The sequence below is a fragment of the Chrysemys picta genome, chromosome 3 (assembly GCF_011386835.1).
Source record: "Chrysemys picta bellii isolate R12L10 chromosome 3, ASM1138683v2, whole genome shotgun sequence".
Classification (NCBI taxonomy): Eukaryota; Metazoa; Chordata; order Testudines; family Emydidae; genus Chrysemys; species Chrysemys picta.
In genome coordinates this window covers 80,395,020-80,531,258 of record NC_088793.1, presented here as the reverse complement: position 1 = coordinate 80,531,258, position 136,239 = coordinate 80,395,020, and the positions used below count along the sequence as shown (strand labels likewise).

The following is a 136,239-nucleotide window of genomic DNA, read 5'->3' as shown; positions in this document are numbered from 1 at the left end:
AATTAATTGATCTTTGACTATTAGCAGTAAATATGCCCAATAGCCTTTGATGGAATGTTAGATGGGATGGGATCTGAGTTACTACAGAGAATTCTTTCCTGGGTGTCTGGCTGGTGAGTCTTGCCCGCATGCTCAGGGTTTAGCTGAGCACCAAATTTGGGGTTGGAAAGGAATTTTCCTCCAGGGCAGATTGGCAGAGGCCCTGAGGGGTTTTTTTGCCTTCCTCTGCAGCGTGGGGCACGGGTCACTTGTTAGAGGATTTTCTGCACCTTGAAGACTTTAATCATGGTTTGAGGACTTCAGTAACTCAGACATAGGTTAGGGGTTTGATACAGGAGTGAATGGGTGAGATTCTGTGGCCTGCATTGTGCAGGAGGTCAGACTAGACGATCATAATGGTCCCTTCTGACCTTAAAGTCTATGATTCTAAGAAGTATAAATACGAAGAACTTGAGCATCTGGTATTAAATAAGGATATTGATATAATAGGCATCACAGAAACTCGGTGGAATGATAATAATCAATGATAATATCAGGGTACAAAATATATAGGAAGAGAGAGTAGATTGTGTTGGAGGGGAGTGGCACTATATGTGAAAGAAAGCATAGAGTCAAATATAGCAAAAATCTTATATCAATCAAACTGTACCATAAAATCTCTATGTATAGAAATTTCATGCTTGAATAATAAGAGTATTGCAGTAGGAATATTCTACCGACCACCTGACCAGGATGGTGGTGGTGATTGTGAAATATTCAGGAAGATTAGAGAAGCTGCAAAATCTGAAAATTCAGTAATAATTTCAACTATACCCATATTGACTGGGTACATCACCTCAGGAGAGGATGCAGAGATAAAATTTCTAGATACCATGAATGACTGCTTCTTGGAGCAGCTAGTCTTGGATCCAATGAGGAGAGAGTCAATTCTTTATTTAGTCCTAAGTGATGTACAAGATCTGGTCCAAGAAGTGAATATAGCTGAACCATTTGGTAATAGTGAGCATAGCATAATTAAATTTAACATCCTTGAGGGTGTGGGGGGAATTACAAAAAAAAAAAACCCACCACAGTCGCATGTAACTTAAAAAGGGGGAATTACACAAACATGAGGAAGCTAGATAAATAGAAATTAAAAGGTACAGTGCCAGAAATGAAACCCCTGCACGCTACATGGAAACCTTTAAAACACATAATGGAGGTTCATATTAATGTAAGCCCCCAAATAAAAATAAAATAAAATAAAAAAAACAAGCAAACCAAAAAAAATGCCACCATGACTAAGCAACAGAGTAAAAGGGTGGTTAGAGACAAAAAGACATCCTTTAAAAACTGGAAGTAAAATCCTACTGAGGAAAATAGAAAGGAGCATAAACTGGCAAGTCAAGTGTAAACGCACAGGCCAAAAAAGAATTTGAAGAGTAACTAGCAAATGACATAACAACAAATATATTTAAGTACATCAGAAGCATGAAGCCTGCCAAATAATCAGTGGGGCCACAAAGTGCTAAAGAAGCAATCAAGGAAGATGATGCAGTTGCGAAGCTAAATGAGTTCTTTGTATTAGTCTTCACAGCAGAGGATGTGAGGGGAATTCCCACTGCCAAGCTATTCTTTTGAGGTGACAAATCTGAGCAAATGTTCCAGATTAAGGAGTCAGTAGAGGAGGTTTTGGAACAAATTGATACATTAAAGAGTAATAAGTCACCAGGACCAGATGATATTCACCCAAGAGTTCTGAAGGAACTCAGATATGAAATTGCAGAACTACTAAACTATGGTATGTACCCATCACTTAAATCAGCTTCTATACCAGGTGACTGGATGATAGCTAATGTAATGGATGGGGGATTTAATGAATGGGGGAGGCAACCTAGTGACAGATGATGTGGAAAAAGCTGAAGTACTCAATGCTTTTTTTGCCTTGGTCTTCGCAGACAAGGTCAGCTCCCACACTGCTGTCCTGGGCAACACATTATTGGGAGGGGTGGTGAGCAGCCCTCAGTGGTGAAAGAACAGGGTAAGGACTATTTAGAAAAGCTGGACATGCACAAGTCTATGGGTCCAGATCTAATGAATCAGAGGGTGCTGAGCGAATTGGCTGATGTGATTGCAGAGCCATTGGCCATTATCTTTGAAAACTCGTGGTGATCAGGGGAGGTCCCAGATGATTGGAAAAAGGCAAGAATATTGCCCATCATTTAAAAAGGGAAGAAGGAGAACCCAGGGAACTAGAGACAAGTCATCCTCACCTCAGTTCCTGGAAAAATCATATAGCAGGTCCTCAAGGAAACCATTTTGAAGCACTTGGAGGAGAGGAAGGTGATCAGGAACAGTCAACATGGATTCACCAAGGGCAAGTCATGTCTGACCAATCTGATTGCCTTCTATGATGAGATAACTGGCTCTGTGGATATGGGGCAAGTGGTGGACATGATATATCTTGACTTTAGCAAAGCTTTTGATACAGTCTCCAATAGTGTTCTTGCCAGCAAGTTTAAAAAGTATGGATTGGATGAATGGACTATAAGGTGAATAGAAAGCTGGCTAGATTGTCGGGCTTAACGGGTAGTGATCAACGGCTCAATGTCTAGTTGGCAGCTGGTATCAAACGGAGTGCCCCAGGGGTCAGTCCTGGGGTCAGTTTTGTTCAACATCTTTATTAATGATCTGGATGATGGGATGGATTGCACCCTCAGCATGTTCGTAGATGACACTAAGCTGAGGGGAGAGGTAGATATGCTAGAGGGTAGGGATAGGGTCCAGAGTTACCTAGACAAATTGGAGGATTGGGTCAAAATAAATTTGATGAGGTTCAACAAGGACAAGTGCAGAGTCCTGCACTTAGGATGGAAGAATCCCATGCACCGCTACAGGCTGGGGACCAACTGGCTAAGCAGCAGTTCTGCAGAAAAGGACCTGGGGATTACAGTGGATAAGAAGCTGGATATGAGTCAGCAGTGTGCCCTTGTTGCCAAGATGGCTAATGACTTATTGGGCTGCATTAGTAAGAGCATCGCCAGCAGATCGAAGGAAGTGATTATTACCCTCTATTCAGAACTGATGAGGCCACATCTGGAGTCCAGCTTTGAGCCCCCAACTAGAGAAAGGATGTGGACAAATTGGAGAGAGTCCAATGGAGGGCAACAAAAATGATCAGGGGGCTGGGGCACATGACTTATGAGGAGAGGCTGAGGGAACTGAACTTGTTTAGTCTGCAGAAGATAAGAGTGAGGGGGGATTTGATAGCAGCCTTCAACTACCTGAAGGGAGGTTCCAAAGAGGATGGAGCTCATAAGAACATATGCTGTTCTGAGTGATGGCAGATGACACAACAAGAAGCAATGGTCTCAAGTTCCAGTGGGGGAGGTCTAGGTTGGATATTGGAAACATTATTTCACTAGGAGGGTGGTGAAGCACTGGAATGGGTTACCTAGGGAGGTGGTGGAATCTCCAACCTTAGAGGTTTTTAAGGCCTGGCTTGACAAAGCCCTGGCTGGGATGATTTAGTTGGTGTTGGTCCTGCTTTGAGCAGGGGGTTGGACTAGATGATCTCCTGAGGTCTCTTCCAACCCTAATCTTCTATGATTCTATAATTCTAATGTTGATTTGTTAAAAAAGGCTCCGGAGCTTATTCTGTCAATTACAAGCCAGTAAGCCTAACTTCAGTGCCAGACGAACTGGTTGAGATTGTAGAAAACAGAATTATCGAACATACAGAACACAGTATATTGGGGAAGAGTCCACATGGCTTTTGTAAAGGGAAATCATGCCTCATGAATCCACTAGAATTCTTTGAGGGGACATGTGGACAAGGGTGATCCAGTGGCGGCCGAGCCCAGGCAGGGAGCTGAGGAGGTGGGACGGAGCTGCTTGTCACGCCAGCTGACTCTGCTCAAGGTCACTGTCTGTGAGAGAGCCCAAGTTGGGAGGAGGTGATGGCCCATTCTCCACCCTGGCCCAGCTGCTGGAGACAGGGGCCAAGCAAGCTGGAAACATCCCGAAGGGAGGGAGGGTGGGCTATGCGTCACTCAGCACCTGTTCCCTGCAGCCAGGCCTGGGCAAGGTGCGAAGGGGCACCGTGCTGCACAGAGGAAGCAAACCTAAGCAGAGTCAGCCAATGTAAGGAGTGGCTCAGCCCCACCCAGGTCCAGCTGCCAGGGAGAAGCCAAGCAAGCTGAAAGTGCCAGGGGAGAGGCGCAGCAGGGGAAGGACAGAACCCCCCGCTGCAAATAGGTCTAGTGGAGTGGGGAGAACATGGCAGCCCCAGGCTGGGCACAGGGCAGGGGGTTACTGGGGAAAGCAATAGGAGCAGGGTCCCTCTGCTCAGCAGGAGGTGGGGATATTGCCTGTGCCCATTCCCTTGCTGAGGTGTACGTGAGGGCACATGAGCTCTGTGGCGATACTGGTGTTGTGAATTGGGCCAGGGCCGGCTGGCCCAGCCCAGAGGCACATGCCCCTGGCTCCTGTGGCCTCAGCCTTCCAGGAACTGATGGGATTGGCTGCCCTTGGCTCCCCCCTCCCCCCCACAGTATCATCAGCCACGAGACATCTATTCTTCACGTCAACATGGATAGTTCTCTGAAAACATCTACTCAATGTGCAGCAGAAGTCAAAAAAGCTAACAGAATGTTAGGAACCATTAGGAAAGGGATAGATAATAAGACAGAAAATGTCATTATGCCACTACCTACATCCATAGCATGCCATACTTTGAATACTGCATGCAGTTCTGGTCACCCAGTCTCAAAAAAGTTATATTAGAATTGAAAAAAAAAAAAAAGTACAGAGAAGGGAAACAAAAAAAATGATTAGGGGTATGGAACAGCTTCCATATGAGGAGAGATTAAAATACTCAGACTGTAGCTTAGAAAAGAAACAACTAAGAAAGGGTATGACAGAGGTCTATAAAATCATGAATGGTGTGGAGAATGGCTTCTCAACCTTTTTCTTTCTGAGGATCCCACAACATGCTATAAAAACTCCATGGCACAGCTGTGCCACAACTGTTTTTCTGCATATAAAAGCCAGGGCTGGCATTAGGGGGGGATCAAGGAGGGCACTTGCCTGGGGCCCCACACCACAGGGGGTACTGCAAAGCTAAGTTGCTCATGCTTCGGCTTCAGCCCTGGGTGGTGGAGCTTGGGCCCCAGGCTGCAGTCCCGTGTGGCAGGGCTTTGACTTTCTGCCCTTGGCCCTAGCTGGCATTAGACTCGTTATGCTTGGCAGACCCCCAGGGGGCCCTAGACCACTGGTTGGGATGACTGGTGTGGAGAATAGAGAAGTGTTATTTACTCTTCATGGAACACACAAACTAGGAGTCACCCAATGAAATTAATAGGCAGCACATTTAAAACAAACACAAGAAAGTATTTCTTCACACAACACAACCTGTAGAATTTGTTTCAATGGGATGTTGTGAAGACCAAAAGTATGAATGGATTCAAAAAAGAATTAGATAATTTCAGATAATTAGATAGGTCCATCGTTTGCCATTCGTCAAGATGATCAGGGATGCAACCCCATGCTCTGTGTGTCCCTAAGCCTCTGACTGCCAGAAGCTGGGACTGGATGACAGGGAATGTTCTGTTCATGACCTCTGAAGTGTCTGGCACCAGCCAGTGTCAGAAGACTAGATACTAGACTAGATGGACCATTGGTCTGACGCAGTATAGCCATTCTTATGTTCTTGTGTAAAGGGGCCCTAATGTAAATGAGGATCAGGCCCCAAATATTTCTCTAAAAACACTGGTAAAACAGAAGGCACTCCTGTGTTTAAAAGGCATATAATTATATGTGTGTTTGTTCTTTTTAATAGAGATTTTTTTCTTAAGACATGATGCCTCTCTTTGTACCCTTTTTATAATGGAGTGTCATCAGATAAGAACAGCCATACTGGGTCAGACCAAAGGTTCATCTAGCCCAGTATCCTGTCTTCTGACAGTGGCCAGTGCCAGGTGCCCCAGAGGGAATGAACAGAACAGGTAATCATCAAGTGATCCATCCCCCGTTGCCCATTCCCAGCTTCTGGCAAACTGAGGCTAGGGATATCACCCCTGTCCATCCTGGCTAATAGCTATTGATGGACCTATCCTCCATGAACTTATCTAGTTCTTTTTTTGAATCCTGTTATAATCTTGGCCTTCACAACATCCTCTGGCAAGGAGTTCCATACGTTGACTGTGCATTGTGTGAAAAATACTTCCTTTTGTTTATTTTAAATCTGCTGCCTATTAATTTCATTTGGTGACCCCTAGTTCTTGTGTTATGAGAAGGCGTAAATAACACTTCCTTGTTTACTTTCTCCACACCAGTCATGATTTTATAGACCTCTATTATATCCCCCTTTAGTTGTCTCTTTTCCAAGCTGAAAAGTCCCGGTCTTGTTAATCTCTCCTCATATGGCAGCCGCTCCATGCCCATAATCATTTTTGTTGTCCTTTTCTGAACCTTTTCCAATTCCAATATATCTTTTTTGAGATGGGGTTACCACATCTGCACACAATATTCAATATGTGGGTGTACCATGAATTTATATGGAGGCAATATGATATTTTATGTCTTATTATCTATCCCTTTCTTAATGATTCCCAACATTCTGTTTGCTTTTTTGACTGTTGCTGCACATGGAGTGGATGTTTTCAGAGAACTATCCACAATGACTCCAAAATCTCTTTCTTGAGTGGTAACCGTTAATTTAGACCCTATCATTTTATATGTATAGTTGGGATTATGTTTTCCAATGTGCATTACTTTGCATTTATCAATATTGAATTTCATCTGCCATTTAGTTGCCAAGTCACCTAGTTTTGAGAGATCCTTTTGTATCTCTTCACAGTCTGCCTAGGACTTAACTACCTTGAGTAATTTTGAATCATCTGCAAATTTTGCTACCTCATTGTTTACACCTTTTTCCAGATTGTTTATGAATAAGTTGAATAGCAGTGAGCCAAGTTCAGAACCCTGGGGGACACCACTATTTACCTCTCTCCATTTTGAAAACCGGCCATTTTTTCGTACCCTTTGTTTCCTATCTTTTAACCAGTTACCAATCCATGAGAGTACCTTCCCTCTTATCCCATGACAGCTTACTTTGCTTAAGAGCCATTGGTGAGGGACCTTGAAAATGCTTTCTGAAAATCTAAGTACACTATATCCACTGGATCCCCTGTCTTCATGCCTGTTGACCCCCTCAAAAAATTCTAGTAGATTGGTGAGGCATGATTTCTCTTTACAATAACCATGTTGACTATTCCCCATCAAATTATGTTCATCTATGGGTCTGACAATTTTGTTCTTTACTATAGTTTCAATCAGTTTGCCTGGTACTGAAATCAGGCTTACCAGCCTGTAATTGCTGGGATCACCTCTGGAACCCTTTTTAAAAATTGGTGTCACATTAGCTATCCTCCAGTCATTTGGTACAGAATTTCCATTTGTACTTTAACATGTATGTTCTGTATTGTTTTTGGAAAATATTTTTAAATTAGTACTTGTGCGATCAAAAACACAAGTAGACAGTGCCCTTATCAATAGGGGAACATTAGAAAATGTTGCAGTTCTATACAAGGATGTATTGTTCTTGAATAAATAACTTTTAAACTACAGTATTGGTAACAAATAAGCATTTTGTATGTATGTAATTGTTTCCCTTTAATAAATGTCCCTTTAATAGCAGTGATCTTGATGGGACATCTGAGCAGAGAACAGAGCACTTGGTGGTATTACTGAAAGGTTGTAAATGTAAACTCTGGGCATGGCTCATGGTTCAAACAATTGGCTGCAACTTTTGGTATGCAACTAAATACACAAAATCCCAACAACCATTACCTGGATTGCTCTCGGTGAGGCCACAACAGATCCCAACATCCAAAAAGGGCCCCAGATAGAACACCTCTAATGGGATGCCATTCAAAATTGACCTTCCCCCACCCTTCCCAACGCTCTTCTTTCTTCTTTGTGTGAAGATCTGGTAGAATTCATGAGTGGCTCCAATCTTGTGTTCAGTGTGAAAGGCCCTCCTGCAGCCTGTTTCATTCACACAGTGTGAAGTGAAATTTTATTAAACCCTGTGAACTGCTCTGTCCATACAGCTAAGTTGCTTCCAGCCTAACTCTCAGCAGTTCTGGTATCATTGTTATCCACTCAATAACAGTTTCTCCACTGATCATGATACATCTTCCCTATTTTACAAACATTTCAATATAAACATTAAAAACAAATAATCGATGCAGAGACCTGCAGCCTGTTTCCCTTCAGCCAGAGGTTGCTAGCATGTAACCCAAGTTGGAGTTTTGTCTTTACCACATTCAGCTAGTTATGTAATCTTTGAGATAGTTTGTTCTCCTGAATGGGTGACCACACCAAAAGTGACCTGTCTCTCCATCACCAGTCTCTGAGCCTAGCAACCATCTCTCTGTGGAGTCTCCTCCTTGTGGGGCTGGCCTCCAGATAGTTCTCTATTTCTCCATCTATGTTGATCTCTGTATCTCTATAGGCTCCCTTGGGGTGTTGTGTCTGTAGGCTCATAAAAGCCTCCTGTTCTTTCAGATCACTTGTCCCCCTTGAGTAATCACTTCATATGACCTGGGTGCCACTGAACCCCTCACAAGACCTTTAGTCCACTCCTGGTTTCTCTATAATGGCTGGATCCGGACAAGAGTGTCTGCCTCCAATACCGGTGGGTCCTTGGCTGACCTGTCGTACTATTGGACCTGATTTTTCTGATTGCTGGCCATGTCCAGGATCTCCATCCTTCTGGCAGCAACATGTATCCCATCATTAGTAACAGGGTTTTGGTTCTTCATCTCACCAGTGCCTTCACTTGACTGTTTTGTCAGCTCTGTGATGGGGTATTCCTGTGTGCCAAAAATGACATCAAGGGGTCTGAATCAGAAGAAACAGCTTTGTGTAACTATCTCTCAGCTATTTTCACAGCTGATTCCACCTTACCATTACCCTGTAGAGGTATGCTGCTGAGGTGTATGGTGGTCAAACTCCCATTTGCGTGCAAATTCCTTTATTCTTCGAGGCAAATTGGGATCCATTGTTGGTGAATACAGTATCCAGAATGCCATATCTCATAAAATGGTTTGCCAATCACTGACTTTCTTCTTGTATCAGACAGGGCTTCAACCTCCCAAAAGTTTAAATAGTAGTCCATTGTAATCAAGTACTACTTTTCACTCAAGATAAATAAGTCCACTCCCATCTTTTCCCATGGCTGGATGGGCAGTTCATGTGGTAACAGATTGTTTCTGCTGGCGGTTATCACAAGACCAGCAGGTATCACATCCTCTATCAAGGAGTAGAGTTGTATATTAATTACTGGTCAGTAAACACACTCTTGAGTCTGCCTACGTGGGAGGTATGTATTTTTTTAATGATGTCCTTATGTAATGAGGTGGAGACAACAGCTCTCAGTCCTTGAAATATGATTCCATCATGCACACTTAACTCATCTTTCATTTGAAAATATGATTCTGTTCCTACCAATACTTGACTTTTGTCTTCTGGCCACCGGGCTAGTATTGCTCTGTTGACTGGCTGTATTTGGATGACCTGTTCCATAGCCTCTTTGATTTCCATCAGCTTTGCTTTTGAAACTGGGAGATAGTGCAGCATGTTAATGGATTTAATATCCTGATCCTCTTTCCTCAGTATATATGCTGAGTATATATGCCCTGCTCAGAGATGTCAGCTAATACCAGTAATTGTTCTGGACAATATCTGATCTCTACCCGGTAAGACAGGAGGTGCATCAACATATGCTGCAGTTTCTTTGGAGGGCTAAAAAGGAGCTTTACCATGACTGTTTCTAGCAGTTTGTGGGCTGATTGCACTACTATTGGGTGGCCATAGGTGTATTGATGGAATCGCTCCACACCAAATACTACAGCCAGAGACTTTTTTTTTATTTGGAAATTACCTCTGTTCAATTTCTGAGAAGTCTCTGCTGGTGTAAATAGCTGGCTGCTCCTAATACTTTCTCTGATGTATCACATTGGCATTTCAGTGGATCTTCTGGCTGGTAATACTTCAGGACAGGAACATCCACTATAATTTGTTTCAGCATGTCAAATGCTTGCTGTTGGGGAGTTGCCCGGTCACACTCAGGATCCTGCTTTGGAAGCTGGCATATGGCTGCTTCTGCTGCTGCAATAAAGTGTGGGCAGAAACTTTATCATTCTTCACATCACAAACTGTAAAAGGTCTGGCTTTGGAAAGTTCTGGCAAGATGTCATCAATTGTGGACAGTCGATATTGGCATCTATTCAATGCTCAGTTCAGGGGCATTGGGTCTATGCAGATATGCAAGTTGTCTGATGGCTTTTTTATCACCATCATGCTGCTTACCCAGACTATACTAGCCTCTGCATGCACTTTGATATCCCTGCTTTCTGGATTTACAAGTTTCTTATGTACTGGATTATATAGGGCCACTGGCATTTTCTTTCATGGTAAGCACACAGGATCTACTGTGGACTGTACTTCCAGTCTCAGTTGTCTTTTGAGGCACCCATCATCTTTGGAAATATCCCCAGGCACTTTTAAAATTACCTCCATTCTCAATGGGACTTCCCCTTTTGCTTCTTGCACTGCAGCTATAAAGTTCTGAAACTGCACCTTGATCAGAACTATGGCTTGTATGGCTGTATTTCCCAAGGAGGGTCTGTGGCACTTACCATTCATCACACAAACTTTAATTGGTACCATCTGTTATCTTTCAGGTGAGTTACTATAAGGTCATAGTTTCATCTGGGCTGCATGATGCTCTCATTGTACATTATTAGATTGTGGCTGCATTTTGAAATTGGAGTGTTTTGACTCCAGTTCACCGCAAGGAATCATATTACAGGAAGCCCCACTTCCAAGCTGAAATTGCACAGGACATTTCCCTATGAACACCACCGCATGCATGGAGGATGGTATTGTCCCTTGTTGTTTTCCTGACCCTACAGCCTGAACCTGACATTCTCTCAAACTCCAGGAGAGAATCAGGATGTCATAACCACTGTCTGGTGTGCCATCCTTCTCTTTGACAAGTCATAGAAGCATAGAATATTAGGTTTGAAAGAGACCTCAGGAGATCTAGTCCAATCCCCTGCTCAAAGCAGGACCAACAACAACTAAAGCAGAAAGTCTCACTGAATCTTCCTCTGCCCTTGCACACCCTGCTAAAATGCTTCAACTTGCCACATTCCTTGCAATGGTGTGCTAGTGCGGGGTACTTCTTCTTTACCCAATCATGCTGTCTTCCACAGTAAATGCATCTCACTATGGGTAAAGAATCCTGGTCACATGCTGTCCTTTCCTGTTGTCTCACTGCATGTCCTTTTGGGAGGTGTTATACCTCCCGGGGCTTTCATCCTTTCTCTTGAGGCTTCTACTGCATACCCCATGTCTAAGCATCTGTCCAATGTGATATCACTTTCCTAGAACTGCCACTCCCATTTTGTTGGGTTCCACCCACCGATATAAGATTCAAATATGCTACACCCTTCCCAAACACTATTTAAAACAAAACAGAACAAAAAAAAAAAACCCTCTACTTTCCTCCAGGTTTTAATTGGGCAGAAAATTCAAATAATCAATACTTAAATGGGTTTCAAATATTCTGAAACATGTTATTCCCATCTCTGGTAATTTTTTAAAAGCTGGCTTTAACTATCTGATTAGAGAAGCACTGATAAATCCTCAGCCTCGTGGAGGAAAAGGTACCCTTTTAATACTAGTTTTATTTATGAAGAATTCAAGTAACATTGTAGCCCAATAGTGCACAGAAAGCTTGTTCTTTTAACAGGATCAGCTGAATTTGCATATTAATTTAACTGTTATATAATGAAGAGTTTTTTAGTTTAAAGTTTACAGTTGGTGCATAGATAAATCATGAATAGGGATTCTAATTCTTTGCTAGTTATTCATGTGAGTTCCATTACAGCCACACTGCAGGCAGTGATGCACTTCAAGGACTGTGCTGATGCTAATGTTATAAACCAAAAGAACAAAGTTTAAATGGTCTGAAAATGTCAGCAGAATCCTGATAGTAAATTATGACTTTGCTATTGACTCCTGAGAACCTTTAGTTACATTTGATGTGTTTCACATAATGCAAGTGTAATGTTATTCAGGTGACATAAACAAAAGCTACTACAGCTGACCAATTCATGAATCGAAAGTGAATACTGGCTATTTATTTATCTGTAGTTATGTGAAGTTATTTATAGAAGTTAAAGTCATCTTCAGGAAAGCAACAATATGCAGAAAACTAATATGAGAAATATTAGTATATCTGTGCTTAGCAGAATTAGACTTTTTCTATTAAAATGTATTATACATAGCTCTAAAATGCAGGACAATAAACAGCAGGTTATTTCTTCTTACTGTAAAATTGGGACTCTTGGCCTACTGGTAATGTATATCAAGGCCCAGCACCTCTTTGATATATTAGTGCTCATATAATGTCTGTTCCTGGCACACTCCTCCATTGAATTAAGGGCCTAAGCAAACTGATGAATTTGAGACTTCTGAGTTGTTTATAGGTAATAGAATCGCAAGATACATGCATGACAAAAACTTGCGTGACCCTATGACCTTGTCCATCACTCCTCCTCTTTGTTACTCTATTTTATTGTGTCTGAAAGGTAGATTATAAAGTCTTTTAGACAGGGACCATGTTGCCCCTTATCTGTCTTACTGTGATGATGTATACTAACCCTGCTCTGGGCCAGAAAGTGTTCATGAGAGCCTGTGGGCTCAGACAGCCTTACCCCGATACCCGCACCCCCAGTTAGAGCCCTTACCCCCTCCTGCATCCCAACCCTCTGCCCCAGCCCAGTGAAAATGAGTGAGGGTGGGGGAAAGGAGCCACCAAGAGAGGGGGAATGTAGTGAGTGGGGGGCAGGGCCTTGGGGAAGGGGCGAGGCAGGGGGCATGGACTCGGGGAAGGGGCAGGGCTAGGGTGTTTGGTTTTGTGGGATTACAAAGTTGGCAACCCTATCCAGGGATGCAGCAAGAGATCTGTATAGTCTGGCCTTGACTGCGTATTAAAGGGTCCCTGGACCTAAACCCAAATGAAGAGGGAGGGTCTGGGTTCCTCGACCAGGCCACTGATGAAGATGAAGTAGAACATGCCTGACAAAGAGGAAGGAACTTTTGAAACTCCCTGATACCAGGGTAAGGTCTAATGAGTTCAGAATTGGACCAAAAACATGAGGTCAAAAACTATTATTTGTTGGACTGCTGATTTACCCAGTACTATATATGCCCTGGCCAGAGGGTGAAGTCTCAAGAAGAGGCAGACCATTGTAGGGCTAGAACCATTGCCAGGATGGGGTGTTAAAGGATGAGATCCTGCTATGCTGTGCATAGCCACCATGGTGTGCGCAGGTTAGTGAGCCACATGTTTATATCATAAAGGACCTATCCTATTTTTAAGTGCTATTTTAATAATTTTCCCATCATTCAGACCATGATGGTTTCATTTCATTTAATTTCAGACCCCTATTCCCAACACCTAGAAAAGGAGGAAAAGTACATTGCAAGTGGGAGGGAAGAATTCCTAGTGTAACTGTTGCTTCCTTAATTCCAGTGACCCTAAAATCAATTCCACCAGGTCTCTTCCTCTTCTCAGAATATTAGATTGCCATTCAGTATCCCTCACTTCCTACAGTTCCTCCAACCTTTGAGATATGATTGCAGGCCTAGAAGTTAACAGTGTTTTTGTAACTTGGGACCCAACCAATGGGGCAAAAATAGGAGATTGCTTAATAGGAGGTTGCTGGACCAAACCATGTCTGCTGCTGCTCATCTTCCCTCCAGAAGGTGACAACAGCGGTGGCAGTTAATCTTAAAGATTCATTCAGTTACAGAAGATTGAAACTGTTCTCCAAGATGGGGAGAGGGACAATGGGTAGAAGTCAGCTGCAGGAAGGGAGGGAGCCTCTAGGAAAGATGGAACATTGTTAGAGAAATAATGGGACCGTCAGATGCCTTGGTTGCATCTTGTCAAACCAAATTTCAAAGACCTAGAGCAGGGTCAGCATTTAAAAGCAGAAGTCATCAACCTTCTTTAGCATCCTTATCAGAAATAGCCACTTCTTCCACTGCTAAAAATGGCTTATGATGAGCACACCATTATACTGCAGATTTATTGAGTGATAGATATTGCCTGTGATTTTTAGAGGACATATTAATTCTCTAAGGATGAAATCAATAGCTCCCTCTCATACTAGGAACATCCTACCAAGGCCCATGAAGTTTTTGTTAAGTTTACTGCTACTGAAGCCAGATAAGAACAATGGATAACACAGAAAATAGACACCCTTTGGTGGATGCACTTTGAAATAGAGACCATACTCTGCCTAGCATTTGATAAGTATTGACAACACACATACACACACACACACACACACACAAAAATTAAAAAGGAAGAAAAATATAGCACAGCTGTTCTCATTTATCCAGGCAAATGACACATGGGACTGGAAATATTTAATGCAAATTTTTGCAGATTTTTTTTAAATCACTGAAATGATTACAGTAATGACACCCTTAATTAGTAGTCAATCAGAATATTGTCATGCTTTGGTCATGGAGCACCTGTACTCTGCCTACGAGACACAAGACAAGTCAGTCACCTTATCCTTCACTTCCCATTCTGATCACAGTTTCTGCTCCTCTGGTACAATTTCCTTCCAGAGCTAATTCAAAAGGCCCATACTCTCTATGTATTTAAGTCCTGCTTGAAGACCCACTTTTACATTGCCACTTCTGAGAAATCTAGCAACTTCATACACCTTCCTTGTAACTTTATATATTGTAACCTTTAATCTGTTTGTCTGTAGATTGTATGCTCCTTGAAACAAGGATTGTGCCTTATTCCCATTTGGAAAATAATTGATATATCTTGGACTCTGCCAGAAGCATATAACAAATGCTTAGCATCAGATAACACATTTGGAAAGCTCATTTATTCCCAGTACTGCAGCACAGCATGGATATCAAGTGTTCACGTTGCCTAGCAATGAGCACCCCAGCATGTGCTCAGCCTGTCACTCATGATGCATGTTCCTAGTAAATGTGAGCACTCCTAGCAATAGGCTACTAGAGCCCTAGGTGCAAGCACAGTTCTGTGAGCCACCACTCAGGAACACTCCTGATGCTCCCCAGAAGTAGCTAACATGAGTGTGCTCATAATGTCCCTCATATTGTCTGCTACTAACAGAGAAAATGATCTCCTAGTGAATTGTTATGGGGGGGAGGGAGAGACCATAAAATATGAGACACAGATATACAGCATTGTAAGTGAACCACTGTGTATATCAACACTTACACAACTTTGTTCCGTTGATTTGGATCAGGGGTCGGCAACCTCTGGTACGCAGCTCGCCAGGGTAAGCACCCTGGCGGGCCGGGACAGTTTGTTTACCTGCCGCGTCGGGAAGCCGCGGCCAGCACATCCCTCGGCCCACGCCGTTTCCCGCAGCCTCCATTGGCCAGTGGGAGCCGCGATTGTCCAAACCTGCGGACGCAGCAAGTAAATAAACTGGCCTGGCCCGCCAGGGTGCTTACCCTGGTGAGCCGCGTGCCAGAGGTTGCCGACCCCTGATTTAGATACTATTACACCAGTATTCATGGTACACTCTGTGATAAGTATAGTATAGGCCATAGATAATATTATTTAGGGCAAACGTGTAAAGCTTCTAGTGTGACCTCAGTTTTCTGTCTTTCTGTATACATTGTAATATATATATAGCCTCACCTTTCCAATTTTCATCCCTAAGAGCTAAATTTACACTTAAACTACTGGTTAATTTAGGGGTATTGTCATTTTTCTAACAAACAAGAGTTTCCTGATGTAAACACTGAAAATTATTTAAATTTTGCAACAACTTTTGCAAATCCACAATATCAAAACAAAATAGAAAATTTAGACAAAACTAACATCTCTGTTCTTAAGGAAATCTAGGACACATTCTGAGTATTTCTACAGAAGCAGCATTCACACAATCTACCACTGCTAACTCAACACACATGCTCAGGTTGGTCAAGAGCAGGGGTTCTCAAACTGGGAGCCGGGACCCTTCAGGGGCTCATGAGGTTGTTACATGGGGGGTCGCGAGCTGTCAGCCTACACCCCAAACCCCGCTTTGCCTCCAGCATTTATAATGGTGTTAAATATATAAAAAAGTGTTTTTAATTTATAAGGGGGGAGGGTCGCACTCAGAGGCTTGCTATGTGAAAGGGGTCACCCAGTACAAACGTTTGAGACCCACTGGTCAACATCTTATATAAAGGACCCTATCCAGCTGTGCACGAGCCAAGTGGAAGAAAATGCATTTTTTAATTTTATTTTTAAAAAATTACATCAAGTATGAAACTGAAAGTAACTACAACATTTTTGTATGCTCTTGAGCAGAAAAGGGAAGCCTGAGAAGAGATAATGTCTTTGGAATAGGTTATTGAATGTTAGAAACTCTTGGATACACTGAGACTGAAGAATATTTCTGCACTTGTAAGAAGGAAGATTAAAACCTTTTGTATGCTACACAGACAACTGGAGGCACATTGTCCTGCTGTGAAGACACACATGTAGAGGAGAGAATGGCAGCAGGATGCCTTGTCAGTCATTGCAGTTGAGAGCAGAGAAGTGAATGCTGTGAGATTTGAACTGCTGGAATGAAACACTAGGAAATGGCAAAACACTATTGCATGTTATTGAAGGGCAAATGGAATTTTTTTAAAGGTTAGATAATCACGGCTTCGGGTTTGAATATCACCAATGTTGAAAGCTATTAAATGCAATAGAAATAAAGAGAGGCTGCATTGCCTGTCTACTGACATAGGGTCCACACAAGCAAAACTATCATTTACTTTAATGTGGGTGTTTGTACAATTATTCCAGCGTCAGGCCCCTGGGTGTGACAAAGGCAGTTCTACTTAGCATCTGTATGGGTGCATGGGGAATGCTATGAACTTTCATATCTATAACATTGGTTAAATATGAACAATAGTTACTCTCTATATGTAAGCCTTGTGGCCTGAAAGCTTAGAGAGAAGGGAGCTCTCTATTGTCACCTGTCGGTGAAATGGGAGAAAAGTGGTCCAGAGCTGATTAAGAACAGAATATGAGCAGAGGCTCCCCTGGCATCTGCTAAAAAGCAAGGAGAATTGACTGGGTCAGGCCTCATTTGCATTTTATTTATGTGACAGTTTGGGGCGTTTTGGTTAAAATAGTTAAATTTTGAGTTTGGAGGCAATAAGAGACAAGACAAGGACATTGAATGAGCATGGGTTCATCCTGACTAAGACTATTGTCAGGCACAATTAAGTAAGGGAGCCTGGACAGATCTAAAAGGAGTGGGGGAAGGTTCTTCTCTTCTGGAGGTGAGAACTCTGTAAAAGTAGACACTTACGAGGGATCGACACTGCAGCAATCGATCCACCGGGGGTCAACTTAGCTCTCCGATTGACCCCGGTACTCCACCGAACCGAGAAGCGTAAGGTAAGTTGACGGGAGAGTTTCTCTTGTTGACCCAGCATGGTGTAGACACCGCAATAAGTCGAGCTAAGCTACGTTGACTCCAGCTACGTTATTCACGTATTTGGAGTTGTGTAACTTAGGTCGACTTAGTCCCCTAGTGTAGACCAGGCCTTAAGTCATCTCTAAAAAGCTGATTTGAGACTGCTGCAAAAGAGTGGATGGCACAGAGCTAAAGGTGACTTTGGAGCACGGTTGAGGCAGCTTTGGCTGAAGCCACAGAGAGAGAAAGAGAGCGCAACATCTTATATAAAGGACCCTATCCAGCAATTAAAGCTGAAATCATGTGGGGCAGGTGGTAGAGCCCCTAGAGCAGCCCAGGTATTACTGGCCTGCCAGCATCCTTGGACTTCTCCATCCCAGGACAGTTAACTGTGAGTGGGGAGCTGGGAAGTGGTTAGAATGCAGTCTCAGAATGGCCAGGGGTTTGAGGTTGGGACAATTGTTAAGATCCATCGGGAGATGGGAGTCTTACCTCATAGAATTTGTTGATTTATTAATTGCTTTCCCCAAGTATATTTCTGTTGCCAACCTACTCTTTCCATCCCTTATAAAGTTGGCTTTGTTTCAAAGCCCCAGTCTTAATGCTTCTGAGTGGGGAAGAGTTGCCAACAGGGCACCCAGGGTGGTAGATATGATTTCCCAGACTTCAGGGTGGAGGCTTGAGCTGGTGTTAGTTAAATCTTCAAGGAAACTGCCGGAATATTGAACCCTGGGCCTTCTTGCCACCATCGGCATCTGACCAAAGGGTTCCGGACATACGATCATTTATATATATATAATTTGAATTTACCCTAAAACTATGAATGTCCCCAGCCTCTCCCATGTATCAATCTACTGACTAACAATTTTTGGGTCACAAATGATGGCTTTGTCCCTGCTGTCATGGAAGTCAATAGCAAAACTTAAATTGACATCAGTAGGAGCAGACCCTATGTCAGTTGAATGGATTTCCTACTGTGAAGTAGCAGTAAATACCCCAAATTTCATCAAAGGCCCAATTGTGACTCATAAGGGGAAGAGAGTTGCATAAGGGGTGTATGTAAAGGAGAAGTAGAAATGAGTGTTTCTGTGTACTTCTGGCACTTTAGCTCATATCATCTCACTGGCTTTCCCAAGGGCTTCATGTAAATGTGAGACCTTGTTCTAGCAAAGGAGAAGGAGCATTACTCCTACTTCATTTTCCACTTCAGAATCTCATGTGGTAATACCCATCCTTGCCTTTCTGTGACCCTCATTGTTCTGTCCTGGTTTCCTCTTTGCATCCTTTATTTCTAGGTGACCTCCTCCATTATCACAGTTTCATCTGTTTAGTCCTCTATCTCTGTATCTGACATAATCTAGAAGTCCTACCACCATCTCATACACAATGTGTCCAAATTTGAATTTTTCATATTTCTCTTCCACTTCCCTCCATTCTCAGTTACTGGTTTGTGGTACTTAGAAATTGTAGAACACCACTCATCATAGTATGTATGCCCTTTTGACAACTTTACTAGCCTCCCTGTTGGCCAGACTTGCATCTCAGGTGTCATCCTCTTTCTTCTACCCCACTAATTTTTACTTATTCTATAACTTTGGCTTTGTTCCTACACCTTTAGAAGTAGGAGGCAAAAATTCAGTTGACATGAGTGGGAGCAAACTCTACTTATTCCATAACATCACCGAAAACTGCCCTTCACACCTACATTTAAAATTCTTGACCACATAATGGTAATGTGTCCTCGGCTACTGTAATGCCCTTTTCTGTAGCATTCCTGCATCTTCATTCTCTACCCTTAAACTCCTTCATTTTCAGTTTAAACTGATTTTTACCAAAAAAAATCCTGGATTTTATGAACAACTTTTCTTTCTGATTTTCACCCTACTTTTCTATCATTCAAATATATAAAAATACCTTGTTTTATTAGCAAAATACAATACATTGCATGAGATATATGTATTACACTAATACAGGTGTCGGCAACGTTTGGCACGCGGCTCGCCAGGGTAAGCACCCTGGCGGGCCGGGCCAGTTTTATTTACCTGCAGACGCGGCAGGTTCGGCCGATTGCAGCCCCCACTGGCCGCGATTCGCCGTCGCAGGCCAATGGGGGTGGCGAGAAGCGGCGTGGGCGAGTGATGTGCTGGCCGCGTCTTTTCGCCGCCCCCATTGGCCCAGGATGGCGAACTGCAGCCAGTGGGGGCCGCGATCGGCCGAACCTGCCGCGTCAGCAGATAAATAAAACTGGCCCAGCCCGCCAGGGTGCTTACCCTGGTGAGCCGCGTGCCGAACGTTGCCGACCCCTGCACTAATACATTAATACTAATACACTAATACATTAGTGCAGGGATCAGCAAGGTAAGCCCCCTGGTGGGGGGGGGGCTGGTTTGTTTACCTGCCGCGTCCAAAGGTTCGGCCGATTATGGCTCCCACTGGCCGCAGTTCGCCACTCCAGGCCAATGGGGGCAGCGGGAAGCAGTATCCAGCACATCCCTCGGCCCGCGTCGCTTCCCGCAGCTCCCATTGGCCAGTGGGAGCCGCAATTGTCCGAACCTGTGGACGCAGCAGTTAAACAAACCAGCCCAGCCCGCCAGGGTGCTTACCCTGGCAGGCCGCATATGTTTTAGTCTATAAGATACACACAAACAGGGATGCACACAAACTCTGAAGAGTGTGCACATCTGAAAGTACTGATGAATTTCACACCCACCATGTACACATTTCATGCTGTTATCAGATAACGGTTTAAAAATCAGACACATTAAAATGGGAAATAAACAGAAATCCTCCACTGGCTGCCTGTATTGAGAGCAAGGGAAAGAGCCTGAACTACAAGGTACCACATAATCTTGCCATGGCCTATGTATCTGCTCTTATTTCCTCCTCCTCTTGCCATTCCCACTCAGCACCTATTACTGCTCTTTTTCTTTCTTTTCCCTTCTTTCAGGTTTGCTGTGTCTTCCACGCTTCTGTCAGGCTTTGGACGGTCTCCCATCTTTTATCAGGCTTCCTGAGGTAAAGCGTTTCTTGAAGAGTAACCTGAAGTACACACTCCTCAATAAGGGCTGCAGGACTTGGTCCTAATTCTTCTGTGTGGTCTCTGCGCTCTCTTGTACAGTAACTGTTTCACAAGAGAGAAAAGGCAGGTTGTTCTGGTATGCTCTGAAGTGTCATGTGCACATTTCCAAATGATCAGAAGCTCGATCTGCTTCCAATGCTATTACTGTGGTTATGGTATGCCTCAGGGCTGTTTTATGTAATGTGGGATTCGTATCCGCATCAGTCCTTGTTCATCTATGCTCTTTGATCCCTTTGTTCAATACAAATGATTTTATTCAAAGGTGTGGCAAAATATAAAGCAAGGGAATACTTAAACAGCATATTTCTTGCCCTCCCATGCTGACTCTGTTGTAAACGCAGAACTAATCACAAGGATTCACTGCCTCCAAGAATCTATTTTAAAATATTCCCCATTAAAACTGATAAAACCAGTATGTGTGACTGATTCTATTCTAGGTTTGCTCCCGGTGTGATCACCAAAGCTTATTTTAAAACAAAGCTCCTCACCTTCTAGGAATAAAGTCTCTCTCTCTCACACATACATCACACATAAAAAGCAATAAAAGATTACACAAACTGATGGTCACTGGAATCTCACCCATTCTTGCTCACTAATTGTTATATTCACCACATAAATGAAGAAATTAGAGTATTTTAGGTTTTTAAATATTTCTGGAAGGTTGCAACATAACATTTGATAAGATTCTAAGATTTCTTAGAATACAGAACCCTGGCATACAAGAACTAAAAACAGTGAGAGACAAGAAATCTGTTCTCTACGATAGAGAGGCACAACTCAATACATGTGGCTCTAGGCTGGCTTTTTGTAGACTGGCTGCTAAGAGACCCAGATAATATGCTTCCCTACCATGCCTGCTAGCCTGCAAGCAAGATCAGGAAACACCTTACCAACTTAAAGTGATCCTTTGTAATTTTAATAATTTTCAATACACCATATTAATGAGTGGAAGAGTCTTTGGAGTAAGCAAGCAAAATAGTAAATCTCAAAAGCTACAGTGGTTATCTCTCTCTAGAAAGGGTTAAACAATCCACTTGAACTTTACATATGAGAAATTTGCTGAAGATGTGATTGTTAAGGAATCAAAATCATGATTATACAGAACCTAATATTTCCTTTAGGATAAGAGATATTATGTTTTGGCATAAATCCAGCTAGATTAGTAAATGTTTAGTGAGAGTCATAAGTAAACAATACTCCGAAATCTGAAGATTTGAGTGCTAGGACTAAATTCACCAGTAGCATAAGCTGGTACAACTCCAGTGAAGTTGATATTTGAACCATCTTATGCTACTGGTAAACTGGGCCTTCTATCTACGCATTGGTCTCCCAGCAAGAGAATGTTAATTCTATCATTTTCTTTTTCTCTTTCAAATGTAGAGCGCATCAGGTAAACAAAGTTGTGAAGAGCTATGTATTGTCTTCTTCAAAAGATGTAGTTGGTAGTTAAATCTCAGTGGAATAAAAACTTCTGTTTTGTGAACATTTTAGAAAAGAATTGGATCTCAGACTTTTAACAAATTCTTGAAAGCCTTTCTTTTCAAACACACACATCTAGCCTTCTGCTTTCACAGGAAAGCAACCAGCTGCCTTGAGCAGAGGCTTATGTGATTGATTAATTGATTAGCTTACTTGCTACTAGTTTCTAAGGAAGGCAGTTTAATAACTGATATTGTAAAATAAACATCCTGCTCTGTAATAAGAGAAACAATTTTTTAAAATTGCAGACAAACTGATGTTATTTCAATCAGGGTCCAAAGTCCTGCATTTGGCACTGTTATTGAAATGTAGGGTTGGAAGGATGGTCAGCTAGTCCATCTCCGATGCTAAATCAGGATTAGGTATACCTAGACCAGTACTGACAGGTGCTGTCTAACTTGTTTTTAAAAATCTTTAAAATGATGGGGTATAACGGGGTGCACAAACCTCTTGTGAGCACCCCATTGGCCAAGTGCATGCTCTCTCTCTCTCTGTGGTGTGTCTTTGGTGAGTCACACACAGTCTTTCTGTGTGATGAAAGCAAAGCAAAACTCCTTCCGGGGTACATGTCCAACAGGGGTCTCTCTCAGTGTTGTCCCACGAGTTGTCCCTGCTCTGGGACAGAGCAGTGTCCCAGGGCTCCCTCCCTGGTGATAGTTTTTGCCTTCTTAGGGCCTTTCTGGCCACAACTCTCCAGCTGGGCTGCTGCAGTTCATGGGGGTGCCTCAATGTCCAGGCCACTTCCCCCAGTGGCTAATGGTGGAAGGGGAACCAGGGCCCACCCACTACTCCAGGTCCCAAACCAAGGACCCTATAGATAGCAGCTGTCTGTTGTGTCCCTTTATCTAAGTCATGCTGCTGCTCTAATTCCCTGGGTCACTTTCCTGTAGCCCTGTGCCATCTTTACCCTTACCTCAGGGCCTTGTCCTGATGGAGTCCCCACAACCAGCTCAGGGCTCCTTCTCACTCTCCCTGGCTTCTGGCAGCACTACCTTGTCCAAGGTCCTGCAGCTCCCTCAGGCAGCCTCCTCCAGCTCTAGCAAGGAACTGAATTGACTCTGGCCCTGCAGTCCTTCTTATACTAGCCTTCTGGGCCCTGATAGGCTGCTCAGCCGCTCTAGGCAGCTCGGAGGACTTCTCTAGTGTCCTTTTTTGGGGTGGCGTGTGGCAGGACCACAAGCCCTCCAGCAGCAGGCCGTAGGTCCTAGTCGACCCCATCACATGGGGATTTTACAGCCTAGGTAAGATGTCCCAGTGCTTAACTATCCCTATAGTTAATTTTTTACCTAATATCCAGCGTAAACCTCCCTTGCGGCAAACTAAGCCAATTACTTCTTATCCTACTTTAGATGGACATGGAGAACAATTGGTCACAGTTCTGTTTATAAACAGCCTATAACATCTTCAAAGACTGTTATTGTATCCCTCCTCAGCTTTCTCTTATCTAGATTGAACACCCCAAATTCAACCTTTCCTTATAAGTTACATTTCTAAACATCACTTTTGTTCCCCTCCTCTGGATTTTTCCAATTTGTTCACATTGTTCTTAAAGTATGGCCCCCAAAACTGGACACAGTACTCCAGCTAAGGCCTCACCAGTGACAAGTAGAAAAGAACAGTTACCTCCCATGTCTTACATATGACACTTCTGTTAATACATCCCAGAACGGCATTTGCCTTTTTCACAACAGCATCACAATGTTGACTCATATTCAATTTGTGATCCACTATAATCTCCAGATCCTATCCACTCTTGCTGTAGTTGTACATTTGACTTTTCCTTCCAAAATGTAGTATTTTGCACTTATGTTATTGAATTTCATCTTACTGATTTCAGATCAATTATCCAACTTATCAGGATCAGTTTGGATTCTAATCCTGCCCTCCAGAATTTTTGTGACCTCTCCCAGGTTGGTGTTATCTACAGACTTTATATGCATACCCTCCATTCCATCATCCAAGCTGTTAATGAAAATATTGAAGAGTACTGGAACCAGGACAGACTCCTATGGAACCCCTCTTGGTATGTCCTCCCGGTGACAGTGAACCAATGCTGATTACTCTTTGAGAATAGTCTTTCAACCAGTAATGCATCCACCCATGCCTAGTGGAATTTCATCTAGACCATACTTCCCTAGTTTGCTTATATCATGTGGAACTGTGAAAAACCTTACTAAAGTCCACATAAATCAAGTCTACCATTTCCTTCTACCCATTAGGTCGGTTACTCTGTCAAAGAAGGAAATTAGGTTGGCTTGGCATGGTTTGTTCTTGACAAATCTATCTTGGTTGGTATTTGTCACCTTATTATCCTCTAAGTTGAAATAAATTGATAGTTTGTTTAATTATTTGTTCCAGGATCTTTTCAGGTATCGAAGTTAGGCTGAATGGTGTATAATTTGTCAGGCCTTCGATTTCCTGTTTTTGAATATTGCTACTATGTATGCCATTCTCCAGTCTTCTGGGACCTCACCCATCCCCAGTGAGATATCTAAGGTAATCATTAATGGTTCAGAGATTGCTTCAGTACTTGGTGGTGAATTTCAACACTTTTGATTCTACCTTTATTTTTTACATCTGGGCAAACTGCCATGGGGAAAATCTGTTATTCACAGGGACTACATAAAAAGATGGGCTTGGACCAATTCGAACAGACTGGGACATTGTGTAGTGTTTTCAGTAAGGAATGGAGAGTGTGATTTAACAATTAAAATATTAAATGCCCCTATTAGCTGGACTGGAGGTGCATGTGATTTGAGAGGGTGGCTGGGGGAATGGGAATTGAAACAGTGTTCTTTGTCTTTGGAGCAACTATCACTGAGGGAGGGCTCTAGTTGCCATAAAGTGAGTTGGATTTTTAGTCCACGTGGTTCCACCTCATACCTTCTGATACCTCCAATGTTACACTCGTTTTATTTAAAGTGAATGTCAGTGGGAGTTGGGCCTTCACTTAGGTGCTCTTGAATGTCCCACACTCTAGATTTTTAACACTTTTAAATTGGAGTGTGTGTTTAGACATATGTGTAGCTTGTCTCTTTGGTTTATTCATTTATGTTTCCTTTATTCACCCCTACTCTTTTGGATCAAAGCAGTTCTCCCTCCTGTGTGCCATAAGTGTATCTTAATGTGCCGAGAAAAGTCCTAGTGGGAGTATCAGTTTGGCATATGTTGTCTGGCAAAGTCATTTTCTGGCATTTTTCCATCTAAATTATGAGACAATTAGACCAGTGATATGACGCAAGTTACAGCAGAATACAGCCCTAAAGCTATACTGCAATAAACAGTACCAATATTTGGGAAGGGGTTGAAGGAAGGGAGAAGGTTATTTTTAAAGTTCAAGTAGATGTCTCAGTTTTACAACCAAAAGTCCCAGTCCAGTGCACATTTAATCAGAAGTTTCACTCAGTTTCACACTTTGTATTAATGACAGTTTGGATAATGAGTTAAATTATTAGGTGACTATGTTTTGAAAAGACTGAACAACTGACAGTTGAGATTTAAAGTGGAAGCCATGATGATTCAAAGTCTGGATCCTATAATCAAACTTCTCAGTACTTCAGAATGTTCTGATTTGGATTCAGCCATCTACATGGAGAGGTCTGATCAGTGAACTTGAATCCTAACCTGCAGTTTGGTTCACACCTATCTCTAGAGATCATTAGTAAAATCCAATAAGTGTTTGCTTTGCAGAGTGTTTTTTCTATTAGTGCTCAAACAGCAAATCTTTGCTTAAACCTGACACAAAATATATTCCATTCAGTTATTCTTCCAAACTGCGTTCCTTTATTATCTAATTACTTCACATACAGAGGCCTTTTCTGCTTACAGTAACTCCCTACTCTATCATAAATACTGTAACTCCCAACTCTAGCCTTCATTAATCTCCCTGTCTCACTCTTTATTCCCATTTGACTCTCATATACAGCATCTTAGTTCAGTGCTGAAATTCTGTGGGACTCCCTAGATCAGGTTGCTCCTGGCTGTTATGCACACACTTACTTATTGGCGCTCAGCTTGGAAAAGACTTGTGTATTTCTCTAATGGAAGGAAGTGGTAATTGGGGATTTTTATATTGAACTGAATAGCACCTGCTACATTCTCAAATATTGCAAATCCAAAAAATGTGGAAATCAAATGTTCAAACAGATAAGGAAAAATTTTAAAAAGTGTCTTGCAAGTTACCTAGAAGATATATCAAAAGGACAAAGGACTATTTCCACCAATGAGTTGGGCCAAAATTATAACGATTCAGATGAACTATGGGAAATTTGTAGTGTGATTGTAGCTGTGTTGGTCCAAGGATAAGTTTGCATGTTTTCACTCTCTCCTGTTTCATCTGCCCTTCTGCTTTCTTTGTCCCCCTTGGGAACTGTCAGAATTCTTTTTAAAAAAATTCAGAGTGCTGCAGTGCTAAATTAAGACCATGTCAAATAGCTAATCTTAAGGCACCAGATCCTCAGCTGCACCAGTGTCCATCCTTCTGGTCCTGGCTGGTATTTCTCCCCTGGCAATTAAGCAAGGCCCTGGACACATTACTGTGCACAGCCAACTGTCAAAATAGCTTATTCACAATTCCATCTCAAAGCCACATTAAAAATGCCAGCTAAAGTCAAGATACCCCTTTTCTGAAGGTGGTTGAGCCTTTCAGTATATCAGCTACAATCTTTTAAGAAACAAGGCAACCAGTGGTGAGGGTCTGTATTTTGGATCAATGGCACATTTCTTGGCAGATAAACAACTCAGATCTGTGTTCCCTAATTTTAACTGATCTGCTCTTGCATGCCCCTCAGAATAACCATATGAACTGAAAGATCCTTCTTCATTACAACAGGATACGTTGTGGTCATGAACCATTTAACTCACATCTTTACTATTAGGGCTTCTTAAGCTTCCCGTTCTGCCTCTGTGGAGGTCAAGAACAAGTAGCATGCCATCTGGATATGGATTGCCCTTTTTTATCATCTTCATGGTGGATGGATGTGCTTCATGTCTCCAGATTATGCTGCCATGATAGAGTGGCTATACCACTTGCCCAACATCTAAATCATTGTACCATCAGAAGCTATATGCCAGAAGAAGGAGGAGTTTAACAACTAAATGCAAAAGCTAGTAAAATAACAGGAAAAATAGGCAAAAGGAAGAAAAATAGACTTAAAAAACCCCTTTAATTAAGATGGAGAGTTGAGGCCCTATGTTTTGTAAAATACTTCGGGCAGAGAAGTGTTTTGTGGTGGCACTTTTTTGAAGCACCTAGCTTGCTTTTGAATGTTGTAATGGATATTACCAAATTGCCACTGAGCAGCTGTGAAAGCAATGATCCACTCCAACTCTCTATCCTTTTGGCTTCTTCTGGTAATAAATGCATCTCCCGAATTAGTGCATTATTGGCTTTTGGCTGTTCAAACCCCATTATAGGAAATAATTTTCTCCCTTACATGTTATACTGACCCTCACCTGACTGTAGAAGATTAAATTAATCTGTCACGTCAGCATATCTGTTAACATGTCATTTAGAACCAGACTTTATTTAGTTTTTTTGGTAAAAAACTGAGCAGGAAAAACTTCTTCCACTATCATGCAAATATCATTCACTGAGATAGAAGGGCCTGTCCTAACCTGTCCTTTTGTATTTATTATAGAGTAGAATTAATGTAGAGAAAATTAAAGAAGTTTGAGCTCATTCTTTTTAAACTGAGGTGCATGGCAGATGGCCCATTGAATTCAGGGGTCCTCCAGCAAGGACAAGTAATATATAAATATAGTTGTTCGCTAGGACAAAAGAGAAGATAATCTGTGCAGTGTGGGATGCAAATTTAGAAATGATATGAGGGTGGTCTGGGAAACAATTATGTGTATAGTGCCTTCAAAATTACCTGGATAGTTGTAAAAATAGTACAGGAAAATCAGGAACAAAACCTCTTACTTGCCACAAGGAAACTGTATCCTGAATAAGAATATTACAGACTGATGGGGGCCATATAATTACTTTAAACAGAATGAATCTGGAACACAATCAGTGGACTTTTCAGAAGGGAACTCTGTATCTGGGTAGATATTTTAATGGATGACATTACAGGCAGCAAGGTCAAACTCACCTAAAAGGTATTACTGATGGACCCAGGGAGGAAAAAGATAACACAAGGCAATGGATAACAAAGATTGTCTCTGACATGCTACCTGCCAAAAGGGCAGAGGAGAAGGATACAGAACACTTTAGGAATGAAATCCATTGTTTATTTTGTGGTAACACTGTGCATGGGAGTTGCTCCCTGTAAACAGCTCTCTCTTTAGCAGTATATTTAAAAAAAAACAAAAGTAAAAAAAACCAAAACCACACTGCTCATCATGCCATCTAGTGTTGTCTCATAGTTACATTGAGCTCCCCATGTCCGTTGTATCCACCTCTTCTCTCTTGTCTTATACTTAGATTGTAAGCTCCATTGAACAGGAGCTAACAATGGTGCTTGTACATTGCTCAGAACAATGGAGTCCTGTTCCATAAATGGTGTTGCTAAGTGTTACTGCAGTGTAAATAAACAATAATCTAGACTATTTTTAATAGTATAAGGCTAGATATGTGATGCATAGTGTTTCTTTGGGGTTTTAAATAATTTTTTTCTATATTTTTAATCTTGTTTTATTCATCTCCTTATGGTTCATTTATTTATTTAAACTGTTCTTTGAAAACATTGTGTAGACTGTCCTGAAGAAGAGAAACAGTCTTCAACCTCTTAGCCAGAGTGAAGAAATGAGGCTTTTTGGTACTCTTCTAGAAGGTACACAACTGCAAGGGCTGCAGTCCAACTGATACATGAGAAATTTCTAATGACCAAAAATGAGAACCAAGTTTAAGGCTGTAAGGTGATCCTTGTATCTTAAGTATAAATTTTAACATGAGTCATGAACTTTTTTGTACATGAATTGTCTAACAATGAAATTATCTCAAGTTAGATGTAATGGAATTTGTTGAAGATTTAAAATTTCCTCTGTTAAGAAAATTTCTTGTATTGCTTATCGCTGCCAATTGTTTCCTTGAAATTTCATGGGGTGTTGGGAAGAAGGGGAATATTGGGCCCTTAAAAATTCTGAAGCAAAGGGTTATGGCCCTCTATGTACCTTGTAAGGTGGCAGAATGTAACAAACCAAACTGGAGCACAAAATGTTGGCAGTGGTAACACACAGGAGCAAACTGCTTAGGAATCCTTACAAATTCTAATGAAAACACTGGAAAGATCAGCCCCTGAAGTCCTTAATAAATAAACAACAATTAAATTATTTTAGGAGTTGATGGGTCCTATAGCGTATAATTTCCCTTTCAGACCATCCTATCAGCCACATAATTCTAACACAGAGTAGGGAGGAAACTCATTTAGACTGGGTACTTGTTCTGAATGTCCTATGTTTGTAATACTGAGTTCAAAACTCATTAGAAGAACCAATTTCTTCTTAAAACTCACGGACCCCCACAGTTTCACTACTCCTGTGGGTTCTAATCTCCATTTCATCTAAAGTACCTGATTTTGAAATATATGCCCCGAATTTTCATTTAACAGTTGGGTAAGTTCCTGTGTAAATGAATCAGTCTGAAATCTACTTCACTTCAGAGGACATCCTACAGCCACAGCAGCTATTTTTGCTTTAGGGGAGCTGGGTTTACCTCAGTGTTGAATCACCTAGTTAAACACTATCCACACAGTAATATGCATTTTGATCACAAGTGTGCTAGGTGCTTACAAAACATATACTTAGGTCCCTGTCTGGAAGAATTTATAATCTAAAGCCCATTTCTGCAATCTGATCTCTACAGATGGACACCCATAAGAATATAAGAGCGGCCATACTGGGTCAGACCAAAGGTCTATCTAGCCCAGTATCCTGTCTTCCAAAAGTGGCCAATGCCAGGTGCCCCAGAGGTAATGAACAGAACAGGCAATCATCAAGTGAATCATCAGGTTTAATCCCATCAAAGTCACAGGGTATGCAATGTAAACCCTGGGTTAGTGGGACTTGATTCAGCTGACCCATGCTAGAGAATCCTGGGCTTGAGTGTCTACGCTGATTCTTAACCCAACATTAAGACTTTTCTAACGTAGGCTGGAATCTGGGGCTCTGGCATCCACACTGCAGCACATAGACCCGAGTAAAACTAACCATGTACCAGAATTCCTAGCATCTTTCTGAGATGTGGCTGCTCTAACCCTTTGACTTGTGCTCACAGTGAGAAAACTTTACTGCCCACCCTGCACGTTACAGGAAGTTTGAACAGCCCACCAACACAGCCTGCTGAGGAGTAATTTTAGTCTGTGTACTCCAAGCTACTGGAGCCATCACCGTGGAGGATGAGTCTTTTGAAGAATTTCTCTTGCTTGTACTTTCACTCCTGTGTCAGGAAATGGGTAGAGCATCCGTGAGGTGCTGGTGGACATTTCAGTGGCATTTCTGACCCACCAAATGTACCTAACGGATTTCATGATGGAGCAGCAGGAGGCAGAGGAGGAAGAGTACCCTGGCATGGCAGATTTGCACTGGCAGATGCTGCTCAGTACAATTGACATAGCCACTGAAGACCAGGCATATTACCACTATATATGGCATTGGTGAGATTATTATTTGAATACTGTGTCCATTTCTGATGTCAACAGTTTACATATGACATTGAAAAATTGGAAAGGGTCCAGAAAAGAACTACTAGAGGTCTGGACAACTTTCTTTCATAGTGAGAGACTAAAGAAGCTCAATCTATTTAATTTCTCCAAGAGAAGTTTAAGAGGTGACTTTATCATGGAGTTTAAGTACCTATGTCAGGACAAAAATTGTGATAGTAGAAGTCTCTTTAATCTTGTAGACAAAGGTATAACAAGATCTAAAACCTGGAAGCTGAAACTAGAAAAATTGAGGCTAGAAATTTAGTGTAAATGTTTAACAGTGAGTTTTAACAACCCACCTAGGGATTTGTTAGATTTTCAATTTACATTTCATTACATTTTCAAGTTACATTTACAATTTGTTAGATTTTCATTCCCTTAAAGTCCTTAAATCAAGACTGGTGTCTTTCTTACTTATTCCTTATGTGTTAGAATTGCTCTTAATTTTAAAAATAGACTGTTTCATTCTACTTGTTTTATAAAAGTTCCATTTACTATATTTTCTGGAATTTTCATCAAAATGTTATAAACTTTTGTTTAAAAGTTCCTTTCCCCATGACCAGTTATACTTTTAATGAGGGAGTTCCATTTTTGGAGGACTCTTACTAACTTTAATCCATCAAACCCATCCCTCCCCACCAAAAAGTCATAACACTAGCTTTGCTATACTTTTGTCATGGTACCTTGAATTTTCTTTCTCTCCATAAAGTACATGGCATTGACTTGTGTCCACAAGTGACTTTTCAGATTATGAAATGTTGCTGACTTCATTTGGATTACAATCACCCTTAAAACCCATTTGACTCTTACACTCATCCACCATAACACTAGCCTTTCACTATCCACTGTGTTGGATAAAAAGAAATAAGTACTTAATCATGGAGTAATTCATAGCTTTCAAATTCTGTACCATTCTCACTGGGGAAGGCTGTAACCTTTTTCGACTATATTGAAGGGAAAGCAGATCACGTTCATTCAGCTTCATCTGAGTTATGAATCCTTAAAAGTTGCTTATAAGGCAAATGAATTGTTATTTGAAATGAACATATGTTTATTTTTACCAACTACGTAAGTAGAATTGTGCTCCTGCAGGTTTTCCATGCAACATAAGGATTCTTGTTCATTATACATACAATATGCAGAGAAAATTCCCTCTGGGCATGTATTACTTCTGTTCTACTTTTGTTGATTTCTGTACATATGTAAAAGGTTTAAAACTACTGCAATTTCTCTTCATGGTTTTATTTTGATAAATGTCGGGGGGCAGGCATTTAAGTAAAACCATATATAAAAAAGGAGCTAGATCCACATCAGTCCCAAGTTTGGACTCAGTACTGTATGCCTGAAACCTGATCAACCCTCCTCCCCCCACATTAAGCCAGACTCTGAGGAGAGTGGTAACTTTAACCACCTTTCCACTCCCCAACCCAACAATCCTCTCCAGCCAAACTGGCCCAGGCATAATTTACAGTTGCCTAATAATGCAAACTGCCGTGGTCACCTGCAGAAAGCCATCCACTGTGCTCTGCCACTGACATGCTCTGTATGCAGGAGGGAGGGAAGTGAATATAGATGGCACAGAGCCAGCTCAGTGCCATCCAAGGGTTTCCCCCTGTTGGGGGAGTGTTCAGTGTCCCGGTGCAGCAACTTTATGGCTGCTTCTCTCTGCTGGGGTAGTGCAAAGCAGCCCAGAATCTGGGTGAAAGGTTTTTCTCTTCATATGATGCACAGCTGTTGAAACTCATCCCTGTGGAGAGGGCTTGTGCAAGCACTTTGCATCACATAACTTCCACGTAAGCCCTATTTTGAAGACTCAAATGTTGGGTAGGCCTTGGGCTGGCTCTCCACACAGCAGAGAATTTCATCCAGTATGAATATTCTGGAAGAATAAATGAAACAATATATAAAGATTATCCAATATCAGGTTTAGCTTCTGATAGGTAACAATAATAATAAAGCGATAATAGTTTATTAAAGCATCTATAGCCTTTTAAATGTCACTTCTTGTACATTCTTGCTATAATGATAACACGTTATAGCCAATGACACTAGTGTCAGTGGCTATATGAATCAGTGGCATTGTATATACAATACAATGTGTTTGGTAGTGCATATAAAGAGAGTCTATGTTTTAGGAACTCTTTATGCTCTTCAATCTGATCTTTCATACTCCAGTTTTGCACGAGTCAATGTATTTTTGTAAATGATAAATGAGTTCCTCAGAATTTAAAAATTCTGCAGTCACCCTCTGTGGCATGATTTCTGTTTAATTTATTGTGACTTGCCATTCCTTATCTGCCATTCCTTATCTTTGCATTCAGCATATTATTTAATGGACTCATTTAGCTCAGAATTCTTCCTTCACCTTGTTTGTTTTTTGTTACAATTATCAAGCAAGTCTTCACAAAAAAGAAAACAAAGAATGAATGTCAGTCACTTGATGATTAGTTTGATCAGTTACCTAATAAAATCAATATGGCTAGTGTTGTTCTAAATTTGGAGGTGACCTTTCCAATGTTTTAAATAATGAAAGAAATGATTTATGGTGATGCATCCCATGCTATTACATTTCGACATGTATAACTGATGTGCTGAAATTCTATAATGCATCAATTTTCCCAATACCTTTACTTGATAGAAGATTACATTTACATACTTCCTTAATATACAAATTATTAGAAGCCAACCTAATTGAAAAGCAACATTTATAATACCAAAGCTCACCTTTGATTTCAAGGATATTATGAGTTATGTGCTTCATAGGTTTTTGTTTATAATCATTTAATTAAAAAAGTATGAGCTTAAATTGTTCCACACAACTATTTAGGTAATATTCCTGCTTGAGTAAAATTACCCTGAACAAACTGGACAAATATAACTTGATGTACTGTACTGTACCTGTTCAATGTTTGTGTTTTATCCTCCTTCCTGACAATAGGTCACATTTTCATAAAGGCAGTTTGAAATTTGTCAGCTGTCTTTTTCTTTCTCTCTTACACCAAATCAGTTAAATTTAAAATCTCTACTGCAGATCCTTGAAACTGTGACTTAGCTGTGACTTAGGTGGGGATTCAAACATATATATGGGAGAAAAGTAGAGCTGGCCAAAACGTGGATGTTCAGTTTGTGGGGGGGGAAATTATATTTCAGTGTCTGCTTTCATTCCAGTTCAGAACAGGCAGCACCAGGAGTCAGCTGATCCAGGAGTCTCAAGGCCCTGGGGTGCCTGTCCCTGGGGCAATACACATGGTAGGGCTGCCCAGAATGGTGGACCCTGGAAGCCCATCCCAGGATATCCAAGCTCCCAAGTTCATAGTGGGGAGCCTGGAAAGCCCTTTCAGGACCAAGGATCTCATAAGCTCCCTGCTGCGGAACCAGGAACTGAGCCCGGGCTGAAGCCAGGGTACTCAGGGCTTCCAGCCTCCTAGCTTCATCGTAGGGAGACTGGAAGCCTTAAGAGCCCCCAGGCTTCCCTGGCTCCATGGCAGGGGCTTGGAAGCTGTGGCATGACTGGGCTGCCCCAGCACCACTGACCCTGGAAACTCATGTCCATGGTCCTGGGGCAGCCTACTTGGAGGGGTTCAACAAATTGGCATTTTCTGATAAAAGTCTGTTTTAGCAGAAAATTCTTGACCATCTCAAGAGATAAGTCTCCAGCTGCCAGTCAGCTGTGTATCTAACTCCTCTAGGAGCTTTCAGGGTGTTAAAAATAGATGATTTAAAAAAAAATCAAATTTTTTAATTTAAATTGAATTTTTAATTTATTTTTACTTAGATTACAATAAGTTTTTTTCTTTTTTTGAATAAATCTGTTTAAAATGAAATCTGAATTTAATACAAAATATGTTAAGGCCTTGTTATAAATATACAGCTAAGGAGTGCATAAAATCCCTCCTTACCTGTAAAGGGTTAAGAAGCTCAGATAACCTGATTGGCACCTGACCAGAAGGACCAATGGGGAAAGAAGATACTTTCAAATCTGGGGGGGTGGAGGCTTTGTTTTGTGCTGTGTGGGTGTTCTCTCCGGAGACAAAGGGAGAGACCAAGCAAGTAATCCAGCTCCCACTGAAATGATACATTGAATATTACAGAAATAGTAAGTAATAACAAGGAAATGTGTTAGAGTATCTTTTGTTTTAGCTTGTGAATTTTCCCTATGCTAAGAGGAAGGTTTATTCCTGTTTTTTTTTTTTTTTTTTTTTTTTGTAACTTTAAATTTTGCCTAGAGGGGAAATCCTCTGTGTTTTGAATCTTTTGTTACCCTGAGAAGTTATCTTCCATCCTGATTTTACAGAGGTGATTCTTTTATCTTTAAAAAAATTCTCTTTTAAGAGCCTGATTGATTTTTCATTGTTCTTAAGATCCAAGGGTTTCGGTCTGTGTTCACCTGTACCAATTGGTAAGGATATTATTCTCAAACCTTCCCCAGGAAAGGAGGTGTAGGGCTTGGGGAAATATTTTGGGGGAAATAGAACTTCAAGTGGTCCTTTCCCTGATTCTTTGTCTAAATCACTTGGTGGTGGCAGCATACTGTTTAAGGACAAGGTGGAGTTTGTGCCTTCGAAAAGTTTTTAACTTAAGCTGGTAAAAATAAGTTTAGGGGGTCTTTCATGCGGGTCCCCACATCTGTACCCCAGAGTTCAGAGTGGGGAAGGAACCCTGACAGGCCTAAACTTATAATCTTTTAAAATATATAAAAGAATAAACATGCTGAATCCAGGAGCCTCTATCAACAATTTTAAGTTAAAGCTGCTTTTCTATGTAAAGAAAGAAACAAAGGAAAATCATAACTGTTGAGGTCAAACTTTATAGCCACAATAGGTCAACCTAAGTATTTTAGGAGACTGCCTCATTCACAGGAGACTAGAAACTTAAGGTCTAGTCATTTTGAATTAGCCTTATTTGAAAATTTTCCCAGGTTGAACTGAAATAATCGGGTTTATTAAACCTTTTGTTTAATAAATCATTTAGTTATAACTGTGAAATATTTTTTGATAAGAGAAGGTTATGAATGCAAAATATTTAAGATTGTTTTGTTTAATAAAATAAATTGTATATGCTGTTTTATGTGTTTAATTAATTTGCAGTTACCTTCCTAATGCAGCTTGACACAAATCATCAGCAAAAATTAATTATCTTGTAAATAAGCAATATATCATTTACTATTTTCTAACATACTAAAAAGTACAATTAATAAGAATCTGAAAATATTAAGCAATGTAATTACTTAAATAAAAGTATATATACTTCTAGATAGCAAAAAGATGTACCGAATATAGTGTCAATGCTCTATTTAGTTGGAAATCAATGTTTTAATGGTTATATCAACCAATGAGACTGCATCTTTCTTTTAAAAAATAAGTGAAGTATAAATGGAGAAGCTGATTATAATTGATGATTTACATTAAGGCTTTCCACTTGGGGATTTAAATCAAGGTGATTTAAATCAATCCACCCTGGGAGTTTTCGTAAACCTCACATTTAGTGATAATCGGTGAACTTCAAAATAGTTCAGAAGTTTCGTTTGAATATTTATCTGATCAGAAAAGGACTGAACCAAATCCTCAAGTCTTTATATTTCACCCAAATTATGAAGGAATTTAGGTGAAGATATCCAGCTCAGGAACTTCACTCAGTTAAACCATTTTGCAATAAATCCTATAAATTTCGCTAGCACTTATTCATATTCTAACAGGGTCTATCAGACCTTCTCTGCCCATTCTTGGATGTGTCATTGCCCTGACAAAACCAGGGTACAAACGAGATTTAGCTCGCCACAGGCCTACAAGAGCCAGAAAGAGATGCAAACCAATCATCTCCAAACCAGCAGAAATGTAATGAAGGTTTGCCAGCCTCATCCCAGGGGGAGTACTGGGTGGAGCTGGGATAGGTGTGGAGTTCCTGAGGCCTAATCCAGAACCCTTTTACCTTTTGTGTTGTGTTTGTGTTTGTTTACAAGTTTAAAGGCATGGACAGCAAATTTTCAGTGTAACTTCAATAGACTGTTAAAGGACTCATACCTAGTTCGCTCACCAAGTCATCTTGCTCTGATACCTAGGTCTGAATGGTGGTTGGTGAGACCTATAGATACTAGTTAGCATCAGTTCTTTAAGCTCTGGGTCACTAGAAGTGGGACTGAACTCCCCCTTTTCCAAGACTTATGATTCCTGGCTTTGCAGCAACTGGCCCAGGTGGTAGCCCAGTGGCCGTTCCTTGGGTCACGGGGGGAAACAGGTGGCCCAGTAGGCTACCCAAGAGCTATTACTTGGGTTTTTCAGAACCCAAAACAATGGGAATTTAACCATGTCACTCCAGGTAGTGTCAGGAATAAATCAATGGGAACACAGCATTTCTGTCTGATAAATAATTGATACAAGCAAGCATGCTCTTATCTAAAAAACTATTTATTAGATAGTAAGCGCACACACATACACCTATGCAATCAGTTTAGGACATCCCAGATATAGCTACCCACAGACTGAGATGGTTTTGAGTGATCACCAGCCAGGTCAAGGGCCCTCTTTCTGTCCAGCTGATGGAGAATTTAGATGTCAGCTCCTTGCCTGAAGGAAAGCTCTCAAAGACTGCTCTGAGATATTTACTTTTACTAATATTTTATAGCTAACTCTAATAAAGCACATAACTTTAGTGACTCCTAGTGGGTCAGCATAATAATCTCTACTGGTCACCAATTCTCCTAATTTCTACAAACTATTCATTATCTCAAAACATTTCTAGTACTTCTAGCCATAACAATACTATATCAGGGGCACTTAAAACCAAGGTTCCTATCCACTCACTCTCTTCAATAACTTTCTGTCCCAGCTTCCCATTCTGATTAACAAACTGCAAATATGCAACTGTCTGACCTTGTCTCCCAAAGGCCTAAGATTACTTCTAGCTATAATGATGTTTGGTTTTCAGCTAGCAGTAGCTGAACATAAAAAATGGCTGACTGCAGTACTGTCAAATTCTAGGGTACACGCAGGAAGGTCAAATTCCAGGGTAATAGAGCAATCATCTGTATTCTTCAAACTAGTTCAGCAGTGGCAGTTATTCTAGGAGGTGGTGCGCCAGTGAATCACCAGCCATTGGTTCTGGACAGAGTTTTCTCTGTAGCACACTCTGGGCCATGATCCAAAACTTAAAGGATTGGTGTAAGAAGAGTATCTAGAGGTCTTGCCAGATGCCATTCAGCCCTGAGTTCACTCATACAACCCCAGTTCACTGGCATCCACCAGTGGATTTCTATTATGGTGGGTTGGCCTAGTAAGAGTGATTGACCTAGGCCTAGTGGGCCCCAGGCCCTGCTAACAGAGAATTCACTCTGGGTTACCAGAAAAAAAGTCACGGGGCTCCCAGAGAAGTCTCGGTGCAAGGGACAACCTTCCACTACACCCCAGAAGGCATCCTGAGAAACTACCATGAGAGTCATATACTAAAGTCCATCCACACAGACCAGCGTGCAGGTCTGGTCATTTAGTTCTCAGGTAAAAGTGACTCTCGTAACTTTCGTGTGTATAGTGGATATATGTCAATGTCATAAAATCAGCACACAGTGCTTGCTTCCATACTTTTGCTCCCTCTCACTCAATGATGATAATCTGCATTATGAATAGACCCAACATTATTTTATGTCTTAGTTTCTAAATACTTTTTTTAATGTAAAATGTTTTAACAATTAGATTTGCTGATGAAATGGCATTAGTTAGAATGTCATGTTTTTTGTTTGGAATAATTGCTATGATGGGCTCCAGTTTCCTTGAAATTTAAAAATGAAAGGCCAATTCAGCCTTGTGCCGAGGGTCCACATTAGCCCAATTTGGTATTTAACTTGCAGTTGTAACAAATTGTGGTAAATTTATATCATACACATTTCATCACCTCACCTGTAGTTCTGCTCTCTCTCTCTGCCATATAATATACATCTGCAGTACAATGTGTGGTTGTTGGAACAGCTTCCCATGATGGAGGTACTTTTTGACTGGTCTTGGAAGTTATTTTGCGTTGTCAAGTGGTAGGATCTAGCGTACTTGCTGGCATTAAAACCATCTTTGATGAAGATCAGCATGTGCTGGGTGTGATCAACAACATACCAACTCTTGGTACAAGACCTTTGTACATGTCTGTCTTATTAAAAAATGGTTGTCTTGCAGACACCTACAATGTTTCAGGGAACAAAGATGTAGCCCATATATTAGGACGGTGTTCAGACTATGTTAATTTATTTTTAGGTTTAAACCTAATTAATGAATTGTTAATATTTTTTTTTATCACATTCCCAGTGTTATGGTTCCGTAAGCAGGGCACTGTTAAGCAACAGAACTTCTTTTCCAGCAGCATGCCTTAATTAATAATTATTTATTAATGAAGAACAGGAGTACTTGTGGCACCTTAGAGACTAACAAATTTATTAGAGCATAAGCTATATGCATCCGAAGAAGTGGGCTGTAGTCCACGAAAGCTTATGCTCTAATAAATTTGTTAGTCTCTAAGGTGCCACAAGTACTCCTGTTCTTCTTTTTGCGGATACAGACTAACACGGCTGCTACTCTGAAACCTGTATTTATTAATGGGCATCCACTAATACCTAACTATTTTTAAAGAAGGTCCCACATTAATAACTGCATAGTCAATAAAACATAACTATTATGGGCAATTTAGAATATCAGGGGTTGAAAATGGGTAGGTCTCTCACTCTAACTGTACTTTACGAGTTTATAAGAGGCAGTAGTGTAAGTTGAATGGCTTGCATACAGTATTGCCAGACAAAGAAAATGTGATACAAAAGTAAATCTGGCATTTCCTAATTTTCAAGTGTTTGACTTTGAAACCTAAATAACATAGCTTTTGTATCTATTTCATAGTATAGATTAATTTTCATGGTCAGTTTCTTCTAGCTGAATAACTCTTCCCATAATAATATATATGTGGAAAGTACCCTTGATTATGGCTATTTTTACTTATCCTTGATTAATGGTATCCATTATCCTTATCCATAAGCCATAGTACAAAATTACTAATTAAAGTGATATTCAACAGCTATGATTTTAACTCTACTTTCTCATAATAAATAATAATAATAAAGGTGTCTCTGCCTCTGTATCTTATGGTTATGAGTTCCATAGATAAAATGCATTGCGTGTGGGTTTTTTTTAAATCTTACCACTTGTCATTAATTGTTTTTTAATTTCCTCCTATGCTCTCTTGTTTCTGTATTAGGAGAGGGTAAATAGTAGTGGTATGTCTACCTGCCCTGTCATTTATTATGCTCACTGCTAAGGCTATGTAAATGGCCCTTAAAGTGTAAATGCAATTTATGACCACTTTACGGTCCATTTGCACTTTGCAAACAAATGGAGTTCCCCACCTGCAGGCATTTGCAACACAAGGAGCCTGATCATATAAATGACACTCTCTGGAGTATAAAAGTGTTGCCATATGACCCTGTTTTTTATGCTAGTACTGTTTTTGGGTGTAATATTGATAGCTTTATAAGGCTTATTAGATTGAAATCTATTAGGGGGCTAGCAGGAGAATACAATTAATTGGGTTATAAGGCTTTGTTGTAGTTAGATTCCTGTTTTATTAGTGTGAGGCCGTCTGCAAGCAGTTATACTAAGGCTCAGCTTATGGCTAAAAAAGTGCAGGTCCAATATGTTAACCCCAGGTCATGAATTCTGTATTCTCAGTTTGAGAGACAAATTAGTGACCACAAGAATATGGGTACACTGCAGAATTACTTCTGCATTAAGGGGACATTGGGGGGCCTTTGGCAACATGGTAATTAGGCAGTAAATAGGGAGTTAGGCTGCATTGATAGGCATTGTTAAGAAATGATTGACACAAATGATTAATATTAATGACCGGAAGTATAATTATGGGCATCTGGAATGACACATATGGTTAATGGGCAGGTATTGTTATGGTCACATAAAATGATCAAATATGGTTATGTATACAACTGGTTACATAAAGAAGAAGTATAAAATATTCAGTCAAGTTTCTTAATTGTCGGGTTCCTGGGGCTCCTGAATCAGTGTCAGCTGATCCGTGGCCTTCTGCAGTGCTCCACTAACAATGTATTCATCTCTTTATTTCTTGTAATTGTTGTTAGTATGCTATGATACCTTATGGCTTAAAAGTATTTGTTATATCTGATACTTTCTGCCGTTTGGTCATATTGATGAGTAGAATTATATAGTTTTTATGTAAGGGTGTAATTGAATACATATATCTCACTCCTGCAATTAAAATAAAATATTTGTAAGCAAAACTTCTGGAAAGAACCTGTGATAATTAATAAATAGTATGAATGAGTTATTATTAATAAAACATTAATAACATAGGGGGAGGGATAGCTCAGTGGTTTGAGCATTGGCCTGCTAAACCCAGGGTTGTGAGTTCAATCCTTGAGGGGGCCACTTAGGGATCTGGGGCAAAATCAGTACTTGGTCCTGCTAGTGAAGGCAGGGGGCTGGACTCGATGACCTTTCAAGGTCCCTTCCAGTTCTAGGAGATAGGATATCTCCATTAATTAGTGTGGAAAGTTTATAGTTTCATTATTTGGCTGGGCTACAAATGCAAACTAGGGCTCCAATAAGCATTGACAATGTGCTACTTCACAGGCCAAGAATATTGATTCTAAAAGAGCTGTTTAAAATAAAAAAATATTAAAATATTGTGACACTGTAAAACTGTGCTGTTTTAGCTTGAATGGTAGAAATGCATTTATGATAAAATCTACTCTCTTTTGACAATGTAGTACAAAACTGTAATTCATCAACATTGTGGGCTGCAAAATGAAGGCTGCACGACCCCAGATAATAAAAATATAATGCAATTATCTTTCTTTTTGTTTTCTTTTTTAACATTTAGATTACAGTTAGGGTAAGTTGGTAATTTTTTGATTAAAACCTTTATTGAAAATGTACTGGTTTCAATGAATATTTCACCTGGACAGGCTTCTTATACAAGGTGGATCAGCTCCAACAGGAAAGATTGAAAGAGACTGACTCTATGTTCCAGTGCTCCACATCAGGCAGAGCATGGACTTTAACCTAGATGTCCCACATCCCAATTGAATGCCCCAATCACTGGCCAAAAGACTATTGTTGGTTGGGTCCCTTTCTCTCTTCTATTTTAATTCAAAAAAGTGTGTTTCATCCTGATGTGGAATGAAAATAAATTCTGAGACCACAGAATTCTGTGCAAAATTGAGTTCTTGTTTTTCAGCCAGCCTGACTTACAATACACATTAATGTAGTAAAATTAAATTCTACTGCCAAATCCTTCCAGTGTGGCCTAGTAGATGGGACAGTGGATTAGGACTCATGATACTTCAGTTCTACTCCTTGTCTACCACTGACTATGTGGGTAACATTGGGCAAGTCACTTTCCCTCCCTGTGCCTCAGTTTCCGCATCTGTAAAATTGGGAAAATGATATTGACCTCTTTTATAAAGCACTTGGAGATCTATGGATGAAAAATTCTAAATAAGATGTATTATTTTATTAAAGCCAACTTTCAAATGTACACAGATGAAACAAATATAATTATCAAGTGAACTAGGTCTACATGTCTTATTCCTGGGTGTTAAACAGTGGAGCAGAGAAGAGGGAGGCAAATAGTAGTCTTCACCTAAATAAACAGGAGGCTAAACCATAGTAAAAAAAAACCCACCTCATGATCTTTATACATCTTTTTCCACAATATTTAAACCAGTTAAAGGTAAAACAAAAGAAAACAAACAAACAAAAAATCAAATGAATTCATGTCAGGGGTATACTCTAAAAGATAGGAAATATGGAGTAAATAGATAATTCTGGGAGAAATATTTACTAAGTTGATAGGGAATATGATTGAAACAGAAAATTGTTTCTGAAAAAGCAAGAAAGCGGGACTAAGACCAATCAAAAAGATCTGCCATGTAAGCCCAGATGGCTTTTTGCTGTACTTAAATATTATGTTTTCAATTTCAAAGTGAAAGGGAATCTTGAAACACCCCCAAAAACCTACGTACAACATGTCATTTTTTCACAGAATTGTTTGCAGTTTTTCTTTCTAAGGCTTTCTCCATGCCCGTACAAGCCCCTTTCAGTCTCCAGCTTCTCCCCATTATGGGTGCGAGAGCTGCTGATCATGTGGGTATTGATTCAACTCTCAGAAACATGTAACAGCATATAGCATGTGCCCTTTTATATCTCATGTCCCTCTCAAGATGATGACTCCTAAGGGTCCATTTGTTACCAAAGCATAAAGCATGTATCATAGGCAAAAAACAAAACCTGCCAACATTTTCAAAACTGTTTAGAGGAAAAAAAGGTAAATTCTTTTACCTTTTAATGAAATGAACAAAAAGGCAAAGTTTTCAGAAATTGCTTTAGATGCATAACTTTTCACACAACATTAGAGGAACTGACCTTTCTATGTAGAACACATTCTTCTCTGTAAATATAAGAGAATTTATTCTTTGGATGGGTCATTGTTGCATGCATCTATCCAGATACTCCAAATCTGTTTTAAAGGTGCAAGGTGCTGACTTTTAGCATCTGCTCTGTGAACATTGCTGATGAGTTCATATCTTGTCAAAAAGTGTATCTTCGTAAGGCCAGCATTGATAGTTTCTAATCAAATAAATGCTTATTAATGTCATCTGTGACATGGCTCTAAAAGCCTAGATAGAAAGGAAATGTTTTCTTTGACTCTCTGCAATATCACACCCATGTCAATGCCCAGTAAATATATTTGAGATAATTTTTCAAGGGTATGAGTGCATTTCTGAGTAGTCACTTGCCCTTCAGCTTCATGACTTATATTGTTATCCTAGGCATGAAGTAACATTCATGAAAATCACTGCCTGTTATGTCTCACTGCTTGATTATAAACCAACACAGCATATTCTTGTTGCTTAGAAGTAAGAGGAGTGTAAAAACAAGCAAACAAAATAAACTAGTGGTCCCAATTCTGCCCTCACTTTGATTCTTGGATACCCATTAACTTCTGTTTGGGAGGTGTAAATGAGGGTGGAATTTTTCTCATTAATGTCGTGTGTGAATGAAATATGTAACAGAAGAACAGGTTAAATGAGAAGTTTAAGGACAAAGGAATCTTTGAGATGAATCTGGCTTTTTCATTCCCCAAATTATTATTTTTAAGCTCCTGGATATTTGTTTTTGTGCACCAGAATTTACAGCAGTACACAAGATGGAAGAATGTTTTTTAAAATATGATATTAGTACCATTTAAGAAGAGACATAGCTTGGAATAAGTATCATTTTATATGATTAATCAAGTAGCACTATTAGCAGAGAGGAAACATGGCCTTATGATTAAAGAATTGACCTATGACTGAGACGATCTGAATTCAATTCCTGGACCTTTTCCCAACATTTTTATGACTTTGGGCAAGCCATTCAATCACTCTTTTGCATTTCCTCAACTGTAAATTGGGACTTTATTTTGATTGTAAGCTCTTCAGGGGAAAAATTGTTTCTTACTATGGATATGTATGGAATCTATCACAGTGGAGCCGTACTCTTGTTTGGGGCCTCTAATGGAAATACTTAAAAATTAATTCTCATGTGAGGTAAAAATCCACAGGCTGGGTACAAAAAAATTAGGTCTAGGAAAATCTGATTAATACTACATTCAAGCATCCAGCAAATAACTATTATCCATATCCTTACTCTATACACATAGCCAGAGACATCCAAACAGATGTGCTATGATTACAGATGGGTTGCTAACAGATTTTTTAGTTCACTAGTGTCAGGAATCAGGGCCTGCAGGGGAACCAGTCTTGCAGCAACTTAATGAGCACAGCTGGCCTGTTATAGGCTGTCTGATTGGCTGCACTGCCTGATTGGTGGGAAGAAACAGCAGATCGTCGGGGCATTGCCAGCAGATCGAGGGAGGTGATCATTCCCCTCTATTCGACATTGGTGAGGCCTCATCTGGAGTACTGTGTCCAGTTTTGGGCCCCACACTACAAGAAGGATGTGGAAAAATTGGAAAGAGTCCAGCGGAGGGCAACAAAAATGATTAGGGGGCTGGAACACATGACTTATGAGGAGAGGCTGAGGGAACTGGGATTGTTTAGTCTGCAGAAGAGAAGAATGAAGGGGGATTTGATAGCTGCTTTCAACTACGTGAAAGGGGTTTCCAAAGAGGATGGATCTAGACTGTTCTAAGTGGTACCAGATGACAGAAAAAGGAGTAATGGTCTCAAGTTGCAGTGGGGGAGGTTTAGGTTGGATATTAGGAAAAACTTTTTCACTAGGAGCGTGGTGAAGCACTGGAATGGGTTACCTAGGGAAGTGGTGGAATGTCCTTCCTTAGAGGTTTTTAAAGTCAGGCTTGACAAAGCCCTGGCTGGGATGATTTAGTTGGGGATTGGTCCTGCTTTGAGTAGGGGGTTGGAATAGATGACCTCCTAAGTGCCCTTCCAACCCTGATATTCTATGATTCTATGACTGGCTCTTAAGCCCAGCAGCAGCACCACGTAAGTGGTTGCTGAAGATATTTATCTATGGCTGAAGTAGCTCTTGCCTTGCTTTATTCCAGGTTACTTTGTTCTGACCCTTGGCTCTGATTTCTGACTCTGGCTCTCACTGTGAGCTTGATTCTTGGCTACTGATTCCATCTCTGACCATTGGGAATGACTGCCTACATCCCAGTCACATGACAAGTAGCAGTTCCAAAAAAATCAAACACAAATTTTGCTTTAACTCAAACTGAATTTATTTTTTGAATTTTTGGTGAATTTAAAAACTCTGTTTTGGGTTGAACACAATTTGAGCCCAAACACTTTGCTTCTGGGCATTTTTGATGGTCTAGCTTCACAAAGTGTATGTCTACACTGAAGACCATACATGTGTCTAGGCATGCAGTTGCAGTTGTTGCACCCAAAGCCCCCTGTTGTCCACAGTGAAATCCCTGGAGCATTTGGCTCTTGGTGAGTAGATACCACACTAACTAGCTCCCCTGACAGATGTGAGTGAAGGTTAGGGTGAGCTCTTGCCTGGCCCTCTTATCCCTGGGAATGTGGGTCTCGGGTTTTAATGGTCATCCACTTCTATTCCCACAATGCTCTGTACCCATATTTTCCTGTCCATAAATCTGTAAAGTTCCCATTCCCCCTGTAAGCAGCTTCCTAGAGGAAGAGAGGGAGCATAGGGAGTGAGAATATGCTCATGGAACATTTAACAGGACTGGCCTTGGACAGAGTTCTGCATCCACCTGCTGCTGAGGTCCCTGCAGTTGCTGGTGTAGTAGCACTCTGTGCTGCAGCACATCAGCTCCTCCTCCTCCAGCTGCAGCACAGAGTGCTACTACACCAGCAACTGACCTACATTGGTTCACTCTTCGGTCACTGCCGTGCCCAGTTAGGACCCAGAATTGTAACCATTATCACTGGACACAGTAGGGTCAATCTGGAACTGTAAACATTTTCAGTAGCTAGAGCAAAGAAATTATGGAAATGTTCATAAATGTGTGAGTTACACTACATCAGTGGTTTTCAAATTGCGGGTCGCAACCCAGTACTGGGTCGTGGAATGTAAGACACTGGGTTACGGCGGCTGTGGTCAGCACCGCCGACTGGGCTGTTAAAAGTCCCATTGGCAGTGCTGCCAGGCTAAGGCAGGCTGGTCCCTACCTGTTCTGACACCACGCTGCACCCTGGAAGCAGCTTAGGTGGGGGGGCCACTGGGCTCTGCGCGCTGCCCCCACCCCAGGCACCGGCTCCGCACTCCCATTGGCCAGGAACCAGCCAATGGGAGCTGTGGGGGGAGCAGTGACTGTGGGCGAGAGCCGTACCTAGCCGTTTGCGCGCCGCCCCCTAGAAGCCAGATCTGCTGCTGGCCACTTCTGGGGCTCAGTGCAGTCTGCGGTGCCCAGGACAGGCAGGAAGCCTGCCTTAGCACCCTCAGTGTGCCACTGACCGGGAGCCGCCCAAGGTAAGCCCATGCCCCAACCCCCTGGCCCAGCCCTGAGCCCCCCTCAAACCAAGAGCCCCTTCCTGCACCCCAAATCCGTAATCCTCAGCCCCATCCCAGAGCCTGCACCCCCCAGCCCAATGCCCCGACCCCAACCCTCTGCCCCAGCCCTGAGCCCCTCCTACACCCCAAACCCTTCATTCCCGTTGGGTCACGGACATCAACAATTTTCTTCAACTGGGTCATCAGAAAAAAAGTTTGAAAACCACAGCACTAAATGCTTAAATTTCTCACACTATAAGCCCATGTGGGGCAGAGAGCATGTCTTCACCTGTGTTTGTGCAGGCCTCAGCACCCTGGGGCCTCTGGGAGCTACTATAGTATAAATATTTAATATCAATAATTATATTGCCATTACATAAAGATTGCTTTGCATATGCCTTGTCAGGGAACACTTGGGCTCCCCTTGTTAAAATTCCTACACTAATTTGAAGGAATATTTGGGCTAATTACTTTGCATCTGATAGAATTATCTCCTCTGGATGCTGCTAAGTCATCTCTGCTAGAAATGGCTTATCCCTAGGATTCATAGTACTCCTGAACTGCACCTTTGGAGTGGATCAGATTGCCTCAAGTATCAGGGGATTATTCACCATCTTTTTTAATTTTGTTTTATTTTGTTTTCTCATCATGCTTTTAATTTACCAATTTGTAATTGTCTGGCTTTAGGTTCCAACAAGAAGCTATAGCTGGAAGTTAATTTTCTTTAACATTGTGGGTGATTAATTATTGGAACAAACTACCAAGGGAAGCAGTAAATTCTCCATTTTTATGTGTTTGAATCCAGAGTGGATATCTTTCTGGAAGATCTACCTTAGCCAAAACACAAGTTATTGGGATCGATGCAGGAGTAACGGGGTAAATTCTATGGCCTGTGTCATATAGGAGGTCAGACTAGAAAATCTAGTCCCTTCTGGTCTATAAACTTGACACTTAGTTTTACTCTCAATATACTCAGAATATTTTGGGGTAAGAAAACGTAAACATTTCCAGCAAGATTTACTTCATAATAATTCAATGCTTAATAATGTTTGGCAAGAAAATTGCCACCTTCATGAAAGTATTTTTTTATATTGAACACTGAAAACACATTCTCTTGACCTTCACTATTTCTCTTTGCAAGCCCGTACACAAGATTTATCCAAAGGAAGGGGAAGACTATCTGTTGGAGCATCTAATTAAACTGGTGGCGACCCAACAAAAGTAGTTCTGCATGCCCTCAGACCTTTAAAATAAGTTATTTGAGAATTTAACCCTATCTTTCCTAGACTTTCCTGGACACAGCAGAGAGACATTCCGGAACACAGCAGAGTGGATCCACCCGCAGTCTGGCAGTATCTATTCTCTTGAGGAGGATAAATGTCTCAGGGATGTGGAACAGAGGAAAACTATCCCATAGTTGGGAACCTCTTTCCAGGTGATGTCATGGTATCCTCTCACACTGAGGATACCTCTTCAAGCAATCCTAGTTATTAGGAAGAGACAGGTAATAGTAATGGAGGACTGATCATTAGAAATCTAGGTAACTGGGTTTGTAATGACTGGGAGAATCAAATGAGTGAATTGTCTGCTGAGTGATAAGGTTGTGGTTCTCTCAAGACAGGCTTATATGCAGAGCTGGGGAGGAGCCAGTGGTTATGGTACATGCATGCATGTGCCAATGACATAGGGAAAAGTAGGAGAGTGGTCCTGGAGGCCAAATTTAGGGCTGCTAAGTAAGAGATTGAAGTTCAGGACCTGCATGGTATTATTCTCTGAAATGTTTCCAGTTCCATGTGCAGGGCCAGTTAGGCAGGGAGAACTTCAGGGTCTCAATGCATGGATGAGATGATGATATAGGGAGGTGGGTTCAGGTTTATTAGGAATTGGAAAAGTAGGAGGTTACAAAGGAAGCATGGGTTCCAAGTAAACCAAAATGGAACCAGATTGCTGGCATGTAAAATTAAAAGTGTTCTGGAGGAATTTTTAAACTAAGGGCTGGGAGAAAGTTGACATGAGTGGAAAAGTGCATGGTTTGGACTGATACTTCCCATAGGGCAGGATCTATTAATGGGGATTCTCTATGTCTTAGTAAAGAGGAGAGGATAGAAGTTGATCAAATACAGGTAGGAACTCAAAAACAGTCAAATGAAAAAGAGTCACATTTAATTATATCACACAATAGCAGACAGCTAAATAGGGACAAAACGTATAAGGGCTTGTATACAAATGCTAGCAGTCTAAATACTAAGATGGCTGAACTAGAGTGCCTGGTATTAAATGAGGATATTGACCACAGAAACTTGGTGGAATGATTATAATCAATGGGACATGGTAATACCAGGGTACAAAATATAACAGAATGACAGAGTAGGTCATGCTTGTGGGGAAGTGGCACTATATGTGGAAGAAAGCATAGAGTCAAATACAGTAAAAATCTTAAATTAATCAAACTGCAGCATAGAATCTCTATGGATAGAAATTCCATGCTTGAATAATAAGAATACAGAAGTAGGAATATACTACCAATCACCTGACCAGGATAGTGATGGTGATTTTGAATCCATGAGATTAGATAGGCTAATTAGATAATCTAATCCAGGAGATTAGAGAGGCTCTAAAAAAACAACAACTCAATAATAATGAAGGATTTCAACTATCCCAATATTGATTGGATACATGTCACCTCAGCATGGGATTCAGCGATAAAATTTCTAGATACCATAAATGACTGCTTCTTGGAGCAACTAGTCCTGGAACCCACAAGGGGAGAGGCAATTCTTGATTTAGTCTTCAGCAGAACATGTAATCTGGTCCAAGAGGTTAATATAGCTGAACTATGCTGTAATAGTGATCATGATATAATTAAATTTAACCTTCTTGTGGGGGGAAAACACCAAAGAAGACTACCACAGTAGCATTTAACTTCAGAAAGGGGAACTATACAAAAATGAGGAAGCTATTAAATGAAAATTAAAAGGTACAGTCACAAAAGAGAAATGACTGCAAGGTGCATGGAAACTTTTTAAAAACTCCATGATACAGACTCAAATTAAATGTGTACCCCAAATTAAAAAATATATATATATAGTAAGAAGACAAAAAATGTGCCATCATGGCTAAACAACAAACTAAAAGAAGCGGTTAGAGGCAAAAAGGCATCCTTTAAAAGTGGAAGTCAAATCCTACTGAGGACAATACAAAGGAGCATAAATCTGGCAAGTCAAATTAAAAGTATCATTAGGCAGGCCAAAAAAGAATTTGAAGAGCAACTAGCAAAAGATTTTTTTTTAAGTACCTCAGAAGCAGGAAGCCTGCCAAACAACCAGTGGGGCCACTGGACTGTCAAGAAACTAAGGCTAGGTCTACACTACGGGGGTTGGGGGGGGAGGTGGTTCGACCTAAGATACGCAACTTCAGCTACACAAATAGCGTAGATGAAGTTGCGTATTTTAGGTTGACTTACCTGGCTGTGAGGACGGCGGTGAGTCGACCGCTGCCACTCCCTTGTCGACTCCGCTTCCGCCTCTTGCTGCAGTGGAGTTCCGGAGTCGACGGCAGAGCGATCAGGGATCAATTTTATCGCTTCTACACTAGACATGATAAATTGATCCCCGATAGATCGATCGCTACCCGCCGATCCGGCAGGTAGTGAAGACGTGCCCTAAAAGAGCACTTAAGAAAGATATGGCTATTGCAGGGAAGCTAAGTTAATTCTTTGCATCTGTCTTCACTGCAATGGATGTGAGGGAGATTCCCACATCTGAGCCATTCTTATGAGATGACAAATCTGAGGAACTGTCCCAGACTGAGGTGTCGATAGAGGAGGTTTTAGAACAAATTGATACATAAAACAATAATAAGTCACCAGGACCAGATGATATTCACCCAAGAGTTCCGAAGAAACTCAAATATGAAATTACAGAACTACTAACCATCGTATGTAACCTATCACTTATATCAGCTTCTGTACCTGATTTCTAGATGATAGCTACTGTGATGTCAATTTTTAAAAAGGGTTCCCAAGGTGATCCTGGCAATTATAGGCCAGTAAGGCTAAATTCAGTACCAAGCAAATTGGTTGAAACTATAGTAAAGAACAGAATTATCAGACACATAGATTAACTCAATTTGTTGAGGAAGAGTCAATATGGCTTTTGTCAAGGGAAATCATACCTTGCCAATCCATTAGAATTCTTTGAGGGGGTCAAAAAACATGTTGACAAGCTTGATCCAGTGTCTATGGTGTACTTGGACTTTCAGAAAGCCTTTGATAAGGTCCCTCACCAAAGTCTCTTAAGCAAAGTAAGCAGTCATGGGATAAGAGAAAGGGTCCTTTCATGGATCAGTAACTGATTAAAAGACAGAAAACCAATAGTAGGAATAAATGGTCAGTTTTTGGAATGGAGAGAGGTTAATAGTGGTGTTCCCCAGGGATCTCTATGGAGACCAGTGCTGTTCAACATATTCATAAATGATCTGGAAAAAGGGGTAAACAGTGAGGTGGCAAAATTTGCAGACGATACAAAATTACTCAAGATGGTTAAGTCTAACAATGGCTGCGAAGAGTTACAAAGAAGTCTCACAAACAATTAGCTGTTACCACTCAAGAGAGGCATCTTGGAGCCATTGTGGATAGTTTTTTGCCCCAGATTCCTAAGTGGCCCCCTCAAGGATTGACCTCACAACCCTGGGTTTAAGCAGGCCAATGCTCAAACCACTGAGCTAGCCCTCCCCTGTCTTAGTTAATAAGACAGTAAATATCATAATTCCACTATATAAATCCCTGGTAGGACCAAACCTTTAATACGGCATACAGATATATTAGCATTGGAAAAGGTACAGAGAAGAGCAACAAAAATGAATAAGGGAATGGAACAGCTTCCATATGAGGAGAGATTAATAAGACTGGGATTTTTCAGTTTGGAAGAGATGACTAAGGAGGGGAATATGACAGAGGTCTATAAAATCATGAATAGTGTGGAGAAAGTTAATAAAGAAGTATTATTTACTACATTACATAACATAAATGAAATTAATAGGCAGCGGGCTTAAAACAAACACAAGGAAGTACTTCTTCACACAATTCATAGTCAACCCGTGGAACTCATTGCCAGGGGATGTTATGAAGTATAACTGGTTCAAAAAGAATTAGATAAGTTCGTGGTGGATAGGTCCATCAATGGCTATTAGCCAAGCTGGTCAGAGATGTAACCCCATACTCTGGGTGTCCCTAGCATCTGACTGCCAGAAGCTGGACGTGGATGTCAGGAGAAGGATCACTCGACAATTGCTCTGTTCTGTTTTTTCCCTCTGAAGCACCTGGCACCGGCCACTTTCAGAAGACAGGATACTGGGTTAGATGGATCATTGGTTTAACCCAGTATGGCCATTTTTATGTACCTGTTTTATGTTCACCAAACAGAAAAAACTCTCAGCTTCAAAATGATGATGCCTGGGAGGTATAGAGATGAGACCGTCAAGATGAAGGTTCAGGGTTTATAGGAAGATAGCTTATGGCTCTGATCTTGCAATTGCATCTTTGCATGGGCAACCCTTGTGCCTATGTGGAACTTCACTTCAGAAATGGGTCCTAAAATTGCAGCTCAGGGTGCGCACAGGCATCTGCCCTTCCCTTATGAGATTGTGCAGGCTCTTTGGCAGAAGGGCTGTGGCAGACACTTTCTACAAGCACTACCTACTACGGGAAGACATTCTGATAAGTATTGCTTCTCCCAGGGCCTGTGCTAGTGGAATTCAATTTAGACCCTCCTATGAATTTTGGCAGGTAGTTTGGCTGACGGTTCCTGTGGAGACTAACTAGTTGCATTATAATGGCTGGATACTTCCAGTGGGATCAATCAGGTTATGTTAATTGCAGCAAGATAATTTAAAAGTGGTGTAATGGGAAATTTATTATCTTGGGAGAAGTGCTATATTTTTAACAGTGAGGGGTATCATTATTATTATTCTTTGAACAGGTGGTCTAGCAGCATGGAAGGAACCATGCCGCTAAAAACAAGAGAGAAGGGGAGGAGGCAGAGAAAAGAACCAGCAGGAAATGCAGGGTTTGTTTAGATAATTCAAAGAACTTGTTCTATTAGATGGCTGATCTGCACCAAGAAATACAGCACTTCAAATATAAAAGAGGGAGGGAGAAGGTGGGAATGCTGATAATTGTTTTGTCATGAAATGTGAATAAATGAGCTGCCTTTAACCACAAGAAAAATAGCATTAAACTGGATAAACTTAAATAAACTAGTTGGCTGAGAGACTTCACGATGCGTTTTTCCTTTTCCTTTTGGAAGTCACAAACTGAGGAGCAATCGATGTTTGAGGCACAGAAGGAAAGAAAGAAAATAGAGCCATTACAATAATGATAGGATTCTTCCCGTCGCCTTCCAAGGGCTTTGGATCAAGCTCATAACCTTCAAGGATCAAAGCTTTCCCCATGAGCACAGCTTGTGTAAATTAGCAGGGGAATTGCACGGGGGGGGGGGGAACTTCCCTTTCCCCCCACCCTATTAATCAAGGCTGCAGAGCAACAGCACAGCAGTTCAATGGCTGCTGCTTGAGTAGGTCCAAGGGCTTGTCTACACAGGAAAGTCGTGCCACTAATATCTAAGGTGTGAATTTAAACTGGTGCAAACCCCAGTGTAGGCATTCTTATTCCTGTTTAAGAGTGTCTTTTATCAGTTTAGCTTAAGTCAATCGTTAATAGGTTTAGTGTTTGCATCAGTTAACTATGTCATTAAATAACACTGGTCTACAATTTTTGAGAAGTCGTCTGCTTCAGAGATAAAATGTGCCATTTATTATGTGTTTTGATGTGCTGAATTCAAATATGACAATTAAAACAACTGATTGGCTACTGTTTCTAAGATATTTAAGTTATTGCATTTTATGTCTATGTATATTGTGTAGATAGTAGAGTTTTAATCACAAATTGTAAACCTAGGTCTTTTCATGTGTTTATGGTTGCTTTACATGATAATATTTCACCTGTCCTGTTTATGTAACACTTTAAAAATCAGCAAAAGGGTTATAAATAAAAACATTTATTATGAAACAAAAGGCAAAAAACTATTATGTACATAGTTTAGTCCTATTCAGTGTCTACTCGGCGCTTCTTGGCTTGTCTCTTGTATTCATTAAATGGAGCATCTCTTATCACTGTCCAGCAATAGTCTGCAAGCATTGATGGGCTCCATTTGCCCTGATAGCGTTTCTCCGTTGTTGCAATGTCCTGGTGAAATCGCTGGCAGTGCTCGTCGCTCACTGCTCCGCAGTTCGGTGGAAAAAAATCTAGATGAGAGTGCAAAAAATGTATCTTTAGTGACATGTTGCAACCAAGGCTTTTGTATGCCTTGAGGAGGTTTTCCACCAACAACCTTTAGATGTCTGCCTTGTTGTTTCCGAGAAAATTTATTGCTACTAACTGGAAGACTTTCCATGCCGTCTTTTCCTTGCCACGCAGTGCATGGTCAAATGCATCATCTCGAAGAAGTTCACGAATCTGAGGACCAACAAAGACACCTTCCTTTATCTTAGCTTCACTTAACCTTGGAAATTTTCCACGGAGATACTTGAAAGCTGCTTGTGTTTTGTCAATGGACTTGACAAAGTTCTTCATCAGAACCAGTTTGATGTGTAAGGGTGGTAACAAAATCTTCCTTGATTCAACAAGTGGTGGATGCTGAACGCTTTTCCTCCCAGGCTCCAATGACTGTCGGAGTGGCCAATCTTTCTTGATGTAGTGGAAATCTCTTGCACGACTATCCCATTCGCAGAGAAAACAGCAGTACTTTGTGTATCCAGTCTGCAGACCAAGCAAGAGAGCAACAACCTTCAAATCGCCACAAAGCTGCCACTGATGTTGGTCATAGTTTATGCACCTCAAAAGTTGTTTCATGTTGTCATAGGTTTCCTTCATATGGACTGCATGACCAACTGGAATTGATGGCAAAACATTGCCATTATGCAGTAAAACAGCTTCAAGAGTCGTCTTCGATGAATCAATGAACAGTCTCCACTCATCTGGATCGTGACCAATGTTGAGGGCTACCATCACACCATCGATGTTGTTGCAGGCTACAAGATCACCTTCCATGAAGAAGAATGGGACAAGATCCTTTTGACGGTCACGGAACATGGAAACCCTAACATCACCTGCCAGGAGATTCCACTGCTGTAGTCTGGAGCCCAACAGCTCTGCCTTACTCTTGGGTAGTACCAAATCCCTGACAAAGTCATTCAGTTCACCTTGTGTTAGGAGGTGTGGTTCAGAGGAGGAGGATGGGAGAAAATGTGGGTCCTGTGACATTGATGGTTCAGGACCAGAAGTTTCATCCTCTTCCTCTTGCTCGTCTGACTCAAGTGAGAATGCACAGTCCACTTTTTCTTCTTTGACACACCTTTCCCAACTGGAGGCACCATGCAGAAGTAACAATTGCTGGTATGAGCTGTTGGCTCTCTCCAAATCATTGGCACTGCAAAAGGCATAGATTTCCTTTTCCTGTTCAACCACTGGCGAAGATTTGTTGCACAAGTGTTGCAGCATATGTGTGGGGCCCACCTCTTGTCCTGATCTCCAATTTTGCAGCCAAAATAAAGGCGATAGGCTTTCTTAACCATAGTGGTTATACTGCGCTTTTGTGATGCAAAAGTCACTTCACCACAAACATAGCAGAAGTTATCTGCATTGCTCACACAAGTACGAGGCATCTCTGCTCACTTTGGCTAAACAGAAATGTGTCCCTTTGCAAAATCAAACACTGACAAATAAGAGAGCACGACACTGTATGATTTCTAGAGCTGATATAGGGCAATTTGTTCAGCAGAGTGATGTAAGCTTCATTATGATTGCATCATCCATGACTTCTAGGAATAACATGATGCAATTCATATCATGTATGACGCAATACCAGCTTCAGATTGCATCATTTATTGTTTTGTCTAAAAAGCAAGTACTGTCCAAACCCAGTCATAGATTTATTCATAGATCCAGTCAAAGATGTATTTTAGTCATTTCTGGTTTAAATTGAGATCCCTTCCCTTTATAACTCACGTATCCTCCACCATTCCCAAGTCAAGGGTCGTATATACTGACCCAATAGCATATCTTGAAAACTAGAACCAATCAACAATTTTAAGCATCATTTTCGTTCTCAGTGACCCAGAATTAGTAAAGTTTGACTACATTTATTTCAGAAGCATTTTGGCTGTAGAGCAGTGTAATCTAAATCAGTGCCTCTGTACTGTACAAGGTCCTCAAGTTCCTAAATTTCTTTCTCTACAGGGGGGCATCAGCCATTAGAGCTATGGATCCATGAATGTGCTACCTCACCACACCCCTAACCCAACCTTTCCCTCTCTTTTTGTGACAGTGTGTTGGGAGACCTTGAGAAAGAGAGTTCTGCAATGTGTAGCAAGTACTTGCCATCAGTATCACCCAAATCTCAGCCCCTGTCTCCTCCCACTTCAGCAGAACAGCACCAGCTCTTCTGCTCTTCTGCATCTGAGGGCAGAAATAGTATTTGTCTCTTATGCAATATCAGTACAAAGAAAGAAAAAAATAGAATAACTTAAGAGTGGGATTCTGCTGCTGGGAAGCAGTTCTTACGTCCTTGAGTGATCACACTGAGGATATGTGTACACTGCATTCAGAGGTGTGATTGCAGCTGGGATAGTCATGCCCTGAGTTAAATGGTGCTACTTACATGCGTATATCCTACTCAAAGTTAGAATTGCAGAATTGGGTCCTAAGATAGCTGGAATATGCATTGTGAATGTTGAACCCAGCATAGCAATAAATGACAACTAAATACAAAAATACTGTGATTTCACAAGGGTTTTTTGGTAGTGTTTCCCATGGTAAGGATATCCTATAAGCACAATGCCTGTGGGAATTACACCACTGTAATTCAATAGTCTGGGGTCCATTTTCTTCACATGATCACTGTCAACACACAAGTAGAGCATTTGCAAGTACAATGTGCAAACCAAAATGTGATGCTATGCAAAATAACAGGGGGGGAAACAGAGAGTGGCTATCTGCCTTTAGAATAGCAAGTACGCCATCAGGAAAGAAAGAAGGTATGGTAGGTGGGGGCAGAGTGAACAGCAAATACAGCCTCCAGTATTTATGAATGGCAGAGACAGTCATTCATCATTGTAAGCAGGGAAGCACATTTTTAATAAAGGATTTTTTATTTATTGTGTTTTCCAACTTTTAGAATATTTATCTTACCTTATCTCACCACATTTGACTCATAAGGATCATTTATAAAAGCGTACTGGGAAATGGCAATTGTTGAGATTATGGAACCATCCCATAAAATACCATTTAACAATAAAAAAATGATTAGAATATATTGTTATGACAATCTTAAAAACATGCAGACATTTGATGTGGTCACACAAAAAGCAAGACCTTATTAAAATTTATGAATATTTCTGTGTTTCCCTCTGTGCTGTAGAACTATCTTTATTTATTAGTATTAATGGGAGATGGGGTATTAATTGTAAGAACAATATATTCCTCATGCTACCTATATTTATGAGAGGAATTGCATTGTTGTTTTCCCCCTTTTCTGATTTTCTCCTTAAGAATCATCAGTTAAAAGCTGATTTTGATTCTGATCCAAAGTCCAGTGAAGTCAGGGTGAAATCTCTCCACTGACTTTAATAGGCCTACATTAGGTCCCTAGTGAGTTACGCAATGGTACAGGAGAAACTCAGGACTAACTGAGCTACTTAGCTTCAAGGGAGTCGCGTCCCTCCACTGATTTAGTCCTTAGTCCTTCTCTCTAAGACAATGGTAAAACTTCTGTTGACTTCAATAATGGAGGATTGAGTCTTACATAGCGCTGAGTGAGAAACGTTCAAGATTCTGAAAATTTTTCCACCCTTAATCAGGCTGAAAAGTCAATCTTGAAAATTTGCGCAAATCAAAAATTAAAAAAAAAAAATTGATTTGGGTCAATCAAAACATTTTGTTTTGATTATTTTGATATTTCAATGTTAACCCTATTTGTGACCATTGACCGTTTTTTCACTCAAATGAGCTTACATTTCCAAACAAAAAGGCATTGAGAAAAGAGACTTGTCAAAACTGACCTTTTCTGCAAAGAGTTTGTTTTGATAAATTGGCATTTTTGATAAAAGAGAAATTTGTTTAAAAATTCCCGACCAGTTCTAGACTGTACCCTGGGTCACTGGATCCCTTTCTAAATATCTTCTAATGGGGCAATAGTTTAGTTATATTCTTGAAGAGTATGTCATAATTCAAAGCATGCCATAAAACCCTAACACCATGCAGATAATCACATTTCACAGATGGGGGTGAGCAACAAGTGCAAGAAGCTAATTGAAAACTTTAATTCCAAATTTAAATAACAATTTTAGATAAGGCAATAGATACTTCCCACTGAGTGAGATTTCAGAAAGCTGTACTGAGCAAGCTTTCTAGGTATAGTTTTCTTATGGCAAGTACTTAGTATTCCAGGAATTATTGCTAACATGATAAATGAATTGTTTTTTTGCAGAGTGGTCCCACCACTCAGAGGGAGCATGGGGACGGGGATGGTGGAAAGAAGGAGAATATCCTATTTTAGCTTCATGCTATTGCCATTAGATTGATAAAATGTAAAACAGTACATAATAGCTAAAAACCACTAAGTACCAGATGCAGAATGCAGAGATTGACCTTATCAAACATGTAGAAATTGACCTTATAAAGCACGCTAAGTAGTCACAGCATTATATTAAGAGGCTGATCTCCATTAGCTGTTGTATTCATTTAGCACTTTTCATTTTGCTCTGTTGCTTGAATGAGTCATTACTTAAACTCCAAAGCATCCATTACATTTTTACATTTGTGCGTAATTTAGTTATAGCTTTCAATGGACATGTGCAGGTAGTAAAATACTGCCACTACTACCTATGAATATACCCACAGAATTTTAGTACATTTAGCTTGCTTTTGTGCATTATCTGAGCCTAGTGCCAGACAAACCTTTAATTGAAATTAATGGCTAGAAAAATGAAGGAAATTAACATAGATAACCACTGAGGAAATAGAAATATTAAAATCATCAAAGAAGCTCACATGAAACATGCTACAACTTTGACCTTGAGTCTGTCTACATAATAATATACTTAGCACTCTTTATTTTATCCAAGAGTTGTGTAAAATTACCTAACTCTGACATCCATTATGATTCCAATTTTACAGACTGGCAAACTGAGATACAGAGAGATTAAATGAATTTCCAAAGGGTATACAAAAGTCAGTATCAGAGCTTGGGAATTTTTGATTTGTACTTGATTGTGCTTGGGCCACTGATTAGACCGTGCTTTTTTCTTCTATCCTGTATCTACAGCTAAATGCATTACTGGTGCCATTGTAACTGATGAACTAAAATTGTGAGAGGCTTTGAAATGGTTGTTTTTTTGTCTACAATGTATTCAGTCAGAGTGTGCTTAGGTACTTGTTTATGTCCCACTAAATGACCATTGATTAGCTCTTAGATTGATGGCATTTTCTAGAATGTGAGTTAAATGAATGGTTAGAAGTAGAGCTGAAAGTTTCAAAAAAATTGAGCTTTTGATAATATTTTTAATGATCTTTATTTTAACCAGATGTATGTAGGAGTTTGGAATGGAAATTTCCAGGCTAGCAGGATCTCCCCCTCTGCCCTGAAGGAATATCCCTTGCCAATCTGTAATAACCTTTCTGGCTAGATGTGAAGTGGTGCTTTTGGGAGTATGTTGTGGAAGGGAGGAGATAACTATTTGGCTCTTTTCATTGGAAAGATTCTGGACATGGGAAGCTTGTGATGGGATAATTATGAGATTGGAGAAAAACAGAGATCGGGGAGCAGAAGGAATAATTGAATTGGCAGACACTGCACTTCATAGACTGTCTGACTGATTCTTGTTAGTTTGTTTTCATTTACAAAAAAATCAACGTGTGCATCAATGTGGATCATATTTGCTTTAATAGTAGGAGAATATTTGGGGTACAACCTTCTAGTCATAAAATGGAGTCACATGCTTAACATTCTACAGAATGAAAAATCTTCCTTACAGTGATAGGTAGTAAAAGAAACCCTATTATATCTACAGAGAAAGAGAGAGAGAGAGAGAAGACTCTCAAGGTCCTATAAAAGGTGTGCTTCTGGCAAAAGCTGAAGAGGGATCCTTGTACTGAGGTCTGCATTTTTCCCACTTCCTTTCGATACTGTTATTCATGCAGGGGATTTGTTTGTAATGTCTCAGCTGAGAGTAGGGAAAATAAGTCAGTGCCTGAATTACAGATTACATTATAACATTTGCGTCCTACTCAAATCCAAACTTTTTGGACTCTGTGATCTATATTTGATTTGTATACACTTTCCCAGTTTTAAAGAGAGCTCTGTTTATGCTGCTAAATTTAAAAGCCTGAAAGCCACGCCAAAAAGTTCCTGTGTTCTAACACCACCTGAGCCACTGGCTCACGGTAACAAAAAGCAGGCCACGTTCCTTCCTTATCTTTCAATCATGTGAGCAGTACAATGCAAGAAAGAGGCTACCTAGAAATTGAACTTCCTCTGGTACATAAATGACAGGACACCTTTACTCAGCTGCATGTGACATTGCAAGCTTTAATTCAACAATCTGAAAGCTACAGATCCCCTTAAAACAAGTTATGAAAGCCAATTAATATACCCCAAGTTAAATCTGAGCTGCTTTCAATGTCCTGTGTATATATTTTTTTCTCTTTGAACAAAATTTATTGCAGCCAAAAGACAATTTTATCTTTATCTTTAGAACGTGCACCAGGTATGCATATAGGAGTCCGAACCTTCCCTGATACAGAAAGGTAAAAAATACAGAAACAAATTTTCTTCAATGTAAAGGTAAATGGTATTGATTGAAGCTGCTTGGATTTTGCCCCAACAGTGGCTATGGAGTATCAAATTACCATTTTTCTTGTATTTTCTGCTCTGATACACCTGCCTGCACGCATCCAAACATCTATAAGTAGGAAGAGTAATGGAGCATAAAGGTTTCTCAGACAGAACAATAAGAAGAGTAAGAAAGGTCAAAACTGCTAGCAAAAGGGCATTTCTAGTCTAAATTATCCAGCAATTAACTCGTCAACTCCCTTGCCCTTTCTTTAGGGGAGTTGATCATTAAACAGACTTTAGATAACTGGGGGAAAAGATCAACACACTGAGATAATATTGCAGAGCACATGCAATAAATACATCTAAATCTACTGCAGATCCCAGGGACCTGTTTGGAAAGAGAAACTCAGACACAAAGAAGGATCTGCATAGAGCGTTCTTGTCATTGTAAACGTCCTCCTGCATCTGTGCAGCAACAGTCATGGTGGGCCTAGCGCTTGAAGGTGCATTGACTCCTGATTTGAAATCTTGCAATGGCAAGTGGAGAGCTGTTTGTCAACAGCAGCTAGCCAGTCAATCCCACAGATCTCCAACTCCAAGCACCTCTAGAGAAGCTGCCACACGGTGCTAAAGAGGGAGACCAATGTGAGGGAGGCTGCGCTCTTCCTGCCCCCCGGTATGCCTGTCACCCCAACTATAACAGATTCAAGTTGCCTCTAGTCACAGATATGGATTAACCTGGGATCTATTAGCTTAACTGGACAGGTAGGTAAGTGTCCTAAAATCAATGTCTACAATTGTTCCTTGAAAATATTATCCTACATTGATAAACTGCTACATGGAACCTAGTTTACCTGTGAAACTAGTGTAAAAAGTGTGAATGTTGTTGTGTGGGCACAAATGTATGATGCTCTTGCTTCCTTATCCTGGAAACCACCAGTAAGTAAGTCAACAGATTTGCTTTCAGTACATCCTAATTAGGGTCTGATCCAAAATCCATTGAAGTTTAATGGGAGCTTTGCAATCAACTTCAGTAAGATTTGGAACAAGCCCTGACTACATAATACAAATTGGAATTATTGTAACTGGCATTAACTCCTAAAGCTTGGATTATTTGAGTCTCATCTTGATGGACAGCCCCTAAATAGGTTATAAATGATAGATCTTCTCACTGGGGACTTAAGCTCCAGTCTGCCAAATCTCAAACACCAGTTTCACAATTGGCAAAAGCAGTATGAGGAGAATCTATTCCTTTTAAATGATACAATAATATTTCAAGACTGGCAGGTGGAAAGGTGACAGATGTGTTTCCGATTCTGGCAATTCAGATAGAGATCAGCAGTAAGTAGTTTGTTTCAAATGAGCTCAGTGTATAGTACAGAGGGGTTAACTAATAGTCTCTTTAAAATGAGTTAACATAATTATGATATTACAGGGAGATGATATTATTGGTTGCATTTATTTTCTGTGGAAAATATATATTTGGTTACTAATTGAATAGCAATAATAACCTTTTCTGTGGACTTTGCTGTAGAATTCTATAGGTTGGTTTAATAGAGAAAAGATTCCATATTAAATATTATGTTTTCCCTCATTTCTATAGAATTATATTTAATTTCTGTAGTACCCTATTGGGTCTGAGGGCATTTCCATAAGGGTATGTTGGTAATTTAAGGCCTGATCCAAAGTCCATTGAAGTCAAGATAAAGATTCCCTGTGACATCAATGGGTTTGAATCAGGCCTTTCATCTTCAAAAATATAAAGAATCTGCTTTAGGTACTGATTAAGCAGACCATCCTTATAGAGCAGAGTACATTAAAGTCATTGAGAGTTAAACACAATTTATAGCTAATCACATGCTTAAGTGCTTTGCTCATTTGTGGCCTTAAAGCCTACCTTATTCTTCAGCTGTTAGGGCCAGTTACTGCTGGCCCAAGGGCTTAATGGCTATAGAGATTAAACTGCCTTTTCACGCCTACGGATTCTTACTGCAGAGCAGGGGGAGTTACATGAGCAAGGCACTGTGGAGCAATCTTCCACTGAAAGTGCATATATTGTACCTACTGGTGGATCAAGGCCTTCAGAACAGTCAATCCAGCACCTTGCACAAACATTAAATTCACATTTTTAAAAAATGTAAGTGATAATTGCAGTAGGTTTCCACACATAACAGTATCAAAACACACACAATCCCTTATTTCTCTATTCATATCTGCTTCCCTCTTTTTAGTCTACGAACATTTGTTTTATAGATTATGCTTTTCAGAAATGCCACGCAGGTTACCATTTATTTACCATTTTTTCAGTCCATCATGTCTTAATGTTTATATACAGTAACACAAGGTGGTATACAAATCATCTGTACAACTAGAGCAGGGATCAGCTGCTCCAGGCCAACGGGGGCATCGGGAAGCGACGGCCAGCACACCCCTCGGCCTGCGCCGCTTCCCACAGCCCTCCTTGGACTGGAGTGGCAAACCGCGGCCAGTGGGAGCCACGATCAGCCAAAGCTGCAGACGCAGCAGGTAAACAAACCAGCCCGACCCACCAGGGTGCTTATCCTGGCGGGCCGCGGGCCAAAAGTTGCTGATCCTTGAACTAGAGGTTTGATTGTAAGATTATTATGATGGAATTAGTTTCTTAAAAATCATCTGAATAATAAAACATTTGTTTCTATTTAGTGATATTGGTGCTTCTATTTTCAGAGGCACCATGTAGTATTTCAGTCTATTCAGAGTCAAAGTCAGTAGTGATCTTTACAGAACACTTGATTTTTCAAATACCACATAGCATTTAGTATTTGCTTTTTCCAAGCATTTTTATCTGTGACAATCTGTGATTGGGCATAACTATGGGCTCCAAATCAATAAGCAATCAATACTTAAGCATGTGCCTAATGTTAGGCATGTGGGTAATCTAATTGTCTTCTGTTCGTGGGTTGAAATCCTGGCCCCACTAAAATGCCTATCAGTTTCACGGATTTCACTTGTGGTCTTTTGTGAGACCTTTCTTTAGGGTGGATTTTCATTGAAAAACATACAGAATTAGCTAAACAAATCCTGCTGTTTATAGGAATTCTGTATATATTTTTTCCATCCATTGTGTTAGAAATTTATCCATTAACTTGTGTCTTGTTTTGTTTGAAAAAAAAAAAAAGTTTATGGAGTGAATCAGGTCATGTTTAATGCAGAAGTAGTAAAAGTATGAAATATTCAAACACCATTGACATTAATCATCATACCCTGGCCCTTGTGTTTCTACAGGCATTTTGTCTTCTTGCAACTTAAAATCTAGGCTTTCCTACAGTAACCAGGGATGTATGACTTGTATAAAAATGATGATAGGGTTTATAATACATTCTATAACAGCTCCTTTATTGGTATACTTTATGTTGTGCCCTTGTGTGCAGCTTTGCCTGTTTCCTTTATCATCCATCACCCATCCTTTTTCTATAACCTTTTGAAGTAAAACAGAGAACATTAGCCAAAGAAATTACATTATATAAAAAGATACTATCGGATGAAAGGCCCCCATTTTTAATTTACTTTGTGTTGACACAGATTCCTATCTGCTATCACTTTTTCTTATCAGGCTGATGAAATAGAATTTGTGCAGTAGATATATAGAAAATATGGAGAATGGCTATCTGTCATAGTCAGAAAATGTGCTATCTGTCATCAATGGAGACTTTATTTACTTTTGAAGGTGTTTGCCCGTACATAGAATCACAGTCATAGTGTCCTTGTCTTTTGTTATAAATAGCATAGTTATTACAGATGGGCAAGCAAGTACTGAATTACCTAGCCTATCTGGCTGCCCACAGGTATTCCCTCAGATATTGAATCCTGACACTGAACTAGTATGAGAGTGTGAAATCATGCTATTTGGATAAGAGAGGCACAGAGGTCCTTATTCAGCAAGGCATTTAAGTATATGGCTAACTTTAAGCATATGAATAGTCCTATTGAATCGTACCATAGAATATCAGGGTTGGAAGGGACCTCAGGAGGTCATCTAGTCCAACCCCCTGCTCAAAGCAGGACCAATCCCCAACTAAATCATCCCAGCCAGGGCTTTGTCAAGCCTGACCTTAAAAAACCTCTAAGGAAGGAGATTCCACCATCTCCCTAGGTAACCCATTCCGGTGCTTCACCACCCTCCTAGTGAAAAAGTTTTTCCTAATATCCAACCTAAACCTCCCACACTGCAACTTGAGACCATTGCTTCTTGTTCTGTCATCTGCCACCACTGAGAACAGCCGAGCTCCATTCTCTTTGGAACCCCTTTTCAGGTAGTTGAAAGCAGCTATCAAATCCCCCCTCATTCTTTTCTTCTGCCGACTAAACAATCCCAGTTCCCTCAGCTTCTCCTCAGAAGTCATGTGCTCCAGCCCCCTAATCATTTTTGTTGCCCTCCACTGGACTCTTTCCAATTTTTCCACATCCTTCTTGTAGTGTGGGGCCCAAAACTGGACACAATACTCCAGATGAGGCCTCACCAATGTCGAATAGAGGGGAATGATCACCTCCCTCGATCTGCTGGCAATGCTCCTACTTATACAGCCCAAAATGCCGTTAGACTTCTTGGCAACAAGGGCATAATGTCGATTCATATTGGCTTCAAGAGAGTCAATCAAACTATTCATATGCTTAAAGATAGGCATATGCCTTGCAGAATCAGGGCATTATTAACATATCATCTAATGCTGTTCTTTTTCAGAGATTAAATACTTGTAATAGCAATACACAGAAATCCACTCAGCATTTACCAAAGACATTAATTCAGTTTCATTTGTGATCACACTTTCACTAAAAGCTACAAACCACTTTCTGCAGTAATTCATCTTGCCAACAGCTTTAATGATTGAGAGATCAAAGTTTTTGTTATTTTTTTTTAAGTACAGTAAATTCAAGAATGCTAATGCATGTTGGTCAGCTATAACTTCTGACTTGTTTTAAAATAGGGTTGCCTTTTTAAAGAAGAAAGTTTAAAAGGTAGATATTATACCTTTTCGATTAGAAAATCTTCATGATATAGAAATACACTGGTTTCCTTTAAAATTGAAAGAAGCCTGTATTTTAAATTCTTTGGCTTTTTGCTGGGTTCAAATTGTGCAGAGATTTGTCGAAGTGCAGGAATATATTTGGGGCTCTCCAGACATTTAGCAGACGGAGTGAGTTGTGGAGTAATGCTGTTTAAGGAAACATTTAGTGTGGACCAAATTTGCCCTCTGAGATATGAGCACAGCTTTCATTTACTTGGGTGTATAGGAAAAAATTGACCCTGGGTAGGACCTCTACTAGTGTCAATTGTCTTAGTTCCACTGACTTCAGTCAATGGAGCTATGACAGTTGACACCAGCTGAGGATCTGCCCTCTTGTCTGTAGCTGTAACTTAGAGGGCCTAACAAACTTCTGGGTGTGGCTCCACAGATGAGATATGGTAAAAAGCTTGTTTTAAGTGGTGTAATCTAAAGAAAACCGAAGAAGTGTCTACATGCTGGGAATTCTCTTCCTGTCTCTTCCTATAGCAGCACTGTTAGACAAGTGTTTTCTCCAGATTTCTATACTCCGACATACCTGTTTTTGAAGAGGGTGCCTTTATGCCTCCCTTTTTTGAAGAGGGTGCCTAAAATGCAAGATTAAACCATTTTTTAATTAAAGTTTCTCACCTTCAATCCAACACCCAGAGTCAAGATTTACTTTAAATATTAACGCAGTGCAGAACATCAGCAGAAATACTAAACACAAGTGGGAGGAAATGGAGCTGCAATGATTGAAGGTTACCTTGCAAGAGTGGTAATGACATATTATAAAGGTCTGATGAAGAACACAAAAAATTAGGCAGGAGAAGACAATTACGGGAAAGCAGCCAACCCTTGATGAAAACAATCAATCATTCAGAATTAGACAGGTAGCATTAAAAATACTACTGCAACCCATACACGCTGTAAAGGGCAAAAAAAACGAGGGAAATCTACTACAAGCAAAGTGAAATAATTGGGAATAAAAGCCCTGATCCTGGGAAAGGCTGAGGAACTTCAACTCCTGTTGTAATCAATGCAATGTGAGCGCTCAGCACCTTGCAGGATCAACAAGGGGATAATTAGATACACGTAAGACTAATCTTGTCTTACACACATACTGGGTCACATGTTACTCTCCATTGTGCAGTAAGGAGAACTGCAAATTGTGCCAAAATTGGTGGTTGTGCTGAATGAATGGCAGTGGCTTCTTGCCTGGTACTTCCATCTCCATACACTTCAGAAGTCTGTTCACATTTTTTGGCATCCCCAGCTACTTAGAGTGGTCAAGAAAAAAAATCTAGTGAATAACTACACTGTATGGCATATTCCATGCCCATCCAGAAGCTTCTGTATTGCTTATAGCAGCAGTAACTTGTTTTACACTGCTGCCCACACCTGCTGAGAGGAGTCTATTAGGAAGACATGATAGAATGGACTTGTTGCATTCTTGGGAGCTATGTAGAGACTCTTGTCTTCTGTGGATAACCAGGGATTTACGTGGCCTTATGGTTCTAAATCCTGCCTCTGCTGTCATGACTGGATACAACTCTAAAAGTAAAAACTTTCTGAGTTTTCTAACTTCCACAGGAAGAAACCGGCTTGGGGTATTCATGGTCAGCTATTTGCCCTAGGCTAAAAATAGAGACTAGATTACAAATAGAAAGATCTAGAGTGAAATGCTGGCCTTATTAATGGGAGTTTTGCTATTGACATTAACAGGGCCAATACTTCACCCACAAGTACACTGGAGTACACACAAACAAATGAAATGAACACTTCTGTAAACAAAAACCAGGTTTGGGTCAAAACCATACAATCCCAGAAATGGGCAAGGCCTATTCAAGTATTTATTCAATTGTCTTGCCAAGGAAGGGTTGTTCCTCACAGTACATTATATTATAGTACAGTATATTATTCAGTGCTTTGTATGCTCAATTTTGAATTATTTAAATGAGAGGGTTTCCACCAGGTAATAGCAAATACACAAACAGTAAGTGGTGTATTGAAATTAAAAACCTAATTTTCCCTTTGCAAGTGTAAGGAAAGATTATAAATAGCATCACTGTCAGATGACTGCAATGATCAAGCAGTTTGCTGTGATTACTGTCTATGGTAGTGTTTTTTGAGGGGGGAGAACAGGGGGCAAAGGGGAAAGATTTAAAAAAATCAGAAAAGGGGTACTGTGGTGTCTGAACATTTAAGAGGGATGCTGTGACTGTAAGATTTTCTTATTTTTTAACAAAAGAATTGAAAATTAAACATCAAGTAGTGCTGTGATACTTAATGCCACTAAAAAGTTAAAGGAACTGTGAAGCTCTGAGTGAGGTTTCTTAAAAAGATTGTGAAATGAAACATCAATGGGTACTGTGGTTGTCTGAAAAATTTACAAGGGGTGAGCTATGTGAAGGCTTACTAATTTTTTTTAATGCTTGAATATTGGTGCTCATTGAGAAATGGGCCAGTCTCAGCACAGGTGCTGAATTTTGTTTTTGCCAGTGGGTGCTCCTCTCCACCCCTCCCTCCCATGTGAGAGGTGGATGAGGTTTCAGGGGGAAGAGGCTGGCGCATGGGGCCTCGGGGTGAGTTGGGGCACTGGGTCAAGGTCCGGGGTTAGGGCCCACAAAAGATTAATCCAGCTCTGTGAGTACTAAGCACCCTCTATTTTTTTTTCCAGTGGATGCTTGAGCCCCAGAGCACCCATGGCACCTATATGTCTGAGTCTGATTTTTTTAAGGTACTGCACATATAGCCCATGAAAGGAAAATGTTACCCATTCAGAAAGTATTGGCAGCCATTTCCCCCCTAGATTTCCAAGGCTAAAAGTGCAATTTATGCAAAGACATCTAGAATCCATATACTATTCGCCAGCTATTGTTGTCAGCGTGCCCCCATGCACTGCGTCTTGAAGACTTAGAGGTAAGTGCACCTCACAGCCCACATGGGCTTTCCCTCCAAGTATTGAACTTCTGGGTTTTAATTTCTAGACTTGTTATTCTGAAATGAAGTTCTGGTACTGACTCATCAGGATTCAGAACCACTGCTACAACAGGAAGAAGGATGAAGGAAAAATGAGAAGAGATAAGAGTAGAGCAGTAAAAAGAGGAAAAAAGAAAAAAGTCATTTCTGTGCTCTAGATTCTCTTTCCCTTCCTTTAGCACAGAGCCAAACAACTGACATGTGGCAAGATCAGCAAACTGACTGGTAATTGCACAAAACCATACAACATTCATGAAGGTTTTGTTTGATATTATATACCTTTGTATAGAAGCTGAACATGCAACCCATACTCATGAGTAGCATGTTATAGTCCAACTTCAATGAGACTGTGTGAGTAGGGTTTCCAAGGTCTAGCTATGTCATTGGGTGTGGATCTGCTTGTATCATGATAAAACCCCTGGTTGGAATGGGCAAGGGAGAAAATCTGTGTTAATTGCCTTGCAGAGTTCCTCCCAGTTTGTTTCACTGTGGGGGTGATGTTTGTCCCCCTGTAGAACAGTTGTGCGTCTAATTGGGGCCGGCTCCAGGCACCAGCCGAGAAAGTTCGTGCTTGGGGCAGCAGATTCCAAGAGGTGGCATTCTGGCTGCCCTTTTTTTTCTTTTTCTTTTTGGTTTGCTGCTCCGGCCGCCCTGTAGGGGGTGGCAGCATGGAGGAGGGGAGCACCCTGCAGCAAACTCGGCAGGGCAGCCCGCGTCCTTCCCTCTCAGCCGACCGGAGCGGCGCAGAGCCCTCCCAGCAGGCGGCACGGCGGGAGGGGCCACATGGCAAGTGCCCCGCTGAAGCCCTGGCCGCCCCCCTTGTCTCTTCCCCGCCCCCCCCCCCCCCGCTCCCTCCTCCTCCTCCCCGCTAGACCCGGTGCGCACTCCACTGTACCTCTGCAGCACAGGGAGTCCCCCCTACACCCTGGGTACAGCCGCCTTGCAGGTTTTTTTTTTTTTTGCTTTGCTTTGCCGCTCCGGCCGCCCCACGGGGTTTTTTTTTTTCCTTCCTGCTTTGCCGCTCTGGCCACCCTGCAGGTGTTGTGTATGTGTGTGTGTGTGTGTGTGCTTCGCTGCTCTGGCCATCCCGCAGATATTTTGTGTGTGTGTGTGTGTGTGTGCTTTGCTGCTTGGGCCACCCCGCATGTGTTTTGTGTGTGTGCTTTGACACTCCGGCCACCCCGCAGATGTTTTGTGTGTGTGTGTGCTTTTCCGCTCTGGCCACCCCACCCCACAGGTGCCACCCCGCAGGTGTTTGTGTGTGTGTGTGTGTGTGCTTTGCTGCTCTGGCCGCCCCGCATGTGTTTGTTTTTTTCGCTTGGGGCGGCAAAAAAGCCAGAGCCGGCCCTGCCTCTAATTGTCCCCCAACTTATAGAGGAGACTATACAGGGTCCAAAGGAGGGAAGGATAGTGACAGAAAAGCAGCTGACCTGCCCGTCCATGTGGATATCTCTGAACAGAGGGTTCCTTCTGCACTTCAATCCAGGCCTTCCTGATTTAGATGCTAGTACTATTTCTGGTCTTTCTCCCTGCTTCTCTGATTCACAGCACAATGATGTGAACAGATTTACTACTTGCAAGGGCATTTTGCATCTGGACTGCAGTTTTGATGTACTTGTTCAATGGTAAAATTGAACAAGTACAAGCTCTAGCTTGTATGATCTTACTTTAAACTGCTGCTTGTATGGATCATAACTGAGGATTTTATAACATTCTGTTGAACAACAGAACCTAAAATAGTTCCTTGTTTCTCTGAATCCAATTACCAACAGCAAATACCATTATTTCCTTTTCTTCTCATCCCTCCCACTAAATAACTTGCTTGCAAGTAATATTTTGAATACCTTTGCAGAAAACTGACAATTTTTGTTAAACTGGACTATACTGCAAAATGAAAATCTGCACGCTACTTACCATCAATATACCATCCCCGCTAACCAAGTACTCAAATGTGCTTATTCCCATTAAATACAATGGGACTTAAGCACATGTTTAAAGATAAGCACATGCTTTGTGGAAGAGGGAATAATTTCATGTGCATTTAGTGTTTTTCTAAATTGTAACAGCAGAGCCAAAGTCTCGTCTCTATTAAACCTGAGTATATCCAGAGTAAGTCTGCTGGCTGGGATTTACCCCTATGTAATAGAACAGAATTTGAGGGCAGAAACGTTGCAACCTAAATAATATTTTTAACAGATTTTTTATATGTAATTACTGTGGAGCATTTTAGTAGTTCATTGAGGATATTGTGCAATCCAAATTCTGCCATTTCTTAACTTTGGAGTAACTAACGTTCTCTTAATTTGTTTTAGGGTGTTTTTTTTAAATATGTAATTTACTAAGTGGTGTGTGTGTGTGTGTGTGTGTGTGTGTGTGTGTGTGTGTGTGTGTGTGTGTGTGTGTGTGTGTGTGGCTTTTAAGGATAAAGATAAAAACAAGTTCAGTTATGCACAACTGTAACAATCCCTGATGAAGCTTCATTGAGCCCTGGGGCTTTCAGCTCTGCAACACAACTTGAGTTACAGTTGTAGGTGCTTCAATTAGCAGGAGGAGAAGACTCTTACTTAAGGTGACCACCTGTCTTAAATTGGGTGGGACAGTCCTGAAATGCAGAATTCAAGTTCTGGGATGAATGACTCCAGGGCAGCATTTGTCCTGGATTCCCTTCCGTGCCGCTCCGCGCCTGCCCAGGGCTCAACAGAAGTGCCAGCCTCTTCCCGATGGGGGCAGGGAACACATTATAGGTAGCATTCAAAATGTTTAAGATTTAAAACAAAATATTAAAATTTCCTTTGGATAAAAAGGGATAGATAACAATGTGCATGAATCAATGATTAGTTTTATGAAGCATTTACACTGATTAAGTCTGATTCTTCATTTCGTTACACAAGGGAGTGATCCTGATGTAAGAGGAGAGAATCCGGCCTCTTGATTCCTCTAAAACTAATATGTTAGGTTTATGCCCTCAGATCTTTTGAGCTTTCTGTTATTGCCCAACTTTTCATTATTGCAAATTATAGTACATTATAGTTTATAACAGAAAGATGTCAAAATTTAAATCACTTATATTCCAGTAAAGCAAAGTTCTATTATCCAGGGAAATAAAACAATAGTCTATAACCTTTAAGTGTTCTAGTTGATTCTACATTTTTTACAGCTGATATCTCAGTTCTATCTTGGTACACTTTTATAGTATTGACTTTATTATTATTTTATGGTCAATAAACTTCCAGCATTTTTTTTAACAGTTACATGTGATTTGCTTGAGCAATAGATATTCTCCTGGGAAAAGCAGGATTTAAACAACTTGGAGTGTGCTGCTTGCTAGTGCACTAGAGAGTCTATTCTGTAGGTTATTTCATTTCAGTCTATAGTACGCATAGACAAGAGCATTTAATTTGATTAATACCTTGAAAGATCTACTATGAAAATATTAATATCTCTTAAATAGGCATCTTCACTTAGTAAATGAGATCATCAACTTTCTCTATTGCCAGTATTTCAATATTTATCTGTTTCTGTGGTAATGGTAGCTATAAATCTATGAACCTAAAGGAATAAAACATCCCTGTGATTGGATAAGGAAAAGAGTTTGCACTTTGCATTCAGAGAATTCATTTTTGTATTTATTCCTTGAGTTAATAGGAATATTAAAAACAATAGAAACTGCCCCCTACAAATTAATGTAAGAAGAATAAAAGTGTACCCTAAATTTTCTGATGGCATTCCTGAATATAACATGGATTAGAAACAGACCCTAATAATAAATAAAATATGGTAATCCATAAATGTATAATACATTTATCTACATCATGGCCCATGACAATCCATCTTATCATTTTAAAAGACCATGTGAATTTGATATATGCACTCACAATCTGGAATTGGACACATTTAAATTGCATATGGGGAAAATTGTCTCCCTTAAAAATTCAGATGGAAGCCTAGATATCAGGTGGACACATGTATAAGCTCGGCGTTACTCATTTGACACTAATATGTAAATAGATCAAGCATACATAGTTATTTATGCCTCTGATAACTTGAGAGCATTTGGCAATTCAGGCTACTATATAAAAAGGAACAGTAATTAAAGGAGAGGAAAGAAATGCATATTATAAAACAGCAAATGATCTGTCATATAGGAGAGATTTGGTTTTTACAGTTTTCTAGGGATAGCCTGGAGATGCCCATTAAGTTGAATTAGGAGACTGCATAATCCACAGTGATAGGTTTTCATAGTAATAAGAGACATCCATCAAAAGTTGTAAGAATCCCCATATCACTTAAAAAAATCAGCATTTTTGTTGACAAACTGGCTAAAAATATGGTCTGTTGTACAATTATGGACTATAACATGGAGGTGGCTGATAAGGAATAGAGAGGAACTCATTTGTGGGTGCAGTTGTGGGGAAGACTCGTAGGTAGGTAGCCAGCCAAATTGTCTGGGGAGGGGGGGAGGGAGGAAGAAATAAAAGGAAGGATGCAATGTATGAGATTTGGGGTTTATATATTGCTGTTGAGACCCAAAAAATAAATACGTATTTTTTTAAAATAGAAATATTAGTGTTATGAGCTAGGAAACTGGTAATTCAGTGATTATAGAAGCAATTGTTTGCTCAGCATTAGCTTGCACTAATATATTTCATCTCTCAATTAAACAAGAAAAACTACTGTCAGCCAGATTCTGTTTATTTTTATTTCTAAACTGGTTCAAGGGCTCTTTAGCTATAACAACTTAAATGAGCCAAAAATTCAAAGTGAGAGCGCTTGAGAAATATTGCTAGACAGCTGATTGGAAAATTTTGACAAAAATCCGAAATGAACTTGGCTGAAACTTTTTTCTATTTTCTGAATGTTGTTCATATGAACTGTACAGGCACTCCGTGCAGCCTCTAAAACAAGGGGTGTGGTCTTGGTATGGAGTCACTGGTTGGCCAGCATAAGATCTTGGAAAATTTCCCTGCACATCTTTGAAGTTGGGTACCTAGAATTAGGGGCCATTTTTGAAAAATTGTGGCCTTTATTTCTAGGCTTAAAGAAGACCCTGAGTAAGAATTAGACCACATGGGCTCCTTCAAGTTTCTACCATACCCATCCTCCATCTATCTGCTGCTGTTTATCATGTGGCATTATTCCAGCTAGTGGTCTACCTGGGTTGGAGTAATATATGCTACAGCTTCTCTTAAATTCTGATTCAGCAAACTTTCCCTATCCAGCAAAGCGCTTAGGTAACAGTTAAGTCCCATAAAATCTATCAGACCTAAGCGCTTTGTTAAATAGGAATGGTTTGACTCAGGATCTCAAAAATATCACACACTGTTGACATATCTCCAGAATCCTGAGGTGCACTCAGGAAGGCCTGTGTCCCCTGGTCCTGAGGCTCCACCCCTAACCCAGCAACAGTGACTTCAGCTTTATTTAGTGACAGTGTGGGAAGACTTCCAAGAGTTCACTCAGCTCTGCTACTCTGCTTCATGGCTTCAACAAAGAGCTGATTCTGCATAATCTCCCAGCAGAGTCCTCCCAATGGCACAGATCTTCAGCAGAGACAGAATCAGTAGTATGAAGGACCTAACTTCTACCTTGTGGCAAGGGCTTTGCTTCTATTTTCCACTCTGCCTTTTCTCAGTTCAGTTCCACTATCCAACCAATTCTGAGTTGGTGTACAGTTAGTGTGATTCCTAAAGTATTACTAAAGGAATTCTGTGAAGAAAGGTTATGCAAATAAAGCCCCTTGTCCACAGAAGATGACAGTCAGAGATTCTTATCCTCTAGAGCAGTGGTTCTCAAACTAGGGCCACTGCTTGTTCAGGGAAAGCCCCTGGCAGGCCAGGTTGGTTTGTTTACCTGCCGTGTCCACAGGTTCGGCCGATCGTGGCTCCCACTGGCCGTGATTCACCGCTCCAGGCCAATGGGGGCTGCAGGATGCAGCGCGGGCTGTGGGATGTGCCTGGTATCAAAAAGATTGAAAAACACTGCTCTAGAGATCTTCAGGCCACAGGGTTTACATTTGTAAATGTGGTTATTTGGTACTCAGCTGCACCCATGTGGCCTCTTCATATTCCTGTTGTAAAAAGATCAAAGGACAGAACAGCTATTAATTACACTTACATGTGTCAAAGTGCTTTGCCAAATGGGAATAGGCATAAGCACACAGTGATATCCATTCAAATTGTTGCTGCAAAGACTGTTTTCCTAGTCAGTTGCTTTGACTATGTCATCCCTCTCTTTGCATCCTTTCACTGGTTCTCTCTTTTCTGTCATATCAATATAAATGCTTCTCTTCACTTTCAAGGCCCTTCATGACTTATCTCTTATTCAGTATCAAAAGGTACCCCCCCCCCCCCTTCTGGTCCAGGATATCAGCCTCCATTTCCCACTTGTTAATTTTTTTTTCCATGCTGCCACTCATGCTTGGGAGAATCTCTCCATGAACATCTGCAAAACTAACTCTTAATAGTCCTTCAAAACCTCCCTTAGCTCTCTTTTGCCATGAGAAAAACTTGAAAATAGTTAGGTCACTAGTGTACTGAGACCACTGCCAATCAAGCTGATCAGTAGAGTCTCATTGTTTCCTGTACTCCCCCATCTGTCTGTCTCTTATGTTATCTCTTGTCTTAGACATACATTCTAAGCTCTCTGGGGAAGAGGCTGCCTTTTTGTTATGTGTTTGTACAGCACCTAGCAGAACGGGGTTCTGGTCTGTGACTGGGGCTCCTAAATACTATCCATGATTTGCTGAATTGGGTTCTGAGTCAACAAGGCTGCCTTGAGAAAGGATTCAGTGAGCTTGGACTATATGGGACCATGCACTCCTTATTCAAGCCAAAACTCCCATTAAGGTCAATAGGAATTTTGAATTGCATTAGATGTGCAGGATTTGATTGCATTCATGTTTGAATTCCTTGCAGATACAATAGGTCGTTGTATCACACTTCATTAACAGACCTGCCTCACTGCAAGGTTCACAGCATTATTTTGATTGTCACCATGTAAAGCTCCATGCCTGGAAACAATACTGTTTGGAGAGATATGACTCTTGTTCAGCTTCATTTGGCTCATAGGGTAACATCATTTTTGGAGGTTTCACTTTAGGTGCTGGTGCTTTCTGTAGTGAAACTACAAAGACCTGATCCCGTAATCCTTACTACATGAATAGTTCCACTAAAATCAGAGACTACTCATGTGAGAAAGAGTTGCAGGATCAAAATCTAAGGTGGCAGCCCCAGACACCTTGTATAATACATAAAGAAAGATATTTGCTGGAATTGACCATGTATCCCATTCACCCACCCTCTCTATTCATTATATTGTTCTTATATTGAAATATAGAGCAGAATTTTTTAAAACATTTTCCCCCCATAATTCTTACTTTATTCTAGGTTGGTTGCACAGTTAGACATTCTTGTGGGATGAAATATAGCAAAGCTTAAATGTATTGGTATATTTGCATATGAGTGCCAAGGAAAGAAACCTGTATTTTCCATGTGATAAGCACATTGTTATTTCACTGCATTTAAAATGCACAACTAGTCATTTCACAACATTATTTCCATTTTAAAACTTGCTTAGTGTCATTCAGTGCAATTTTATATTACAATACTAATGTTATGTTAGCATTATATTCTACTCCTTTCTCACATGCAGCACTGAATTGCTCTTCTTTCTTTTAAGTAATCTTTTCCCTACCTTCTTTTCCGTAAATTTCAACAAACATTAAGTTTGCTACTGTTGCTCTTGCATAAATACTTATATGGCTCTTTCATTTTTTTTAGACTAATAATCTGACTTAATTATGAATGATGCTAAGATTATAGATGATTGGGTTGTCTTCTGAAAATGCAAATTGATTTCACACACAGTTTCTCCTGACTTTTCTTTTTTTAAAATAGGTTCAGTGTTCCAGGCTTATCATCTGCTTTGAATTAAGGTCTTAGATATTCTCCTCCAATGACTGCCACTGGAATGTGGGATTTCTCCTTTTTTCACATCTATTTTCATACTTGTTTCTTCTGTTTCCCTGGCTCTCTTTATTTCACATTTGTGTGAACAGGACTTTGTCTGTCTGATGCACTTTGGTGCTTTTGTGGGACAGAACTACAGTACAAGCCTTTAAGGAATGTAGGAATTGTCACTCACCAGCGGGTATCAGGTCACATCAGAAGTGAAGGTTGAGAAGAAGGAACAAGGAAGTTTGATCTGCAAACAGAATTGTAGAACTGCTGCTGCCAGATGGGTGGAGGAAGGCAGTTGTGACATTGTGCAGTCTATATGGTTTTATAAAAACATAATAAGAAGTGAATATGATGTAACTGGAATATGCTTCATGCAAAAGGTCTCTTGTAAGGTATCATTACAAAGCTTATAATCTACTGAGTGTGATCATCCCATTTGTATAAATGTACCACTCTTGTATCTAAAACTAGAAATATGAAATATAACTCTGAGGGCCTATTGTAATTATGTAAAGTGTGGGCCATTAATGATGGTTTGGAATCTTGATGACTCCCATTAACAAGGACCATTATCCGCAGATGGCTGTGTTTACCTGTGAGTCTTCCTGTATATGTGTGTGTTGGCAAGTGGGCAATGAAGTCTTGCAGAGACATGTGATCATGTCACCTGAACTGGAATCCATCTTTAACCTGGTGCTTTTCCAGTGGGGGGGGGGGGTGGAAACCCAGAGGGACAAAGGGTTCCTGCCTTATGCAAAAGATATATAAAGGGGTGGAACAGAACAAAGGGGAGAGAGAAGCCATCATGAAGAATCCCCTAGCTAACACCTAAGCTGGAACAAGATCTGTACCAGGGGAAAGAATTGTGCCCAGGCCTGGAAGGTGTCCAATCTGAGAAAAACTTACAGATAATCTCACCCTCAGAGATGCTTCAGTATTTAGTTTGATTAGACATAGATTTGCGCATTTTATTTTATTTTGCTTGGTGACTTACTTTGTTCTGTCTGTTACTACTTGGAATCACTTAAATCCTACTGTCTGTATTTAATAAAATCACTTTTTATTTAGTAATTTACTAAGAGTATGTATTAATACCTGGGGGAGCAAACAACTGTGCATAGCTCTCTATCAGTGTTATAGAGGGCGAACAATTTATGAGTTTACTCTGCATAAGCTTTATGCAGGGTAAAACGGATTTATCTGGGTTTAGACCCCATTGGGAGTTGGGCATCTGTGTGCTAAAGACAAGCAAACTTCTGTGAGCTGTTTTCAGGTAAACTTGCAGCTTTGGGACAAGTGATTCAGACTCTGGGTCTGTGTTGGAGCGGACTGGAGTGTCTGGCTCAGCAAGACAGGGTGCTGGAGTCCTGAGCTGGCAGGGAAAACAGGAACAGGGGTAGTCTTGGTACATTGGGTGGTAGCTCCCAAGGGGGTTTCTGTGATCCAACCCATCACAGCAGTCATGGCAGTGGGCTTGGGAAGGGGACATAGTTGTGCCACCGTGAGGTCTCTGTATTTGTTGGGGCAATACACTGTTTGTTATGTAGGAGTGTGGGAGTACAGCTTAGGACCAGGGGGAAAGGGACATAAAAAGCACCCTGCACTCTTCTGCAGTACAAGTGACCTATCTGTGTCTCAAAACCCCTTCTCACTGGGCGTTGGGAAAAGGAGTATAGATTCCCCCTGGCTCTTTGGACCAGATCTTCTATGGTGTTTCAGCCCTATATGCCCATTGATTTCAATGGGAGTTTGGTGTCTAAATATCTTTGAGGATCTTGTCCTTTGTGCCTTCATACCTTTCCTCTTTGTACTTGAGGGAGATAAATTAGGGACAGAAGATCCTCCTGGCTTTCTATCTCTTCCTCTTTTGAGCTGCTAGGAGAGGAAATTAATCCTATAAGTGTCTCTGTTGGAATCTCCTTCCCCAGTTCTGTAAGAGGGGACCTGTGAGGAGTTAGACAAGAAGGACACAGGAATGTGGCTGCACCTTTTTTCAGTGAGGACCCTGCAAAGCCTCCATTCCTCTCACTCTTGGCTCAAAGGTCATAAATAAGTCATAGTACATGATGAGAACTTTCACAGCTGAGGCTGTATTTAAAGAACACTGTCAAATCACATTTGGCCCCAAATCTATGTAGATTGTGAAAGTGGCTTCATAAATATAAAATGGATTATATCATATGAATTATCATGTGATATTTGGTTTTCATGGTATTCCATATGCAGTCTGTTGGTTTCTTTTAGAACATTGACCTCACCAATTCATATAAGAAACTGTTATTCATTCAACATCTTGGTTTTAGTCTTTCTAATATTCCTCCACGCATATTTTTTATTCAAACTGAAGAAATAGCAAATACACTGGGGGCTTTTTACTAATGAAGAACTTGTTCAAAAATGACTTGATTCTACAAAAAAAGGGGCTAATTACTGTCTTGGACACTGTGATGGGGTGTCTTCCCCACACTGTCCCATAAGGGGTTAAGAGAGCCCTTAGGAGGCTGAGCATCAGGCAGCCAATTAGAGAGGGTCTGTAAGGAGCAGTCAATAAGGGCTGGGTTTGCCCATATAAGAAGGGCTATGGAGCAGAGCAGTTCAGTTGCTCCCTGGAGCTCAAGAAGGGAAAACTGGCAGTCTTGCAGGAGGAGGAAAGCTAGTGCCTTGGGCAGAGCATTGCTGGGCAGGATGAGGGGAGTGCTGGGGCTGCAGGTAAGTGGCCCAGGAAAGTAAACTGAGGGGATGGAGGGGACACAGAATGTGGCTGTCATCTACAGGGTCCCTGGACAGGCCTGGGGTCCCTCCCTGCTCCCACTCACTACTGAGGAAGTGGCTGGATGGTAGACTACTGTTCCCCCAGAAGGGGGAAAGCCAAGTGTGACACAGTGAGAAGGCTTTTTCCTGAAGAGAATGCCATGGTCCTTGGGGTGACACGGGTCCAGGAGCAGAGGTGGTGGTGGGTGAGACACCACCAGAAGAGGGTGCAGAGCTAATTCCCAAGACTGCCAGCAGGAGGTACTGCTGTGGTGAGTTGCACCCTGTCACAGAGACTTTGATAGTTGACTGAATTAAAAATTCATCATCATCAACAATCTGTGCTTAATGGACTTGATTAGAGAGTAAAATTAAGCAGATAGTTTGACTGCATCATTGGTATGCATTCCTACACAGAAGGTTTAAACAGCAATTTTAATTTTCATAACAGCACAGTGTATATTGTAAATGGATGGTCTTTACAACTCATTTGTACCATGGCCACCTGTTCAGTTCTGTTATGTTGTGCCTAAATATCATGAATGTGCTTAATCATTTCTGGAAGTGACTGAAATGTCACAGTCCCATGGAAAATTGAAGTACAGTAAGCAAAGCTGGCCCATCTGATTCTTATGATACTTCTGACTTTTTTTAATTGTAGCTTCTTATGGTTGTTTTGTAAGAAAGAAAACAGGATGATTTTGAATTATACACTACATTTCCTTCCAATGTTAACCTTTTTTATTGTGATTAGAATTTTACATTAAGTGTTAATGTTTTTTACTAAGAAGCAGGTTAATTGTATCATCTATTTTCAATTAGCTCTAATAGAGTGCATGTATAGCTTCAGAGTCTATTGTGCATGTCCTCATAGAGATGGGGAAATGGAGTAAAAGCTATTATTTTGATGTCCTGATAAATTATGTTCCATATTATGTTAGATTAACAAAATGCATGACTAATGTCCCATGTACACATGAGCTGTGACAGCATTTCTGAATGTTAATAAATCTGAATGCTGGCTAAAGTCCAGTCTTTTTTTATGGTTAATGCAAATTAAATCCACATCTTCCCATTATACTTAGTAATTTACTTCTAAATGCTCAGTTTTAGCCATTATTGGCAACCTTTGTACTGTAGCTCTTCAGTCAGAACTGAAAATTTAAAAAGATAAAAGATTTACTGGTAGGTTGAGTTGAGGAATGATCTGTTTTATGAAAGCTCATTGTGGTCATAATAAGTGGACTGAATGGGTTGAGTTTTGCAGGTGACAATAGCTTGAAATACACTCCAGACCTAAATTGTCTGAATTTGTTTGCAAACGTTATTGTTATTCAAAGTAACCAAACAACATCTGATTAAACAGTAAAGTTCAAGATCGTCAGGTTGGCCTTGTACAGGGGTATTAGAGTGCAGGAGAGGGCATGGGGAACTCTGTATTTCCTTCTTGCAGCTGCTGTAAAGAACCAGGGCACAGAGGCTGCAGCACTGAACCCAGAAAGAATCTGGTGGGTTGGAGCCCAACCCCTATCCATTCATCAGACTGCAATGGGAGGAGTACTTTAGATCACATTGCATAACCTGCTTTTCAACACTGTCCCCCAGCACCTTTGGCGGCATTATTATTAGACAGGAATAATGCCTCTGGGTACTTCTGCTCAGGGAATGGTGCCTTTCCTCCCTTTCTCCAGTGCAGATATGTGTCTGTGTAGGGAAAGTTGAATTCTTAACATTATTTGTGGGCTTTATTCACATGGGTTTTGCTGGCAGAACCCAGGATGCTAGCACCTGTGGGGAAGAAAATCAAAGGACAGATACAGTGGCACAGGATGCCTGCAATTACCCTGTTCTGCTGGAGACCCACAACAGGCCAGTTCAACTTAGAAAGTAGGTAGGGTCAGTGGCAGTGAGGCTTGGGTATCCAGGAGATAGGCTGATTGGGGTTCTGTGGAACTTTCAAAATTACATCCCTATCTGAAGAACTTCTGGAGGAAGGTGAAAGAGCTTCCTCTATGGCAGATCCCTTGATGCAGCTACCCCCATGGCATGCATGGGATTATGGTGCTAACTGCACTCACTTGACCAGCTGTGGTGACAAACTATATCCTGTGTGCTTTTCTTGTAAAAATACTGAGTGCTTCCTAGAGTTCCCCAGCATACAGCAGGGAGTGTACCTAATGCATTGTCCCATAGTAGTCCAGTTCCCCACACCTTCCAAGGTGCATCCCACTAAAAAAGAAGCTGCCCCTAATTTATGAGAACACAGGGGGCTGGATTCTCCCCAGGTGCAAACTGGCATAGGTGCCTTGAAGTCAATAGTTAGGCCAATTTACATCAGCTAAGAATCTGGCTCAGGGTCTGCAACTGTGGCTACTTGAACCCTCCCCAACTATGTATTCGTGCAAGGGCCAGCCAAAATGGATAATGGATTAAAACCCAAGGTTTTATGTTGTTTACTTCGTGCATATCTGCCATTAGTGAGGTATACAAATGAGTGCTTTCTTTATTAGCTTAGGGACTCTCAGGTCAATTATCCATGCAACCCTCAAGGAGGCTTCTTTCTGAAACATCTCCATAGTATATCAGTAAATGATGAACCTATTAGCAAACTAAATTTGACAGAATCATGTCCCTACTTTAATGGTAGTTCTTAAACATTTTTCATGTCATGAGGGTTCGCAAAGAAAGGGAACATATCTTACTCTGGGAACAAGGCTCAAGTGTTCTCAGATTCCTTAAGAATAATCCGACAAAGGCGGAAACACCTTGGCTGTTTAAATAGTAAATTTAAACTCTGATCTAAAGGCAGCAAGTTTTTCCTGGCCAAAATCCAAAGCTGGAGCTAGAGATTGCATGCATATATAAAATGCATAGCTAAGAACTCTGATTTGGTATCTGTCACTGAGCCAGAAGATTTAGATTAATTAACTAATTTACTCATCTCAGAATTTTAAATATTGCTGTAAATGGGATTTTCTATACCCATGACAATTTTCTAAAGGTGTCTACTGATTTTCTGTGTGTGTGTTTGTGTTGTGTTGTATACACACAGGACTTCACAGCATATGAAAACGGAGGAAACATAAACTATATATTTTCTTGCATAAAGATACTAGGTTTGAGTCCACAAATTCTCTCTTTTATGAGCAGTCCTTACATAAACAAATAATCTCATTGCCCAAGTAAAGTCATTTACTTCAATGAGGACTGCTCACATAAATCAAGTTTGAAAGATCGGCCCCATTCTCTTTGATTCATATGTGAGTGTTTGTATTTTTCTGTGTTAGAATTCTTATGTTTATAAATAAAATGCTAAATTTACACAGCACTTGAGTGACAGCTCTGTCTGAGGTCAGATGGAGCACACTAGAACAATTTTTTCCCCCTTCATTATAAAATGCTTTTAGGTACATAATGAGAAAGCTAGAGTGACAGATGGATCCCTGTGGTTTAGAAAAGTGTGGGTGATTTGGAGCATTAGGCTACAGGCCTATCCATGGGGAGAGGAGATATTTTTACAACTCATGAGCTACATGCCTATTGCTGTATTTTGACCAAGATTTTCAACAGTGACTAATGAGTTTAGGTGCCCGTCTTGAGACACTAAATGGGGTTGATTTGCAGAAAATGCTGAGCATCCACCCTCTGAAAATCAGGTCCCTTTTAAGGTATCTCAAACTGGGCACCCAAACTTACTAGTCACTGTTGAAAATCTTGCCTAAATGAACACAGCTTGGGGAAGTTTAGCTTAAGTAGAAGGCACCCACATGACAGCCCCTCTGTGACGCGATTTAGCCACATCAATCGTGACAGTTCTGGGGAGGGTTTTCATGCAGACTAAGAAGGCCCCATACCACACCCCTGTGCTTTGTGGTAACTAATACAAGTTCTGATCCTGTGCCTGGATCTGTACAGATAGATCCCTGTGCATGTGCATGCACACGCAGTCCCTGTGAATAAACTGTTCAAAAATCTTTTTCCTACCATTTTCCTACCCTTTCTTACTTTACTTTGTCCTTTGGGTTTTACTTGTATCTTTTTCTCCAGACTTCCATGAGTGCATCCCCCATTTTTCTTCTTTAGCTATTTATTTTATAAACAATTTTTCCCTACTAGCTTTTCCGACCATTACTATTTTATTTTCTCACTCTTATTCTGTTTTCTTGATTTCTCATTGAGCATCAAGGCCCCAGTTCCAGGAAGCACTTAAACACATGCTTAACAGTAAGCACAGCCCTAAAACTAAGAATCCTTTTATGCTCAATCATGACACATCTCCTTTTCTAGAGCTTTGTGCTTTTATGGACCTATTCCTTCCTTGCCTCGAAAAGACAACTAACACAATGCCTGCATCAGATTATAAAAATATAGTCCTATTCTGATCCCATGGGTGGCAGGGTGATGCTGATGATTGATGATGAGAGACAGGGTTCTTTCCAAAATTCAGAGCATCTAAGTACTTTCCCTTTACCCCCAGTGCCCATGGTGAGTCGATAACTTCACCTGGTCTGGCCCCTTCCTGTTCTCCCTTGGCTCCATTCAGATAAGTTTCCCCTCTTCCCCCTCATAAGTCGAATGCAACCCTTGAAAGAGTCCTGACCCCTTTTCTTCCCACTGCCATACAAAGACTCTGCATTCAGTTGCACTGAGTACATTTCTCTAGGACCTTTCCAGGTCTCCTCTTCTCAGGTGTGGCTTAACGCTCTTTCTTTCTCTCTCCTTGGTGCTTGCTATAACCAATATTTGGAATAGCTTCTCCCCTCTCCTCATATGGGTCCGGTCCTGGGTTCTTTTCTGGTTCCTGGGGCCTCCACCCATGTGACTTCTCACTGTGCCAGGTACACAGGATTGTCCCTTGAGAAAAACAATTCTTCTACTAGCTGGCAAGGACTGTAAAGCCCAGTCTGGAAGTACACAAAAGTACACAAATTCTGGAAGTACACAAGGGACAATAAAGTAAATAAAACAACTCCCAAGAAAGGAATCACATACCCACAAATAACAGAGTAACAAAGGGAGACTTTAGTGGGAACAGGAAAATACCCTCTAGGGAAGGAGAGGTTTATAAATTATTAGTTAACTTTAAAAATTAATAAATAACTAATTCCCTGCCTCCCAACACTCAGACTCCAGCTCTCCCTGGCAACTTCCCAAGGCAGAGAGTAGTCTGAGGCTGAGTTTCCTAAGATGGAGGGCTGCAGCTCTGTGGCATTTCTGCAGAAAAGGACCTAGGGGTCACAGTGGACGAAAAGCTGGATATGAGTCAACAGTGTGCTCTTGTTGCCAAGAAGGCTAACGGCATTTTGGGCTGTAGAAGTAGGGGCATTGCCAGCAGATCGAGGAACGTGATCGTTCCCCTTTATTCGACATTGGTGAGGCCTCATCTGGAATACTGTGTCCAGTTTTGGGCCCCACAGTACAAGAAGGATGTGGAAAAATTGGAAAGAGTCCAGCGGAGGGCAACAAAAATGATTAGGGGTCTGGAGCCCATGACTTATGAGGAGAGGCTGAGGGAACTGGGATTGTTTAGTCTCCAGAAGAGAAGAATGAGGGGGGATTTGATAGCAGCCTTCAACTACCTGAAGGAGGGTTCCAAAGAGGATGGAGCTCAGCTGTTCTCAGTGGTGGCAGATGACAGAACAAGGAGCAATGGTCTGAAGTTGCAGTGGGGGAGGTCCAGGTTGGATATTAGGAAACACTATTTCACTAGGAGGGTGGTGAAGCACTGGAATGCGTTACCTAGGGAGGTGGTGGAGTCTCCTTCCTTGGAAGTTTTTAAGGCCTGGCTTGACACAGCCCTGGCTGGGATGATTTAGTTGGGAATTGGTCCTGCTTTGAGCAGGGGGTTGGACTAGATGACCTCTTGAGGTCCCTTCCAACCCTGATATTCTATGATTGGCTGATTTAATCAAATGTCATCTAATTTTATCTTCACCACTTGGCAGGATAGAGCTGTCTCTTGATTCCAATTGGACTCATTGATTCCCTGGTCTGGAATTCTCCTGGAGTCTGGGCTGGCTTTCAGTAGCTGGTTCGGATCTCTGTGCCACTGTGGGACGCTGGTTACTATAGGGCTGGAGCTACCTGGTCCAGGCAGCTTAGAGTCTCACAGCAGTGCAAAACTCCCTTTGGAGGCAGTGGGAGTTTATCAGGGACTCCCTCCGCTGTTCTGTCTCTCTCCCAGCTTCTACACCAAAAATGAAAGTAAACTCTCCTTTGTATAGAGTCAAGCTGTCCCCTCAGATTACCCCCATGCAGCAGCCTCCCTATTGACCTTTGCAGAAGTGTCCTGTTCCTTCCATCCCCATCCCGAATCTGGTAACCATTACCGCTAAATGACAGATTTCAGAGTAGCAGCCGTGTTAGTCTGTATCTGCAAAAAGAACAGGAGTACTTGTGGCACTTAGACTAACAAATTTGTTAGTCTCTAAGTGCCACAAGTACTCCTGTTCTTATTACCACTAAAGGCCTTTTGGTAGAGACCCTTCGAGGCTGTTTGCAGCTCCAGGAGCTGGTAAAATGTCACATGGGGATTACACATAAAAGTGACGTTGATTGTCACTCTCTTCTTTTATCCCCTGGAAATCATTTTCTTTCACTCTCAAATCTAATCTCAATCAGAATGGAAAAGCGTAACCTCCTGGATCTTATTCTGCAGTTCTCATTTTCAGTCATTTAAAAAATATATTGTACTCTATAGCACTAATGCAATTTTACAACTTCATGACTTTTCACAGGCATTAGTGAGTGTGCAGTAGTTTATAGTCCATTAAAAATTCTGGAAGTGAGACATACAACAGTCTAAGATTGTCATAGCCTAGATAAGTAGAGGAAAAGCACACTTTCTATGCAATAAAATCAACATAATATGAGATGGGTGAACCAAAAACAAAAATATTTTTATATTCTCAAAGTGCAAGGATTGGATGTTAAAATACTAACATTTATTTCGGAGATTGCTCATTAAAAAGCTATCACACATGACACATTTTTAGGCTTTTATAATATGATATAGTCAGCTATCATTGCAAGAAATAAATGAGATCTCAGGTAATTCATTCAATTTTAAAAGTATTAGAAAGAAAGAGAATACATCAATAGTCAATGTATTTGTTGTACCTGTTTGATTTTCATGAGTTAAAAAGTTACTACCATCTTCTTGAATGGTGTAAAGTCAGGGCTTCTGATTCATCAGACAGGAGTTGGGGTGAAAAGGAGATAATTAAGGGATAATTGTGCCTTGTGGCAAGAGGGAGGGTGAGAGTGAGGGGCTGGTTTGGGAAAATTAAAAACAGTGTCAGCATTCAGAGGGAAATGTAAGTTCTGTTCTTTGGCTATTAGTTTCTGTCTATTTAGATGGTAAGCTCTTCAGGGCAGGGGACTATTTCTTACTGTGTGGGCTAGCACAATGGGGTCCCTATCCTGACTGGGGTCTCTAGATGCAACTGTAATAGAAATACTAAACAATATTCAAAGACCTGTGTGTAAACTAGGTTTTGGCTTGGTAATTTCTCCTGAACTCTCACCTGTTGCTATCTTAAATGATGTAGTTTCTGCAAATAACAAATATTAAGTGTAGTAATTGAGGGCATGACAACACAATATTATTTTAACTTGTTTTTATTTACTTTTGATTTAAATACATGCTGAATAGAAAGTGTCTATTCTTTGTTCTAAGAACTCCTTAACACAGTTGAAAATTACAATAGATCTGTTGTACAATCGTTAACTTAAATCAAATCTCAAGCATATTTTGAATGTTTATGATCTCCCACTTGAGTCCTTAGCTTATGAAAACAAATGGTCCTTGGTGTGTGCCTTGATACACTAGGACTATTTCAGACAGCGGTGGAGGGGCACAGAGTGAAAGACACTAGACTTTGCTGACTGGATGGGACTGTGATGTCAGATGTGGCACAATTCAGGACTGACAATCAGCGCTTGTACAAGTGATGTACATGCAATTAACTCCTGCACCTTATCAATGTGTATTTGAAGGCAGCTAGACCGGTCAAAAAGAGATGCTAATTCATTCCCTGGTGGGTGGGTGAGCACCGCATTTTTGTGTCCTGAGTTGACGTTGTCAAATCTTCTTTCATTGAATTGATACTGATAAAGTAAATCAGGATCTGCCCAGTAACTCCGGAGTGCTATAGAATGCAAATGTTCTTGGCCCTACTCTCATTCTGTGCTCCTCACATAAGAACATAAGAATGGTTGTACTTGGTCAGACCAAAGGTCCATCCAGCCCAGTATCCTGTCTACTGACAGTGGCCAATACAAGGTGCCCCAGAGGGAGTGAACCTAACAGGTAATGATCAAGTGATCTCTCTCCTGCCATCCATTATCACCCTCTGACAAACAGAGGCCAGGGACACCATTCCTTACCCATCCTGGCTAATAACTATGAATGGACTTAACCTCCATGAATTTATCCAGTTCTCTTTTTAAACCCTGTTATAGTCCTAGCCTTCACAACCTCCTCAGGCAAGGAATTCCACAAGTTGACTGTGCGATGTGTAAAGAACTTCCTTTTATTTGTTTTAAATCTGCTGCCCATTAATTTCATTTGGTGGCCCCTAGTTCTTATATTGTGGGAACAAGTAAATAACTTTTCCTTATTCACTTTTTCCACATCATTCATTATTTTATATACCTCTCATACCCCCTTCCCTTAGTCTCCTCTTTTCCAACCTGAAAAGTCCTAGCCTCCTTAATCTCTCCTAATATGGGACCCGTTCCAAACCCCTAATCATTTTAGTTGTCCTTCTCTGAACCTTTTCTAATGCCAGTAACTTTTTTGAGATGAGAAGACCACATCTGTACACAAGATAGCTATCCTCTGTGTTCCTTTTGGGAGCTCCAATGACAAAATGACTGTAATGAGTTAGATATGTGCTGTAATTTAAATTAGCATTGCTACATCACACCGACTCACTAGTTTGTACAGTGCTTGAAGTATGTATTCATCCAGGGCCACCAGTAGGTTTGGGCAGGTGGCACTGGGAAAGTGCAACAGTGTAATGTTGTGTGACAGCATCAGTGTGTCCAGACTTTAGCCGTTGTGATAGGTAAACTGCCCTCACAATTTCAAGTATAGGAATTTAATATTTTTGAGGATCACATGTTACTCATCATTTCATATGAAAACTCAGTCTAGTACATATCCTAGCATTGGAGAATTTCATAGCTAAATTTTGTTTAAGTTCTGGATCTTATTTTCATCATTTTGTTTTGAAGCAATCAAGTAAACCATGTTTAATATGCAGGAAATCTTGTGTTCACATTCTGAAAGCCAGAGGTGGGGTCTTCCAATAAGTGAACCATTCACACTGTTGAAGGTAAAAGGAGAACAGCTTTCTATTTCAGTTAGAAAAGTACAGTGACAGTTCATGGCTCCATGAACGAGGTCCTACTCACATAATCTCGTTTTAATTAATTATGCATTCTGAACTCTTTACCTTAATCTGCCTGGAAACAATATGCCCTCCAGCTTCCCCCAGTAGATCATTAGAACAGAGACTTTGGACATACTAGGGAGTTGTGTTTTTATCCCTGTCTGGTGTAAATGGCAGAATCTTCATATAGGAGTATATTAACAAGAGGAAACTGATATTTTGAGAGTACTGGATGTCTGAGCATTTGAATATCAGGTTAAAAAATACTGGTCAAAGTATCTAGGCATTCAGTGTTCAGTGAATTCAACCATGGTGTTTACAAACAAACAGGACTGCAAAGACTTAGGATATTTACTTAAATTAGTAGGCCCAATGGCTTATATGCCTCCTGGGCCAGTGTCCAGTAGGGGGTGGCAACATAGGAACCACCTGAGATTTCCCCTATATAAGAGAAAGTGAATAGTTAAAACAGCTTTATGGCTACTTATCTTTTCTGGATGATCAGAGCCACCATGGATAACATCTGTAAATAAATTCTAATACTACTTAGATATAAGAGACATTGGCCAACTTTGGCAAACTTAGTGTATTTCAGTCAAGAGGCATCAGCATAGTAAATAGTGACTTTTCTCAAGAGCTGGGACATAAGAATGAATTGTTTGGACATCTTTATTTACAGTTTGTCTATACATGAAAGTTAATCCAGAATAAGGTGTTAACTTAAAGCAGATTCACTATTCCTAATGAACTCATTAAATCCAGGAGTGGATTTAATCTATGGAAGTGGATTAAATTAATGTAGAATAAAAGCTTCCACACATTGAGTTCATTAGGAATAGCTGTTCTGTACTAATATCCTAGGTAGACACACCCTTACAAGATCATACTCCTTCCCCTGCTCTGGAAGTGCAAAACAGACAGAAAATTGGCTTAACAGCCTTCCTGCAGATTCCCCTAGCATAAGGGGGAATCACCAAGTGTCATCGATTTGTCTTAGTGGTTCCGTACCATCCACTACCTGGCCCATAGTGTGAGTGTTCAGAGAAAGCTGGGTGAGTTAAAGCAGGTAAGTGCAGAGAATGGCACAGAAAAGAAGCAGAGGTTTCTGGTACATATGTTGTTTAAATTCATGCATTGATGGTCAGGCATTAAATTAAACATTTAAAATGAGGGGAGAATGTGGAAGTATGTGAGTAGTGGATTGATGCTATCTGGAGGTCTGACTTCAAATCAGGATGCTTTTGTGAGAGGAAATTTGTCTGGAGCTTACAGCATTAGAAAAGGTCTTAAGAGATAGAAGTTTAATTCCTGTGTGCTGTTACAGGAGTCACTTAATCCTGTGGTTCAATTCCCCATTGGTAATGGGGGCAGGGGATAAAACTTTCTTCCTCCCAATCTTTGTCTGTCTTGTTTATTTAGATTAAGAGCCATGAAAAGTTCATACTACTTGTTTGCACAGCACCTAGCACAACGGGGTCCCAATCTAAGATGAGATTTTTAGGCACTACTATGATAAATAATACATAGGCACTTGATTATTGTTAGGCCATAAGTCAAAACTGAATGTAGTGTTCTTATCCTATTCCTTGAAATTCCACATTATTAATCCTCTACATATTGGATGAGATTTGCTGTGACTATTTACGAGGCATTGATAAGAGAAGACCAGGGCTGAAATAGCAGGAGTTGACACTGAAATAGCAGAGCTGGGTATGGAAGACAGCGCTTTGCATATCTCCACTATCTATTCATCTTTCTTAGGTTTTTCAGTAGTGCCTGTTCCTGTATTGTCTAAGCACTTTGATATGTGTAGGTGAGCAAAATCCTTCCCTTTCATCTTAGAGGATATTATGTCTCATTTTTATAAGCCTTAAATTGGTTTCATTGATGATGGGAATGAGGGGTGCTGGTAAGTAAAATATTCCAGTTAACTAAGGGGGAGGGAGTTTGGGTGAGGGAGGGGGCTCAGGGCAGGGGGCTGAGGCACAGGAGAGGGTGCAGGGTGGTGGATCCAGGGGGTGCTCACCTCAGGCAACTCCCCAAAAGTGGTGACATGTTCCTGCTGCTCCTAGATGGAGGCGCAGCTGTTCCTAGACAGAGGTGTGGCTAGGTGACTCTGCGCGCTGCCTCCGCCCGCAGGCACCATCCCCACAGCTCCCATAGGCTATGGTTCTTGGCTAATGGGAGCTGCAGAGCCAGTGCTTGGGGCAGGGCCTGGGCAGCGCACAGACCCCATGGCTGTTCCTCCACCTAGGAGCAGCAGGGACATGTTGCCGCTTCCAGGGAGCCACACATAGCCAGGTAGGGAGTCTGCCAGCCCCACACCAACTGGACCATAAACCGGACTTTCAATGAAGACATGCCAGTTTATAAAGCTTTCCGGTTGGTAAAGTGCTGGATAACACAATTTTACTGTATTATCTAAACCAAAAATAACAGTCAAATTTAGCTCTTAACCGCTGTCCTCTTTGGAGGAAAGAGATGGGAAGAGGCGAAGGTGTGCACTGAAAGCTCATTCTACAGGTATTTTTGTGATCGTCAGTCCCTCTGGCAGTGTGGTGGGGCCAGCAGGATGCATGAAGCAGCACCTACTGATATATTCTTTCACAGATTGCAGTGAGACTTCTTCCTTAGCATCATTGTTGACTTGTTCAGAGGGAGGTGGAGCCAAGTCCCACTTTCTGCCCTTCCCCTTCCCTTTCTGAGGCTAGCTTCACAATCAATGCTAGCTGCCAGAGTCCTGGTGTACTGAGATTTCATCAACTGGGATTTTGGTTGGACTCTGCAGAAGAGTGCAATATGTTGGGAAGGCTTTTTTAATCCTCCTTCACCAGTACTGTGTGCTCATGTACATTTTCCTAGTCCATTGCTTTGACCATATCATCCCTCCCTTTACATCCCTTCATCGGTTCACCTTTCACTATTTCATCAAATATAAACTACTTCTATTCTCTTTCAAGGCCTTTCATGGACACTCCTCTTAAATTGCAAGCTCATTGGGGCAGGGACCATCTTGTTCCACATTTGTACAGTGCCTACCACAAAGGTACAATAATAAAACAAATAGACATAATAGGAAAGTTCTAGTTAAATGTTAAAGGTTTGGGATCTTGGAATTGTTCATAGTTCCCATTAGCAATGATAGGAATAATGTGCTTTAAATTGAATACTGTACCTAAATACTATATTCTGGATACTACTGGTAATGCATATCTCACAATTATTATGCTTACATATTGCAGTGTAAATAAAATAGACACAGTATTATAGAAGGACTGTCTCCCTAGATCACATCCCCAGCAGTCAGAGCACTGGCTAGCCATACTACCTAATGGCCAAAGTCTGTGGATTGTCAGTAGCACCTAGTGGTTCAAGTCCAGGGCTGGTGGTAGGGGAACACGGGCCATCCCACTCCACCAGGTTCCAATTCGGGGCCCTGGGACAGGTATCTCAGCTGTGCAATCTGGACAAGGATACTACGTAACCTAGTCACTAGGATACTTCCCACCATGTCCCTGCCTCTCCAGAGGTATAGCGAAGGCCTAACTTACAGCCTGCAGTGTGTCCCACCAGAAAGGGATCAGAAGGTTCCCCCACACTCAAGAGCAGATTCTCCATTGTCCCTTCTGTGGTAGCATGTCTCTGAATGAAGGTCTGGTTCGGAGCAGTGTGGGGGGTCCTACTGTATTCCTGCAGGAGCTATCAGTGCAGGCCTGCTCCCTTGCACTGACCATTCTAAACTGTGCTGAGCCTTCTTATGTTCCACTTCCATGGCTATCAGGCACAGCTGGGCGGAGCATCTTGCAACCAGAGTTGGTCCTTAGCCCCTGTTCCCCAGTGTGAGGTTTGTACACCCAAAGATGCTCACTTTGAATGAAGTGTGTATGCTGGGCCATTTATACTGGATGAGATCACTTGTATAATAGGGATCAGACAAGGCAAGACCTTGATATCAATAACAAGATCTTTATCAGTTTCATGTGTTACATTGCATGTCACTAATAAGATCTTTTTAAAAAGTGTAAAGACCTGGCACATAGGTGTATTTTACATTTTTAGCCAAGTGTAACATGTCTAATGTAAAATCATGAGTCAAATCGTGATTTCCCACCCCCACCCCCCATTATACAATGTCTGCTCTAAAGCAACAAAGCAAAATCGTTTGGGAAAGGTAGAAAGAAAAAGGTATAGGGAAGATTTGGGGAGTTTTTCCCCCATCGGTGCCCTTTGCCAATCTGGCATACAGGAGCTCAGAGGGTACCACAAGTTGTTGGAGAAGAATTCCCCTGGCACGGGAGCAATTTACAGCCCATATCATTGGCCCTGCACTAGTCCCTTTGCAGTCTCTAGCTGCATAAGGTCATGCCAGAGGTAGAAGGGGACATCTTTGCTACATGATGCTAAAGAGATTTAGGGCTATGACAGCCCAGAAGCAGCCCTTAGGAGGCTGCCATAAGTGAAAGCAATTTCAGAGCACAGCTGGCCCAGAACCTGAATGGGGCATAGATGGTTTAAAGCTATCTTTCATTCCACTCTCCTTTGATGACATCATCTGAACTGAGTCTCCAAGAGGTGCAGCACAGCATCAGACCCCCAAACTTACTTAGGTGAATGCAGCCAACAGGCAAGCAAAGAATCAGAAAAAGGATCCAGAACTCTCAAAGAAGGAACAGAAACAGGGCCAGCCCTGGCTTTCTGGCCACCCCAAGCAAAAAAAAAATCCACGGCGGCCAGAACAGCAAAGCCAAAAAAAAAAAGCGCCCGTGCCGCCCTAGGATTGGGCGGAATGCCGCCTCCTACAAGCTGCCACCCCAAGCACCAGCTTGCTCGGCTGGTGCCTGGAGCCAGCCCTTAACAGAGGACACAAAGACCACTGTCCACAGGGAGAAAGTGAGGAGGTGATGGATGATGATATCCTGTCTGGAACAACCAATTTTTGTACGCTTTAACAGCCTGCTCCAAAGCCCACTGACTCCAGTGGAGAGACACCCACTGACTTCAGCAGACTTTGGATGAGCCCTAAATGATGATGCAAGCTATACAGAAATTCACAAAGATGTGGGAACTATTTTTTTTCTAGACTGTCTAGGCAATCTATGTCCAGTTAAATGGAGCCAACGTATGGCTATGGTACTATAGAGGCATTATGTAACCCACTGGTGATTAAGTGGAAACATTCATATGCTCCTTGGCTCCAAATACAGTACATTTTAAGTTCCATAATAACTTATATTGGGTTACCCATAGAATAATCTATTATGAAGTCATGCATATACTGTATGGGTAACATATAGTACCTTTATGGAGGTATTTATATTGATGTAAAGTTTACAATAGATTTTCTTGTAAGACTTGACTACATGGAAGGCAGCAGAGAATAAAGTTTCAACTATAAAATTACATATAGTGTTCCCTGAGTGATTGCACTGAAATTAGTTCCAGAGAACATTTTGTGCTCTGATAAGATACAGGATTCTATTGATGCTATGCTTAATTATATATACTTAATAATTAATATGCCATATTTATATATTTACAAATTAAATGAAAATTCATTCTACTATAATCCAGCAGTACAAAATACACAGATAAAGCAGATTTAAAATTAGGTCATATAGAACTAGTGGTGGGTACTTGAAAAGATTTTAATGATAGTCCTTTTAATAAAGAAAGTATCCACTTTAAGCATCCCCATACTTAAGAGGCAGTGGAATCACCAGCAATTGTAAAAATTGGGATTGCACCACTGTCTAGGTACCTATGTCCCAAATAGAGAAAGGAGCTATTACTGGTATAAACATGGGGTAAATTTATACTACATTTAAAACAGCATGTATTCTTTCCACTCATTATATTAGTTAAAATCATAGGCTCAAAAGTGGGCTATTACACTATCTCATTCAACTCACTTTTGATGAAAAAGCAATTACTTACTGCAGAATAATGCAGAGTGGGCACAGCAGGTTAGGTTAAGCATTTATTAGAAAAATACACAGCATTTAAATTAACCCAAATGACCATCATGTCAGTTCAAAAGAAACATGTGCTTTAATTTGTTAAACTGTAACCTTTGCTATATTAGAAAAATACTTTGGCACAAACACTTTACAAATGTCAGCAGAAAATCCATACTCCATTTCTTCACATTGGTTTTGTGACATAGTGTTTGCTGATATTCGACAAGGGATAAGTTACAATTGATTTCCTTTGGCCCGGACTCTTTTCTCTTGTATTATGGGGAATTAAAGGGCAAAAATGACCTGTTTCCCCCCCAAAAATTATTCATATGGATATGCTACAGTAGGTAGACTTAAATGCTGCCTGGAACTTAAAGGTCAACAGCATCTCTCAAGAAAGCTTTGAATGGTAACAGTTGAAATGGAGGCCAGAAACCTGGAATGAGCAAAAGTAATCTAGACAATGTAGTGCTTCACATATTAAGAATACTCTAAGGCATTTTTCTGTTTCTTTCTTCTCTAGAGTGGTGTTTTGAGTTCACATGTAAAAAATTAGGATTAGGCAAAACAGTTCATTTTTAAAAATAGATAATTCTGTTTACTTAAGGGTGAAGTGAGTTACTTTTTACCCATGAGTATTCATCTGCTCCTTTAATTAATGTCATCAGCTGAAAGCTTTAAGATTCTCATGCCTGAAAATCAGCCATTTGCTTCCCTTTTAAATAGGGATTGTCTCTATGCTAATCAATTTTGAATTGAATGGAAAGATGAAGGCACCTGTAAAAACATAAGGGTCAGACATTTCATTCACTTGTGTAAGTGTTCAGAGGATCTGATCGTGAGAATTTAATATCTCAGAAGTGCATGTGTGGGTTAAGATTTTTTGGCTATGGGGTGTGAGGGTTATTTTTCTTCAGAAACCTTCTAAAAGGCAATTAATTTTTCTGATCAAGAAATGGTGAATGAAGAAGATGATTGTATTCCAAACAATAAAAAGTGCTAACTAATGAAAATCATCCATTTCAACATGAACTTGGGATATAAGGTAATTTAGACGTAAACGTGAAAGTCCCAAATACTAATTGTTAATCAAAAGAAATTCTAAGGGGACCAATCTGATTTCAGATTGTTCCAGACAAAGCATAGTCCCATTGATTTAGGTGGAGTTGTGCATGTTCACACCAGCAGAGGATCTCAAAGACTGTTACAGTATTAATTCAAATTGGAACAGGTGCGTAGAAGAGCTACTAGGATGATGAGAGGAATGGAAAACCTACCTTACAAAAGAATAATCAAGAAGCTTGGTTTGTTTAACCTAACCACTTCAAAGCTGAGGGGATATATGATTGCTCCCTATAAGTACATCAGAGGGATAAATAGCAGTGAGGGAGAGGAGTTAAGATAAGCACCAGTCTTGACACAAGAACAAATCAATATAAACTGGCAATCAGCAAGTTTAGGTTTAAAATTAGATGAAGGTTTCTAACCATCAGAGGAGTGAAATTCTGGAATAACCTTCGAAAGGGAGCAGTGGGGACAAAAATATCTCTTGATTCAAGACTGAGCTTGATAAATTTATGGAGGGGATGGTATGATGAGATTGCCTACAATGTCATGTGACCCATCTGCAACTGCTAGTAATAGAAATCCACAATGGCCAGAGATGGGTAACTACATGGGGAGGGTTCTGAGTTACTACAGAGAATTCTTTCCTAGGTGTCTGGCTGGTGGTTCTTGGCCACATGCTAAGGATTCAACTGATTCCCATATTTGGGATTGGGAAGGAATTTTCCCCCAGGTCATATTGGCAGAAACCTTGGGGGGGTTCACCTCCTCTGCAGCATGGGGCCCGGGTCACTTGCAGGTTTGAACTAGAGTAAATGGTGGATTCTCTGTAACTTGAAGTCTTTAAGTCATGCTTTGAGGACTTCAGTAACTCAGCCAGAGGTTAGCAGTCTATTACAGGAAGGGATGGGTGAAGTTCTGTAGCCTGTGATGCACAGAAGGTCAGACTAGATGATCAAGATGGTCCCTTCTGGCCTTAAAGTCAGTGAATCTATGAGATATGATAGAGGTCTACAAAATCATGACTGGTGTGATGAAAGCAAATAAACTGTTATTTACCCCTTCATGTGGCACATGAATCAGGGGTCATGTGATGAAATTAATAGGCAGATTAATAGGGGGTGTCAAAGGCCAAAAGCATAAATGGTTCATAAAAGAATTAGATAAGTTCATGGAGGATAGGTACATCAATGGCTATTAGCCAAGATGGCCAGGGATGTAGCACCATGCTGTGGGTGTCCCTAAACTCTGACTGCTAGAAGCTGGGACTGGTTGACAGGAGATGGATTACTTGATAATTGCCCTGTTCTGTTCATTCCCTCTGAAGCATCTGGTACCGGCCACTGTTGGATGACTGGATACTGGGCAAGATGGACCATTGGTCTGACCCAAGATTGCCATTCTTATGTTCTGAAACTTCACTATTTCTTTCTTTGTGGGAATTACCACAGTCTGGTATCTTAGAAACTTTCAGTCCCTCCTGGAATGTTTAAATATTAAGGACAGGTCATTTCACCAGACTACTAAGGAACATGCAACACTGTGAATATGTTACATTCCTTATTGACTGCAGAGTCGGTTAGTTGTGTCTAAATATCAAAGTTTGTAGTCGCCTTGTATAGGTGACTACAAGCGCATCTGGATTTCCCCAGTTTCAAGTCAAAGAAAATGTAGGTCATGAAATGCAATAAGCAGAGTGGATTTAATTTTTGATCTCTTAGGTTTGAAAGCCAAAATAATAATAAATAATCTTAATCTCAGACTTCATTATATGCTTTCACTTTTCAGATGTCACTCATTCTTTTTAGGACAAAACTACAACACTTGTCCTTAACTAACGAACTGAAGAAACCTTTGTTGAAGGATTAAATAACAAAACAAAAATACTAACATTATTTTTTTCTTTGCAGCACAGACTGAACTCAGACGTGCTCTGGTTTTCTATAAGTAGGAAAGCAGACTTTTTTGTAAAAAGTTTACTCTGGTTCGAAGACCAAACAGCTTAAGTATTTATTACCCAAGATTTATATTACCATATTGCTTACTAGATGTCAGTGATGTGATACTTGAACCTTTTTGATTAAGCTCCTGTTGAACTTTAGATTGCAATAATCAACAGTCTGTACAATTTAAATTTTAGATTATTTAAGAAGTCTTCAGAAGCACAGACATTATAATATGAGATGATTATTGTAGTTATGAAAGAGGCTGTTAAATCCAGTGGGAATGTTCATCAGCATACTGTAATCAGCAACTACAGAGAATGCCTAATTACAGTTATTTAGGTGACATGTTGATGCAGTAGTAATGGTGTTGAAAGCAGAAAAGTTGCATGAATTAACACTTGTAGCCATGTAAGGGGATATTAAAAGGCATCAATATCAATGTGGAACATCTGATTATGTGGCTGTTTATATTAATTTGCCCCACCATACAAACTATAATGTTCATCGTAAAAGACTGCTGGACTTAAATTTTCCCTCATCTTTGATATTTGTTCAAGAGGGAAATTATTGTATTTTGGTAGTTCAGAATCAAATGATCATATATTTAAATATTTTGAATGGACAAACTCCTGAAAGTAAGATACATATGTAGAAACTTCTTTTAAATCAAAGTAAATATTACATTTTCAGGATCTCTTTCTTTATTGGAGTAGGTGTCAGAACTGATCTCTAGGAAATTATAAATGTATATTTTTGAATTTTATTTAGGTATGTCCATACAGCATAAAAACAGTTTTAGGGCTATAGGACTCAGGATCTCATAAGCATGATGTTTATCCACTCTGAAGTGGATATATATTTTAGTACAGCAAGTTCTCAGACTTTATGACCTGAGTATACCACATCTAAAATTGAAAAAAAATGTACTTGGTGCACTGCCTTTGTATAGTTATAATATATTTTTGTTCTGATAAGCCAACCCTGCTTACCTTGTGACTGGCCTATGTGCCATTAGTGGCACACATACCTCAGTTTTGAAACCACTGGAATCTTATATGTACTTGCTGCACTTTCATGAAACTGTTCAAAATCATTGATAATTAATATCACAATTTAACTACAGTATACAGGTATGGGTCAATTGAGAATAAAATTTTGCTAAATGCTATGCATGTTAGTACTATTTCCTCAGTGTCAGTAAACAAGTTGCAAAGGAGGCAAATCTCTTATTGTAGCTGGAATTTTGCCAGGTATGGAAGTGAGGACTCTAGCATTCTCAAATTGCCGTCTCAATAGCAGAACTTCCTGCAGCTTCACTTGTGTCACTGCACTGTGCAGTCTTCTCATTATACAGGACAGCATGTCTGCAATAAATGGATAAAATTCAGAGATTCCAATGCCAAAAGGGACCATTGTGATCATCCAGTCTAACCTCCTGTATAACACAAGCCATAGAACTTCCCCAAACTAATTCCTAGAGCAGATCTTTTAGGGGAAAAATGCAGTCTTGATTAAAAATTTGCCAATGATGGAGAATACACCATGACCTTTGGTAAATTTTTCCAGTGGTTAATTACCATCCCTGCTCCATTATCAACTTTTTGGTTTCCCATAGAGGTACTTATGGATTGTAATCAAGCCACCCCTTAACCTTCTGTTTTTTTAAAAGTTAAATAGATTGAGGTCCTTGAGTCTATCAATGTAAGGCATATTTTCTAATCCTTCAGTGATTCTTGGGGTATCTCTCTGAACCCTCTCCAGTTTATCAACATCCTTCTTGAATTGTGGGCATGGGAACTGGACACAGTGTTCCAGCAGCAGTCACACCAGTGCCAAATACAGAAGTAAAATAACCTCTCTTCCTACTCTATATTCTCCTGTGTGTGCATCCAAGGGTCACATTAGCTCTTTTGGCCTGAGCATCGAACTGGGAGGTCATATTCAACTGATTATCCACCACAACCCTCAAATCTTTTTCAGAATCACTGCTTCCCCAATCCTGTAAATATGGCCTTTATTCTTTGTTCTTAGGTCTGTACATTTACAATTAGCCGTATTAAAATGCATATTGTTAGCTAGGTACACTGGGCACAAGCAATCCAGATCACTCGATCAGTAAGCTGTCCTCCTCATTATTTACCACTTCCCCAATTTGTGTCCTCTGCAGACTTTGATTGTCCTTATTGTGGTCCTCAGATGATGGGGTTATTGTATGCTAAAAGAAATAATAATTGGAACAACACTTTCTGCAAAAGGATACAGCTGCCAAAAACTGATCTAATCATTCCTTGGTTTTAAAAATATTTCACTTCTGGGGGCCATAAGTAAGGATTCTATGGAACACTAGTGATACTCTGTGGGCTTCCGCGTAAGTAAAGGGGTTCTACAGCACAGAGCATCTCTGCTCATAAGTTAGTGCAATCCTATGCTATTTTGGCTTCTGATCTGATTTTGTTTATCTGGTACTAAGAAGTTGCTCTGGGCTCAGCCAGTTCCACCCTGCCACACCCGCAAGGCATGCACAGGCTGCAGAAAGAGTTACAAGGGAGCAGAACAGCTCACTTGTTGGCAGATTAGGGAGAAGCACAATAAACACAACCCTCAGCTCTCGAGGAAAGGGCTGACCTGAAGGCAGAAACTTCCCAGACAACCACTCCCTGAAGTCCCCTCCCTGAGGAAAGGGAGGGCCAGATCCCAATGCAGCCTGAGAGGGAGTCATTCCCCTCTCTTATTAACTGTTTGTTTTTTCCCTTGCTGTTCGTTTATAGAATACCCTGGAAGGGGAGACACTTTGAAGTGACTTGGCTGGAGGTCCAAGTCACAGGAAGAGGCAGAGCACTGCAGAAGTGGAGCAGCTGGTGGCAGCAGACTCCAGCAGAGAGGGAACTGCCTTGCCATGCATGGCCATGAAGAGGCACTTGTGGTGAGTTGATCCCATCACAAGCACCCATCACCAGAGCATCCAAGTACCTGTTGAGGTGGGGGGGAAGATACACAACCACCTGAGGCTCACTGTCTTCCTAATCTTGAATCCTGGATCCTGCATAGATCTGGGGAGTTGTCATAAAGGTGGCTGACCCCTTATTCTGCATGAAGAGGGAGAAAGCCCAACCTGCTGATCGGGTCCATAGTTTTAAAAAATAATTCTTATTATCAAAAGGAAGGCAAATAAGCAAATAGTGATGCTATTAGGACAAATAAATCAGTGTCAGAATTGTAACTATCAGAGGACAATGATTTCCACGTGAAAGGGGTATGTGAAGGGTTGAGATTCTCCAGCATGCCACCTTGTGTCCCGACTGGTGCATGCTGACCCCCTCCCCTTTCTCCTTGAGTTCTTTCAATCAATTATAAAACTTAGGTTGGTCAAGATCATGCACCACTTTTGTGGGGTCTGCTGTATTAAGTTTTCTACAAAGGGTGATTTACTTTGTTAGTTGCCCCAGGTCACCCCCAAAAGGGTATGTCTATACTGCACACAACTGGTGGGGACATGGAGGGTACTTGTGGCTAAATGCTGCAGTGCAAAGCAGGCTGAATGCATCATGTGTCAGTGAAAGGCTCTGGCAGTGGGGAGATGCCCCAGTAGCAGGGAGCTTATGGGGCCTCCCCTGCCAGAGCCATTTCTTCACATCAGAGAGACTCCTGCAGCAGGGATATAGCACAGCACTACACAGCTAAAATAGCATCATGGATGGGGGAGGCATTGCTTGGGTGAGTAGAGAGCTGTGTAGGGTACATTATCTAAGGATCTGGCATGTCTTTACTCACCTAAGCAGTGCCTCACTGCTTACACTGTCACATGTACCAATGCTGGGGGGTGGGGGATGTGCAGTGTCTGCACTCTACACATCACTGTAAGGAGTGTGTGCAGTGCAGATGTACCCTAAGAGTCCGGCATTCTGTTCTGGTTCAGGAGACCTCTACGCCTCAGTCTCCTTCCTGGAGCTGAGGTTGTACTTTAAACAGCCACTCTCTCTCCTTGTAGGAGGAGGCCCTAGCCCTCCTCCTTAGGGTCTGGGTTATAATTTAACCAGGTGTAGGGCATAGGCCAGCTTCTGCCTCAGCAGGCAGCTTTTTCCTTGATTAATCTTCAAGCTAGGAGGATCCAGCAGGAAGCCACCTCCTGCTGGTGTTTACTCTCCCTGCTAACTCAAGGGCCTGCTGGAGTCTTCCTAGTCCCTGCAGGCATCTGCCCTGATATGGAGGAGGGGGTAGGGTTACCATATTTCAACAATCAAAAAAGAGGACAAGGGGTGCTGCCCTAGCCCCGCCCCCTCACACTTTCCACCCCCCTCAGAATCCCCCTACCTGTCCCCCCCACCCTAATTGCCCCCAGGACCCCACCCCCTATCTAAGTCTCCCCGTTCCCTGTCCCCTGCCTGCCCCAACCACTCTCTATACCCCCTTCTCCTGACAGCCCCCCAGAACCCCCGACCAATCTAACCCCTCCGTTCCCTGTCCCTTACCTGCCTCCCCTACCAGGCCGAGGGAGAGCTGCAGGCTCCACATGTAGCCAAACAAATAAGGCGCTGCTCTGCGGGGGAGGAGGGAGCGGGGGAGGAGGAGGGACTCTGGCTGCTAGAGGCCCCAGTGGCTGCGAGTGGTTTTCAATCAGGCACAGTCGTCCAATCAGCCACACCGCACTCTGCATGAGGGGAAGGGGGAAATCCTGGACATTTCTATCTTATTAGAAATCCCACCCCTGGACAGCCATTTAAAGCTAAAAAAGCCGGACATGTCCGGGGAAACCCAGACGGATGGTAACTCTAGGAGGGGGCAGCTGGTCTCCTTCTCTCAAATCATTCCTAATTGGTTGGGATTGTTGCCGGCACAGGCCCGAGGACAGCAACAGTGGGGTTCGTTGCCCGGTGTGCTTCGCGTCAATAAACATACCGGGGAGGAGAAACAATCAAAGTTTATTTGAGATCTCAAAGTGGTGCAAGGAGACAGGCAAGTCTCAAATCAAGCACACCAGCAAAAACAGTTTCTCTCTTCTTTATACATTTTACAACTAAGCCCCCCCTCTCTAGCACTCTTCCTCCCCTCTCTACCGAAGGCATGTTTATACATTTAAGCAATTAAATCATTCTAGGGCTATAAATCTAGCTTGTTAGTAACACTCCTCTCAACAGTTATTTGGTTCTGTTTACCCTTAGTTTATTACCCCTTCCCCAGCTAGAAACATGCAAACCTCATCATTATCGTTTGGTACCTGGTATGAGCAAGGTCGTAATTGCTAACTGACTGTTTACACATTCCAATTCCTGTCCTTGGTTGTTGAGGTCGATCAGAGTTAAACATGGAAGAACTTTGGCTCAGGTAGGCTTAGTGACCCCAACAGGATGGTGGGGGAGCCTTGCCCTGCTCTTTCTGCATGACCCCTGTTCCTGGGCCCTTAAAGATACAGTGACAGAACTCTCCCCCTCCCAGCATTGTTCATTCCTGAGACCACTTCCTCTCTCTCCATATCTTCCTCAGGTCCTTATATTGGACCTCACACTCCCTTAAAAGGCCATGCCACATGGCAGTGTGGGTTGTTGGTGAGTAGGCTCTACCTCCTTTAAGGGGGAGTCAGGCAGACCACCCCATCACAGAGCATACACACTGGAAACATTGCCTCCACCCCATAAAATTTAACTTACAGCAAACAAGATGTATAATTTGCAAGATCCTGTGCTAAAATCTTCAACTTTCTAAATATCCCTTTTAAAAAAAATTAATTTCATGCAGAAGCTGATATTTGACCATATTTTACATTTGCTTCAGCCTCCTGTAGGCTTTAATTTTTCCACAGCACATGACAAGCACTGGAGTATCCTAAAGCTGTCATCCACCTATGCAGTACAAGAACATCTGGACCTAAAAATTGTAAAGGCTGTGACATTTTCCTGAGTAGAAGCAGTAAGTACAGAAGACATCATAGGAGAAACAGATAACAGCAACCTCTAGCTTGGCACATTTCCTTTTGCTTGCCATTTTGAGTATGTGCCTTCATAAAGATTATAATAGAAAAAAATACCTCAGCAGATTAGTAATTCAGATTCTTTTTTTATTTAAAACCCTAATACTTACTGCTATTATTCTGCTACCTGGAAAACATGAAAAGTGGCCCTTTAATCACTTTACAGTGAAGTTCCTGCTTAAAGCTGACCTACAATCAAAAAATGTAGTAGTTCTTCTGCCTTTAGCTTTTTAGCAATACATAAAGAAATCCTGAAAGGCTTTTTGTTTAAAAAAAGGAGTGGGAGGTAGGAAGGGGATGGGACATGAATAGGTTTCTCTTTGTTTTGTGTACTTTAGAAAACTTTATGATGAATTAAGAACAAGTGAAAAAACATTTTAGGGCTAGGCCAGCAGAAGAGAGGAGTGGAAATATGGGTTGCCACAGGTTACACTGCTCAACACTGGGGCACTTCCTTGTGGTTCCATCTGGGGAATAACTCCACCAGGTCTGACATCCCTTCCTGTCTCTCATTTGCACCACAGGCCCTCTCATGCTCAAGGAGTTAGTGCTTCCCCTTTGTGAGTTAGGATGCTCCCTCTTTCTGGCTTGGCCCTCTGGCCAGGTCACTGTAATTTTTCCCTTCCAGGAAATCAAACTATCCCTGGACTGACTGTCTGGGTATCATTCAGAGCAGTCATCCAATTCAAGGCTGGTAGGGGAATCTGGGCCTGGCCATTATACCAGGCTCCAGTGCAGTGACCCTACAATCAGCAGCCAAGGTCTGCTCCCTCCCAAACCTTGCTGTTACTTCCCTGGACTGGTTCCTACTCTATCTCTATCAGGCTTCTTTATCCACATCTCTTCTGCGTAAAACCCTTCCCTCTAGGTCAAGAGGGCTTCTACTCTCCCCAGGGCCGGCTCCAGGCATCAGCTTGGCAAGCAGGTGCTTGGGGCTGCCAATCCGGAGAGGGGCGGCAGGTCCAGCTATTCGGCGGCAATTCGGCGGACGGTCCCTCACTCCCGCTCCAAGCGAAGGACCTTCCACCGAATTGCCGCTGCAGATCGCGATTGTGGCTTTTTTTTTTTTTTTTTGGCTGCTTGGGGCGGCCAAAACCCTGGAGCTGGCCCTGAGTCTCCCCCAGGTTTCATCCCTTCTCTCTAAGCCCAGATGCTGCCTGCAGGCTCCCACACTGTAGCCCTATTTGTTCTCACTTCCTGGCTTTATACAAGCCCACAGCTACTCCTGCTCAGCTGGGCTCCATCTTTCATCAGTGCTTGCTCATCAAGCCTAACTCTCCCTGTGGAGTGGCCTATTGGATTACTTATCCCCTCCTAGGCCATATTAACCCCTTTCTGGGCTAGTGTGGGGTGAACACCTGATCGCCTGGACTTATTGCATAATCGTAATCATCATGTCTGAGACTTTTCATCACTGATTTTACCTTATTGGAATTTTTAGTTGTGGTGTTCAGTTATTCTTTGACTTTTTATTGTGAGAGTGAACTCTCATACACACTTGTGAAGAAACAACGAGGAGTCCAGTGGCACCTTAAAGACTGACAGATTTATTTGGGCATAAGCTTTCATGGGTAAAACACCCACTTCTTCAGATGCATGGAGTGAAAATTACAGATGAAGGCATTATTATACTGATACATGAAGAGAAGGGAGTTACCTTACAAATGGAGAACCAGTGTTAACAGGGCCAATTCAATCAGGGTGTGTGTAGTCCACTCCCAATAACTGATGAAGAGGTGTCAATACCAGGAGAGGGAAAGTTGTTTTTGTAGTGAGCCAGCCACTCCCAGTCCCTATTCAAGCCCAAATTAATGGTGCTAAATTTGCAAATGAATTTTAGTTCCTCAGTTTCTCTTTGAAGTTTGTTTTTCATGGTTTTTTGTTCAAGTATTACTTTTAAATCTGTTATAGAATGCCCAGGGAGATTGAAGTGTTCTTCTACTGGCTTTTGTATGTTACCATTCCTGATGTCCAATTTGTGTCCGATTATTCATTTACATAGAGACTGTCCAGTTTGGACAATGTCCATGGCAGAGGGGCATTGCTAGCACATGATGGCATATATCCCATTAGTAAATGTGCAGTTGAATGAGTCCCTGATGGTGTGACTGATGTGGTTGGGTCCTCTGATGATGTCACTAGAGTAGATATGGGGACAGAGTAGGCAAGATTACAGGGATCAGTTCCTGGGTTAGTGTTTCTGTGGTGTGGTGCATAGTTGCTGGTGAGTATTTGCTTCAGGTTTTGGGGGGAGGTAGTCTGTAAACAAGGGCTGGCCTGCCTCCCAAGGTCTGTGAGTTAGGGATTGTTTTCCAGGATAGGTTGTAGATCATTGATGTGCTGGAGAGGTTTTAGCTGGGGGCGGTATGTGATGGCCAGTGGTGTTCTGTTATTTTCCTTGTTGGGCCTGTCCTGTAGTAGGTGACTTCTGGGTACCCATCTTGCTCTGTCAATCTGTTTCCTCACTTCCCCAGGTGGGTATTGTAGTTTTAAGAATGCTTGATAAAGATCTTGTAGGAGTTTGTCTCTGTCTGAGGGATTGGAGCAAATGCGGCTGTATCATAGCCCTTGGCTGTAGACAATGGATCGTGTAATACAGTCTGAATGAAAGCTGGAGGCATGTAGGTAAGTATAGCAGTCAGTAGGTTTCCAGTATAGGGTGGTGGTTATGTGACCAGCACTTATTTGCACTGGGAAACTTTTGAAGGGAAAACTAGCAAACAAAACACAATTCCTAGCCTGAGCTCTTTCTCAATTCAGGTTGAACCTATTGCCACAAGCACATTCCTTTCTTCCTTCACCATAGTCTCTCACTAGATCTCCTTGGATATCGTTAACAGTACTATATACTGAGTGTAGGAAACTGAAGAGGCAAAAGATGCACTCTACAGTAGACTGTATGCCTTAGTCATATAATAAACAAAAGCCAGTTGCATATGATGTGACGCGTGCTAGGGAGGAAAGCAGCTGCAGATACACAAAGCATAACATTCATTTAAAAGATAATGTTTCAGGGTTAGATGGGAGATAAATGACAACTGTTTGATACAGTACTAACTATTACAAGTTTTTTTTAAAGCCTCTTCTGCATGATTTAGTTTTTTCTCTTTCTTTCTATAGAAGATTATGACTAAACCACAGCTTTAGATAAAGGAGCAGACTGTTTGGCTGATACCCATAGTTAAAACTTACTATGCCTACACAGCAACTAGATACCCGCAGCAGGCCTATGCTAGCTGACTTGGGCTGCAGGACCCTGTGAGGTGGAAGGGTCCCAGTGCTTGGGGCTCCAGCCCGAGCATGGAAGACACTGCAATGAAACAGCCCCTTAACCTTAGCCCCTTAGCCTGAGTCAGCTGGCACATATTAGAGAGACACTGTGGGTGAGGGAATATACTTTATTTGACCAGCTTCTGTTGGTGGCAGGGACAAGCTTTCGAGCTACATATACCTGAAGAATAGCTCTAAACTTGAAAGCCTGTCTGTCACCAACAGAAATAAAAATGCAATTACCCTCTCCCCCCGGCTTGTTTCTTTAATATCCTGGGACCAACATGGCTACAACAACACTGCATACAAAGACCACTGCAGTTTCATTAGTTTGTCAAAAATAGAAGTTAGAAGCATTTGTAAAGTAGGATTTTCAGTCTTTTGAAACAATGCAGATCTATTTTAGAATTGCAGGAAGGCACTCCAAGATGTATGTTAGCTGCATGTGTCAGCTAGGTGAAATAACTTGTGGCAAAATCTTGGCCACAGTGAAATCAATGACAAAGCTGCCACTGACTTCACTGGGGACAGGATTTCACCCTTCCTCTTCATTCATCCTAGTGCCTGACAAGGCACCAACAGCACATTATTGTAGGAGAAAAACATTCCCTTGTTACTGAAGTATGGATTGGGAACACTCGGTTGTTGCTCAGTTCTCTCTATATATCACTGTGTAGTTATAGTCACTACAAAATATTAAATAGTACTGCTTGTGCACTTTGAAAAAGTAAAATCAATCATCATTTGTGTAATTTAAAATGCATTCCAAATTCACTGATGGCATAGAATGCTCAAGTTGCTATAGTTGATATTATTTTTAAGAAATCAAGCTTTTAAGTCCTATATTTCTAGGAGATGGAAGACACATGCATCATTATTATAAAAGAGTTGATTTCCTTTTGGTTATAGGGTATAACTTATGCTGATAAGTAATGTATGCCTTGATGTTTTTTCATGCCACAGTTTGTCAGGCAGTGAATCCAATTGGTGTGCCTTTTTAAAAAAAAAACTGGAAAAATCTTTAAAATCTTATTTGTCTCTAGCTTTCAAATTTAAGTTTCCCATTCTCATTTATCATGCAGTCTTTAATAATAATAATATTGACATTTTGCATATAGGTTTAAAACACTGCCAAGAGTACATATATATTTTAATGTTGAGCATGAAATGTTTTCATACATTGGAACATTTGATTTTACAGATCAGTATTATCAGCTTGAGCAGTTTCTGACAAGCTATTAATCTTTGAAATACTTGGTCCTATGCAAAGATGGACTGTCAGACAGGAATTGGTACCCTTGCTTCAAAGTCTCCCTCAGACAGAAATGGAATATCATTGTCTACATTTATCATCCTCCCCCTGCACCCTCCTTTATTACACAAGGAAAGTTTGAGTAAATGAACTGAAGTTAGGCTTCATGTTGGGTCAGCTCAGTTAAAGGCACCTAGACAATATAAGCAAGAATCAAGACAGATTATTGTGATGTTCTGGGGTGGCACCTGATGTTCTGGGGTGGCACTGAGTAGCCTATTCTGCCAGTCTGGGTCCCCTTTACCTGGCCTTGCTGGGTTAGGCTCACAAACTTCCTCCATATCATAAGCATATTTTCATAAAGAATATGGAGTGAAACATCAGTTATGAATTACTGTCTTTGTTCAAGCAGTCTAATACTTATTCCTGTCACATTTGTCAAACTTTAGCTTTTTGAAACTCTCATGCTTCAACTCTGGAAATTTCTAATATATGGAATGTGTTTGTGGGATACCTATATATTATCATCATTATTATTTATTTATTTATATCACAGGAGTGCCTAGAGGCCACAACTGAAAGCAAGGCCCCTATTCTCCTAGACAGTGGACAAACACATAGTAAGACAGCCCCTACCCTGAAGAATTTAAATTATTATAATTAACAGTTATTATTAATCTTTATTTAGGTAGCAAACACACAATGTTCTAGGCTCTGTACAGACATCCAGAAGACAGTCCTTGTCTTCCATAATATTTCTGAATTGTTTTTATCACACTTTTTCTCCCCAAACCATAGCTTTAAAATTCATAAAACCTTTAAGCTCTGAAGAATCCCATATAGTGGGAGCTGTGAAATCCTGCCAAACCAGCTCATAGGTTAAAATAGCTCCCACAATAGGCTAGTTACTTTCCGAATATATAAAAAGATGTAGTCCCTGCTCCAAAGAGCTCATAAACTACAACTGCTATTCTTAAGAAATATCTTCTTAGCTAAGTCCTCACTGCTCCTGTTAAAAGTATATAAAAGCTCTGAAAGCTCCCAAGTTTAAACAGGCTTTTATTCATCCATACATATTAAACAGCCATTATTTTTCACTACTCAGAAAGAAACTTATCATTTTTTTAAAATAAAGTGATGGCATTGTACATATTACATTATACATATCCACGAGAGTTCTAAAAATAAAACACTTAGCTACTAAAGGTCTTATTTCTTCAGGAACTGAGGCAAAGGGAGATTAGAAGCTTCCCCAAGATTATGCAGGGAGCCAGAATTCAACCCAGATTTCCTGAGTCCCAGTCCAGTGCCTGAATCAGAAGCTCGTCATCCTTCTTTCTATCTGACAAGGCTGACTTGGTCTGGAAAAGCACCAGAGTTAGAATTGCAATCTAAATTCTAGCCATTCCTAGCGTTTCAAAGAGGGCTGGAAATATCATAGAAGGGGAAATTGCATCCAGATGGACCTCTTGACCCCTGTGGTCCCTGTACTGCATAATAATGGCCATACTGGATCAGACCAAAAGTCCATCTAGCCCAGTATCCTGTCTTCTGACAGTGGTCAATGTCAGGTGTCCCAGAAGGAATGAACAGAACAGGTAATCATCAGGTGATCCATCCTCTGTTGCCCATTCCCAGCTTCTGGCAAACAGAGGTTAGGGACACTGTCCCTTTCCATCCTGGCTAATAGCCATTGATGGATCTATCCTCCATGAATTTATCTAGTTCTTTTTTGAACCGTGTTATGGTCTTGGCCTTCATAACATCCTCTGGCAAGGAGCTCCACACGTTGACTATGTGTTGTGCGAAAAAATACTTTTGTTTGTTTTAAACCTGCTGCTTATTAATTTCATTTGGTGAGCCCTAGTTCTTGTGTTAAGAGAAGGAGTAAATAACACTTCCTTATTTACTTTCTCCACACCGGTCATGATTTCATAGACCTCTATCATATTGCTCCTTAATCATCTCTTTTTTCCAAGCTGAAAAGTCAGTCTTATTATTCTTTCCTCATACGGAAGCCATTCCATGCCCCTACTCATTTTTGTTCCCCTTTTCTGAACCTTTTCAAGTCCCATATCTTTTTTTGAAATGAGGCAGCCACATCTGCACTCAGAATTCAAGTTGTGGGCATACCATGGATTTATATAAAGGCAATATAATATTTTCTGTCTTATTATCTATCCCTTTATTAATGATTCCCAACATTCTGTTTGCTTTTTTTGATTACCGCTGCACATTGAGTGGATGTTTTCAGAAAACTATCCACAATGACTCCAAGATCTTTCTTGACTGGCAACAGCTAATTTAGACCCCAGCATTTTATATGTATAGTTGGGATTATGTTTTCCAATGTGCATTACTTTGCATTTATCAACATTGAATTTCATTACCACTTTATTGCCCAGTCATCCAGTTTTGAGAGATCGTTTTGTAGCTCTTCACAGTCTGACTGGGACTTAACTATCTTGAGTAATTTTGTATCATGAGCAAATTTTGCCACCTCACTGTTTACCCTTTTTTCCAGATCATTTATAAATATGTTGAATAGAACTGGTCCCTGGGGGACATCACTATTTACCTCTCTCCATTCTGAAAACTGATCATTTATTCCTAACCTTGCATCAAGAACTACACACTGGTGCTCCTTGTGAGTGCATGCTTCTGCTTGTAGGACTGGGGCCTATAATCTCTATTTATGGATATATCAAATGGTGTATCAATGGCTCGGTAAAATGGATATATGTTTCCTTAGATGAAACTGACGCTAAAGCCTTTTGGCCAATGTAGACCCAGTGTTACCAGGTGAAATGCCATTGAAGTCAATGGAATTGCACCTCCTTACATCAGAAAATGGCACTTTATCACAAAACGGCACTACTCTGCCCTGAAAGAGGCAATGGGACTCTGAGTGCCAGCATTCCACTTGCTTCCCGCTGGCTTCCACTATGTATCTGACAATGAGCCATGAGAAAAATCCCAGAATGCACACAACTCAGAAATGAAGCAAAGGACCATGTGATACCTGCCCAGAATGCCACAAACTTAGTGCACACCAGTCACTTATCAGGTGTACACGGTGTGAATTGAAACAGGGCACAGTTGTACCATGTGTATGCTATAACAGTGGCTTATGTACTGGGCACCAGCTACCATGATTCAACTCAGTGCACATAAACTCCTTGTGTAGACAAGTCCTTAGGTATATACTTCATATCTTCTTTTTAATAGTTATAAGTAATAATAATAATAATTAATGAAAAGCCTTGTGTTCAATTTTACAACTTCCATGATAAACATGTTAGTTACAAGACAACTTAATTTATTAAAACTAACGCATCTGTTTATTTGCTACTACTTGCAATTTGTCTTATCTTTACTTCCTGCTAAAGTAACAGTGGTTCCAAGCAGCATAGATTGCAGTGACAGATAATGATAAAAATATAGAGTGGGAAAGGATCTCAAGAAGCCATCAAGTTCAACCCCCTATGCTGAGGCAAGTCCAAGTAGAACTAGACCATCCCTGCCAAATGTTTGTCTAACCTATTCGTAACAACCTCCAATGATGGACATTGCACAACCTCCATTGGAAACCTATTTCATATCTTAACCACCCTTATAGTTAGGTTAGATATTAGGAAAAACTTTCTAAGTCTCCCTTGATGCAGATTAAGTCCATTACCTCTTATCCATCTGACATGGAAAACAATGTCCTCTTTATAATAACTCTTAACATATTTGAAGACTGTTATTAAGTCTCCCCTCAGTTTTCTTTTCTCAAGACTAAACATGCCCAGGGTTGTGGGTTATTTTAAACTTTTCCTCATTGGTCAGGTTTTAAGCCAATTAGAGTGAGACAATTACCTCCCATGTCTTTCATATGATACTCCTGTTAATACACCCCCCGAATGCTATTAGCCTTTTTTTTGCAACTGCCTTACATTGTTGATACTCATTCAATTTGTAATGCACTGTAACCCCAAAATCATTTTCAGCAGTACTACTGCCTAGCCAGTCAGTCCCCATTTTGTAATTATGCATTTGACTTTTCCTTCCTAACTGTAGTACTCTTTATTGAATTTCATCCTGTTTTACAGACAAATTCTAGTTGTTTTGAATTCTAATTCTGTCCACCAAAGCACTAGCAACCCCTTCCAACTTGGTGTCATTCACAAATTTTATAAGCATATTCTCCAGTCCATTATCCAACTCATTAGTGAAAATATACCTCTACCCCGATAGAACGCGACCCGATATAACATGAATTCAGATATAACGTAGTAAAGCAGCAGGGAGCCCCGAGCCCTTTAAAGCGCCACCCAAGCCCCGCTGCTTTACCGCGTTCTATCCTAATTCGTGTGGAGCCCCAGGCCCTTTAAATCCCCACCCGAGCCCCGTTGCCAGAGCTTTGGCGGTGATTTAAAGGGACCGGGGCTCCCCACAGCAGCTGGAGCCGGTCCAGTCCAGCACGGTGTACCCGATATAACAGTTTCACCTATAAGGCGGTGAGATTTTTTGACTCCCGAGGACCGCGTTATATCGGGGTAAAGGTGTATTGAATAGCATTGGACCTAGGACAGACACTGCAGGACCCCACTGAATGTCTCCTAGATTGACAGTGAGCTATTGAAACTCTTTCAGTACAATCCTAGCCTGCCTATGACAACATCCTGTGGTACTACGTCAGAAGCCTTACTAAAATCAAGATATATCTCATGTAGAACTTCCCTCCATCCACTAGGCCAGTAACCCTGTCAAAGAAAGAAGTTAGTTTGGTTTGGCATGATCTGTTCTTGATAAATTCATGTTGAGTATTCCTAACTCCCTATTATCCTCTAGGTGCTTACAAATTGATTGTTTAATAGTTTATTCCAGTATCTTTCCAGGTATCATAGACTTTAAGGTCAGAAGGGACAATCATGGTCCGTAGTCTGACCTCCTGCACACACACCATCAATGTTAGGCTGACTGGTCTATAATTCCCCTTGTCCTCTTTGCTCCTCTTTTTAAAGTTAGGTACTATGTTTGCTCTTCTCCCGTCCTCTGGGACCTCACCTGTCCTCTGTGAGTTCTCAAAGATTGCTTTAGATAGTTCCTTAAGTATCCCCAGTATGAATCTGGCTCTGCTGACTTGAAAACATCTAATTTATCTAAATATTCTCTAATCTGTTCTTTCCCTAATTTGTCTTGTTCCTCCCCCTGGTTTTTAATATTAATTATATTAAGTATCTGGTTACAATTTGCCTTTTTTAGTGAAGACTAAAAAAACCCAGATATTAAACACCTCAATTTTCATTATGTTGTCCATTATTAGCTTCCCTTCCTTCCTAAGTAGAGTTTCTACACTTTCCTTTCTTTCTCCTAATATATTTATAGAACTTCTTCTTTTGATTTTTTTGTCACTTAATAGCTGTAACTCATTTTGTGCATTAGCCTTTCAGATTTTTTTCCCCTCCATGTTTGTCCTATTCTGTTCTACTCATCCTTATCAATCTGTCCATTTTCCCACTTTTTGTAGACTTCCTTTTTGATTTTTCAGGTTACTCAAGAACTCTTACTGTTCTTTCTATTTTTCCTTTGCATCAGGATATGTTTGCCGTTAAGCCTTTAATATTGTCTCTTTGAGAAACTGCCAGCTGTCCTAAACTCCTTTTTCCCTTATATTTTCTTTCCCTGGGACATTATCTACAGATTTCTGAGCTTTTGAATACTATTATCCTTATTCTGCCACTCTCAATCCTTCCTTTTCTTAGAGTCATAACATCTATCATTTCTTGATCACATCAGCCCAAATTGCTTTCAGCCTTTAGCAGGGGTGAAAGTAACCTACAGGACTTACCAGTACTGCCGGAGTCCTGAGGGGGCGTGGTCTCATCCGGAAGAGGCATGGCCTCAACCAGAAGAGGCAGGGCCTCTCAAGATTTAAAGGCCCTGGGGCACTGGCTATGGCTGGGAGCCCCAGGGCCTTTAAATCAACCCGGGGCTCCCAGCTGCAGAGGTGGCTGGGAGCCCCTGGGGCTCAGGGGCAAATTAAAGACCCAGGGCTCCGGCCGCCACGGAGCTCCAGCTGCTGGAGCTGCAGGGGGGGATTTGAAGGGCTCAGGGCTCCCTGCAGCGGCAGGAGCTCCAGGCCCTTTAAATCCCGGCCACAGCTCGGCAGCTGGGCTTGGGCATGGATTTAAAGGGCCCAGAGCTCCCACAGCTGCAGGGAGCCCCGAGCCTTGCCGGAGCTGCGGGCGGGATTTAAAGGGCTCTGGGCTCCCCGCAGAGGCGGGGAGTCCAGAGCCCTTTAAATCCCAGCCGCGGAAGCCTGTGCGGTCTGGCACGGTGTACTGGCTCTTGCCGGTACACCGGACCGGACCGGCTTACTTTCACCTCTGACCTTTAGACTCACAACTAATTCCTCCCTATTTGTCAGAATCACATCTAAAATGGTGACTTCCTCCCTCTTCTGAAATAAAAAGGTATCCCTAACACATTCCAATAACTTGCTGGACAATTTGTATTTGCCGTATTGCTTTCCCAACAGATGTCTGGGTAGTTGGAGTCCCCCATTACTACCAGTTTATTCCAGTATCTTTCCAGGTATCATTTATTTTGGATATTTCTCTTTTGTTCTAGAAATGCACCATCCACCTTTTCCTCCTGATTTGGTGGTCTATAGTAGACCACTACCATGGCATCACCCCTGTTTTTTTTCCCCCCTCTTTTATCTTGACCTATAGATTTTTCTACTAGTCCACTTCTTAACTCATTCAGGACATCAGAACACATGCGTATATGTTCTTAATTTATATTGCAATACCTCCTCCCTTTTTAAGCTGCCTGTCATTTCTGAACTAGTGTTCTATACAACAAATGCTCCTTAATTTTTTGTTCATGAGAGACATGAAACATTTCATTTATTCTTTTATTACTTGTTTTATTTGGCCTACAAAGGGACTCAGAGGAGCTCTTAAATGGATTAAGCTTCCCAGAAACTTTGAAAGAATAACCCTTTGTGATCTCAGCTGCTGTAATCTTGCTTCGAGGAGACAATTCAGGCAGAAGCAAAAGGGCAGATCAGCTTCCTGCCATATTTCAAATGATTACTAACTCTTGTCCTTCAGCAATACAATGGTATTGGTCATGTCTACAAAGCAGCTGGGCACATGCTTCCCAACATGGATAGACAGACTCATTTCAGCTCTCCTTGAGCTAGTGTGCTAAAAATAGCAATGTGGTCATTTCTTCTCCACTTAAACTTGCCACACCTCTCCCTTTACATTATTCTCCCACTCTTACATTCATATCTCTCTGTCTTAGGCTACATCTCTATTACACAATACTGGAAGCAGCATGTACATACCCTTACAGGTAGCTACATGCTGCAGTGAAAAGCAGGATGAGTCCATCCTTTGGTGTGTAGCTCCGTGTGTGTGTGTGTGTGTGTGTGTGTGTGTGTGTGTGTGTGTGTGTGTGTGTGTGTGTGTGTGTGTGTGTGAGAATGTCTTTCCTCTGCCAGAGCCTGTTGGGAAAGGTTCAGCCTTTCCACATTACCTCCCCCCTGCCAGAGCCATTCCTCACTGCTGGAGTCTTTGTCTGCAGCAGGGAAAGGCTCCAGCAGCTCCCTGTGGGTGGGGGAAGGCTCCAGCAGCAGGGAGGCAGTGGGACACTATACTGCTAAAAATAGCAGTGTACATGGGAGCGGCATTCATTTGGGTGAGTAGGGAGCCATGTAGGGTATGTAGCAGGGCCGGCTCCAGGCACCAGCCCACCAAGCTTGTGCTTGGGGCGGCACCTGGAGGGGGGCGGCGCGGTGCTCCGGCTCCGGCCGCCGGGGAGAGCGGGGCCCCGGCCGGGGCTCGCCGCCCTCCCCCCGGCACTCTGGCCGCCAGGGAGAGCGGAGCCCCGGCCGGGGCTCGCCGCCCTCCCCTCGGCGCTCCGGCCGCCCTCCCCTGCCGCGCTGGGGGGGGGGAGGGGGCGGCTGGAGGCTTTTTTGCCTGGGGCGGCAAAAAAGCCAGAGCCGGCCCTGGTATGTAGTCTGGTATATACCCATACCCTTCAGGTGAGGCTTTGCTTGCTTAAGCCATGCCTTATGGTCTAAACAGAACTGTATACCTGTGCTAGGGATCTGCACATGTATTCACACTACACTCTGCTAAAAGAAGCATGCAATGCAGATGTTCCCTTATATAGCCCCTTTTCTTAAACTGGCCTTTATATCCCATTGAGACACACCATTCAACTTCATTTAAAACTCCTTTTAGTACTCAGTTCTGCGAATCATACCAATGTGCACTCATGTCAGGAGAATTCTTCTAGGACGTTGACCCAATGGATCCTCTGATTCCTATCCTCTGCCTATTTTGGCTGTATTATTCGACTAGTCAAATTTTGTCCACTGAAACAGTTTTTGAAATTGGACTTGTTAACTTTAGGTTTTTTGTTTTGTAAAAATGTCTCCTTTCGATGGATTTTTTTATCACAAAACTGAACCAAAATATTTTAGCTGAAAATATAAATATTTCAATTATGATATTCTGCTGTAGTGCATCATCGGTGTCGTAGTTCTATTTCTTCATGTCCCTCCCCCATCCTTCTCTATGGAATAGGTTCCTCAGCTGGACTACATCTCCTATGATGCACCATGGTTAGGGATTCCCAGGAGGCAAGATGGTGATGTATTGTGGGAGATGTAGTCTGACCAAGAGACACAGCCAATTGGTGAGAATGTGTGGGGCTGCTGAACTTCAACTCCCACGAGGCACAATGACAATATTTTGTAGCAGAAATTGTTTGTTGGTTTGTTTCATTTTCCATTAGTATACTTGTTTTTGAATTTTTCCAGCCAACTGTGTGTGTACATGCATGCATACATACATTTGTATGCATCTATGTGCATACTCTGCCTAGCACAATGGGGCTCTGATCTTTGGTTGGGACCTCTAGCCAAAATGCTGATTAATAGTAGTACTTGGTGCTGTGCCTATGTCTTCCTCATTTTATTGTATGAGACTAAACTTACTGGCAGTGCTTATGCCTTCTAAAGCAGAGGTTCCAAAACTTTTCTTATTGTGTACCCCCTTCCAGATCTACCCATGCACTCTACCCTTGTCATCACTGATACTTTTTGTGTTCTTCTTAACACTACCTATATTGAGCCCCCTGTGCATCTTTCACTGTTACATACAGATATAGTTATAGTGTGACATACAAACAAACCAAAAAAACACTGACTAAGTTCTGAGCTCAGTTAGACTGTATAGTTCCTGGGCAACTGAACCTGCATTGTACCATGATTGGAGGAGAGGGCTCTGTATGTCAGTGACTCTGTATAGCTGTGTTCTCATTGGAAAGGGTGAAGGTGCGTTCAGAGGCAGAAGATCCATCCTTGTCGCCAAAATGTTGTATCCACCAAGCAAAGTATTAACAACTTCAACAGAACTTTATTTACAGTCGAAGTCTCTTTTCCAAGCTGTAGCTGCACACTCTGTAACTCTCCCAGCCTCCTCAACTCCTCCCCCCTCCTTCCTGTTACCTGTCCTTTCAGACTCTCAACAACCAGTGCTCCCAGTTCCAATAATCACATGCAGCATCTAAACACCACAGGGTGATTGCTAAATGCAAATTGATCTTTCCTGCAATCTCCTCCCCTGTGTGATGCTGAGTGTGTGTCTCCTCCCTTGTTACCTTGGTGTGTGTTTCACCTGTTATGTAAATTGCATTACCATTGTCTCTGAGGGTATGTCTACACTGCAATTAGACACCCATGGCTGGCCCTTGCCAGATGACTCGGGCTCGCAGGGCCTGGGCTATGGGGCTGTTTAACTGAGGTATAGACATTCAGGTTAGGGCTGGAGCCTGGGCCCTGAGCCCCTCACCCCTCTTGGGATCCTACAGCCTGGGCTCCAGGCTGAGCCCAAACTTCAAAACAGCCCCTTAGCCCAAGCCTGAGTCAACTGGCATGGGCCGATGCAGGTTTTTAACTGCTGTGTAGAAATATCCCTTATGTATGTTGGAAGTACATTCAAAGTGGCAGAACCACATTCCTTTGTCTAGGCTGGGGTAACTTCAGCCCAGCCTGGCATAATTCCCAATAGGTTTGTAATTTTTAATTTGTGCTCTGTACATCCGCCAAACAATAATGTTAATGATCACTATGTTAGCTTTCTAGTGATATTAGATACGGGTTATGACATTAGTGTCTCGATCAGGCCAGTTGTAATTCACCAGCAGATACCAGTGACCCCTTTGCATTGAGATGCTGTTGCAAAAGCATTGGTAACTTAAAAGAAAACTTTTAGTAGATTGGGTTGGAAAAAAAAGGTAAAAAAATTGGTGAAACTTATTATTTGGAGTTTTCTTGAAACCTCAAACAAAATCAAGCAGCTCTATTTTTTAACATCCATTCATATGTCCTCTATCTATCTTTCTTTGGGTTTTATGCAGCTTCCTCTGAGGGCAGGTCTTCACTACGGGGGGGGGGGGGGGGGGTCAATTTAAGATAAGCAAATTCAGCTACGCAAATAGCGTAGCTGAATTCGACGTATCGCAGCCGACTTACCCCGCTGTAGGGACGGCGGCAAAATCTACCTCTGCGGCTTCCCGTCAACGGTGTTTACTCCCACCTCCGCTGGTGGAGTAAGAGTGTCGATTCGGGGATCGATTGTCGCGTCCCGACGAGACACGATAAATCGATCCCCGAGAGGTCGATTTCTACCCACCGATTCAGGCGGGTAGTGTAGACCTAGCCTCAGTGTGGTACCTGCCCACCTTACACATGAAAATAAGTCAGTAGTAAAAGTCCCAAGTGGGTTTCTCTTTCTGGGATACAAAACTCTGCCTAGAGTAAAGGTTTTTTTAGATTTTTTTTTTCCTGCTTTGTTTCAGGATACAGGTTTTTTGTTAGGGTTCTGGGATGAAGACACTTGTCGTTAAATACTATGCTGATTCAGTATTGTTGCAAACATATTTACATGACTGTTAGGACACACTTGTTCAAAATACTGACTAACTTACTCTCTAATAGTAAAGTATTATGGGCTGATTCTGCAGCCGTTATAAGCTCTAATGTCTGACTAATGCCAGTGCCAGGTTTTTTACGCATAAAGACTGCATGATTTGGCAGTTTAAAAAAAATCATATGTATTTAAATACAAAGTAAATTGTGTCTTTATAACTACTATAACATTGTATTTATCAATATTAGCACTATAGGGGACATAAGTAACTGGATCATATGATTAAAACTCACTTGAAATGCTACTTGATTTTAATATTTAAGAAAAGAATGTGCTTATTTACATAACATTTTACAGCAAGATTACCATTTATTACCTCTTACTGCTTTTACAATAGTAATTTCTATAATGTATGATTTTTTTTTTTGCAGTTTTAAAAATCATAAACTTTAATTCCCTGAATTCATTAAAGTATAATTGAATGACAACTGGGGACTTAAACAACTTCTAGCATTTTTGGTAAAATAAAAAGACCGTGTTTTATAAATTCATGGTTTAAGATATGAATTGTGGACCTAATGCTATTTTTATTTTTGTTCTTTCTTTAATTAACTGATAAGTTCCATAATATAGCATCAACTTGAGAAAGTTAATTTAAAGTCTACATTTTCATTTAAAGAACCAATTGCACCCTATATTGAAGACTTAATTAACTGCAAATGTTCTTTATTATTACTTGAAATCATCTAAGCACACAATTATTTTATCTCAAATTTGGGAGAAAAGTTAAGAATACATTATTTTGTAAACAAGGGGCCTAATTTGGATGTGTCACTAGTTCTCAATTGGAGTAATTCTAAGTTTCAATACAGTTACTCCTTCTCTTTACATTGGTGTAAATGAAAAGATGTGGGCCCGAGTATGTGGGAATAGGGAATGTGGGATCATATTTTATCCCCTTCATGCTTGGGGAAAGGACAATAAATATGTTAACATTTACAAAATAATTTATTATTAACAAAAGCAAATAAAATACATGAGAACTATTTTAAAACTAGCCTGAGAGATATTATTCAGTATTGTTTCTTTCTGTTATTATATATTTTGTTACAAGCCTTGTGGGCCAAATCTAGCAGAACGGTGTGCAGATCACTTGCATAACCATATGCACGCCTATAATTATTCATGTGATTTTATTCTGATGACATGTGTTTACATGCATATACACAATATAATGTATAATATAAATATTTTGAAGGAAATTAGGTCCCTCATTAACTGAGCAGGATATTTTGTGTCTTGGATATTTTTGCTGTAAATTCCACAGCATCAGCTTTTTCTTCAATTGGTTGCCAATCCCAGCAGGAATCAGGAAGCCCTAGAGGCAGATAAATATGGAAAATGATTCTAAAAAAGTTAATTTATATGAACTTCAAAAATGATCTGTTTCAGCTTCAGTTCAAATTTGAGGCAAGTGGTGAGATTGGTATGTTTATCTGAGGCAGTTCATTTCCCCCCTAACGAATTACTGAATATTCACCATGTAAAGACGAGCAATCGGAGTCAAGCAGTTCTTCTGCAGAAGTGTCAATCTGTTTTTATCTGACTTGGGCAAAGGGTTCTGTCACTGATATGAAGATCATATCAGGCTAGGGTTATCCAGTATCACCTTGCAAAGGCAAGTGTCTTTCCTAAGCGTGTTTTTTCTACCTCGCCCAATGCTGTTTATACACATTTATTTTCTCTTGCCTATATAGTCCCATATATCTGTTACTTCCTATTCTACATAGAGGAGAAAGCTGTGCTATCTGCAATACCACAATATGGTAACAATTGCAAAATGTTGAAGAAACATAGGAACTACCATACTGGATTATACCTGAAGTCCATCTAGTCCAGCATCCTCTCATGTAAAATCGGCAAATATGGGTTATATCCACCCCTTCTATTAGATCTGCTCCTGGACTCTACTGGAGAGATTCTGGAGGAGAGCAACAAAAATGCTAAAAGGTTTAGAAAACCTGACATATGAGTGTGACGTTGCACTCTATATGATTTTATGAAAATATGCTAATGAATATAATGTAACTGGAATATGCTTCATGCAAAAGGTCTTCGTAAGGTATCATTACAAAGCTTATAATCTACTGAGTGTTGTCATCCTATTTGTAAAAATGTATCACTCTGGTATCTGAAACTAGAAATATGAAATATAACTCTGAGGTCCTATTGTAATTATGCAAAGTGTGGGCCATTAGTGGTGGTTTGGAATCTTGATGGCTCCCATTAACCAAGACAATTGACTGTAGTTGGCTCTGTTTACTTGTAAATCTTCCTGTATATCTGTGTGCTGGCAAGTGTGTAATCAAGTGTTACAGTGACATGTGATCATGTAATCGGAGCTGGAATCCATCTTTAACCTGGTGCTTTTCCATTTAGAAGGAGAGGTGGGAACCCAGAGAGGGACAAAGGATTCCCACCTTGTGCAAAAGATACATAACTGGGTGGAACAGAACAAAAGGGGCTGCAGTCATGAGAAATCCCCCTAGCTACCACCTGAGCTGGAACAAGGACTGTACCAGAGGAAAGGATTGTGCACAGACTAGGAAGGTGTCCAGGCTGTGAAAAAAGCTTATTGAAACATCTCTGAGGGTGAGATTTTATCTGTATTTAGTTTTCTTACTGTATTAGGCTTAAACTTGCATGTTTTATTTTATTTTGCTTGGTAATTTACTTTGTTCTGTCTGTTATTACTTGGAACCACTTAAATCCTACTTTTTCTATTTAATCACTTTTTAACTTGTTAATTAACCCAAAGTATGTATGTATTGGTCCTGCTTTGAGCAGGTGGTTGGACTAGATGACCTCCTGAGGTCCCTTCCAACCCTGATACTCTATGATTCTATGATTAATACCTGGGGGGGGGAGGGGGCAAACAGCTGTGCATATCTCTCTGTCCATGTCATAGAGGGCAAACAATTTATGAATTTACCCTGTATAAGCTTTATACAGGGTAAAACGGATTTATTTGGGGTTTGGACCCCATTGGGAGTTGGGTGCTGAAGACAAGAGCACTTCTTAAGCTGTTTTCAGTTAAGCCTGCAGCTTTTGGGGACGTAGTTCAGACCTGGGTCTGTGTTTGTAGCAGGCTAGTGTGTCTGGCTCAAACAAGGCAGGGCACTGAAATCCCAAGCTGGCAGGGAAAACAGGCTCAGAGCTAGTCTCAGCACATCAGGTGGCAGCTTCGAAGGGGGTTTCTGTGATCTAACCTGTCACAATGAGTAAAGGTTTAAAAAAACTGGGCATGTTTAATCTTAAAGAGAGACTGAGGGGGACCTAGTAAATTTTCAAATATGTTAGGGGCCATTATAAAGAGGATGGTGATCCATTTTTTTTTCTCCATGTCCACTGAAAGCAGGTCAAGCAGCATACAGGATCAGGTGGTAATTACTGTGTGCTGTGTATCATTTTCTGATACCTATATTTAAAAATGTTTACACTGTATCCTTGAACTCTCAGATGAAGGGAAAAAAAAGCCACAACACAAATTATATAGTCTTCTCTAGAAAGTGACTCCAGTCTATGGAAACCAAGAGTGGAATAAAAGTTGTGAATCCTTAATTGACATATTATAAATAAATGTGAATGATAGTGAACGTATAAGTAATTTTCATTAAAGTACTTGTTTATGATTTGTATCTTTTTTTAATTCAGTCATCATTTGTAAATAGCCTTCTAGAAGTTTAAAAATAAATATTCTTCCATCTTTAACCTATTTATTAACACTTTAAGTGATTCTGTTCTCTGGAAGAACAAGATAACATGGCTTCATTTTAATTACTTCCTTAACTGTGCACCAACATTATTGGCAACGTGAGTGGGAGCATATAGACTCTGCATATTATATCTAATTGTTGGTGCAGAGCTGGAAACCAGATTTTTTTAAAAAAAGGAGAGTAGATTTCACAGAAAAAGTAACAAGCCACCTTTGAACCTTCCATGCAAGGGGCCTGCTTTGTTCCCAAATAAATTCAAACTAGATCTGAGCAAAACTCAGAATTTCCATCCTGCAGGAAATACAAGGATTGCAACATTTGTGTTCATCCCAACTTGGGACAAAGTTGAAATATCAAAATTTTCCACATAACAAAATATTCCTGAAAGTGTTGATCTGGAAATGTTGAAGCATTTGCATTTCTGAAACAAATGTTTTTTTTGTTTGTTGAAATGACCCCAAAGTGGTGTTTTGAACCCTTTAACATTAAACTGTATTTCCCTGTTGTGATGAATTGCCTCATGGAAGTTGTATTTCAGGATTGTGACGTCCCCATTCTTCCTAATGGGCTAGGTTCCCTCACTTGACTACATCTCCCATGATGCACTAGACAGCTTGGTCAGAGAGGTTTCCATGATGCATCATGAGATATTTAGTCCTCCATGGAGCCCAGCCCATAGAAGAGAATGGGACTCTGACCGCCAACTCCCATGAGGCAATGTGCCACAATTGGGGAATGCAGTTTAATGTTGAATTCATTCAAAAGGATATTTCTGGGTCAGCTCAACAAACTGAAATATTTCAATGTTAATTTTTTGGGGTAAAATTGTAATTTTCCTGCTGAAAATTGATTTTTTTGAAAACTGCATTTTCCGTTTGGCTTACAATTTGGTGTATAAATTAATGTTACACACACCCTTAGGAATGTATGTGTATATCTATAAACTATGCTTGGATAGCCATAATGATTTGGTTTTTTTTAATATTTTTTAATGTTCTGTGTATTGGTGTATAAATGTTTAAAATAACCCTTAGTAAACCTGTGGTGCTTATATTTTCATGGATTTACCTATCAATTTTTAATTGGTTGATAGTTGGTTTATGAGAGAATTTGAGTGGATGAAAATGGCTTTAAAAACAATGCAGTGTGAAACCATTTCTCTTGAAGCTCTGTGAATGGTGCTAGATTGAAAATATGGGGATTTAAGTCCTCTGGACATCTGTGTTATGAATTGAATCCACCAATTCATTTCAAGTTGGCCACAAATTAAATGACAGTCACTACTGAAATGTACCATGTTCAAACTGGCGACCTGGAGGGGAAAGTCTTCATATCCAATTGCCCAAATTCTCCTATTAAAAAAGCCAACAAAAGCCTTTACAAACTTAAAACCCTGGGGAGAATTTAATAACTGCAAATAAATATGCTCACTTCTACAATAGTGTTTTCATTTGCCTTGCATTCCACCTCTGTTTTGAGGGGGGGGAAAAAGTCAAAGTGGGAGAAGCCATATGACTGACAGGTCTAAAAACATAGACCTCGCAGCAGCAGAATTGTTAGTTTGATTTATATAAATTTAATATCAAATAATGATCTCTCCTCCTTTTTTCTCTCCTAGCTGCTGAATCTAACATCCTGGTCTAGCCCCACTTCACAAAAACATTTCAAAGCAATTTAAAAACTAAAAAGCAATCTTCTGTCCAGTACTTTTATTAGTTAATGACACTTTTTTTCCAGCGCTTATGGCTCTCCCACACATAAATTACTTTTGCAAGAAAGAGAACACATCCAAAATAAGACCTAGGCACGAATGTGTTATATGTATTAAGTTCTTAAGGAAATCTATTTCTTTTTCAACTGGAACTATGTAAGCAACACATGCTGTATGCATTTATCTATTTGCTCCTTGCCTGACAGTATCTAAATGAAATGTTCAGTCCCAAGCTTTATTTAAATGTAGAATGTCCAAGGAAGCAACTTTGTTTATCTGGAATATATAGTACATATTTTTTTCTGTCTCTGCTTAAAGTTTGCATATCTGGTGAACAGCTTACTATGGACCTGCAATGAACACATTGCAGCTGTATAAAACCAGGCTGCTACTGACACTTTCTTGATAAGATTTGCATTAAAATATATTCACAGAAATCCTGTCTTGCAAATATATCACTGCACAATCTTTATCAATTTCAAACACACTTAGTCTTTTCCATGCATAAAGCTTACAGAAACATTTGCCAGGAACAGTTTCCCTAAAAGGGAGGAAGAGGGAGAGAAAAAAGGTAAAGTATTTTATAACTATCAGTTCTCTGTAGTGCCAAGATGGAGCAAAGAATAAAAGACATGATAATAAATCCTTGTTTTATTCATCTACATTGATTTCACAGTAAATGTCTTATGCAAATTTAGAGCATTAGCATGCTCTTTTTAGACATATCTGCTCATATATTCTACATGGTTTTTCCTTACTCTCTCTGAAGTGCAGGGAAGAGAAAAGTAACTGTAGAAGGGTTTTTTTTTATTCCCTTAAGAGTCTATTATTTCATCATTTTCTGGATTGTGCAAAGCACAAAAAAGCTACCATTTATCATTTTTATTTATCAATTTTGCAATGTCACTTAGTTTCACAGGGCATATGCATAACCATGGAACAATTACAGAATGTAGCAAAAGACATATACTTACATCCAATAGTTGGAAGCGATCTTGTTGATTACATGGGGCCTGATCCTAATCCCTCTTGAGTCAATAGTGAAATGCTCATTGACTTCCACTGGAGTAGGATTTGCAACAGTGGACACTATTTTTTCAAGTAACTAATTTGTTCATATAGATATTAAGTACTGATACTTGCTGTACCAAAAATAAGGGCCAATTTTCTCTCTGATGTAACTTGATTATCTGGAAAAGAATTACACTAGGGCATGAATTTGTCACAAGTTTTAATTTAGCTGACGGAGGAAGGGGTGTATGTGTAATTAGGCTTGGCAAAATTCAACTTTTTTTTGTAATTTTGACAGCTAACTGATTATTTTAAGCAGTTTTTACATTTTTTTCAATTTCGTATTTTTACAGTTGCAGGCAATTCTGGGGGCATAAAAATGGGGAGATCAGACAATTTAATGATGTTAGGCATTGAGATTCAAAAAGTTAAAACTTTATAACCATTACAACACAAATGGTCAGCATTACCACAAAGTACACAAAGTAAACTTAAATCAAACTCTTAAGTTCTCAAGCATAAAAAATACTGATAAATGCTATCAGTAAATTTTGAGTATTGATGGAAATATTTTTTTCATTGGTTTGTGTGTATACGGTGAAATGGATGTTTAATGACTTACTAATGAAGGATTTGATTTTTTTAAGCCTATATATAATACTTATACGCAAAATTGCATCCTGTGATTACACTGTGGCTACTTAGTGTGATGCTATGTGTCTATTTAAAAATTGTATATATTTAAATGGTCAATTGTTATGCCATATTCAGAGTTCATGTATCTTTATTTTCTATAACTTACAACTACAAAATTTACTGCACATAAAATTTTTGAACCAAATTCGTTGTTCACATAAATTGGTTCATCTGCATTTACTTCAACTGAGTAGTGCCCATATGCACCAACAGAGAATTTGACTCAGCAGTTTTTCATGTAACATTATTTAAGATGAATGGTCCTAAGGAACTCATGTATTTGTGAAGCAAACAAGTTTGTTCAGGTAAATCAATATTTATCCATTGCTACTTGAAAAAACCTGTAACACTGTGACTCTATATATCGAATGCTCCTTCCCCATCCTTACTTGATAGAACTATAATTCTACCCTATCCTTAATTGGCAGAGCTGTAATTAAGGAGTGGATAGTGTTGATGGACTCGTACTAAAAACACCAGAATCAAATATTCCCTAATTTCTTGAGAAGTTTGGATTAATATCCATATATTGGGTCTAGAGCTGACTAAACAGCATAAAAAGATGTTCATGAAGAGTTTGAAAAAAATCTTAGAAAACATCCTAAATTCTGCCTGTTTATACCCTTTTACTATTCACTGTTTGCAAACACCTGTGCATATTTTGTGCGTGTACAAATGATCCTAAACATTAAGTTTCTGACCCCTACACTTGATTCAAGAAATACTGGTGTCATGACTCAATTATATTTGCTTTTGGTGGAAGTTGATGTTTATAAAGTCCAGTTCAGAAATACCATGTGACCTGACCTAAGGTGAGTAGTTACAAATTACATATATCAGAGGAGTAGCTGTGTTAGTCTGAATCTGTAAAAAGCATGCCTCCAGCTTCCACCCCGGACACACCACACAATCCATCGTCTACAGCCAAGCGCTGAGGTACAACCGCATCTGCTCCAACCCCTCAGACAGAGACCAACACCTACAAGATCTTCACCAAGCATTCTCAAAACTACATTACCCACACAAGGAAATAAAGAAATAAATCAACAGAGCCAGATGTGTACCCAGAAGCCTCCTGCTACAAGACAGGCCCAAAAAAGAAACCAACAGAACTCCACTGGCCATCACCTACAGTCCTCAGCTTAAACCTCTCCAACGCATCATCAGTGATCTACAACCCATCCTGGACAATGATCCCTCACTTTCACAGACCTTGGGAGGCAGGCCAGTCCTCGCCCACAGACAACCCACCAACCTTAAGCATATTCTCACCAGCAACCACACGCCGCACCATAACAACTCTAATTCAGGAACCAACCCATGCAACAAACCTCGATGCCAACTCTGCCCACAACTCTGCCTACACCAGCAATACCATCACAGGACCTAACCAGATCAGCTACAACATCACCTGCTCATTCACCTGCACGTCCACCAATGTTATATATGCCATCATGTGCCAGCAATGCCCCTCTGCTATGTACATTGGCCAAACTGTACAGTCACTACGCAAGAGGATAAATGGACACAAGTCCGATATCAGGAATGGCAATATACAAAAACCTGTAGGAGAACACGTCAACCTCCCTGGCCATACAATAGCAGATGTAAAGGTAGCCATCTTACAGCAAAAAAAACTTCAGGACCAGACTCCAAAGAGAAACTGCTGAGCTCCAGTTCATTTGCAAATTTGACACCATCAGATCAGGATTAAACAAAGACTGCGAATGGCTATTCAACTACAGAAGCAGTTTCTCCTCCCTTTGTGTTCACCCAACTGCTAGCAGAGCACCTCACCCTCCCTGATTGAACTAACCTCGTTATCTCCATACTGATTTATACCTGCCTCTGGAAATTTCCATTACTTGCATCTGAAGAAGTGAGGTTCTTACCCACGAAAGCTTATGCTCCCAATACTTCTGCTAGTCTTAAAGGTGCCACAGGACCCTCTGTTGCAAATTACATATAGTTGACTGAATATTTGGTATTAAGAGCTTTTGAATCTTCTGTGCCTCAAATATGTTCCTGAAAATGTAGTTTTTGCACAAATTTCAAATCAATGTTGTGAAAATGTATGTCATAAACATACAGCGAAGGGTAGCATAAAATGGCTCCTTTACTTGTAAGGGGTTAAGAAGCTCAAATAACCTGGTTGGCACCTGACCAAAAGGACCAATAAGGAAAGAAGATACTTTCAAATCTGGGGTCGGGGGGAGGTTTTGTTTGTTCCCTCGGGTTAGATAGAGAGAGACCAAGCAGGTAACCTAGCTCCTACTGAAATGATGCATCTAAAATTACAGAAATTGTAAGTAATAGCAAGGAAATGCATTAGATTATCTTTTGTTTTAGCTTGTGAATTTTCCCTATGCTAAGGAATTTTATTCCTGTTTTTGTAACTTTGAAGTTGAGCCTAGAGGGGAATTCTCTGTTTTAAATCTTTTTATTACCCTATAAAATTACCTTCCATGCTAATTTTACAGAGTTGCTTCTTTTACTTTTTTCTTTATTATAAAGTTCTTCTTTTAAGAACCTGATTGGTTTTTAGTGACCTAAAAACCCAAGGGTCTGGTCTTTGCTCATTTTGTTAATCTATTGGTTGGTATATTATTCTCAAGCCTCCCAGAGAAGGGGGTGAAAGTGCTTGGGGGGGATATTTTGGGGAAATAGGAACTCCAAGTGGTCCTTTTCCTGAATCTTTGTCTAAATCACTTGGTTGTGGAAGCAATACTGTCCAAGGACAAGGAAAGGATTTGTGCCTTGGGGAAGTTTTTAACCTAAGCTGCTAGAAATAAGCTTAAGGTGTCTTTCATACAGGTCCCCACATCTGTACCCCAGAGTTCAGAATGGGGAGGGAACCATGACAGATGTTTTCATGGACAACTTGCAATCAGAAAAAGGCCTCTTGTTAATAAATAATGAATATTCATACTCCTTTAGGTGACCCCATTTCATTCAAGAAAGCCATACAAAGTGTTCTATATTACCATTCACCTTGAGGGAAGAGCATGTGAGGGTAACAAGTTGTTTGTTAATTTATATCTGAAACACAATCTCTTAATTCATCTGAAATGGTGTTAAAATGGTCTTTTGTTTAAATAAAAACTATTAATTACGTTTATTTTGAAACTGCATTCCTTGTTTCATATAGGCTGTGGCCAGGAGCTGGAAGGGTGAGCCTCTAGAATATAGCTGTACTGTTGCCCACAAGCAGCCCATGATGGCTGTTGTGACTTACAGCAGATCCTGTTTTGGTCCCCAGAACGTCATAGATTTGGGAGGGTGCAAAGGTGACTTACAGCTGTGAGTTCTATGCTGTACCTCTTGGAGCATCCATAAATCAATTTCTTTCAGAGCGTCCGTAAACATTCTGTTGTGTGTGTCTTGTAATATTCTGGATAAAAATACAGACACATCATGGCATAGATTAAACATTTTATACAGTCCAAAATTGGGGGGGGGAGTATTGAAGTTTCACCACTGCACACAACATTGATTATACACTCATAGACTCATAGACTTTAAGGTCAGAAGGGACCATTATGATCATCTGGTCTGACCCCCTGCATGCTGCAGGCCATAAAACCGTCCCTACCCCTTCCCTGGACTCTGCTGCTGAAGTCCCCAATCCTGTTACCAGTGACTTCAATCGGCAGAGACCCTCCTGCTAGAGATCCCTGCCCCATGCTGCGGAGGAAGGCGAAAAACCTCCAGAGGCTCAGCCAATCTGCCCTGGAGGAAAATTCCTTCCCGACCCCAAATATGGCGATCAGTAAGACCCCGAGCATATAGGCAAGAGTCTCCATCCTGATCCCTGTTAGCCATTATGCTATTTACCTACCATTGCTTGGTTTTCTTGACTACTACTACACAATCAATTATAATGTTATTATATATTGATTTCCCAAACTTGCACCACTCCAGTGTCTGGGAGCTCCCTTACATATATTATGGTGCACACTGAAAATCCAAAGTATGACATTTTCCCCTTTTTCCAATCTCAGGATCATTGGTTTGAAGATTAGAGGATTGCTCACGCAGGACTTAACTACATAAGTAAAATGTGATGGTTTAGGTTTCAAAACCACACTCTACATTAATTGAAGTCTAGTAGACTCTTGGAAACCTGAATCTCTGATGTAAGGCATTCTGTTGAAGGGGATGGACTAGTAGTGGTCATGAAACACCAGTCAGTCCAATCAGCATTAGTTATTGGCATCCTTTTTGATGATGATCTCACACAAGAATGCCTGCTTATTTTTTATGCTCTGTTTCCACTAGGGAAGAGAAACCAGAAACAGAAAGCCAACACTGTCGGCCAAACCCACAGTCAAAAGACAATTCAGGGATTTAGGAATATGTTTCCAGAGGGCATGGCAACTGAAAAAGTATAAAGAACAGGAGTACTTGTGGCACCTTAGAGACTAACAAATTTATTTGAGCATAAGCTTTCATGGGCTACAGCCCACTTCATCGGATGCATGTAGTGGAAAATGCAGTAGGAAGATATATACACACACAGAGAGAGAACTTGAAACAATGGGTGTTACCATACACACTATAAGGAAAGTGATCAGTTAAGGTGAGCTTTTATCAGCAGGAGAGAAAAAGAACCGTTTGTAGTGAAAATGGCCCATTTCCAGCAATTGACAAGAGATATGAGGAACTGGGGGGAGGAGGGGGATAAGCATGGAGAAATAGTTTTACTTGTGTAATGGCCCATATTCAAGCCTAATTTAATGGGGTCTAGTTTGCAAATTAATTCCAATTCAGCAGTCTCTCGTTGTTTTTGAAGTTTTTGTTGTTGTAATATTGTGACTTTTAGGTCTGTAATCGAGTGGCCAGGGAGATTGAAGTGTTCTCCAACTGGTTTTTGAATGTTATAATTCTTGACGTCTGATTTGTGTCCATTTATTCTTTTACGGAGAGACTGTCCGGTTTGGCCAATGTACATGGCAGAGGGGTATTGCTGGCACATGATGGCATATATCATATTGGTAGATGTGCAGGTGAAGGAGCCTCTGCTAGTGTGGCTGATGTGATTAGGTCCTATGATGGTATCCCCTGAATAGATATGTGGACAGAGTTGGCAAAGGGCTTTGTTGCAAGGATAGGTTCCTAGTGTTTTTGTTGTGTGGTGTGTGGCTGAACTTTGTAACTTTGTCCTCACCCATAACTATTTCACATTTGGGGACAATGTGTACCTTCAAATCAGCGGCACTGCTATGGGTACCCTCATGGCCCCACAGTATGCCAACAGTATGTTAACATTTTTATGGCTGACTTAGAGCAATGCTTTCTCAGCTCTCATCCTCTAACGCCCCTACTCTACTTGCGCTACATTGATGACTTCTTCATCATCTGGACCCATGAAAAGAAGCCCTTGAGGATTTCCACCATGATTTCAACAATTTCCATCCCACCATCAACCTCAGCCTGGACCAGTCCACACAAGAGATCCACTTCCTGGACACTACAGTGCTAATAAATGATGGCCACATTAACACCACCCTATACCGGAAACCTACTGACTGTTATACTTACCTACATGCCTCCAGCTTTCATCCAGACCACACCACTCGATCCATTGTCTACAGCCAAGCTCTACGATACAATTGCATTTGCTCCAACCCCTCAGACAGACAATCACCTACAAGATCTCTATCAAGCGTTCTTACAACGACACTACCCACCTGCTGAAGTGGAAAAAACATATTGACAGAGCAGGAAGAGTACCTAGAAGTCACCTACTACAGGACAGGCCCAACAAAGAAAGTAACAGAACGCCACTAGCCATCACTTTCAGCCCCCAACTAAAACCTCTCCAGCGCATCATCAAGGATCTACAACCTATCCTGAAGCTTGATCCCCAACTCTCACAGGCCTTGGGAGGCAGGCCAGTCCTTGTTTACAGACAGCCCCCAAACCTGAAGCAAATACTCACCAGCAACCACAAACCACACAACTGTCACAAAGCTAAGCACTGGTAATGTTGACAATGGTGTTTCCACCAGATTATATGTCTCAAGCATCAGCCCCACCAAAAGGATTAACTAACTCCATTTAGGCTATGAAAACTGCTTTTGAAATAATCTAATCTTTTCCTGGAATAATACTTTGAAGCAATGATTGTGGATCATCTTTGGAACCTATATTGGCTTGGATCGGGATTCTAGCAGTCACCACATATAACTCATCTCCTGTATGATATTCTTATTATCTATGAAATATACTGCAGTACTTTTCTTTAGGTATGATGAGGATGTGATTTGCCAGCCTGAGATAAAGTTCTTACTTTCAAATTTCAGTTAGAAGGTGGTTTAACTGTAGCTATTTCTTATCTCTGTCACTTTCACCTTGTGATCATCAGCTGAAATACTATCAGCCATCTCAATCAATTTTAAAGCAAAGCAGCTAATGCTAATCAGACATTACTACTTCTTCAAGGAAGAGAGGCTGGTAAATCAAGCCACATGCATTAAGTTTCCCAACACATAGCATAAGAAGTAAAATATTAAACAAAAGAATACCGAAAAGTATTAAAAGCAAGTCAACAATCGAACATTAAGGGCCTGATCCTACAAAGCAGATTCCAATTGTGTGCCCCCATTTTTCCAGGTGCAACACTTTGTGGGAGCTTTTTATAAACATGTAGAATTCTAACTACCATACTTGGTTGAAGAGCTAAATTAGACACTAGTTACATCACTAAGTGCACCTGCAATATTAGAGTCTCAGATGAGGCCTCTTCTGATCAAGAGTGCCGCCAGCTTTTCTGCCGCCCTAGGTGGTGGAAGGTCCCACCCCGAAATGCCGCCCCCCACAGAGGCGGCGGAAGGTCCCGCCGCCGAAATATCGCCGCGGTCGCCGCCCCCCAAATTGTAGTGCCCTAGGCAACCGCCTAGGTCACCTAATGGGTTGCGCCGGCCTTGCTTCTGATAAACATGATCTAGAAGTCCCAATTTTTCACTATCCCTTGGAGGGTGTGGAGATAGGCCCACTTGAGGCTTCCTGATGCAGACACCTGGCCCTAGCACAGTTAGAACTGCACACAAACAGCTCCAACTTGCCCAGCTGGCAAAAGGCCCCTCTGGGACTTATACAAGTAAAGGGTTCGGTCCAGCAGAGCTTTACTTGACTATGCCTTGTCCTTTCTCCTCCCCTGCTCTCAGCACCTTCCTGATATGCCCCCTTTATGTCCAGGGGAAGGGTATGGGAGGTGGAAAAGGCAGCTATGTCACCACCAGCAGATAGCCATGTGGTGCAAAGTGGCCTTAGCAGACCAAGTAGGCATTTACATTTCAACACAAAATACTTAGAACCTGCAAGCACTCTACTGTACCTGTAACAAACATTTCTGTTACTTCCCATATTTCTGGGGCGAGGCAGGGTGTGGGGGGAGGGAGAATACACACAAAGGAGTCTCTCTTTTGTATAAATCAGATATAAGTCTGAGTTATTTTAAAATGTAAAATTCATTTTCTATTCATTCTTTTTAACTGCCTCCAATTAGCAGCTAATCTCCTCTGCTTAGCTGCAGGCTCCAAACTGGTAAGTATTGTGATTGAGTAAGAACTAGTTGGGCACTGTCTTTTCTTCTAGTTATGAGATATAATTACTTTGGAACTTTCCAGACCTTCCCATGATTAGTGAGGCTTTTGGAATTCATAATCACAACATGTATATTTGTAAAAAAAAAAAAAACAAAAAAAAAACTGAAAACTTTTACATTAAAATAAAAGGCTGCAACCCCCCCAAAAGGAAGGCAAGTTGGAGGCTAAAACTGCTGGAGTGTTATTTAAGAGAAAGGAGGGAATGGTTAATTAGCTCTGGTACACCTCTACCCCGATATAACGCTGTCCTTGGGAGCCAAAAAATCTTACCACGTTATAGGCGAAACCGCGTTATATCAAACTTGCTTTGATCCACCGGAGTGCGCAACCCCCCCCCCTCCCCTGGAGCACTGCTTTACCGCGTTATATCCGAATTCGTGTTATATTGGGGTAGAGGTGTATTGTGATTATCAGTCAAATTGCAGTAAGGAAATGCAGAAATCATGCCAGAAAGATAGGGGAATCAGAAAAGGTGGTGGGCAGGTAGTGGCATATTCTGCTTGTGTGTGATATTTTCCCCAGAAATGATTATTCAGGGGAGAGGAGGTAAGAAAAAGAAAACTATGTTCCTATCATCATTTTATGGGACTTACACTCACAGATCACAGTGAGGAATCCAGGAGCTGCAACCAAGCTAAGTGAGTGATCAGCATTCAGAGCAAGGCTCAGGACAGGTGTTGGGAAAGGGTAACTAACAGTCTTCAGGCTTCCAGTCCACTTTTATGCTGATCTTAGCAGTGCCAATTATTTCTTACTTACCTCCCCTGTTGTCTGTACCAGGGCCAACTGCTGAAGCCCCCAAAAGAAGGCAAAGCTAGAAATAAGCCAGTCACTAAAACCATCTGATCAGGAATACCAATTGTGTTGGAGAGGAGTAGATGATTGTGATGTCTGCAGATGAACTGGTTCTGAGACACACCAACATCAAACTCTATTCCAAACAATTCTGATAATGCAGGTAAAATGGTTGGATCTCTTCTGTGCACAGACAGTGTTTTGTAGGTGTTCAAGGAAAGCAGAGCAGTAATTTTCCTGTTACATTTTTTTAGCCCTTTCTATTTTTCATACTCTATTCATTTTTTGAGATGAGTTCATTTGTACTTCTTGGTAACAGGGACCTGTCCATCATACCTATCTTTAACAGCCACCAATCCCTTCCTCCCTGAGGAAAATACTAGAAGGGGCTGGCTGGAGCTTTAATCCACTTCAGCTTCCACCTTCTTAAAAAAATCTAGAAAAAATAGCAGAATTTCAACCTCTAGATTCACCTCTATTAGAATAATGAGGCGGGGAAGATATGATCAATTGAGATCCCTTTCCTTTTAAATTGGAGGTACTGCTAACTGAAGAGGCTTAACTAATTGCAACTGCTGTAGTATCCTAGAATCATGGACAGGGACCTCAAAAGGTCTTTTAGTCCAGTCCCATGCACTCAAGGCAGCACTAAGTATTATCTAGACCAGTGCTTCTCAAAGTTGGGCCGCCGCTTGTTCAGGGAAAGCCCCTGGCAGTCCGGGCCGGTTTGTTTACCTGCCGCGTCCGCAGGTTCAACCGATCATGGCTCCCACTGGCCACGGTTCACTGCTCCAGGCCAATGGGGGCTGCGGGAAGCGGCGCGGGCTGAGGGATGTGCTGGCCATCCTTCCCGCAGCCCCCATTGGCCTGGAACGGCAAACCGTGGTCAGTGGGAGCCGTGATCAGCTGAACCTGTGGATGTGGCAGGTAAACAAACCGGCCTGGACCGCCAGGGGCTTTCCCTGAACAAATGGCGGAATGGCTTTGGGAAGCACTGATCTAGACCATCCCAGACAGGTGTTTGTCTAAACTGCTCTTAAAAATCTCCAATGATGGCGATTCCACAAACTCCCTAGGCAATTCATTTCAGTGCTTAAGTACCCTGACAATTAGGAAGTTTTTCCTAATGTCCAACCTAAACCACCCTTGGTGCAATTTAAGCCCATTGCTTCTTGCTCTATCCTCAGAGATTAATGAGTACAATTTTTCTTCCTCCTCCTTGTAACAATCTTTTATGTACTTGAAAACTGTTATCATCTCCCCTCTCTGTCTTCTCTTCTCCAGACTAAACAAACCCAATTTTTTCAATTTTCCCTAATAAGTAAGGCTATGATTTAGTCACAGGTATTTTTACTAAAAGTTATATACAGGTCGTGGGCAATAAACAAAAATTCACGGCCCATGACTTATCTTATACTAAAAATACCTGTGTTTAAATCTCTGGGGGTGGAGGCATGGGGGGGGGTTGCTGCTGGGGGGGGGCATCTTGGGTAGGGGGCACCCGGGACCAGTGGCACCAGCTGCCGGGGCGGTCACAG

General features: G+C 41.0%; 1 long non-coding RNA gene across 1 annotated transcript; it reads left to right on the top strand.

Annotated features, from left to right (window-relative positions):
• The first annotated feature begins 60,982 nt into the window (after positions 1–60,982).
• Positions 60,983–125,193, top strand: LOC135982040 (uncharacterized). The gene is made up of 3 exons (XR_010599240.1): positions 60,983–61,362; positions 100,444–100,598; positions 121,542–125,193. It is a non-coding gene; the product is annotated as an uncharacterized LOC135982040 (long non-coding RNA).
• Positions 125,194–136,239: the final 11,046 nt, after the last annotated feature.